The sequence below is a fragment of the Cydia amplana genome, chromosome 1 (genome assembly GCF_948474715.1).
Source record: "Cydia amplana chromosome 1, ilCydAmpl1.1, whole genome shotgun sequence".
Taxonomy (NCBI): Eukaryota; Metazoa; Arthropoda; class Insecta; order Lepidoptera; family Tortricidae; genus Cydia; species Cydia amplana.
Genome location: NC_086069.1, coordinates 6,985,841 through 7,112,614, shown reverse-complemented (window position 1 = coordinate 7,112,614; position 126,774 = coordinate 6,985,841). Strand labels below are relative to the sequence as shown.

The 126,774-nt window shown below is 36.9% G+C and overlaps 4 protein-coding genes and 1 non-coding gene across 11 annotated transcripts; 3 read left to right on the top strand and 2 right to left on the bottom strand.

Annotated features, from left to right (window-relative positions):
* Positions 1-9,727: 9,727 nt before the first annotated feature.
* Positions 9,728-11,436, top strand: LOC134652815 (putative hydroxypyruvate isomerase). Its single transcript, XM_063507995.1, has 4 exons — positions 9,728-9,936; positions 10,290-10,574; positions 10,675-10,805; positions 11,181-11,436. Exons 1-4 carry the CDS (start codon positions 9,747-9,749, stop codon positions 11,355-11,357), a joined length of 783 nt encoding a protein of 260 aa, XP_063364065.1. The 5' UTR covers positions 9,728-9,746; the 3' UTR covers positions 11,358-11,436.
* Positions 11,437-11,723: 287 nt separating this feature from the next.
* On the bottom strand, positions 11,724-14,419 carry LOC134652809 (aurora kinase B-like). The gene is made up of 6 exons (XM_063507983.1): positions 14,265-14,419; positions 13,830-14,021; positions 13,370-13,526; positions 13,001-13,137; positions 12,430-12,661; positions 11,724-11,875 (listed from the first exon to the last, which is right to left on the bottom strand). Exons 1-6 carry the CDS (start codon positions 14,339-14,341, stop codon positions 11,777-11,779), a joined length of 894 nt encoding a protein of 297 aa, XP_063364053.1. The 5' UTR covers positions 14,342-14,419; the 3' UTR covers positions 11,724-11,776.
* Positions 14,420-32,191: 17,772 nt separating this feature from the next.
* LOC134663083 (uncharacterized) lies at positions 32,192-85,807 on the top strand. Of its 7 annotated transcripts, XR_010098120.1 has the most exons (23): positions 32,195-32,340; positions 64,545-65,815; positions 65,945-66,152; positions 66,690-66,735; positions 66,997-67,085; positions 67,175-67,982; positions 68,091-68,768; positions 69,419-69,608; positions 74,278-74,501; positions 74,587-74,709; positions 74,870-75,037; positions 75,202-75,446; positions 75,611-75,768; positions 76,119-76,276; positions 76,906-77,041; positions 77,695-77,817; positions 77,953-78,177; positions 78,304-79,022; positions 79,155-79,322; positions 80,289-80,384; positions 81,210-81,306; positions 85,018-85,218; positions 85,496-85,807. XR_010098120.1 is itself a non-coding variant. In XM_063519442.1 (22 exons), the coding sequence occupies exons 1-22, from the start codon at positions 32,258-32,260 to the stop codon at positions 85,603-85,605; spliced, it is 6,114 nt and encodes a 2,037-aa protein (XP_063375512.1). In that variant the 5' UTR covers positions 32,195-32,257; the 3' UTR covers positions 85,606-85,807. The 7 variants fall into 7 exon arrangements, 6 of the variants coding, with proteins under 6 accessions (XP_063375498.1, XP_063375482.1, XP_063375512.1 ...); XM_063519442.1 differs by lacking the exon at positions 85,018-85,218 and having other exon boundaries at positions 76,119-76,267; XM_063519435.1 differs by lacking the exon at positions 85,018-85,218.
* Positions 85,808-106,090: 20,283 nt separating this feature from the next.
* Positions 106,091-112,445, top strand: LOC134662716 (endochitinase). The gene is made up of 10 exons (XM_063518989.1): positions 106,091-106,155; positions 106,806-106,975; positions 107,322-107,487; positions 109,463-109,685; positions 109,906-110,029; positions 110,375-110,572; positions 110,825-111,121; positions 111,385-111,618; positions 111,814-111,888; positions 112,296-112,445. The coding sequence occupies exons 1-10, from the start codon at positions 106,098-106,100 to the stop codon at positions 112,416-112,418; spliced, it is 1,668 nt and encodes a 555-aa protein (XP_063375059.1). The 5' UTR covers positions 106,091-106,097; the 3' UTR covers positions 112,419-112,445.
* A 6,319-nt stretch (positions 112,446-118,764) lies between these two features.
* Positions 118,765-118,836, bottom strand: Trnap-agg (transfer RNA proline (anticodon AGG)). The gene has a single exon. It is a non-coding gene; the product is annotated as a tRNA-Pro (tRNA).
* Between the last annotated feature and the right edge of the window lie 7,938 nt (positions 118,837-126,774).

Genomic DNA, 126,774 nt, shown 5'->3' with positions numbered 1-126,774 from the left:
CACACCAACGCGAGTAAGTAACTGAACAACATCAAACAAAAACCAACCAAATCAAATCCAAATGAACATTATTAAATATTAACCATTGAAATTAATAATTTAAAAGTCAATTCTACCAGCCAACATAAGGAAACAAATCAAAATTTGCATCAAATTACTTTGCCACACATCTGGATAAAATCCAATTTTCTCGTCAGGTTTCGAACAATCAAGAGAGCATTTACGAACTAGTGGTGAAAATGAATTTTAAGAGGCCGGTATCGATTTTAGGCGCAAAAATGTAAAATTGATAGATTTAGTCGATGAAATTGTACACCTTCTGTTACGTAATAGAAATAACAAGTACTGGTATCTATTAGCACGTCTTCTTATCTTGCATTTGTACAGATCATTTTTTTTTTAAACTGACTCACTAAATTAGTAATGATTTTTTTTCTGATGGACGTTTAGGTAAACGCGCGTAAAGCACTGATTTAGTCGATCTTATTTGTAAATTCCGTAAAGTTTGGACTGCTAAAAATGGTAATTATGTATTACACATATCCTATACTCCAACTTGCATAGACTACATTTTTGTTATATGATATTGAACAAGAGTAAATGAAAGTTAGACGAAATCAATTTTCACCAGAAATTACTTCATAACAAGTGAACATTTTTCGTGAAAATCGACTTAATTTCAACGTAATTTTGATACTTAAACAATCTACAACATTTCCTGAAACTGTTCTTATACATAATTTTTTATAATTTATAACTATAATTTTTTGATGAATTTTTAAAAACTGCCCCTGCTCGTCATATATGGCTGGTGACGCACGCTCCGGACCTTATTATTAAAAGGCAAGATGAGAAGACGTGTCAATAGAAACCAATACTTGTTATTTAGATATTAAGTAACAAAAGGAGTACAATTTCAACGACTAAATCTATCAATTTTACATTTTGGCTCTAAAATCGTTAACGGAGCCTTAAAGGTATGTGACATACTGATAGCATGGTAGGCAGAATTGTAGCAACTTGGCAATTCTACTTTACAAGTTTTACCTTTATTAATACCTTTTCGATCGTTTGATTAGTACTAGTCTCCTAACAGGTAGCAACATGGCATAGATATGTATATGTAAAGCTACACAAAACATATTAACCTACCCATATGCTGCGCCTATTCACTCTCTTTATGTCTGTGAGTGATTATTATTAATGTTAAATACAGGGTGACTTAAGGTCCAATGAATAGAATGTTATAAGTAAGTTGACATAAGATATTTGAATTAGACAACGATATTAAAACACAGTTGCTCAAACATATGTGGCGCTAGAATCTATTGGTAAAGCTATAATTTTTATAATCTGTGTGATCTAAGAACGGTACGCACTGTAACTTATCAGTCAACGGTGTCACGGTATGTGAAATATCCATATATTTATATATATATCACAAACCGCGGCTGGACTCGGGGGACGCTGTACAAACAGCAACACTCCTAACTGTACATCGGTGGACCTTATTACAAAAGGCATAAGGTGTACAATTAACAGTGTGGGCGATGGTACGATAGATCGCCGGCTAAGGGCCGGTTGTACCAACAACACTTGACGGACTGATCAACGTCACTTAGAAGTGAACCATGAAACTTCCCATTCCCATACTGTACAATTTAGACACACTTTAACGTTGACAGACGGTTTGGTGCAACTGACCCTAAGTAGGTGCAACGAATCAAATGTATCGAAAATCGCATGCGATTTGTTGCAAATGAGTGAAGTTCTTAAAAGAAATTAGTACCTACCACTAGTAAAGAAATAAATCCGCAACATGACGAAAGTTAAAATTAACTTGTCAGGCTATACAAATCAAAGTTAATAAAAGATTGGTTCAAGCTAATTTTAGACTTGAAAATGTAATATAGATTTACAGGCTGAAATTGTAACTCAGATGTTAAAATTATGTGTAAATAAGTCTATGCTGCCGGGATAGCACATGATTGGCGCGACAGTATCTCGCGGCGAGATAGACTATCCGTCTTTTACTAACTATGTTTATAAAAGAGGGACGGATACTAACTATGTTTATAAAAGAGGGACGGATATTCTATCTCGCCGCGATATTCTATTCGCTCTCTTAGGTGTCGCGTCAATCATGTGCTAGGCCTACAGGTATATTAACCAAGTTGTCTATTAAAATTTCGCTACTTTTATATGAATTACGTAGTCATAAAGCTATTTTAATAATGTAACAAAATGTGCCTAATAAAGGATTATATTAATCTAATGTTTTTATTTTACTTTAAACCTAACAACCCACCCCACTTAGAGTAACAAATGGCCGAGTTTTGTGAGTACTATAGATACATGGACTTATCAGCAAAGAGAATTTGAAATAGAGGCGAGTTGTCAAAGTAAATTATGTAGCCACAGTAAATTTACTGCCATCTTTCGACAGAAGATTAAAACTGCTGGAACGCCATGGATCCTTATTCTTTCACTGATATGTGTCAATTTGTTAAATGTGAATAATTAATAATAAAAATAATCTTTTTCTTGTCAGTCCCGCACACACTCTAATAAGCGGTTTACATTCTCATAGCCAATTTAGACTCTCGCGCGAGCCACGAGACGAGCCGCGCCACGAGACGCGAGTCCACCGCTTACACTCGCGTTCGGCTTGTCATTCGGTTATAAACCTTATGCCGTGCCGTTAGTGTTTAAATTATATTAGCTCGACGAGCTTGCGAGCCACGAGACGAGCCGCGAGCCCACCGCTTACACTCGCGTCTCGTGGCGCGGCTCGCGGCTCGTCTCGTGGCTCGCGCGAGAGTCTAAAAGCCGGTCGAGAGTTTAAAGCCACGAGCCGAGCCGGGAGCCGCGCCACGAGACGCGAGTGTAAGCGGTGGGCTCGTGTCTCGTCTCGCGCTCGCCTGGCTCGCGTGGAGGGGCGGTTTTTTGGGCACGAGCCAAAGAGGCTCGCGCGGGACGCGCGCTTGCGTTCACACTCGCGTTCGGCTTGTCATTCGGTTATAATTTTTTTTTTATTTATTAGAGATAAATCACAATTACATAATATTTAGATCCAAAAGCATCGTTAAACCAGAATGGTTTGTCTCGATACTCCATTCCGCAGTACTTAAATAATTAAATATACAATAGGCACTTAAAAACACATCTAATTCGTAAACAGCATAATGAATATAACGATTGCAAAAAATTACAAACTGAGCGCATCTGTTATCACACCGGCCGGCCGAGTAAGACAAGAACCGGTCGGCGCATACTCTGTTCAGGCTGCTCCATTTATGCTAAATGTTATGCCGTGCTGTTAGTGTTTAAAATATATTAGCTCGACGAGCTTATGAGCCACGGGACGAGCCACGAGGCGAGAGTGTAATCATTAGCTCGACGGGCTTACGCGCTCGAGGCGAGCCACGAGACGCGCCGCGAGCCGAGCCGCGAGTCTAAACGGCTATAATAAATAAACCCAAAATAAAATAACTTAATATAATATCTTTTTTAAAAAAAGGGAACCGCCTTCAAAAAACCAACCCACTGAAAAGCACAAAATAATTTCTATATGGCACTCCTCTACGTGTCCAGTCCCTATCCCGTCAAAAGCAAATTTCTGCGAAAAAGTAATTAATATCTAATAATAAGAAAATTAATAATCATCCGGGTAATTACTTAGTTTTTGAAGTCGGTGCCAAACCAACATTTTTGAGAACCGATATTTTAGACAACGAAGAACGAACGCTTCACTTACTTGCATTATAAAGACATAGTTGGTTTACTCATTAATTTAGTTCTTGTAGGTACTACAGCGTACTCGTATTTTTTTTCTGGTTTCTTATTGGTAGTAAAGAATGTTTTTGTTGGTTTGGCACCGCCTTCAAAAACTAAGTAATTACCCGGATGATTATTAATTTTCTTATTATTAGATATTAATTACTTTTTGGCAGAAATTTGCTTTTGACGGGATAGGGACTGGACACGTAGAGGAGTGCCATATAGAAATTATTCTGTGCTTTTCAGTGGGTTGGTTTTTTGAAGGCGGTTCCCTTTTTTTAAAAAAGATATTATATTAAGTTATTTTATTTTGGGTTTATTTTTGTTTATTTTTAATTTTTTAATTCTTTTTTATTTATTTTATTTTATTTTTTACTTTTTAGTGATAGGTAGGTACTTCATTTATTTTAGGTTTTGGGCTAAAATACTAGTTATTTAGGCTCTCCATTTAGTTTTGGGCTAGTAACTACTAGGGCTCGCGGTCGTGTCCGGGTTTCGTGTACACGTGTTCGGTACCCGTTTCCGTACTACACGTACACGGTTTTCTGACCCGTTCTACACGTGTAGACGGGTACACGTGTAATTAAGATCCGTGTATCCGTGTACCCGTGTACCCGTGTACACGGCGAAACGGATCTTAAATACACGCGGGTCTAACCCGTTCTTGACGTGTAGCGGAGATTAAAGTTATGTATAGCTTTAAATAAAACACAGATTCAGAGTCAGGAGCCCCGATTGTTTACCAGTTTTATCGGATTTTCAAATTCGGACTTGCAAGTTATATTTGACCCACTTCCGATGAAGCTGAAAATTTCCATACGTGTGTAAGTCGGGTGACAATGCAATATTAATGGAGCTGAACTGATGATGGAGACAGGAGGAGGCCATATGAACTCTGTGATATAACAACCGAATTGTGTTTGGGGTTTTTAGAATATACTCGTGGAAAGAAAAGTACAGTCAGCGATAAAATCTCGTACCAAAAATGAAAGTTTTTCCAAAAACTTATTTATTCTTTATTTGAATACTCCAGGACCCGCTTATTTTAATCGCTTAATATCGCTTTCAAATAATTGCTAAAAACGACACCGTTATTGGTAGAGTAAACAGAAATGAAAATATTTATTTTTGTGTACTAGTTAAAATATCAAATTGTATTATAAAAAGAAACATAAATGCTATTATTATTCGACACAGGCTGTGAAATGCTTTACAACGGTTCTCATTTTTAACACGCTTTTATTAGATCGACCTGTATGTAACTAAATTGTAATGGAATCTTGCAAGTTAAATTTGATCCACTTCCCGGTTTCCGATTGAGCTGAAATTTTGCATACACATGTAAGTCGGGTGACAATGCAATATTATGGTACCATCGAGCTGATCTGATGATGGAGACAGGAGGTGGCCATAGGAACTCGACCTGTATGTAACTAAATTGTAATGGTATCTTGCAAGTTAAATTTGATCCACTTCCCGGTTTCCGATTGAGCTGAAATTTTGCATACATATGTAAGTCGGGTGACAATGCAATATTATGGTACCATCGAGTTGATCTGATGATGAAGACAGGTGGCCATAGGAACTCTGTGATGAAACAACGCAACCTAATTGTGTTAGGGTTTTTTAGAATTGTCTCGATGAGTATTAGTTGTCTGTCGTAAGAAAAGTACAGTCAGGGATAAAAGCGTGTAACAAAAATGAAATTTTTGCTAAAAACTTATTTTAAATTAAACAGTAATTTTCAAAGATATAAAAAATTGTTTTTCTACAAATTGTCACAAATGGTAAAATGCTTGTTTCCATATAGAAAAGACCCATTAATCACAAAATTATTTGTAATATGTAGTGACTGTTTATGGTGCATAATATTTTCTGAATTGATTACTTTAAACTTAAAGTATCTACAAGTAAAATGTGAAGATTTCATTAGTTGATTTATTGATTGATTGATAAAAACTTCATTATATATCATATACCACATAATAATAAGAACGGTAGTTTTAAATCCCATCCTCATTCCCATTCTGACCCTTATTGTTTCAATACCTTAATTACAAATATACTACAGAACTGTTTATTTATGTTGCTCTAATAAATTATAACTGTTATAAATGTAAAAAATCGCATTCATTTTAACGCAGTTTTTGGTTTCACCATACGAAGTAGGAAGAAATGTACTTACTCAGGGGACGTCATTTTGGGTGATTTTTGATGTATTGATAACAAATGTCTTCCTATGGCTCCTGTTGAACCACCATGGCACGAAAACTCGTTATTTGCCCGGTCATTGCACAAAGAGCAATTGTCACCGGATCTGGCAAAGTTCCACACCCAACTTCTTCTCATTTTTTTAACAAAAATTAACAGTAAACAACAAAACAAAAACTATTAATAAAACAACAAAACGGTACGATTAACGTAGATAGACTTTAGTATCCAACTGACCAATAGGCGAACTGGAGTCTAACTAAAGTTCTATGAGATACTTTTTAAATCTTAGGCATAGATATTATTCATTGTTTGCTGTCTCTGTCACTAGTAAAATGCTTTTAAGAGCCGCGCGGCAACAAAACAATAGAATAATCCTACCTGAAAGATTAGTTGTTGTATTTTTTTGCAGATGTGTCTAGCTTATCACAAAGAGATAAGACCAAAAGCACCAACGCATGTTGTAAAAACAACACGTTCTATTGAATGAAACTTCTGCACTTTGTTTATTATCTATGTCATGTATTTTGTTTTTCACACGATATGGCAATTTAAAATACTTAATCTCATTTTGTTAGTACCCCGTTCGTGGTAGTTTCAGTTATGCTTACTATCTACTTTTGTCTTAGTTAGATAATCATTTAGGTCGTTAAATATTAAATTATAAATATAGATTTCATTGCTATACGTATAAAATGCATGTACCTACCTAGACTTAACAAATATGGAGTGCCCTAACAGGGTGTCACCCTACCATCCTCAAATTATAACAGCTGATGTATAATGAGCATGACTATAGATGACAATACAACAAAGAATAGGTTTACTTTCATTATCAAAAAATTACATCAATGAGGAAAATTATTATATTATATATTATAAATGAACTCAACGGTACCTAAGTTATTGTTAATTTTAATTTAATTAGAGTAAAACAAAACATATGAATTATTGAAACAAAGTCTACTTTATTATTGACATTACCAATCAATAACACGTTAAACTGCAAAGTAATCGAACTTTCATAATCTCTCTTATATTCCACCGTATCTCTTCATAGCACGAATCTCTGCTACACGAAAATGAACGGTTGAACCCGCGGGTAAATAAGATCCGTTCTTTCGTGTACCCGTGTACCCGTGTATACGGGTACACGGGTACCCGTGTAAACGTTTCTGGATCCGGGCGGGTTCGTGTAGTTCGGGTTCTTAGTACCGCCGGGCTTAAGAACACGGGTACCCGTGTCAGCGTGTAACACGTGTATCGGGAGCTCTAGTAACTACCTACTAATGTTGGGGATGGCCTAACTCGATGATAATTGCGTCACAACATAATATGACGTTTCGGTGCTAAACGATTTGTATGTATATTGCTCCCACTCCCACTATTTTATCTAAATCGGTTTCAGCAACTTAAATTTGTTGGTAGGTATACCGATAGCATGGCCACCTACCGGGTCCAATTGGTTTTTCAAACCATCCATGTACTGTACACTAAAACTTTTTCCAGAATGTGTAACAAACACTTTTCTGAAAACCGCATCAAAATCGGTTCAGCCAAACGCGAGATAATCACGAACACATACATACATACATACATACGGGTCAAACTGAGAACGTCCTTTTTTTAAAGGCAGTTAGAAAAAAGTTCATCGACCCACCTAGTGGAACTCTGCAACATAGGCACACGACGACAAGTCGGATAACCAAAACAAAGTGTGTATGTTGCACCAAACCTGAGTTCCACTAGGTACAGCAAGGGTTCAGCATCAGCTCTATCTTGGGTACTGCTCTCCCAAGTGCTCATCAAGATGTGACGGATGACCAAAATAGCGTGGGCCTATGTTGCACCAAACCTGAGTTCCACTAGGTACAGCCAGGGTTCAGCATCAGCTCTATCTTGGGTACTGCTCTCCCAAGTGCTAATCAAGATGTAACGGATGACCAAAATAGCGTGGGCCTATGTTGCACCAAACCTGAGTTCCACTAGGTACATCCTGAGTTCCATTAGGTACAGCAAGGGTTCAGCATCAGCTCTATCTTGGGTACTGCTCTCCCAAGTGCTCATCAAGATGTGACGGATGGCCAAAATAGCGTGGGCCTATGGTGCACCAAACCTGAGTTCCACTAGGTACAGCCAGGGTTCAGCATCAGCTCTATCTTGGGTACTGCTCTCCCAAGTGCTCATCAAGATGTGACGGATGACCAAAATAGCGTGGGCCTATGTTGCACCAAACCTGAGTTCCACTAGGTACAGCCAGGGTTCTCCAGCTTTTAGTGATAGGTAGGTACTTCTATGCAATGAAGTACCTACCTATCACTAAAAAGGTACAGCTAGGGTTCAGCATCAGCTCTATCTTGGGTACTGCTCTCCCAAGTGCTCATCAAGATGTGACGGATGACCAAAATAACGTGGGCCTATGTTACACCAAACCTTAGTTCCACTAGGTACAGTCGGGGTTCAGCATCAGCTCTATCTTGGGTACTGCTCTCCCAAGTGCTCATCAAGATGTGACGGATGACCAAAATAGCGTGGGCCTATGTAGCAACAAAACCTGAGTTCCACTACAGTACACAACCTGAATAGTACCGTTCTATGCAATGAAGTACCTACCTATCACTAAAAAGGTACAGCCAGGGTTCAGCATCAGCTCTATCTTGGGTACTGCTCTCCCAAGTGCTCATCAAGATGTGACGGATGACCAAAATAGCGTGGGCCTATGTTGCACCAAACCTGAGTTCCACTAGGTACAGCCAGGGTTCAGCATCAGCTCTATCTTGGGTACTGCTCTCCCAAGTGCTGATCAAGATGTAACGGATGACCAAAATAGCGTGGGCCTATGTTGCACCAAACCTGAGTTCCACTAGGTACATCCTGAGTTTCACTAGGTACATCCAGGGTTCAGCATCAGCTCTATCTTGGGTACTGCTCTCCCAAGTGCTCATCAAGGCGTGTTGGATGACCAAAACAGCGTGAGCCTATGTTGCACCAAACCTGAGTTCCACTAGGTACATCCAGGGTTCAGCATCAGCTCTATCTTGGGTACTGCTCTCCCAAGTGCTCATCAAGATGTGACGGATGACCAAAACAGCGTGAGCCTATGTTGCACCAAACCTGAGTTCCACTAGGTACAGCCAGGGTTCAGCATCAGCTCTATCTTGGGTACTGCTCTCCCAAGTGCTCATAAAGATGTGACGGATGACCAAAACAGCGTGAGCCTATGTTGCACCAAACCTGAGTTCCACTAGGTACAGCCAGGGTTCAGCATCAGCTCAGATCTATGTATACTAAAACCTTCTCCAGAATGTAAGAAACACTTTTTTGAAAACCGCATCAAAATCGGTTCAGCCAAACGCGAGATAATCGCGAACAAATATATATACATACATACATACATACATACATACATACATACATACATACATACGGGTCAAACTGAGAACCTCCTTTTTTTTTTGAAGTCGGTTAATAAAATGTATCAGCCGATTCAAACGTCACTTGACAGTGACAGTTGGTGATAGTGTAGTGACTTGACTTTGTCAAGCAAGTAGCCGATCGGCAAATAATGTAGGTAAACTTTAAGCAAATTAACGTTCAAACAACAAAGATAAAAACAAGCGATAGTACACTGTGGCCTTTAGCCACATTGCGGTGAGATAACTGAAGAGTGCAGTGATAACAATTATTTATAAATAACACACTAAGGTTAGGTTACCCATCAGGAAACAACTAATTGTTTCAGCAAAATTAAAACCATGAAGTTTTGTTCCAATCTTGCGTTTATGTTCACCGAGGCGTCGAGTGTTTTGGAAAGGTACGCGCTGGCCAAAGATGCAGGGTTTAAGGCGGTCGAGACTGGGTTTCCTTTGGGGCACACGGTGGATCAAGTGAAACAGGCCAAAGAAAAAGCGGGAGTGGAACAAGTTTTGATCAACCTTAAAACAGGTTAGTGAGTCTATCCTAATATTATACTAATATTATAAATGTGAGAGTCATAACCGTAACGGACAACTCTGTCCATTAATTACCTGTTTAGATGAAATTTTAAGTTAAGTTTTTATCAATCATCATCACATTATGTTTTATGTTGGAACAGACGGGCGGACGCTAGTACCTATACTCATAATTGTTTGATATTAAACTCGAGTAAGTATGCTTATATATGTTCAGGCATAAGTATGTTGAAGTTACTGATGTCTTAATCGTCACGTAATATTTGATTACGTACCTATACTTATCAATAATGTAAATCTTGACAAACTTAAATAATTTTATGGAATCCTATTTTTCTGTTACAGGAGACGTTACAAAGGGCGAGCTAGGAGTTACTGCAGTGCCAGGGAAAGAGAATGAATTCAAAGACAATCTCAAAGTAACAATAGAATATGCAAAAGCTGTTGGTGCAAAAAAAATACATATCATGGCAGGTAGACTAGATACAGTGACCTCAGAGAATTGGACCATTTATGAGAATAACTTGAAGTATGCAGCTGAGGTGCTGAGGGAAGACAATATTCTAGGGGTGATTGAGCCGATCAATCAACATTCTGTCCCAAAATACTTTTTGAGTGACTATGGCAAAGGTTGGTTGTGGTTTGTAGCTATAGAAAACATATTTTATTTTAAAAATATATATTATGGATGACATTTACGATGAATATATACTTTTATACTGTTTTTCAGCCGTGGACATCATAAAACGCATTAATAGCCCACATATAAAGCTACAACTGGATATCTTCCACCTTCAGCATATATGTGGTGATTTATCTTACAACATAAAGAATCTTATGCCTTATGTAGGCCATGTACAGGTATAATCAATTTCTGTTTATAAAAACAATTAATTAATATCATCTAACCCCATGAAACACTAGGCCACTCTGCCACGGCGGAACCAGCTCCAATTTCTCAAATATATGCCATATTAGGAAGACTAGGCGTCTTTGACCAACTCAAAGGTCGAGCAGTATGTGCTTCCACCTATCTTTACGAGCCTATTACAAGATTACGATGTAGCGAGAGAGATTGGTGCTGCCATCTATACACGACTTTCAGAATAAATCAAATTATTTATATCAAGTAGCGTGACTACTTAAGAACGAGATAAATGATAATGTTGACTAAATAAATGTCAAATAACGAAATTCCTTATCATATTCTAAACCTAAGATGTTTTCTCTACACAGATAGCACAAGTACCGAATCGTAACGAGCCAGATACTGTTGGAGAGGTGAACTATCCATACATCTTACAACATTTGGAGCAGTGTGGATATAATGACTGGATTGGCTTGGAGTACAAGCCAGCTGCCGGCAGCAAGGCTGGACTCAAGTGGATACAAAACTTTGGCTACACTCTGTGATTTACTGTTCAAAATTACTTCAATTATATTATACAAAATATTTGTTTTTTTTTAATAATTACTTACATACTTGTATATCATGGAAGAAAATGTTAGAGAAATATTATCATTTCATTATATTTAGCTATCAAAGTCAAAGTCAAAGTCAAAAATATCTTTATTCATGTAGGCCTAGCAACAAGCACTTATGAATCGTAACATACTTATAAATTATCTTAAGCTAATTATCAGAGCAATTTATTGATGTTATTATTCCATAATAATATTGGATTATTATACAAATCAAATTTAACACAAATTTAAGAATTTCACAAAAGGATCGTCAAACATGAAAAAAATTGTATAAAAAATACCTGTAAATATCATTATAATAAAACGAGAATCAACACAAATAAAGAATAGGTACTAACAGGCAAATACTATGATGTTGATGATGCCTCGGTCCTGAACTTCTGCACCCACGGGTGTTTTTTCACTGCATTTAGAGACAATCTGTCCTTGTTTGAATGCCGTAGCAGCTGAAACAAAAACATATTGATTGTAAAAACCACACTTGATTTATTTCAACATAAGAATTTATTTTAAAATATAACAATTATAATTTTTTACACTTAATTTTATGGACTATAAAACAAGGCCAGGTATAGTAAAATGTAAGTGATTACTTTGTTCCTCATAACCATAATTCAATATGATCATCAAAAAAATGTGTATATACATTCAGAAATAGCTTATCATTATCACTATCAAGTTATCAACTATCAAATCAACAATAAAAACACCCCCTAAAATAGTTATTTTCGATACAAGTGCGAAAAAGAGGAAATTCGAAACGTGGCGATAAATTAAAACACGACCGACCGAAGGGAGTGTTTTAAATCGACACGAGTTGCGAATTACCTATTCGCACGTGTATCGAACAACGTTTTACAGTACATATGGCACTTTAAAGTTTCGACATACGTACGTAAAAGTAGCCCCATATGTACTGTAAAAGGTTTTTTCAATCATTGTATTAATATATGGTTGATTAATGATTAATCAAATTATATAATGCAAGTAAAATGCTTACCTTTGATATAAGATCTTTAGCTCCTTCAGGCACATGATCTGGATATTTAATGTCCAGAGACAGGATTCTCGCATAGGTCTGATCCTGAGTCTGACTTTCGAATGGAGGCTTGCCCACTAGGAACTCATACAGTAGCACTCCGATGCACCAGTGATCAACAGACACGTCATACACTTCCCGCTTGATCATTTCTGGTGGAAGGTAGTCAAGAGTACCACACATTGTTTTACGCCTGTAGAGATAACATCATATTAATATGGGTCTTATTAGACTGTTATTTTTCAGGAAGCACTTTTCAAATGGTTTTAGTCTAATATTATTAGACCTAGAACGATAAAATGTGTACCACTAATGACTCTCAGAGCCATCTAGTCTATTAACACATAACAGTGCCAAAAACCTGACTATCGGGTATTTTAAGATTTCGTTCCCAGGCTGGACGACCCACCAATAGTTGTGTAGATTGTGGTATTACAGCTTTATATGACAATATTTTTGTGGCCTTACGCGGATGTCTTGTTTGACTGGGTGGCAATGAATGTTTTAAGAAATAAATAACAAGAATGCCTACCTTTGAGATGGTGCATGCACTGACCAGCCAAAGTCTGCTAGCTTGAGGTCTCCACTGAAGGAAACTAAAATGTTCTCAGGCTTGATGTCTCTATGTATCACATGGTTCTGGTGACAGTACTCCACTGCGTCTGCCACCTATAATCAAGTATTTAAATGTTTTTGTTTGTAATTGTATTCAACTTAAATTTTTGATCATACACAATATACACATAGTCAGGCGGTCTAGCATGAGTTGCGTTCTCGCGCGCGATTCCATACATCTTGCGCGACTTCAATTATGGAGTCACGCGCGAGAACGCAACTCATGCTTATTATCCAATAATATTTATTTATTTAAAGAATATACAAATGATGAAAGTTATATTACCTGATAAATATACTTGGCGGCTTTGGCTTCTGAAAAACGCTTCTTAGGCGCATCAGTAAGGTATTTGTACAGCTCACCGCCTGCTGCGAACTCCACCACCAGGTAAATGCGCCTCTCATCATGGAACCATGTCAGCAACCGGAGAATGTTTGGATGTCTATAAATAGTTTGAAAAATATAAGAATTATAGCTTAACTTCTTGCTTCTGAATACCTTATACCAGTGTTTTTCAAACTGTGGGTTGCAAGTTTCAAGCAATACTAAGGGGGTCACGTCATGAAAAATATTGAATAACACTGCCTTATACGATATCAGGTTAGCAAAGTTGTTGATTACAGCAAAATATAGACCCCTGGAAGTTGAGAGGGTAATCAAACTCAACACATTTGTATCCAGTGCTTGAAATGGCCAGGAATATAAAATATTAACTATACATTATAATAACTCTAAAAGTACTTACTTCAAATGAGATTGAATCTCAATTTCACGCAGTATTTGTTTCTCACAATGCGATTTCATTATTTGAGACTTGAACATAGTTTTGATAGCAACAAGGAAGCCTGTTTTCTTCTCTCTGGCTATGTGTACATGTCCAAACTTTCCACGGCCAAGGGCTGAACCCAATTCAAAATCTCTGGGAGACCAAGTGTATCTGAAAATCAGAAGGCAGGATTATATTTATTTACATATTAATACATTCTCGCGGCCATGGTTTCCGCAACTCGACGTTATAATATTGCGCCTATTTTGCGTGACATTTATTCATATAATTGTACCTAATCAAAATACTACAGAGTAATTTATATCAAAGGATTATTGGAATAAGTATAGCATTTAGCGGTAGCGTGCAGGGCGATGTGTTATGTTATTATTAAGAACTTATTATACTACTTACGAAGTTCCATAGGCTGGATGGTTTGTTATCTTATTTTCCAGATCAAGCAACTCAGTTTTTACGGCTTCCACTGCCATTTTATTTTCGAAATGTAATTAAAACTATTATATTACTTCCTAGTTATCCCTCTGTTTTGTTTGCGGTGAAGCCGTTACTATTTAAATCAAATTGAAAAGTTTGACATTTGACATGCCAGCGAGGTTTTGTCTATGGATGAAATGTGGCCAGGGTTATTACATTTTTCCCATATTTTCCCTCAAATACCCTTCAAACTGGTTAATTTTGTTACAGATATGAACCTATGAACCACGTAACCTATGTGAGCTTTATTTTCATTTGTAATCTAATAAATATACACATATGGCCGTTACCTGAGGGGCTACCGCGAAAACCGAAATTCGCAAATTGTGGTGATTTTTCTCTTTTACTCCAATGAAGGCGTAATTAGAGTGACAGAGAAAGATCCCCGCAATTTGCGAATTTCAGTTTTCGCGGTAGCCCCTCTGACCACAGACGTTCGGAATTTTCATTCGGTTTCTGTACGGAATGACAGATGGGAACGAGACGTCGCTCTACAAATGCATAGCGCTGTCTCTCTTCTACAAGTCATTTCGTACGTCTGCGGCCAGGCTTATATTTGGGAAAGTATTATAATTTCTTTGTTTCTTCTTGTATTATTAAATAAAAAGACTGTCAAGCCATTCTCGTCAGTAGAAAAAAGCGGATAATTAATAAGGATTATCGTCCCATAGAAAATTTGAATATCGCGCCTTTTTCTACCGACAAAGTTCTTTGACAGACTATAACTTTTATTATTATAGCTGGGCAACCAAATCTTGTCAGTAAAAAAAGGCGCGAAATTCAAATTTTCTATGGGACGATATCCCTTCGCGCCTTGGAGGATATAATCAAACGGAGACGCCATGTCTGTAATTTTCTGTACAAAACAGTCTGCCGATTTTTGCGGGGGAGGGGAACGTCAAATGTATGCGTAACGTAAAAATAGCCATGTCAGATAAACGTCAGTCCATACATTGTGTATGACCGTTGGCCGCCTATTTTCGACAGAGGGGAAAGCCTGTTAATGGCTACTCCGTTTAGTTGTATCCTCCAAGCTTCGCGCCTACATTTTTCAAATTTGCCGCCTTTTTCTACTGTCAAGATCTGATTGACCAAGTATATTACCGTCGCATATGGGGAATTTTCACACTACAAGCAACATTCATGTCGCCTACACTTTTTAATTGCCTCCGTTTTAAAATGTATCTCAAATAGTTTGAAACATAGACAAAAAGTCACTACTAGCCGTAACATACTACCGCACCGCACCGCGACCTTGGTGCGCCGCACCCATAATCAATTAATCACAGAATAAAATAATAATAATTAGTTTTTTATACTAGAGTAATAGGCGGATTAGACTCTCGCGAGAGCCACGAGACGAGCCGCGAGCCGCGCCACGAGACGCGAGTGTAAGCGGTGGGCTCGCGGCTCGTCTCGTGGCTCGCAAGCTCGTCGAGCTAATATAATTTAAACACTAACGGCACGGCATAAGGTTTATAACCGAATGACAAGCCGAACGCGAGTGTAAGCGTGCCCCGGGCGCCGTCCAAGGGGGGGCGCCAAAATGGGCGAAAACAATAAATTCATTTTCAAAAACATTGATTGTTCCCGCCGCGTCGAACGAGTCAATTGTATTGTGTGAATGCGGCAGTGGCGTAACTAGAGAAAGCCGATCTTTTAGGTACTCTTTTTGCCTCGAACTCGACCTTGAAAGACGACGGTAGCGCCCTACCGCCCACCATCTATGCCAGAAACTTCTATCAAGCAGAGGGATATTCGGCGGGAGTTGCTATATGCTTATTGCTTTCGTTCTAAGGCGAGCGGGCCGAGCGCTTCAGACTTGTGTCCCGTGTTAGCGCGTCTTTTCCGTTACCTCTCCTGTCGAAGTTACCATCTTATGGACTGTCCAAGAGACTACCTATGCAAATGGATCGCTAGCCCTTTGTCCAGCAGGCGCATGTGATCCGTAGTAGACGGAACCTGCTCCAATTAGCTGCTGCTGCATATCTATGAGATGTTGTCTATCGACGACATTCATCGATATGCGGACGACTGTACTGGGGATTCCTATACAGGGTGGCTAAGAAATAAATACATTCCCGTTGCCAAGGAGGTTTTGGGATTATACTGAGCAACTTTTAATATGGGACCAACCCCGAAATCGCGAAAAAAAAGTTTGCCCTCCCATTGAAAATGGACCAGCCAAAATGTATGAAACAGCGTGTCGAGAAATGTCGTGAAAAATCTGTGTCATGCAGATATCGCATTCTATCCAGAGTTTTGGTGTGGGATCAAGACAATTTAGTCCAATTCAATCCCACCAAGACTCAATTTTGTGCGTTTACCGCTAAGAAAACCCCATTTTTCAAGGCACAACCCTTCCCATGTCAGTGAGTATTAGGAGTCTCGGTGTCGACATCTCCAGTGACGTCCAATTTCGTAGCCACCTTGCAGGGTAGGCTGCGCTCGTATCCAAAAAAACTCGGTGTGCTCAATAAAGGGAGGCGATACTTTGGGGTAGACTGCTATATCTAATACCTTTAAACGAGCAATTCTTGTTTATGTAAGTATATATTTATTTATATAATATATATATATATATATATATATATATATATATATATATATATTTCGGGGATCTCGGAAACGGCTCTAACGATTTCAATGAAATTTACTATATGGGGGTTTTAAGGGCGAAAAATCGATCTAGCTAGGTCTTATCTCTGGGAAAACGCGCATTTTCGAGTTTTTATATTATGTCACCCAGATATTGTATTTTAATGTAAGTCACAAGTCAGATCCCATATATTGAGTACTGCTGTCAGCCTGTCACCTTTGGGCAGGAGAACCTGGATGCCACCTTGGACCCGTCGAATCAGTCCAAAGGCGCGCTGCACGTAGGTATAAATAGTCTACGATCCCAAACTCACAAGCGACATTGAATTGAACCTTTATAAGTCTAAGGAGACTGCCTCCTTGTCTGTTTTCTACAGCTTGTAGGTATAATGAGCTGTTGTCTGAAGAATTGTTTGACATGATGCCTAGTTGCCAACGGTGACAGATAATTGCCATTACTGCACCGCTCGCCGTAGGCAAAGTGTTTATCCTCACACCCTTGAACCTAAATGGTCGCCACTTTGCGGTTTAAGAGGAATTACCTCCCGCGGACGCTCCGGCTCCTCCCCCGGGCGCAAATTTGGTGCCTGCCCCGGACGCCATATCCTCTAGCTACGCCACTGGTGAAACCTTACAAAACCGGCGTGCGGTAGTTATTTTTCCGCATGACGAATAATTTTACACTAGTAAATAATCAGAACAAGGCGATTCAAGCTCAAAAACGGCAATGTTTACAAAATTTGGAGTTGATGACGGGTAAGTGGACTGATACATCTTAATACTTACTTGCAGTTAGCACCATGTAGATAATATATAATATTGGTTTAGACTAAGGTTGTCAAAAGTTTAAAGGGCCATATGTACTGTAAAACCTTGTTCGATACACGTGCGAATAGGTAATTCGCAACTCGTGTCGATTTAAAACACTCCCTTCGGTCGTGTTTTAATTTATCGCCGCTCGTTTCGAGTTTCCTCTTTTTCGCACGTGTATCGAAAATAACTATTTTAAATTATGGAAATAAAATAGTTGTTTACATACAAGTGCGCAAAAGAGGAAATTCGAAACGAGTGGCGATAAATTAAAACACGGTTGTTAAGGGAGTGTTTTAAATCGACACGAGTTGCGAATTACCTATTCACACGTGTATCGTACCAGTTTACAGTACATATGGCACTTTAAACTTTCGACATACGCCCGGAAAGTGCTCTTTCCCGCACTAGTTCGGGAAAGTAGCAACATATGTACTGTAAAATTACGGTCCTCCTCCGCACACAAACAAACAACTACAGTTTACTTTTTTCCGCACTCGTAAATAACTATTTTAGAGTTTGTTCGGAAAGAGAAGAGTCGAGGAATGTATTGGGCCTCATACATTCCACAACTCTTCTCTTTCCGCACGGACTATAACTGAAAACTACTTTAACACGATATTTTAACTTTAACCACATAAAAATAATTAATGAATTCGATAAAAAAACAGACGTGTGGCGAATTTTTTTAATCCAATAATCCAATGCTCTTTCGCTCTCAGTTCCAGACATTGGTTTAAATATCAGCAGTTTTCGATTTCAAAGCGACTCTTATGTCCGAAATATCATTGATACTTATTATTCGCATTCTCTTTTTGGCCTAATTTGCCCTATGGGTTGGGTCGTCAGATGGCAGGTGGTTTCGTAATAATTGGACCCTACGCCAAATCTTAAGTTAAGATCCAAATCTTTAGTTACGGGACTCCGCAACTAATGTTAAGATTCTTAACATTAGTTGCGGAGTCCCGTGCATGAGCCGTGCCGAAAAGCTGGGATCAGACTAGGAAGATTATGCATTCATCATCACTTCAGGTAATAGGCATGCAATTTTCCGAGTAGGTAAGTAATTAAAAAGGAAAACAATTTGCGGTAGGGATGCAAGTACGTAATGGTTGTGAAAGCACTAGACTACTCCCCGTGAAGTGTTTGTGTCCCGAACCCACCCCAACCCTCGGCGCCTCAACCCCTGTTTATTATCTAGCCGAAGCTACACAGTTTAATAGCTATATGTGGCTGTGGTTTTAATTTGTAGCGGGGATCGGATGTTGTAGGCGGCTCTCGGTTCTGTGATACTGTAGTGTTTACAGGTTTAGGTTTCTGTGTAACTGTAGTGTGTACTCTAGTAAAGTCTAGTATCTGTCGACGTAACTTCGAGGACTGGCTTCGTTGTTGCTTTTAGTTTATTGTTTTAAATCGATTTTATTAATAATATTAAAGCTTACATCAACTGGGTACCTATACCTGATGAATCAATCAGAGAAATTATTGATGATAACTAGGAAAGTAGTCTTATTCTTAATTATAAATGATTGTTTTATTTCAGGCAACTAGTAATGCAGGCAAGTAGTTAATATGTGTTGTGTTTGTTGTGCCTTAGTTTAGTGGACAGTAGCGGTAGAAGCACATTAAATTAGATTATGTACCTACCCATATAAAATGTCTCTCAATTCCTTTTCCAGGGTAAATACTACCTGTATGCCAAGTTTCATCGAAGTCCGTTTATCCATTCTGCGTGAAGGGAACTTCTAAACATATACACACTTTAACACTTTATAATTGACTGAACGAGCTCGCAGCGCGAGCGAAGTGTCTCCGCGGGCCTACCGCGAACACCGAAGAAGAACAATGAAGGCGTAATTAGAGTGACGGAGACTGTAGTTGCAGGAAATTGACGAACTTCGATTTTCGCGGTTATAGCCCTGTTTCAATTAGTGCAAATGTGTTTTTGCATGTCCGGCTATTTTCCCCACAGGCTGCATTTCTCAACTAATTAAAATGATTCTCGAGAAATTGTGTAACCATGTTCGTTAATAGGATATTTTTACTAACAGTGTAAACAGTTAACTCAGTTCCTTTTTTCGAACTGTCAAAACGATTAGCTACTATATAATTTAAAATACGAAAACTAGTAAAGTGACGAAGGGTCGGTTGCACCACACTGTTAGTCATCGTAGAGTTCGCTAAATTTTATTGTATTGAAAGTTTCATAGTAAACCGCCGCGGCGCGCCGAGAGATGTTGATCAGTCTGTCAAGGGTGGTTGGTGCAACTGGCCCTAAGATACTTACTTTACTCTTTGCCCTAAGTGTTCGATTTATTACTTAGGTATTAGGTAAATAGAAATGGTGGCAAAAAGTAATTGCTGTCTACGGTTTTCTAATAATTTTGGTGATTTATTTCGTGCATGTTGTGAAATAATTTATTTTAAATACCTACAGTCAACATCCGTATTATAGGTAAACCAGAACTTTGGGAGTATTGTCAAGAGGGCGCTCGTTTTGAATTTTATATAGCAACAATTTGTATAGTGGGGACAATGGAAATCGGCAGATGATTTTTGTTTTATTCCGACAACTTTAATAAGTGCGAAGTTTGATGTTTGGATATTTCTTCGGTTTTTACGCTTAAATGGCTGACTCGATTTAGATAAAATGAATAGCGTAAAGTCAATTTTCTTTTTTTGGTTTCTTTTTTTTTAGGTTTGGTCGTTTAATTACGCCCTTACGCCCTTCGCTAGCAATCCGTGATACCGATGCATGCGATACACCTAATACACAAATCAAATGATTACAAGACATCAACCAAATCGTGACGACCTGACTATAGTGACATTTATCCATAAGTTTGAAACTTACCCGTCAATTCAGATGCTAATTTCGTTATGTTTTCTAATGGAAGAAATTTCTCTCCCGCACGTTTTTTTTCCAATAAATAACTATATAGACTATTTACAACTTTTTTCTCTGTAAAATCTAAAACTTTCGGCATGATTATTGCAGTCTAATAATAATTCACACGAAACTAGACAAAGCAATGTTTACATTGTCAATATTGACAACTATCATAGAGGGTAATTGTTGCCATTGCTAGAAATTAGTACCAACAAATTTCCGTAAAATGGCGCACCCTCAATAGATCCTGGTTCACCTATATACCTATAGATTTTGGAAAGTTTTCACTATGGCGGTATAGGTGTATGGCTCACAAAACCACTTAGTAAGTGGTTAGGTATTATTGTTAGATTTACCTTAAACGTAAACAGCACGTTAGGTAGTACGTACTATATTTTTTTATGATTGGATCCTCTGTTGATTACATAAAATTGCCAGAGCACAATCGTGTCGCTGTGCATTGTACGGCACCTTTGTGCACTCACAATAACCGGCCTTAACAAACGAAACAAGCAGTGTTTAGCTAGCAACAAACTAGACAAGCGGGCGGTCTACAGTCTAGCGGAATACCAGCGGTGGAGGTGGGCTGCCCAGTGTACTGTGAACTACCCGCGGTGCGATACCGGTGGCGTGGCGGGAAAACGCGGAAAACGCGCGCAAGGGTAGTAGTGTAGTGTAGAGGGTGAGGCAGCGAGGCATGGCGTCGCCCCCTGCCGCTCACACTCGCTCGCTAGACGCGCGGCCGCGCGCCGCTCAATCGATACGTTTTCCTAGCAGGAAAAACATTTCAACCCCGGAAAACTGTTAATTTTCGAAACAAACCATCATTTATTATCTTTAGTTAGTTTATGTGTAACAGGAGTTGCGTGAATTTGTTGAGAACTGGGTTTGTTCGGAGATAAACAAAGTGCGACGCAAAATCGTTCCCGGAGTGACTGGTAAGTGTAATAATTATTGGCACGTTGTTAGATGACCTAGTTATTGCTACGGTTCATTATGCAATTTCTGTGCTTTTGAATGTTCATTGATTCGTGTTAACTACGAGTCTGACGCCTCGGGCTGGTCGCTTTATGGACTTTGTATTAAGGAACGAACGTTTATAGGCTGTTGATTAATATTTAACTGCCTGTGGTTTTTATTTAGCGTGAAAGTAACAGGAACTGGGTCAATGTTTTATTCAGTACGTAATGTATAAATGATATCCTAATTATATTGTTGACTTCTTTACTAACGCTTTGAAATGTTTGTTATACTTGTATACCTACATACCGGTTCCGAGTAAAGTTCTTAATATTGGATCTGGGAATGTTTTGCCAGTGTAAATTGAGACTGCTGAAGAATGTGACGAGGACCCTTTTCAATATACCTACCCAAGCAAATCATGTGTGAATTGCGTTCCCAACGATATGAATACAGGAATACTTAGGTATAAGATAAGAACAGACATGTACTTAGTTAGGTTTTATAAGAAAGTTTAAAATGCAATGTCATATGTTTTTTAAGGTATTTTTTTACGTTAGATGCTTTAAATTTAATATGATGGCAGTTATGGGGAACAAAATAAGCATAAGTAGCTATTTAGTTCTTGATAAGAGGAGATAGGGGAAGAGGGAACGTATTTGTAACTGGGGAGAGCGGAAGAGTTGAACACGACACATATATCGTGTTTAGGTACTTACCGGTTAACTTGGTTCATTAGCAAACGATATCTTGCCAACTACCCTATACTTTAGCCCCGTATCTAAAATTAAGCGTAGGTAGTTTGTTTTAATTCTTATAAAATTAATTAAGACGGCATTGCAACATTTGAAACTTTTTGAAAGAGCAAGCCTCACAAAGCCACTTCCATTTTAGTTCATGTTGGATCTAGCGCACTATTTGCTAGCTGCTATTTACCGTAATTTCACGCAATTATCTAATTAATAGTAATTAACCTAATATGTATTCAAGTAAAATATTGAATAGCGAGAATTAAATAAGTAGGTAAGTTTCAAATACTTATTTAGTAACAGGGTGTAACAGGTAAACGAATGGTGGGAATAAAGGGAACAGGCAAAAGTAGGTAAACATATTTACATGTAACGAAATATTCTTCTCCAGAATGCCAAATTGCCTTCCGGGCATTGACCGCGCCGCGACTCGGCGAACCCCTCGCAGTCTGGATTACCGCTGACAGGGATAAGATATGGGGCCGCGGGCCGCGTAACACTCTTATCAAATTCATCCCCTTCGGCCTTCTTGTGTGTGGAGCACTGACATGAGCCATTTTTATTTACCACGCTTTTTGATCCCACAATGATACTCCTTTTACCTATAGTCATAAGTACATAAGTGGAGCAATTTTAATAACAAAACTTCCGTGAGACAAAGACATATTAAATATATTAAAAACGGGTCACTCACGTATGGACACGTCGGTACGTATGGGTACGTCGGTGGACAGTGTGGATGATCCATTAGCGAGTGACGTAGTGAGTGTTGTGTGCAACCATCGTTTAACAATAATGCCATAAGGGTAGTTTCTCGCCCCCCCTGCCGCCACCGGCGCCTGCGCCAAGTCATCGGGCGCGGAGAGCTGCGGCCCGCAGTCTGCGCCGGTCCGTCACCGTAAACGCAAGCTCCTGATGACACTTCTCGTTACGAAGTGAAACATGTCGAGCGTTTTTCGACTTAAAATACGTGAGTGACCCGTTTTTAATATATTTAATACATAAGTGGAGCACTTGAAATAATATGTTTGCTATAGGTACTACATATATACTTATATTACACGCTAAGTAGGTAGGTACTATATATTTGTACCTACTGTCTTTAAAATGTACTTAACCGCCCTTTTCGAATAGCAAGTCTTTGTCCTTTAACAAATAATGAGAATGTTGCATTTTATCCACAAAAGTTGCAAAGTAATTTGACGAATATTGAGTGGTTTCCTTATCATGTTGGGTGTGGTGTTGGAATTAACTTTTAAGTGATGATGATTGAATGATAAATAGTTAGTAGCGTCTATTTGGATTTAATTTGTAATGTTTACAGTTCGTATTTTCCTCGTCTTGGTAAGTATCTACTCGCTACGCTCGTGGTTCAATTTTGTAATCTTTTGCTTGCTCGGGTGTCAATAAGCACGAGGAGTTAGACAACAACTTTGTGAAACAAATAACTACCTACTAATAGTGACTCTGTGAGCTGTAGACCTCGCGATAAGATTAATAAGCTTAACAATTTAAAAACAAAAAAACAAGCAACAACGGTTGCACTCCGGGAGTGCCGATAGAAGTGAAAACTCACCTCTATGTTACCGACGCCTGGTAACACGATACATACGTTTAGCGGAGGTATTCTATTTATTTATTATGTACTTATATATCATTCTCAAATAAGATCACACTTTTTCATTGACATGTTTATTTGCATACTGCCATGACAACGTCAAATTATTTGAACATAGGTAAAGAGTCTTGAAAAGGAGTCCGCAACATAAATGTCAAATAACATTGAGTTTTTCTTTATTGATTTAAATGCCATTTAAATTATGAGTGGCCACCTTAGGGGGCTTACGGTCACGTGATCGCCTTACGCCCCTTACGGTCTTACTCTGTCTCGAGTTTATGATTTTTTCCCCACCTCAAAAAGTGCCCAGCGCCGCTAAAGAAGTTTTCACTTCAAAAAATTTTTTTTTCATTGAGTCATTAGTCATTATACACATTATCACAGCGTACTCGTACTCACAATGTGCAAGGGTCTTAAGTGCCATAGAATCTAATGGCACTTAAGTCCTTTATGCCAATTTCTATCATTTTGAACATTTTCCAAAAAACGAAAAGACAAAAAAATCTATTTACCTTACTGAATCTGCTCACAAAATTTCACGAGAATCGGTTGAGAATTGGGACATGTAGAGGAGAAAATCCGGACATAGGTACCTAAGAAAGCAGTTTGCCCGAGTCAAAACGGATCGAGACATTCGCTAACATTTCGGTCAATGTTGATACTGTCAGTGACTCGTGGTACGGGTACTACAGTCCTTTGGTATTTATTTGGTAAATTAATATTTGTTGGATTTCATGTTATTGTTACTTTACATAATGTTATCTAAATTATTAGTTCACCGAATTGTCTCCATAGCAAACTCTGTATAATCGGCGCTTTACAATTCCAACCCGCACAGCGGATGGAAAACTAATCGTTTGTACGCACGCAGTTTGATTTTCATCCGATTGAAAGTGTTGTGGAGTTGCGAGCAAGGGCCGTACGTTGTGGAAAGCTGTTTGCCCACACCGCTAGTAGTTCGAGTGGTGTGACGAGTTGACAAGAGGAAAGCTCGCGGTGACCATGAATTATGCATTCATCGACGCGACACACTATTCAAGTCACATCTACATTCGACACTTGAAATCGGTACACTTCCCATTGTCTCACTAACTATACACATCCCTTTTCACGTGTAGCTTTTGTTCGAGTACACTGTCGATGCTGTTTCAGTCTCGAATATTCTTAAATCATGGCCTCCGTTTCTCCGGTACCTAAAGTACCGTTGCTGGTTGGTTAGGGACACTTTCACTAGTCATGTCTGGTCGCGGCACACGCCCCGATCATCTGATGATAACTGTTGCTACAAGTAGGTGACTGTACATGTAATCTGTACCTAATAATGAACAAGCATTAACACTGTCATACCATATCATTTGAGGTTTGCTTGAGCAGGCGTTCTGTGGATTGGTTACTAAGTGGTTACCCTGTGACCCTAAGTAAGACAGTTACTGAGCTTAATAGTGATATTATATTATAATATATATTTGATTTAAACAGAGGGAAAGATTTTTTTATTATTATAAATGGGCTTACTCATGGCCACAGACTAGGCGAGGCGAGGCATTTATTTATTTAAATGTATGTAAATCCATCTTGTAACATGTTACAATGGTGAAAAAGATTTGACTAAAAATCCGATTAAATCGAAATGGAATTTAATCAACTAATTTCTTAAGGTAAGTACCTACCCCTATAATTGTTATCAAGAGGGACAGGAAAAAACAAAAAAAATTGCTAATCAACTAAAGCTAAACATGATTATTTAAATTGATTGAAAAGTCTCTTTCAAGTAAGTGTTTATAAGATATTGCATACAACAGTTTATCATAACTTAATTAACGCAAACCGACCCCTAAAAGTGTATATTATTATCAGGCATCGGAGTTTTTGTCGCATGGTAAGACTAATAGCAAGCTATGGAGTCGACATTTGCCATAAATGTAAACTCTTATTCATACTCATACTCATGATTAATTTTATTTAATATGAGAACAGATGACTAAATAGTTACTACGTATATAAGTTTAATTTATTAAACCTCATTTGTTGCAGTAAATGTATGTTTCAATTGGGCGAGTTGTACTTCACAACTCAAGCACACTATAGCAGATTTTTCATAGTCACATTGTAAATCGTTGTATGGCTCTATCCATGCCAAAATTGCAGCTATTTCTGGGTTAGGCATAATAATTAATTATGGAATATTCCTGAACGTATTTACCACATACAGATATAAATAACTACTACGTTTGCAATCACCAGTGATTGACACATGACAAATACTAATCAATTTTATCAGCGGTCAGTACCTACATGACATTAGGTCTTTCGCAGCGATGTAGTTTGTATAGTTGTATGTTAAAATACGAGGGGTATTCAAAATATTCTCGGTATGAGAATGAAAACAAACAAGTACGAAAAGTTTGATATTTTTATTTTTCAATATACTCCCCCCCTATGTTCATACACTTAAAAGATCGATCAATTATTTTTTTTAATCCCTCGTAAAAATATTTTTTATCTTTCGTGTAAAAATGCTCCTCCACTGCCGCCTTCAATGCTTCATCGTCAGAAAATTTATTTCCACGCAGATCCTTTTTAAGATTGGGGAGCAAAAAGAAGTCGCTGGGGGCTAAGTCCGGACTATACGGTGGGTGAGTAACAGTTTTAAACCCACGTTCAACAATAGCTGCCTTGGCAATATGAGCAGTATGGACGGGGGCGTTGTCATGCAGAAGCAGAATACCTTTGGTTAACTTTCCTCGCCTCTTTTCTTTAATTACATCCTTTAATTGACGTAGAATGTTAGCGTAGTACTGTCCTGTGATATTTACACCTTTTTCTTTATAATCGATTAGTAATACTCCTTCACAATCCCAAAATATCGTGGCCATGACCTTGCCAGCTGAAGGGATGACCTTCAACTTCTTGGGATGAGCTGAACCCTTAATGTGCCACTGCATGGACTCTTGTTTACTCTCTGGGTCATAATGATGAACCCAGGTTTCATCTCCAGTAACTATTCTTTGCAGCACCTCATCAGGATTTTCACCGCACAGGTCAATAAAATCGGAACAACAAGCTACACGCATGTCTTTTTGAAGCCGAGTCAGCATTCGCGGAACCCATCTTGCACTTACTTTTGACATATTAAGATGGTCATGTATAATATCATGTACGGTACCAATAGAGAGATTGGTTACTTGTGCTATAGATTTTACCTTCACTCGACCATCTTCCAATATAAGTTTTTCCACTTTATCAATATTTTCTTGTGAAGTAGCTACTACAGGCCGGCCAGGTCTAGGGTCATCTTCAATACTCTCCCTTCCGCGTTTAAACTCGCTTGACCACTTTTGAATGGTAGATAAAGAAGGAGCAGACTCACGGTAAACACAATCCATTTCCTCTTTTATGGTTTTTTGATTTTTACCCTGTTTTGTCAAGAATTTTATCACGCATCGATGTTCTAATTTAGTTAACATTGTCAATTCGCACAGGATGTTCATGTTTGTTCAGCAATTGCAGAAAAACAAAAGACTATCTCGGTTCGAATTATACTTTTTTTTAATGTCAATGAATAAACCTTAGCGGCCAGTAACGAAAGAAATTTTAGAAGAGGTCGTAAGATATCAATACCGAGAATATTTTGAACGCCCCTCGTAGTTAAAGTTATGAATTCATAATGTAATAGAAAAATATTTTTTTATATAATTCGACTAAGATAATATACACGACTGACCGCTCTAAAGGCATTTTAAGATAAATTAAATAAATGAGTATGAGTATGAATAAGAGTTTACATTTATGGCAAATGTCGACTCCATAGCTTGCTACTAGTCTTACCATGCGACAAAAACTCCGATGCCTGATTATTATATACCTACTTATACTCGTAGTAGGAAAATAAATGTAACTGTTAATGAAGTAGGTAAGGTACGGGAAAACAAATACCTAACCTAACCTATCTATAGGATAAATAATAAAAAATTAAAAAGCCTTTTATTTCTTGCATATTACAATGTCAAACATAAAAAATCTACAATACAATTTATTTAATTTTCTAATAGTCAGTTTTTAGTAATGTTTGGTCACTTATGTACATATTGTTGTTTTTTTTTTACTAGTATAGGTGAATTTAGCAAGAACCCCTTCTCAGGTAAAGGCCTCCTCCAGAGTAAGCCAGTCGGATCTATCCTGTGCTTTTTGTATCCAGTTTGTCCCTGCAACCTTTACTATCTCGTCTGACCATCGCGTGTATGGTTTGCCGCTGTTACGCTTTCCTGGTGGTCCTGGCCATGTCGTTACTTGTTTGCCCATCTATTGGACTTCATCCTGGCGACATGTCCTGCCCATCTCCATTTTTGTTTTTTTGCGTATTTGAGCGCGTCTATCACGTTAGTTTTGGATCTAATAATGCTGTGCTTAATTTTCTGGATTTTTCTAATATTTGTCATACTTCTTTCCATACTTCTTTGGCATGTAATTATCTATAGCATAACCTTACGAAAATCCTGAAAAGTTAACGGTTTCAGTTTTAGGACTAATGATAATATATATGACAAATAATATATTATGAGTATGACTTAAATTAAAACCTTTACGGCTACCATCAGTTTGTCACTGACATAAACGCCGTCGAGAACGTAATTTACTTTCTATACATCTCGCTCGTACTCGCATATTAGTGCAAACGAGCTGTATAGAAAGTAAATTACGATCTCGATAGCGTACATGTCAGTTTTGACACTGTCATTGACTCATGGTACAGGCTCTGATGTGAAACAAAGGGACTCCACAAAATGATCTTAATAAGCGGTAACCACGACGTCGCGTCGGTCCATGTATTTGAGACGAACCATACAGATTGTTTTACAGTACATATGGTGCTACTTTCCCGAACTAGTGCGGGAAAGAGCACTTTCCGTGCGTATGTCGAAAGTTTAAAGTGCCATAATATGTACCTTACTGTAAAACGTTGTACGGTACACGTGTGAATAGGTAATTCGCAACTCGTCGCTTTAATTTATTTCGCTTTAATTTATCGCCACTCGTTTCGAATTTCCTCTTTTCCGCACTTGTATCGTAAATAACTATTAATTTCTCATGCTCTGAAAGAGGGACATTGTTGTTCTAAAAGGTGTGCAGAAAATGATACGTTTCTGCACTAGAGCATTTTATTTTAGGTTATTTTTTTACAATAAGCAATTGAAATTTGAGTTTAAATTGATTCATAATTTGGAAAAATAAATGATTTGCTATACAATTTTCATTCTGATATTTGACTGCCCATTCCATAAATAACGATACTTTTGCCTAGATTGTTAATATATTTATCGCTTTATTGTTAATTGAAAATACCCTCAAAAATACTATAAAAATGTATAGGTACTTAGTCGTGTTTAAATAAATGCATTTTACTTTCCTCGTATTCGAAATGAAAAGTAGGGTGTTTAACTCGGATGAAAGGCATCATTTCAGCTTCGGACTATTGCCGCTCTCACTGCGTTCGAGCACCAAACTAGGTACCTACCCCGACAGAAATGAGTGCCTTTCCTCCCTTGGTTAACAATCTACTAATTATAAGTACATATGTACACATCTATTCTAAGCCTAACGTTCTATGTTGCGTTACATAATAAATCGATAAAATCGTGATCGGAATTTTGGGCCATATGTTAGTTAGGTCGTAGGATTCCATTCCGAAGGCGTGCCCGACAGACCATTCAATCACATGAATTGCCGCGCACCCTACAGCTATTAGCTCTACAATATTTATAGCAAACGCCTGATGTATCGCGTCGCGACACTCACGAGTAATCCAAAGATACTTGAAAGCGATCCTTGAAGACCATTCTTGTCGCGCATCTTAATAAATCTGCAAAACATACGGTTAATGTGATGTGTTCCCGTTCGTGTGCGGCTGTGACAGTAATCCCAGTTAAGAGCCAAGCGTGCCTCCGACAATCTGGTTATTTTCTTACCGAGTTGATTTCGACCGCCGTTTCCAATATTATAGAATCACTTGGCTTGGTATCAGTAATGGCTAAAGTTAACGGTTTGACGGCTATAGCGACAAATGGAGTGCGAATAATGGTGGTTATAGGAAATGGCAGCAGATAATGACTAATGACGAAGTGCATTATGCCTATAAAGCGTTTCTTGCCCGGGAGTCGTGCGGCTCGTGCGGCACGAGCGTTAAGAATAAAAAAAAATACATTTGCCTTTGAATGACATTATAATTACAAGAAAATCTGCTTATCTTACTTCTATTAATATGTGTGTCAATATATCCTAGCTAAATAAGGACCTATCTCAAAAACGGAAATGCTGGGCTTCAAGTTTATCGTGGAAATAGGTACGTATTACGAAGTTGGACAATTTCTCATCCCGTTCAAGGAAAAAGGGAGTAGCAGAACCATAACCAAACGATGCCTTTTAAGAAGATAATACTTTGCACAAAGTTTCAACCCCCTCCGATCCCCTGGGGGTCCACAATACCCGATAAACCCCAAAACTATTTTATTTTTTTCCTCCAAATCTATGAGACGGACGGATCCCCAATTTTGCTCAAATATTATTGGAACTAAAGGCCATTGTTGGAAAAAATTACAGCTCTCTATCTCATTCCGTTATAAAAAAAAATAAAAAATTGTAACACCCTGTATAATGACTTCCAGTCTTGGCACAATAACCATATTTTTTTTAAATATGTACTAACGTCTTATCTACGTCATATCCAAAATTCATCCGCTTAGCAAGGGTGCAACACTGTGAAATAAATGTAAATGTACCATTTAGTACCTACTTTTACTATGTAACACAGGCGGCATTATGTTATGAGTTAAGTATTAGGTACCTAATGTACTACCTATGTGTAAAAATCGGCCAAGTGCGAGTCGGACTCGCGCACGGAGGGTTCCGCACCATCAACAAAAAATAGAGCAAAACAAGCAAAAAAACGGTCACCCATCCAAGTACTGACCCGGCCCCGCCCGACGTTGCTTAACTTCGGTCAAAAATCACGTTTGTTGTATGGGAGCCCCACTTAAATCTTTATTTTATTCTGTTTTTAGTATTTGTTGTTATAGCGGCAACAGAAATACATCATCTGTGAAAATTTCAACTGTCTAGCTATCACGGTTCGTGAGATACAGCCTGGTGACAGACGGACGGACGGACGGACGGACGGACAGCGGAGTCTTAGTAATAGGGTCCCGTTTTTACCCTTTGGGTACGGAACCCTAAAAACAACTACCGGCCAGCCGAGATGCCCCTCGTGTTGGATTTCAGAACGCAATGGTGGTGTTATATAAATATGGATGAAACTATTGGTATTTATACGAGTAAGTGTTACAGGTTATTTTTTCATTTGACATAACATACCCTTCAGTTTGTAGTGATATACAAGTGTAATAAAAATTGTGGGGATCCATTTAAGGACATAATCAGTATCGTGTACTGATTAGTAAAAAGTCGAAAAAATATAATATTTTACGCGAACATTTTTTGGCCTTTGTATGGAGAGTTGGCTGACTTGGGTCTTAGACGGCCTGCCCCTTAGAAAAAAAATCCTGTCAAAAAATACTTCTTCAACTTTTCGTTTCCAAAGTAAAATTTATTGGTTCCGTCGTAAAGACTGCATTTTTTATTAAATTTTATGTTCTTTCTGGGTGTTAAATTTCTTAATAATACAAAAAGTGACTTTTCCAAGAAATGATCTTAATCCACGCTCTATAAAACTACCGTTGTCAATTGCATTGCCTTTACCACAAATGTCTATCTATTCATTTCTCCGTGGTTTACTGTGGTTGACTTCAACCGCCTCTGCCCTTTGGAATTTTGAAGCACAGTTATACCTAATCAAATTCATCCATGTTTGCTTATACTACTACTAACGTTCGCATTTAAGATTAGCACGGCATCCCGCATTTCGCGTGTGTATACCTACTTAAATAAATGAAACACTAACTTTATAAAACATTATTGCATACCGAGCTACTTGTGTTTTGATAAGTTTACGAAATAAGTCCTGACCTCAATTATCTGAAAGAAAATTCATTTTATATCTCTTCGTTATAACCTTTTGTCATAATAATTGTTTGAGAATTGCGGTACATATTAATAATTTCACTTTCATCTTATTCCATCGTGCTCACGCCACTTACCCTATCAAGTTTCTAATTGACACTTTTCTCTTTCCAGAGATTACCTTCGTGATATTGTCGGTGTCATCATACAGGGACTGAGTATGGTGTGAACGAAGTGGTTTCAATTTAGAGACGTTTGGGAGGGAATATCAAAGATGGCTGCCGCTCCAGCTGCTTCCTGCATGAGCGCTGAAAATGGATGCGTTATGTTCGATTGCCTCGTACATCTGTGGGAATGGTAAGTCTATTTGTTTATTTTGACTGTTCTATGAGAAATCTCGAAGACGGAAGTTGCTAGTCGAGTTAGCTACATAGATCTACGTTCGCAAACGTTTAGAATAGTATTGATATTCAGCGATTAAGGTAAAAAACGGAGAGAATTTTGGCGTTGTTTCCCCTTCTATTTTTCACCTGCATGCTTTCTTCTGGATGGGACTACATATACTTTTGAAAGTTGGTCGGGAAATGAACCAGACTATTAGTCTTTTGAAATTATGTATTATTAAAAATAGTTTTGTTAAAAATTTCTATAAGTATCGGAGCTATGCTTGTTATGCAGCTTTCATTTTCGTAAAAATAAACGTTTCCTAAAATGGTGTAACGAAAACTAATAAACTTAATTAACGGTTTGAGTTTGAACTGAACGAAAGAAACTTGTTAAATGAGAAAAGTAGGTTACGCGGAACTTCTAATTTTCTAATAATACGAGTAGGTACAGTAAATTAGAGAAAAGTAGCTAAAAATGTGTATTGCAAGACGATAGACTAAATAACATGTCATTATTCCTTAGCTGAAATATTTGCTAAGGCGGTTTATCAATATTACTTTGGGTATTTCGCAAAAGAATAAGTGATCAGCAATCAACCTAAACACAGATTATCCTTAACTTTAAACGATAAAATAATTAAGACTTTGGTGGCCCTAGTGTTATATACTCCGTTTACCATAAAGAGTAGCTATAGGCTTGTAATGTATAATCACTACACCATATAAATCAAAATCCCCCGCCGCCGCGTCTATCTTTTTGTATGTATGTATGTTTGCGATAAGCTCAAAAACCACTGAACCGATTTTCATGCGGTTCTCATCTATCAATAGAGTGATTTTTGAGGAAGGTTTAGGTGTAAGGTAGAATAAACATCAAAAGTTTTATAAACGTTGTTACGGTATCAAATGTATGAAACATTAACTCGTATTAGCTACATTAAAAAAGAAACTGTTAAAATTCCGTAAAAACATAAAACGACTTCAAAGTGACGTTTGACATTTAAAGGAGTTTGTAGGTCACGTAAAATAATTTTGCATTTCAACATTTTCAACACTCCATGTCAGAGCTGGTATTTCCATTGCACACCCAGTGTTCGCCTCGGATTATCCAGTAATTTTGAGAACTCCCATTACCCACAGTTGTTACGGATCTAGCTAGAGTTAACACTTATGGTTCATCTTCTTAGACGAGTGTTCAAGTGCTGGGAATACCAGGCTGCAATCCGCGGGTAGCTACGTCTGACTGAAATGTCCCCTGCCTCCGTAATATCACTCGGAGGAGAGATTAGGCACGAGGCTCGGCTGACATCTACTTACCACTCTGTCATTTCAATTCTGGCAGCCTGAGTTCTGTATGATTAGCCGCGGTATTCGGAAAACAAGATCCGTTCTAGACTAGAGAACGATACGAAATGTACTAGATACGTTGTAGTTTAGATTTCAACTAGTTCTCTTTTGCAGCTCAATTCGGGCAACAAATGTCACTTTAACGTTAAAATATCGTAATAATATCTTGTGCAAATCGTTCAAGAGCATCTCCAGAATCGCACAAATGTCAAATTTGACAGGCAAGATCTTAAAAATATCGTTGTCGTATCTTGGTGATGTCTAATAGACATCTAATAGATGTCTAGTTCAAAATCCGAATCGGGCCCTAGGGGTGTAGTGTAAGTAAAGTAGTGGTGTGATTAAATAGTTATTCTAGTTAGGTACCTAGATTTTTTTAAACAATATTTAGAACTTGCAGCTTCGGCTTGCATCGCACCTACCAGTTTTTGTTATTTCATGCATTTAAGCAAATAATACCGCTCGATAGGTATTGCATTAATTTTAGAGTGTACCCAGATGCATCTTCCAATATCAGAGACATGAGGTTTTTAATTGCTTGTAGTAATTCTGTCTCCAAACAATGTCTAATATACAGGGTGGATTTTCTTTTTGGGTCAGTGAGGGCAGCTACCAGATCCCGTGCTGCTATGAGAAAACGGTCTAAGAAGACCTTCCCTCGATTTTAAATTAATGAAGATTGGCTTTTACAGATTTTGGAAAAAACATACAGGGTGCGAGAAAAAGGTCATTTTTGACAAACTTTTTTTTTGATGCCAATCGATCCCATTCCTATTAAGGATCAAAAGCTTGTATGGAACCAAAAAAAAAATTCCGGCTAGAAAAGCCACAAATCGAGGAAAACTTTTCCCATACAATTTGTATGAAAATGAAAACTTTTATTTTTCACATGCTATTTTTGTATGCCAATCGATTCCATTCCTATCCAGTATCAATAGTTTCTTTGGGGTCAACTTACGGTAATGTACTAAAAAGCCACAAATTAAAGAAAACTTTTTCCATACATTTACTATGGAGAACATGTGAAATTTAATTCACATTTTTCTATCTGGCCAATCAGTCCTGTTACATTTAAGGACCATAATACTGTATGAAGACATTGCTGTAGGACTGATGGGCGAGATAGAAAATTGAGAATAACATTTCACATTTTCCCCATAGTAAATGTATGGAAAAAGTTTTTATTAATTTGTGGCTTTTTAGTACATTACCGTAAGTTGACCCCTAGGAAACTATTGATACTGGATAGGAATGGAATCGATTGGCATACAAAAACAGCATGTGAAAAATAAAAGTTTTCATTTTCATACAAATTGTATGGGAAAAGTTTTCCTCGATTAGTGGCTTTTCTAGCCGGAATTTTTTTTTTGGTTCCATACAAGCTTTTGATCCTTAATAGGAATGGGATCGATTGGCATAAAAAAAAAAGTTTGTCAAAAATGACCTTTTTCTCGCACCCTGTATGTTTTTTCCAAAATCTGTAAAAGCCAATCTTCATTAATTTGAAATCGAGGGAAGGTCTTCTTAGACCGTTTTCTCGTAGCAGCACGGGATCTGGTAGCTGCCCTCACTGACCCAAAAAGAAAATCCACCCTGTAAATTAGTTAAATTAAAATACTTGTAAATATTTATTTAATATTTTATGTAATATGTCTTCGGCACTCGTTATATTTTCTCAATAATCAAATCAGTTAAAACGTACTCATAGATAATAACTCCAGGCGTGGCTCACTCCGCGATTTCGTCGCTTTGCTACATGTAGCTAAAAGTACATCCGTTCCGCCCCAATTTTGGGGAAAGCCATAAGCCGCGCGTGGTGCTGTCGCCACCTAGCGGCCATATTTGTGCTGATCGTAACAGACTCGTTTTGTTAGAGAGTAAGTATTCTGTACTTAGTACTATTATTTAGTTTTTCTACTCCAGCACTTAAATGTGTCAATTAAATGACTGACAGTGATATCTAAAGCAATGTCATTTGAATGCTTTGTCTATAGGCTCATAAGATGACTGCTAGCAGTCATCTTATGAGTATAATACAACTGCTTTTTTTTTTTAAAGATACAAGTTCCGATCATCTTGATTGAAAGAGGTATGTTTTCATTTACAATAATAACTCTTTTTTTTTTTTAAATAATAACTCTTTTTTTTTAAATAATAACTCAATTTTTTTTAAATAATAACTCTTTTTTTTTTAATAATAACTCTTTTTTTTTAATAATAACTTCTTTTTTTTTTTTTTTTTTTTTTTTTTTTTGCTGCAGCTGTCATAGAAAAAGTAATGTATGCAACAGCTCATAATTGGTTCTTAAAATTCTCGGGTCTTTTTTTACAAAACTCGACTACGTCTCGTTTTGTAACTTCGACCCTTGAATTTTAAGAACCCTTATTATATCACTGTTGCATAAACTACTATTGTGGCATAACCAGTACCAGTCCCTAGTTTTTTTTACAATTTACAATTTCTATAGTACCACCATTACAATTTCTATAGTAACTAAGTACATAATATTAGTATTTCACATGCCAGAATGTGTTGGGCCTCTGCAGGAAGAAAGTAAAGTAACAATATGGGTAGAGCTGTGTGGTGTTTCTATAGCCTAATGAAGAGTCTAGACTAGGCGGATCTATATGAAAGCACTGCATTGTCGAGCGGAGTCCGCATGCATTGAAATTTAGTTGGGTTGGGTCGGTTATATTTTTAGAAACTAAATAAATAAGACGCGTATATTGTTTAATACCTGCCTGCAGTAAATGTTAAGAGCCAACAGGAGTGGTCATTTCTCCATACAAACGTACTCGACTGTTTCCTCCGTGGGTTTTGAAGCTAGAGCAATGATTTTATCAACACAGATTAATATTGTCAATATCTGTGTCGGACCGTTTTGCTTTTTTTGATATTTTTGTTTTTTAAGGCGCTAGAGCCCTTCAAAAATGGCCAAAATGGCCTAATTGACTATGCCGCAATGAGAGGCGTGCTATTCAAAACTGACATCAATTAGTCAAAAAAGCAAAACGGTCCGACACAGATAATGTCATAATCATTTAGATTTCCAAATTTGGTTACGATTGGTTAAGTTTTGGAGGAGGAAACAGCCGAGTACGAAACCTCGATTTTTGATACATATTTTTACGCAGGATTTTTCGCCTTGTCCTTATCGCACTAGTTTTAGGAGCCGCTTCCGTTAGCGAGACGGGTATATTTACCTAAAATATTTAAATCTTAGCTCCTGCTGGCTCTTAAGGAGAACCCTTTAAAAATAGCAACAATGTGGGTACATACATTAATACTTATCACGAAAATTATGTTGAATATCATTTAAGCCAATTATGAGTTCGGAACGACGTAAGTACCGCGCAGATATGCCCTTTTCGCTTGTATGAATGTATGTATCATACGAAAACCCTCTATTATGCGTGGTCCGACACACACTTGGTCGGTTTTTTAGATTAATTATCCAGATAAAATAACACAAAAAATTTCATGTTGTGAACATACGGTTTGAAAATAAAGTGATTTTCTTACTGTTAACATCTTCTGGAACATTAATCTAAGATCAAACGAAGATTTTGGCAGGGAAAGATTAATTCGGTCTCACCGCGATAGATTGGTGTCGTTGTCAACACCACACTAAATAATGACTAAATTTCACTAAATATCATTAAAACTTTAAATGAGTGCAAAGTAGGTAAGTATGTAGTCGTAATTTATTTTAATTTTTAATTTTAGTATTTAGTTATGCTTTTACATATTTTTAGTCTCAATCATTCATTAACTTAACTGTCGAAAAGGATCTCGTAACGGGATTGACTGCGATACTAGAAAACATTAAAAAATACCAGATTCTGGTTCAAGGGCGGCGCTAATCCCTCTTTTGTTTGAGTTTATTTTGTTAATATTCAGTTGGGAGATTACTGAGGATTGAGAGATGGCTACGGAAATATAGGAATTTGCAGAGGTAGGTATTCTATTTTAATTAATTATTTATGAATATGTTTCATCTTACTAATACAAGTAATAAATTACTGGGATACTTTTGTTCCTCAAGACGGAATCAAACTGCAAATATAAACAGTCAGAATACTTTCAACAGAACAGTTTTCTTTAAACAGTCAGAAATGTTATGTTACTTATGTTTTACTAAGTGCACTCACTTTAAGAAGTTTGCTCAGGAACACGGCAAGGACATTAAAATAATGAATGTTTAACAAAATAAAGTTCATAGATATGAAGGAAGCGCATTAAATATTTAAATTTATGAGAAGAGTCACAAGGAGCGAGCAAAGCGTCGTCGCTTTAAGGTCAAAAGTTGTTAAGAGCGGGGGATGAATTTAAGTGTTCTTACCGTCGAGCGCGCGGCTAAGGCTTTTTGTATAATGGACCTTGGGTAATTGACTTCATTCGATACTGATTTAACCTAAATTAAAACGTGAAGGGGGGTCTCATTTAAGTACCTTCCAGCTCAAAAGGAGAAGATTTGCGACTCGAAAGCTCCGCTTCGATTATTAATAGGTACACCGTATGACCGTATTCATATGTTTATTTACCGCATAAAAAATTAGCACGTTCACTTCAAACCTGGACTAATCGTGGTGTAGGCGCACCTACGTAAATTATCACGTTGAAAATGTAGCGTGGCCAAATCAATATCGAAACGACTATAACTAGCGTAGATACAAAAACTGATGAATGTTTAATTTGAGTTTGGTTGGAATTGTGTCGCGTACAATCCAAGTAGGGTCATTACTATTCATCGTACAAAGGGGTCAGGCGTCGTTTGGTTCGATTTCCACTGTAGGTACTATGTACACCGCCGTGTCCGTTAGCGATGCTAATTCCCTTCCATGGCTTGACATCTGGTCAGTTTACAGTCTATGTGCCACTGCACATGATCGCCGCATTGATATGAAATAATTTAATTTAATTGATATGATAACTATGAAAATTAGTTTTAAATTACGATCAGCCTTCTTATACATTTGTTTGCAAGGGTACTCCTCGTGTGTAAATGTCACAGCCACAGCACACAAAAGGAAAAAGGATTCCTGGCAATAACCACTGCCAATAAGTACTGCAACGGGATGTTTTCTGGAGCCGTGAAATTAAAAAAAAGTCGAAGTAGGGGGCATAGATATGGTTAACATACAATAAATATAATAATATAGGGGAGTCGGAATTTCAGGGAGGAAAATGGGGACCACGTTTGTATGTAGAAGCGATCGTCCCCTATCCTCTTCTTAATATATGGTTTTATTAAAGTTAAGTAAAAAGATAGTGCAGTGCGACAACACAAATTGAAAATTTAGCATTACTTTTATTACCTAAAAACACAAAAACAAAATACAAAATGTTTATTGTCGTAGGTTGATTTTTACTTGTACTCGGAAACAAGGTAGCTCTGTTGATGCCCGTGCGCAACCTAATTGGTAAAAGTGAAGCTTTTCTTCATCCGTGAATGAGAAAGGCAAATAGACGAGTAGCCCCGTTTTTCTATTCTGACTCATAGTTGATTACGTGTTCTTGTTGACTTGCTCAATGACTTGGAAATATTGTGAATGATTACGTCTAGGATATTATAATGCGTTTAGTATTTAACAGTTTTTATGACGTATGCCCCTATATATAAATTGTAGTAATCAACTACATATATCAATAATATCGTAGAGTTTAACATCTAATATTCAGCAGACTATAAGGAAAACATCTATATAGAAACCCCTTTTAAAAATTTTCCTTTTAGGGTAGATATATTTCCTTTATAGGTACCTACGTAGTCAAAGTTTGCGGCAGCTTATTTTCAACTTTTAGGTTTTCAAAGCCCATTACGTAGGTAGCCAGGACGTAGGTATCTCCGACCGTTAACGTACGCCGTTTTTTAAATTCAAATTAACATTTGACTTTTGAAACCGAAAATGTTTGTACATGCGTTAATAGTAGAACCTCCGAGCAACCTTCTTTTTCACTCTGCAGGAATCTAAATTACATTATCTTGTATGCGGTTACAGGTAAAACCGGTATAACGCTGTAAAAATGTGGAAACTGTTATATGGGACTGGTTTTATTGGATGCGAGGACAGTTCGGATTAGTTGGGTTATAGTTGTGGTGATGACGTCTGTTCTTGTCCCTCTCTGATGCAAGCAAATTTCTATTTGTGTCTCATCGCCCTCCTCCCACTCAATGCTGCTAACTCGACGCTACTATTCCACCACCAGTCGACGGCCGCTCGCGTTCTCCGATACAACTGCGAAGCGGCCTTAACGCGAACACATATATCGCCGGTTAATCAAAACATGACTATTATTCTAAACCTTAACTTAAAATATCACCGAAAAAATGTACAAATACTTAATTAATAGTTAATTGAACAAAAAAATGTTAAGATTATATATTATAATCATATAAGATTCACACAAAAGTTTTGTTTGGTGTTAAAGTGTACAAGTAATTACTGTTTACGTTAGTTTTCCACTAACTACAAAGTGTGATACATATGAATTAATTGCAGCCACAAAGTTAAATGAAGCAAGATATAATCCGTATTAGCGGAGGATTTGATGCCGCCAGCGAATAAGGTACTACAAACCGGATATTGTACTAGACAGTTGTCCGACTACTTTATCTATAGCCACCATTCTCTCATTATATCCAATTCTTTTGAAAAAGGAATTCGATCTTTTGTGTTGGATGCTTAATTTTTTCCCCGAAGCGTTTAAATTTAAAGCATCATTGGCTCAGTCACGCACGCAAGGAATAAATATTTGGTGTCGGAGGTATAAAGTTAACGACACGGAATGATGCTTGTTCCCCAAACTAACCCAAAGTTACCAGGTGTGCCATCCACAGGTGCACTTCATTATAGGTCATTACTACATTCAACCTACCTTGAATATTGATACTGTTAATAACCAGATAGCATGCAGCTTATGAATTTGTTATAAAATCCTAATGTGTTTTTAGATAGGAATTGGTTTAATTTCTTTAGCCAATCCTCTAAATAAATATTACAAACTTTTTCTGACAATACTAATAACAGAATTTATTCAAATAATAACGATGTCTTACATTAAGGTTACCTAGGTAAAAGACATCAACGAAGTTTCCGAGATTCCATAGGTATTTACTATGTACCTGCCTATTTACCTTTGATGGCAAACGTTGCTCAATTCTATGTTTTTAATTAGTCATTCAGTCATTATCAGTATAGGTATTCATCGTACAGGCGTATCAACCAATCCCACGCCGCAAATTTAAACTTTTTTTGGTTGCCACAAGACCAAAAATGCCTAAGTAGGTATAAGTAGGTATTTAATTTATGAGAGCCCGCCATGACGCCCGTGACTCATGTCCACGTGAGATGATCAGCTGCTAAAAATAATTTTTCGCGACATTCTTGGGGTACCACCGAACCGACCTTAAAAATTATGTATAATGGCGATGTGTCATCGACATCAGTGGCGAAGATTCCACCTCGCGGGGCCACTAGCGGCGATTCGTCTTTGAAGCAGGTAGCTGAGAGACCTTTCGCAAGGAGTTTTTTGTCCTCAAACCTTTGTTCCGTGGAGCCCGTGGAGGGGAGCTGAATGGCGGCGCTCGCTCGACACCATGGGATTTATTTGCATTTGTCAAGCACTTGTTGCTATTCTTTACTTAACTGTGTGTTAAGTTCCCATAAACTTGCGCTTTCTTCTTAAAATACCATGGAAGTTGGTCACTAAACGGTTATTACTTTGAGATCCATAAGTTTTTCTAACGTCTTAATAATTTCGCTACGTTGTTTGTTATTTTCACGCTTTTATCAAAATTTTAGCTTTTACCTTTCCCCTGCTTTTACCGTTTGATTCACTCAATTATTCACCAGCATTTGATGCAAATATTTCGAATGTTACTTTCTTGGATGGGAATTTGTCTATTAGCTTTCGCACATTTCAGCGAAGTTTTTCCTTCCTCCCAGTTTCACCCGGTTTTGAGTTTACCTTATTTATAATCATTGTTGTGTTGAAGTTTTAGGTATGGTTATTTTATCTTAATACCAGAATTTGGTCTGCCTTTATTGTTAAGTTGACATTTAGGTATAATGTTTATTAGAAAGAGGCAGGCTTCTTAAACTTAATGAATTAAAGATACCCTTTAATTTAATGACAGTAGGTCAATACGGATAAGTGTGGCATACGGATAAGTGTGGCTGGCCTTCACATTTGGACCTGTTTATACATTGATGAATGTTCATTGCGAGTTTATACATTAGCTACTTGCGTTTAATGGCAAATGTATGAACTCGCAATTAATAAGCCTAATCAATGTGTAGATAGGTCCCAATGTGAAGGCCTGTCATTGTCATACTTGTCCCTATACCTATGCTACACATCTCCGTATTGACCTTATTTTTAATACGTTTTTCGCGGTTCCGTGTTGGTCACGGGCTTATTTCGGTAATTATAATTACTTAATGTTAATAAAAATATTAAAGCTGCTGTCTCTTTCAATTCTTTTAACCTTGGAAATAGAAATTCTCTCGGGATTATACAAAACAAAGTTTTGAATTAACCTACCTACATATACACTTATCTACGTTGCGACAGATGAGTCACTCTGAACTGAATTCCATTTTGATTCGTTCGAAATCCATTGGAAGATACTGGTATTGGAGACTTAGGTACATTGCAAAGATGCTCGAAGCGAAAAACGATTTATACTCCGACATTTAAATGTCTTTAGCTCTCAAGCGGTAAAGCGCGGAATGGGTAGATAGGTACCTATTGCGAAGCGTGAAAGGAATGCAGCGATCCCTGCGTTCGGATACAATGAATCATATCTAGTCGAACTATCTAAATCGAACATAATCTAGCTAGACTAACCCGGGATCTCTTTTCTCTTTGTCTGACATTGCTTTTCCAAGCGTTTTATATTCTACAAGTACTAGGTATGCATTTACCTGAATTATAAGACGTTATTGGTAATCTCATGCTAATGACGACCGTCCCATCTTGAGAGATGAGGACTGTGGACGAGGTTATGGTTGTCGTATGCATGACGTAAACACGACGTAAATTTACGAGACTCAGGTTGACGGTCTTCTCCAAATTTTCCGAGCAATCAATACCGCCGGCTACATTATAATTATAATACTTACGTGTAGCATGAGTAGATTTCTCATATTGTCATATTGGAACAGAAGCACCTATTTCTGCTCGCTCGGGAAAGCGGGATTAGGCAGGTGTGTACCTTAGTACTTATGTAAATAGGATTTACGCCGTAAGTACACTTAAGCTCAACACATCTCCTTAAGACGATGCGTGTTAAGGAAAATGAAGTTTTAATCTCAAAATCCTTGAAAAATCTATACCTCAGTATACATGTAGGTACTTATGTATAATGGTAAAGTAGACTCGTAAGTCGTATCGTAGGTATATTTAATATACATATATTTCTATTGAACTCATCAATAGAAAGTTATGAATTAAATTACATCAATATAGGTAATTAATTTAATATCAATGTACTTAGAAGTACATATTAACTTTACGAAGCGTTTAATGCTGCGGTTTTTTTAATATGTACGTACATGTCGCTAACATAAAAAATACAATGAATTACTAGACAACAGGTGTCCCTCTATTCAAGTATGAGTAAATATAAGGATGTTTTAAGTGTTAAAGATTATGCATGAGACAAGGCATAACATAAATAAATTAATACAATAGTGCTGGGATAACTAGGTAAACACGTTCAATGTGAATATATAATGATGATACGATCATAAATCTGGCATGCATAGGGCGCACCTGAATTTGACTGAGTGTCACATTGATATTCCAATTAGTTTTTTATCCAGTCAAAACAAATTGTGTTGGTTAATTGGCCAAAGAACGGTCTTTTCTCAGTACCTACCTTCATAAGTCTGGCCAGTTTAAATTTATTGATTACTGTTTACCTATACCTAAGCATTATTGTCAGTTTGTTTTCGGCATAGTAGCTGAATAAATCTGAATGGCGTTGGAATTTGTCGTATGCGGCCCTACTAGATATGCGATGCACTAAAGTACCAGGAATACGAGTTATGCAGTTAGCTGGCCGGTCGATAGGTACAGGCTGCGGCATTCGGTTGCGTAACACCTGCACTTCGTTTATCTCAAAAGCACAGTTAACTTTGCCTTTACATTTTACACCCACTCCGACAAGGTTGTTTACGGACAAACATTCGAACTAGGTCCCGAGGCAGATACACGTGCGGAGATAAAAACCATTTCGTGAATCTGTGATACCATTTGGGAGATAGAGTAAGGTAAACGTTTAGGATAAACACCTTACTGTATATTCGTTAGGCTTAACATAGAGCAGGTGAATTGGCTAATGAAATGAAAAATAAAACGGGTAGAATGTACATCCAGCTAAATGATTTAGAGACGACGTTTAAGCCAGTCATCAGCCGTGTAATGCGAGAAAGTTATTAAATTTGGAATAACGTAATTCAACCTGATATTTCTTTCACTAAGAAAATTGCCATGAGACGACCGTAATAAGGGATATGTGACAAGTGGCATGGTGGCTTTCTCTTGAGTAATGTATTTTTAATTCAGAGTTTTTATTACTTCTTCGCATTTTGAATTAAGTGTGATATTTTATTGTTCTGCCACCTGTTCGCAGATGTAAGCAGGCACCTGTCCCCTGTCCCGCTAACAGCTGATGATCAGCACCTTTTAGCACCGAAAATAGACAAACCTCATAATGCAAAAAACTACTACATATAAGTACAAACTTAGCATAATAGGTACAAACTTGCAAGATAACATAAAGTTTAAAACCAATTCAATTAGTACAAACCCTTAGGTACCTATTCATGCTTTGCAGGACGTTAGCGGTCAGTTAACCAAAGCTACTTAGCAATTCCACGATATTATATTTCGTAGAAGAGCCGGCAAGGGTCGCATTACTTATATTAATAACGCTCGTTTAACGCTCGGTTACCTTGCTCGCGAGATGGTTTCATAATGATAACGGGCGGCTTGAATCTACAAACAGATACTAAAGGTAAACACCCGTTTTGTAGTAATTTGTTGCTTTTATATGTTTTGGAACATTAGCCATGTGTTTACATTTGAAAACCTCAGCATGAGACTATATGTACGATGTACATATTTTAAACCTTACTAGAACGTTAGAATATTAAGTTAATTATATCACGAGGTAATTTATCCCGTGTTCGAAATGTTCGAATAGGTACATAATTTTTATATTGTTATGTTATGTCTGTAAAATTGAAACCTAAGAGTTAAGCTTAACAATTACTTCACGATACCTAAATAAATATTTAGAAATAAACCTATTACCTGCCTTAGGTGTATGTATGATATCACCACTCCTAAAGAAACGTGATAATCTCCACAATCAGGTCACGATCGTCGTAGCTTAGGCCCTTTAGTAAAAATACGTTTATCGTCTTGATAGATCGTCTATTCAATTATTGTTTTCATTAGCTACGGCATAGTTAAGCTTGTGTTTGTACCAACATAATACCTACGACCTATGAATGTAAGATGAGTAATAAATCATTGTAAAATCTACTTACTTAACTATTTGCACTACTTACTGGCCATTTAATTTAAAAGGTGCGCTAAACAGTTTTAAGTAACCAAGGCTGTAAGTAGTTAAGTCCGACACATGATCGTAATTAACCGTAGGTAGGTTTCGTCATTAGATTAATTAAGTTAGCACTGTCTATTAATCTAACTAAAATGTCGGGATGCGTAATAGAATGCCAGAGTAGGCGGATGCCCTATAAAAAGTCGATGATGGTGGGTTGGTTAGGTCAGGCTCAGAGGTTTCTGGACATTCAAGTACCTTTTATAAAAAATATATATTATTTTATGACAAAACTGTCGCAGTATGATTAATACGTTATAACTAAGTACCTACCCATTTAAATATTCACTTTAGGCTCAATTAATAATACACATACCTACATATAAGAGCACATACTGATAGCAAGTTAAGAACAATCACTCTGACAATTGGAATAAACCTTTTAACTCCTGTTAACTTTTATCAAGTATTTAATGAATTTATAACTTAACCTCGGATACGAGTATGGATTAGTAAAATATTTATTAGAAATTTCTACACAATTAATAGATTATATCTATTAATTGGCGCCTACCGACAGTGACTCTTGTGTGTGTTAAGTGTGTTAAAAATAAAGACAATAGAAATCAAAATGATGGAGTCATTTTCTCATTGCATTGCATACAAATTAATAACACTTGTCAACTTAGCTTTCTTCTCCCACATTCCACAATCGTCCGAGATGCTGTAATGCGATGCCTACAAATATCACTCCTTTACCCATTTTGCACTTGAGTATTCAAACGGCGCGCTTGAGAAGATTTTGCATCATGTCGCTAAATGCTTGGGTTATTACGTTTTGCATTTATCCATTTACTTTCGTTTTCGTCCACACATCCGTTACACAAACACATTCAAAGATAAAGTAATTTAATGAGTGACCCCATACAACTATGACACGGTTTCATTAGATAAGAATTGTCTTATCATTAGAATTGAAAAAGTATCGACATGTAATCGAGTATTGTTGCTTGAGCCCCGTGGCACAATGTTATAATCTTACATAGCCTCATAGCATTGCAAAAGCGTCTCCGTGGTGCAGTAATGACTTATAGATAAAATATGTAATACATAATTTGAAATATTATTGACCTCGTGAAAGTAATTACGGTGTTATTAGTTAAACACGTGTCTTATCAAAAAGAGACACATAAAATCAAGCATCGTATGTGAAATTGAACTGGTAACCGAGTAACATCAATTAGATTTATAAAACAGTGATACCTATATGTAGGTATTAAGTAAATTGTAACAGTATTCTCCTTTAAATTGAATCCTCTCCGGATCAACTTACACGTTTAAGTTCAGTGGTAGTAGGTACCGGCCATAGTACCTAACAGAATGCTAATCTCTTTGCATGTAAGTATAATAACTAGAATGCTATTTGTTCCAAGTCTATTGATCTAGTCATTGAACACGGGTTCCCACTGCCCTAGTAACATTCTCAACACAATCAGTACAATCAATTACATCGGAATTTATGAGCATTTCTTCAAGCAGATGTAGGTAATTAGATAAGTTCAAGAACGCAATTATTAGTCAAGTGGTTTTGGAGTTCGTTTTATTGTTGCATTCAAACCAGATTGGCCTTGTTAGCATGTAGATGTCATTCGTTCACACTGTTCGTAAACCTACTCAATGATCAATTAAGAGTGTGTGTGTGATCAATTAAGGTACCGAAAGCAAGGGTTTCTGCCAACGAGCTACCGTTACACGTCTGCATGGTCCTATTGTTTCTGGTTTAGTGAACTTGGAAGTTCCGTGCCGTAGTTTCAGATAACGTGGTAGGTAACTTTACCCGCGAACAGTGGACAAAACACGGTCATAGTGAACCTGTCACGGTCTGCGGACTGTAATAAATTAATAATGTAACATCAAACCGTGTACCTACTTACTTTATACTTGCTTTAAATACTCAATTGGTATATTCTGTACCTAACTGAAGCTAAGATAAATTCTGAAGTGTCCATTTTACAAGTACCTACGAGTAATTAAGTATTACGCAGTTAATTTTCAACGTTGTCACACGTTGTCATGGCTTAAATGGTGAAAAATAACGTCGATGTCCTGTTAGTAAATAACTAAGCAGTAACAATACTCTACAAGTCTACAAATTAAAGAACTAATAAAAATGGTGATTGATAAATGATAATAAATCAATCAGATTTATATATGTTTTCCCATTTATTTTAATAACTTTATTTTATTTTCCTTTTGTAAGAATTTGATATGTTTTCTGAAAGAGCTACGTATTTGTATGATTCCATGTACATATGTATATTTTTTAAATCAAATTTCTATTACACCTTATGTGTATAATTGCATGAATTCTATAGTAATTTAAATTGTATTTTTTTTCCTTATTTTCTCGTAATGCATGTTAATTATAAGATGTAATTTTTTTTTAAAGATGTGTCCCGCCGAGTTTGTTGCCGGTCCCACATTGGGATACCCTCCTCCAATTGAGGGGGGATTTATATCTTCTCGGGGCAGAGGTGTAGGGTTGGAGCCGGTCTACCTAGCTTTATTTGACGTTCATAAGCGCATTGTAATTATGCCTATTTGAATAAACTATCTTTTATCTTTATCTTTAATAATTATAATGATATAAATTTATCAATTTCCGCTAAAGGTTGTCTGGAATATATCGCTTTTTAGCGATAAGACCGCCTGTTGTTTAACCTCTTGTTTTCAGAATTCTTTGTATTGTTTTCTGTAATGAGGTGTGCAATAAACAGTAGGTACCTATTTGTATTGTATAATGATGAGGATTTGGTCTTGTTTAGTTATATATATCATGTGATTTTTTGTGTTATTAGCGCATATCGCTGTTTAAAACTATATAATTAGTTTTATAATCTTCATCTGAACGTACTAAAATTGGATATACCTACCTACAAATTTTTGTAAAACAGAAATTGTATTGATATTGTTACTACTATGTACTTGCTACTTGATAACAATAAATGAACACGCGTATAAAGTAATGAACATGATTAATATTGGTATTAATTAGCGACTGAAATACACGTAAGAGCGGTGAAAACGAAGTGACCCAATTTCATTGCCTTTGAGTAGGTTATCTTTGTCGTTTAATTTGGTAAGATCCAGTCATTGATTTTGTTCTTACTTTGTTGACAAACGCGGTCTCAAATGAAATGCGGAAATTAAAAATAGTTGTTCTTGAAACATTGAAACAGATCGTTTATCGGCCGGAAATCGGCGTTTCCGATGGATATAAATATCTTGATAGGAGCGTGTTTAAAGCGACCGCGAGTAGCAGTTTATTTTGTAGGTCGATGTTAGTTGATTGATATGATAAAGATGTAATTGTAATCATAATCCTTTAAGTGTATCACACAATGCTGATATGCAAACTATTTATGATTCTCATAATCTTTCAATGTACTCTTATAAATAGTGCGTAAATGAAAAGTTAAACTCTTGCGTCGTATACACATCAAACAGAATAGCAGGTAACCATACCTACAATCATGATTCCTGAGGATGGTTTAGGTGTATATTTAATTTGTTAACCCGTGCGAAGTGGGGGCGGGGTTGCTAGTTATTTAAATGTATCGTCTCTGCTAACTATATTGCATCAGATATAATTTAACGGGGCATTCATTCCACAAACGGAATAGACACTTAATATTAATATATAAACAAATACTGACTGACCCTTTTAACATACAAAATTATAAAACGCTTTTAAGTTATAACAGTTGCGTGTGGGCTTATCAATAGACCTTAGAAGAAAAACCAGCATACGCGCGCATACAGACGTGGCATGCGTAGAGGTAGTAGGTACCTGGTCCAGAGGCTGTAGAAAGGAGCAGGTTCCAAGGACGAGGCGCGCGCGCCGGTTGTTCACCTCGCGCTCGTACGTCGCGCAGGAATGCGCGGGACCGCTTGCGGTCGCGGCCACTACTACGGGCGCTACGGCCCTATTATCACTCATACATTTGATGATTTTTTTAAAACCACGACGGTGGAAAATAAATAATATAAATATAGGCGACAATCTTACACAAAACGATCGCCTATCCAGCAATACCAGGAACTTTGATAATTCGCTCTATTTAGAAACTATGTATGCTATATAAATTATAGAAGTAAAGCAAATATGACCGGTTGATACGGAAATTACCTAAGTTACTCCAGCTAGGCGTAGGTTTTGTATAAATTTCAGTGCTATCTATAATTTTATTACAATGTGCAAGTATCCCATCCTTTCCGAAATGCAATTGGCCCGTAGTCTTCTAACAAGGAAATAAAATAATAACAAAGAAGTCTTAAAACTGTACCTGTAATAATATTATTCCAACTGTTTATTGTGACATAATGCTAAATCTGTTACCTAACAAATGGAAACATATTCAACCATAACATTTCTCGATATCGTTTTCAATAAAAGTGAGTGATATTAAAACATAATCTCACGTTTTGTTATGTAAATGTAATATAATATTTTCGTTGCTCAATCAACCGACGAGTGCGATACAAGAGTAAATAATCAAATAGATCGTATAGTCTGGTATCGACGGTCGCCTCATGAGAAGGATATCGATTACTACCGAGCATGCGCTTACGTCAGTGGTTCCTAACCTTTTCAGTCCGGTCACCCCTATGACTAACTAGGGAACCTGATTTTACCCCTCCTCCCAATGGCAATAAAAAATAAAACGTGTACGTTTGTTGTATTGTTATATTAGGTTAGCTTATTTACCCCCGTAAAATACCAGTTTTACCCCCACAGGGGTAATTACCCCCAGGTTAGGAACAAACAAGAAAACTATGTCAGGTAATGAGTTTAATCTTAACTAATAGATTCAACTGGCATATTTATCGAATACTATTATTTTTCTATTAGTGTTACATTTTATCTCTAACCTTTACAAAGTACCGTTTCTGAATATAGCGACACCATTTCTATCTAAAATTACTTATATTATATGTCAACATACCTGTAGCAGACATAATAGGTGAGACTTGGCGATAATAACAAAATTCAAACAAATAATATATGTATAATCATTAATCAATCCACGCCCACGACCCACCTTTATAAAATTTTATTTTTCATTTCAAGACTTTAATGATTTTGGATTTTTTAATTGCGGGAATCTCTAACAAATACATGTTGTCTTTACATAGGACGTCCGTTAATGTAATCTGCAACCGTACCTATATCATACATTATGACACATAACATGCACATAAAAATGATGACAATTCGCATATAGATATGCCTGCGTGCAGATTTACTAAGACTAGTTCAGATGCACTATCAGCGAGTGCAGTCTCAATGGAAGTGAGCAAAGTAGCTCTTTCCCACGCTAGGACACTTTTGTGGTTTCTGACCGGTCCCGCATAGAGAACTGGTCGTGTATACTTATCGCTCATTAAAAGTAAAATGTTCTTTTGCTAGTTCTAGTCAGTACATTCGATTTCGCCTATAAAAATACTTCTCTAAAAAGTGTTACGCTACTTTTATTGGTGTTTGATAAATGTATTAATTGGCAATTCATTTTTCATAGGTACCTATGAGAAATATTCCGTTAATTCATTTATCATACCTACTCTGAAAGGTCTGAAAACATTAGCACATTTAAATGTACATATACCTATTAGTCTGTGATGCCTTTTTTGTGCAAAAAAGGTCAGAAACCCATGCATGTGCTTGAATCAAAGTAATCAAACCCTTAAGTTGAGTTAAGGTAAAGGGCCCCAAGTTCGTGTTAGTACGTTATTTCGTTAGTTTTGTTTCTGGCGCAAATAATAAGGAATTCAAGTATTGTTTATTTAAATTATACATATGAAAAAAATCTGTATTATTTAATCTCTTCAATAAAATAATAACCAATATTTTAGTGATTAAACTGAGAGTAATACGACGGTCGAAACTATCAGACGGCCGCGAACAGCTGTGTTATATGCGTGCACTTTTTTTAGGCGTAAGGTGCGCGCTCTCACTTGTTAAGCTTATAGGAAGGAAAAGCTAAACCCATTCGAATAAAAGTTTTTGGGAGTGTTTCTGTGGGTTCCTTAGTAATTGATTTGATAAGAAAAAATATTGAATATATGCATAGAAATACCTTAAAATTGCAATAAATCAACTCACGAAATAGCGGTCATTTTATTTTTCGTGTGTCTCCTATTTCGTGCCACTAACGAATCAAGGATTTTCTAGATACATTTTGAGTGCATGTTTTTAAATAGAACAACGAAGATAATTAAAAAAATAAATTAGAAAACAATTAATGTATTTCATGAAGTTTCGTATGAGCGAAATTCGGTATATGTTTTTTTCACTAGAATTCTCATAAAACGAGTTTGAATGTGACCCGAGTTTAAATTTTTAAGGTATATTCCACGTATATTCTCATATTAACTACTAGCACAATTTTATTTATAATTCAATTTATTTGATTTATTTTTGTGTATGTTTATATAACTGGTCAACCAAATCTTGTCAGTAAAAAAAGGCGCGAAATTCAAATTTTCTATGGGACGATATCCCTTCGCGCGTACATTTTTCAAATTTGCCGCCTTTTTCTACTGTCGAGATCTGGTTGACCAAGTATATTTAACGTATAAGATAGTTAATTTTTTTTTCTGTATTTTTATTTTTTGAATTTTTATTTTTATTTTTTTTATTTATATAGTTCGGCTTTTAATCAAGTAATAAAGTATCCATATGGTTTACGAAGTCTTAATTCAACTATTAAAGACGACGAGTACAAAAAACTTTAAGCTAGCTCTCAATATTTAACATTTTTTTTTATATTATTATTAATTTGACCTTACAATTACTGGTAAGTAGGTAAGACCGTTAAATAATTAAAATGATTATCAGCAAATTATCACCAATTACTCTAAGAAAACTTTATTCCGAAACAGGGGACACGAATTCACGAACTTAGGAGCTGAGCTAAATTTGTATCACGAAATGGGAGCCAAATAAGAGGTTCACGAAAAAATTCATATAAAAATAAGTTTCAACTAAAACCCTATAGTTCATACATTAAATTATTAACAAAGAACTAATATAACTTACTCAAAAGCTTTCAAGGTATTGATATGCTTAGTAATATTTAAAAAAATGCTTAGTAATATACAAAGTTTGTTTGTTGTTTGTATTACAAACTCTCAAGAGCCTTAACCTGCCGAAACAGGGGCCCTTTACCTTATTCTTGTATTCAACGTATATTTTTGTATTCAACGTATTCAAACCGCATGTGAATAGTGCAGATATAGGGCCCATCCTTCCTTCATTTCGCAAACTTTTATTTGTCTATATAGGTATCTTAGTAATTTAATAATTATAAACAACCCTTCTGATAATGAGTGTGCATAATTCATTGCATTTACCATAGTATGCATGAATGTTCCTTGTCAATATATGTTTGCTCAGGCGTTCTCCGTAATGCTTCGGATCGAGTCTGCGTTACATAACGTTTCAATAACATCTATTATGACTTATTGAAAAGGCTTTTAAGATTGAGTGTTTAATGTTACGTGAGTGAAAATAAAATACCGCCATAATCTTATACAACATCACTCCAATAAGAGCACTTTTGTTTGGATCTGCCAGTATTTTAGGATATTTGCTAATTTAGAAAATATTTCCAGACTTGAATAAATAAACCTCCTCGCAATAGGCGATAATAGATTTTACTTTGTTAAAATTTTATTTATGTTTTCGTCGTAAGTATTTGTATTTTAGTATTAGTTTTACTGTTCCAATTTGATTTCTTCGGACAGGACAGGAAGACTGGAGACAGTGGGTCCGACCAGGTCAGCAAATCGCTATCCATCAAAGTCCATGATGCCTTAGAAGTCACAAGAGATCGAAAAGCCGGAAAATCTGCCATCCGGAATTAGGTATGTGATCCACATATTAGGACGTCACGACCCTCAGCATTGAGGAGAACGAAGCAACGGTTAGAGGGAGGACTACTTCAATAAAATGCCTACATAAACCTAAAATACCAAAATCGTTCGGCACTTTAATGAGACCATCACTATCACATGCGGGTTTTAAACACCCGCAAGCAATGCTTAATGCAACCAGTGTTCATTAGCGTTATGACTAAGAGTAAACAATCCCAAAAATACATTATTTGGTTTGATTTGTTTACCTTTAGTAAAATGCTTTAACGGTCAGACGAAAAAAATGTTGACATGGTTATCCTGTTCTAAATTCAGATATTATGTAGAGAAGTAATTAATGTCATAAGATTATCCGAGACATGTAGTTTGAACGCCGCTTATTTTCGTCACTCGTAGGTAATGAGGCCGCGGTAAGATTTCACGCTATTTATAATTGATTTCAGCGCTTCAGAAGATATTGTAAGAATATCGCGACGTTTCAAAATAGTCTAGACTGAAATAAATATGAGCTGGGAAGTTTTTTGTTTCATGTGATATTTGAAGATGTAAATTTCTCCTTAGGTTAGGTCATATTATATGCCTTTGTTTGATATTTATATTTTTTGAATTTTGATTATTAACAGGTACCTATACTTAATTTATTTTTATATTATAAAAATAGTATTAAAAATGCCAGGTTAACTGGTGAATTTTGACGAACTTCCTAGAAATGTATCAATTTCTGCACTTTGATGCGTCATACTTGTAAAAGAGAATGTTTCGCACCTTTTTGTCATTATTCGAAATCCGTCACTGTTGTTTCATTATGTAAGTACTTTATTGCATTATTTTCTCCATCTATGACACCTTTATTTTAATGACGGGCTTTAATTTAATGTCAGATTGGTGCTCAGTTTAGTGGGTCAATACGCAAGATTGACATTGAGGATTGGTTAGGCGTCGCGGTCTATAAGTGTAAACAGAGATGAGCAGATGATCTGGCGAAGTGCCAACTAGATCAGCCACCAGTCGGCTGGCGTCACAGTCTCGGTAGAATAATGAAATATGTGGCTATGGCACATATATAGTTATGCGATGTTCTTTTGTTGAAACGTGAAGTGCTCCGCAAATTTACATTATAGATAGGTACTTTTGTGACCCAGACTAAACAAATGTTTCGCGTGTCTGCGACGTCCCATACCTTTGTGCACTGAGCAAAGCCACATGTTATGATAATTATTCTTAATTACTTATTATAAGCAGAGATGGGCAAAATTTATTCGAATGACGAATAACGAATGAAAATAACAAAATTTATCGCGAATGACGATTAAAAATGTCGGATGATTATTCTTATTTGAATAAATTATTCGTCGAACAATTCATCCGCGAATAATTTATTCGTCGAATGAATTGCCACGAATAATTTGTTTATTATAATAATATAGTTTTAGACCTAGATTAATTAGTTGATAAGTCAATTTAAGTATGTGTAGATTTGAGATCTTACTACTGTTTATATAGTTTTTTAGTTTTGGATTTTGTTGACATCTCATCCCTCTAGCGTTATATTTGAACTAAAATTTCCTTTCCTTCTGTGCACACATGTTTAGAGTTATAGTCCAAATCTGAACTGTAAGCTATCAACGTAATTTATATAAATGTCTGTAACTTGTTTTGTGAGCCTAATAAAAAAAAACCTGATAAACTTTTCACGGTTTCGAAAGATTTGGCAACTGTGATATGCGATACAACTACCTGCAAGTCCTTTAACTACCTAAATAGTTACTGCAAATGTAAATTACGCGTTGTGAGATTCGCTTTGAAGCAAACAACTGCTAAGAAAATTTGGTTTTCTCACTCTTTTAGTATATAGCTATCTCTTTCTGGTTCTGGCTAGAAAGTTACTAATATAACGTTGTGTGTGAGTAATTCATTGTTCACGATAATCCTTTGTTTATTATACTATACCTGGGCTTATCCTTAAACCCTTAACAATCTTTAACTTGTCAGAACAAATTTACAGTAAAAACAAGTCATATTAAACGTGTTATTATTCGTGTTGTTTATTTGAATGGAATAAGCCAAAAATCTTAAATATTTTTCGTGGATTTATTCGAATGAAATAACGAATAAATCATTCGTCATTTGTAAAGTGGTCGGATGATTTATCCGCGGATAAATTATTCGCGAATAAATCATCCGCGAATAAATCATTCGCGAATAGATCATCCGCGAATAAAAAAATCGTGAATTATTGTTTATTCGGATGATTATTCCGATAAAAGTTTATTCGAATGATGCCCATCTCTGATTATAAGTACATAAAAAAAATATGGGACAATTCTACACAAATTAGCCAGCCGCACCGCACAGTAAGCTCACTGAGGCTTGTGTTAAGAGTAGGGTACTAGGCGATGATATGGGGTAGGTAACTAGTAAGATGGTTACTGCCGTTACGTTACTGGATAGTTTATAATTAAATCCAAATAATATACAAAAGAAACAATAAATAAATATATATGTATAGCATACCTATGTATGCTGTGTAGACAGCATCAAATAGATAGTTACAGTCAAAGTGACCCAAAATACCGCAACACATCCTTATTTCTATATAGTAATAAAGCTGTTTCTAACTTAAGTATTTACGTGATGGATGAAGTTAGTGAAATCATGGTCAAATCAGAATGAATGAACAGTGCGGGTAGAGTGAGTGTGCTGTAATTACTATTTTATGGTTATAAAGAAGAACTTCATTTCACTTATTTGTGACGGTATGTAGTGACAAAGTGACAAGACTTGATTCTAACGGGAGTTGTATTAATCGTTTAATAACAGATGCAGTGAATAAGTATAATGGCTTAAAGGGAGAAAAGAAAAAGTATGAACCTATATTTTAATCGTTAATTTTAATAGGGTAATTATAAGAGCACTTTAATAACACAACCTAGCACTCACCAGGGCGTTTAACATGAACGACCCAATGCATGCCATTAGTTTGCATCCGTTAATAATCTTGCACTAGCCGATGGTCTGAGTACAAGTATTAATCAGTACTCGGACTGTATAGCAGCGGCAGCCTAGGTAAATACTTAGGACCACTTGCGCCATCCAGGGTTAGCCACTAACTCGGGGTTAACCGGTTAAACCGTTACCAGTACAATTTAATTTAACATGAGGCTATGTGGTGTTCACAATAAAGTAACTGCATATTTTTAGAAGTTCGGTGTAGAAATAATGTAGAGACTCAGAAAGACAAAATACTGACAACCATATTATATTTCCATGGCCCTAACGATCATCATGACTGACATGATTCATTAACGTCATCGAGGAAGTCCGACAGGATGGTCGGACGTGTGGACTGACACTGCCGTACCTACAAACTAAATATACCTATGCAGCATCCCTCCACTAATCAGCGCGTGAGCGCGCCTTGATTGTCACACCAGCAGAGTATATCTTATAATGACAGGCATAAGAAATCGTTTGAATACTTCAAATACCAGAGAATAGGAACTGATTCACAGAAAGGAAGAGAACGCATTTAAGCTAAGAGCTTTTCAGAGTAGGTATGGCCAAGCTAGGCTAGACCAAAGGCCTTTCAAGATCGAAGATAATCAGAAATTTTGGGACGAGTGCCACCATAGTCGAATGGTCTACGGCTTATGGCATCAGTCGCGAATGCTGAATGGTTGCCTTGAATGTAAGCAGTCAGGCGCATCTTGGCTCCAACTAGGTTCTTCGACAAATGGTTCGATAATGCTGGTTTAAAATTGTATGGTGTAACAAGAATATTGATCTCTCTATACCACTTACCTGGCCCGTTGCAGTTTCTCCTTATTAGTTGACAGCGCGCCAGATACTTACCGTGTGGCTTCCGGTCATTTAGCCCGCCAGCTAGTTCTCGCGCCGGATATATTAAGTAAGAGTAACACTGCTGTACGTAACTACCTAACCTAACCTAACCTAACCTACCCACACTACAGCCTTATATTTTACTTTGTCTGTTTACTTCGGTATTATATTCAATCTTTTTGTAATACCTACGTTAATCTGATAAAATATACATAGGACCGAATATGATAACAAATGAATGAAAACAGTCGTTCTTTCATGCGATGACATATTTTATTCGTGTACCTATGTATGACTAGGTACTAGTAGGGGTCACAAAACCGTGCGTATTTTAGAAAACCAGTTTTTCGGTTTTTGTGCAACAGCAAAACCGGGTTTCCGGTTTTTTAGGTGATTTCGATTTTACATATAATTTGTAAAATAAGCAAGTATTTTTTAGGATCAATGCTTTATTATTCAGTCTTCCACGACATTTCTATTTACTCTATCTTTACCAAGACCATCAAATTCCATCAATAAAGTTTTTACCCTCATGGTCAGCAATTCTGAAACGGAATGCCTGAGCAAAATATTACGTGACAACGGGGTGGACGTAGTCCTCCTTCAGGAAACACACACCGCTGATAATACCCAACTCGCTAAACGAGGTAAGTTACCAAGGGATTTGATTTGGTTGCGGCCTCTACAGTGTATCAGCTGAGGGTATAAGAAATCTGATGTGGAAGGCTATCATGGACTGGACAGATAGGAACATAGATTAGTATATGTTATTACGATAGGAACAACACTTTCTTAGCCATTTCTAACAAAGGCAAAGGAACCTGAAGGAACAAAGAAGAAGAAAACTGTACATAGTAAATATCGCGAGATTGTATTTTGTTATAATTACTACAATCAACATTTTTAACTAGAGATCAACGAACGTTCCTACTAAAATGTTATTTAAACTACGTAGTACAGGAAATTAAGGGATATTTAGTGAAAATAGTAAGCACTTTTTTATACACATAATACCTACGTATAGTAATGGACCCTATAATGGACGTGGAACCGGTAATGGGACATAAAACCACAAATCCTCTAAAATAAGTATGTAAAAGTAGTTTATAAACACTGGCAATATTTTACCATAAATAAGAGTCATAGAGCCGTTTAAGTTTGACTTTTTATTAATTTCGGTTACTTTTTAAGAAATTGGCGCCAACCCAAAAGTTGTCATGTCACTGGAAAAAATAACCAGTAAGAATTCTTAACAACTTCGCTAAGAGAGGTGAGTTCATATATTAAATTGTAATTAATTATTACTTGGTGTAAACTAGAATGTGTTTTGTTAATTGCATTTACCATGAGATAAGGTATACAACACATTATGTTGTGACTCTAGAGATGTATAAAAAATAGTGGTATTTTGCCCAATCCCATTATAGGAGCTGTAAAACTGCATACCTCCTATGAAGGGGTAATTTACCTAATGATGCTTGCCATGGCGTAATTTCATGTTTAAACAATACAGAAGTATAATGTAGTTACTCGTACGAACTATGTCAGGAGGTCTTCTCGGACTTCGGATAAATTAATATCGTTTTTACAAATTTTTATTTAACTTGCCCTGTTAGTTTGTATACAGGGTGGATTTTCTTTTTGGGTCAGTGAGGGCAGCTACCAGATCCCGTGCTGCGACGAGAAAACGGTCTTAGAAAACCTTCCCTCGATTTCAAATTAATTAAGATTGGCTTTTACAGATTTTGGAAAAAACATACAGGGTGCGACAAAAAGGTAATTTTTGACAATCTTTTTTTTTATGCCAATCGATCCCATTCCTATTGAGGATCAAAAGCTTGTATGGAACTAAAAAAAAAATCCGCTAGAAAAGCCACAAATCGAGGAAAACTTTTCCCATACAATTTGTAAGTTGACCCCAAAAAAACTATTGATACTGGATAGGAATGGAATCGATTGGCATACAAAAATAGCATGTGAAAAATATAAGTTTTCATTTTCATACAAATTGTATGGGAAATGTTTTCCTCGATTTGTGGCTTTTCTAGCCGGAATTTTTTTTTGTTCCATACAAGCTTTTGATCCTCAATAGGAATGGGATCGATTGGCATCAAAAAAAAAGTTTGTCAAAAATTACCTTTTCCTCGCACCCTGTATGTTTTTTCCAAAATCTGTAAAAGCCAATCTTCATTAATTTGAAATCGAGGGAAGGTCTTCTAAGACCGTTTTCTCGTAGCAGCACGGGATCTGGTAGCTGCCCTCACTGACCCAAAAAGAAAATCCACCCTGTATTAGTTAGTGTGGTTCAAATCTTGGAAATGGCATTTGAGCCACTTTCGGATTTCCGATTGAGTTGAAATTTTGGATACGTATGCAAATCGGATGACAATGCAATCGGGTGACAAAAATGACTAATAACTAGTTTTTTGCCAAAAACTTATTCCCTATTCCAATATCTTATACTGATAGGGTATGCCCGTTATAGGGGGCCCATTACTGGATCCACGTCCATTACTGGGGTTCCATTACTGGAGCTTTGGTGTCCATGACTGGAGAAAAAAAACATACTTTTAATTTATTAATTATGTGGAAACTAACTGCAGTATCTTTGATACAACACGCCTGAAACATGAAAGAAGGATAGGATAATCATCTTTTAACAAGCTAAGCGGTAGAACTTTTACATGTATCAGGGAAATATCACAAATACTCCAAATTTCCTCTTAAATGTCCCATGACTGGTGCCGTTTATATACGAACTTCTTATAATGTATTGTATTGTTCTAAATATAATAACAAACTCTGAAGTAATTGTTGCTCATCTAATTACTTAAACTATGTTTATTTATTTATTTTATTTATTTATTTAGAAGTTTAGTTCAGGCAACAAATACCTTACAGACTAACATACATATGTTAAACACAACATATATATAGTAACGGCACCAGTCATGGGACATTTAAGGGGAAATTTGGAGTATTTGTGATATTTCCCTGATACATGTAAAAGTTCTACCGCTTAGCTTGTTAAAAGATGAATATCCTATCCTTCTTTCATGTTTCAGGCGTGTTGTATCAAAGATACTGCAGTCAGTTTCCACATAATTAATAAATTAAAAGTATGTGTTTTTTCTCCAGTCATGGACACCAAAGCTCCAGTAATGGAACCCCGGTAATGGACGTGGATCCAGTAATGGGCCCCCTATAATGGGCATACCCTATCAGTATAAGATATTGGAATAGGGAATAAGTTTTTGGCAAAAAACTAGTTATTAGTCATTTTTGTCACCCGATTGCATTGTCATCCGATTTGCATACGTATCCAAAATTTCAACTCAATCGGAAATCCGAAAGTGGCTCAAATGCCATTTCCAAGATTTGAACCACACTAACTAATACAGGATGGATTTTCTTTTTGGGTCAGTGAGGGCAGCTACCACATCCCGTGCTGCTACGAGAAAACGGTCTTAGAAGACCTTCCCTCGATTTCAAATTAATGAAGATTGGCTTTTACGGATTTTGGAAAAAACATACAGGGTGCGAGGAAAAGGTAATTTTTGACAAACTTTTTTTTTGATGCCAATCGATCCCATTCCTATTGAGGATCAAAAGCTTGTATGGAACAAAAAAATAATTTCCGGCTAGAAAAGCCACAAATCGAGGAAAACATTTCCCATACAATTTGTATGAAAATGAAAACTTTTATTTTTCACATGCTATTTTTGTATGCCAATCGATTCCATTCCTATCCAGTCTCAATAGTTTTTTTGGGGTAAAAATTAAATTTCTCATTTTCTCCATAGTAAATGTATGGAAAAAGTTTTTATTAATTTGTGGCTTTTTAGTACATTACCGTAAGTTGACCCCAAAGAAACTATTGATACTAGATAGGAATGGAATCAATTGGCATAGAAAAATAGCATGTGAAAAATAAAAGTTTTCATTTTCATACAAATTGTATGGGAAAAGTTTTCCTCGATTTGTGGCTTTTCTAGCCGGAAATTTTTATTTATTTCCATAGCAGCTTTTGATCCTCAATAGGAATGGGATCGATTGGCATCAAAAAAAAGTTTGTCAAAAATTACCTTTTTCTCGCACCCTGTATGTTTTTTTCCAAAATCTGTAAAAGCCAATCTTCATTAATTTGAAATCGAGGGAAGGTTTTCTAAGAACGTTTTCTCGTCGCAGCACAGGATCTGTTGGCTGCCCTCACTGACCCAAAAAGAAAATCCATCCTGTATAGAAACTACAGGGCAAGTTAAATAAAATTTTGTAAAAACGATATTAATTTATCCGAAGTCCGAGGAGACCTCCTGACATAGTTCGTACGAGTAACTACATTATACTTCTGTATTGTTTAAACATGAAATTACGCCATGGCAAGCATCATTATGTAAATTATCCCATCATAGGAGGTATGCAGTTTTACAGCTCCTATAATGGGATTAGGCAAAATACCACTATTTTTTATACATCTCTAGAGTCACAACATAATGTGTTGTATACCTTATCTCATGGTAGATGCAATTAACAAAACACATTCTAGTTTACACCAAGTAATAATTAATTACAATTTAATATATGAACTCACCTCTCTTAGCGAAGTTGTTAAGAATTCTTACTGGTTATTTTTTCCAGTGACACGACAACTTTTGGGTTGGCGCCAATTTCTTAAAAAGTAACCGAAATTAATAAAAAGTCAAACTTAAACAGCTCTATGACTCTTATTTATGGTAAAATATTGCCAGTGTTTATAAACTACTTTTACATACTTATTTTAGAGGATTTGTGGTTTTATGTCCCATTACCGGTTCCACGTCCATTATAGGGTCCATTACTATATGTGTGTTGTGTTTATAAAACTGTAAAATCGAAGACCTCGAAAAAGCCGGTTTTATCAAAGTCAAAACCCGGTTTTGGCAATTGGCTGAAAACCCGGTTTTTCCGTTTTTTTTCGATTTCGGTGAAACCGGGTTTGTGACCTCTAGGTACTAGGTAGGTATGTATCATAGATACAGTGTAGGAATATAATGCTTTAAATTGGTTAAATCTGTACAAACAGTTTAATATCAATTGACTAATATTGCATAATTAGTACCCACCAATAAGTCAGTGATCGGTATTATAGGCTTAAGCTATCTTAAGTGTTGCAAATTTGCAAATTCTCACGATCCACCCCTATTTTTATCGGCGTTCGATAAGCGTGGGAAGTCGGCGGAGCATGGAGTTCTGTATTACGGTTTTATATTGGTAATCTAGGTTCAGGAGTGTTTGTGATTTTGTTGATTCTAGCTAGTACCATAATAATATTAATAATCTGTCTACCCGTACCTATGTAAATATAATAACTATTTATGAGAAGTATTAAGAATTATGCGTGTCGAAATAATATTATATTATCGTCGCGTGATATTCTAGCAGGAAGTGGTAATAGGGTTGTTTGCCATTGGCATTTTTTTTATGTCACTTACTTAATATAAAAATTCAATAAGGTGTATTCGGGTATTTCCGAATGAACGAAAGTGGCGGATAATTCCGAAAGCTGACTCTTACTACAACGGAATATGAGTGTTTTTACATTGATTTTCGGGATTACCCGATGTCCGGAGTACCCGAATAAACCTTACTTAGGTATAAGTAGTTAAATTGTGATTAGCCTATGATATTGAATATAATAAATAAATAAAATAAAAAGCCTTTTTATTCCAGCTCATACATAACTAACTAAAGTTTACAAACTAAGGTTACTTCTGTTATCTATTTATACAATTTATACAATACAATTTATTCCTTATATTTTTGTTATATTTTATTTGAATGAGCGGACCTCCTCGTGAGTAAAGGCCTCTCCCAGTTTGCGCCAACTCTCTCTGTCTTGAGCCTTGGTGTGCCAGTTGCTAGAGACGTGGTTTGTTATGTCATCTATCCATCTTGCCTGTGGTCGCCCTTGTCTGCGTTTGCCTGGTGGTCCTTTCCAGAGCGTGGTTCGCTTCGTCCACCTTGTATAAGGTAGCCGTGCTACATGTCCTGCCCATTTCCATTTCATGTTTAGGTATGCAGTGTTCCAGGGCATCTACGATCTTGGTTTTTTCTCTTATTTCTGAGCTTTTTATTTTATCTAACCGTTTTATTTTTAATATACTTCGTTCTTGTGCTCTCTGGCAGGTTCTAATTTTTTGTTTAATGTCATTTGTGTATGTCCAGGTTTGGGACCCATAGCTTAGACATGGTAGTAAGCAGGAGTCTATGACTTTTTTTTTCAGTGGCATTGGTATAGAATGAAGATATTGAATATAAAATACTAAAGTCTCGTCTCTATTGTACCTACAGTCACCGTGTCGGTGTACTGTATGATTTTTAGGGTTCCGTAGCCAAATGGCAAAAAACGGAACCCTTATAGATTCGTCATGTCTGTCTGTCTGTCTGTCTGTCTGTCCGTCTGTCTGTCTGTCTGTCCGTCTGTCTGTCCGTCCGTATGTCACAGCCACTTTTCTCCGAAACTATAAGAACTATACTGTTGAAACTTGGTAAGTAGATGTATTCTGTGAACCGCATTAAGATTTTCACACAAAAATAGAAAAAAAAACAATAAATTTTGGGGGTTCCCCATACTTACAACTGAAAGTCAAAATTTTTTTTTTCATCAAAACCATATGTGTGGGGTATCTATGGATAGGTCTTCAAAAGTGATATTGAGGTTTCTAATATCATTTTTTTCTAAACTGAATAGTTTGCGCGAGAGACTCTTCCAAAGTGGTAAAATGTGTCCCCCCCCCCTGTAACTTCTAAAATAAGAGAATGCTAAAACTAAAAAAAATAGATGATGTACATTACCATGTAAACTTCCACCGAAAATTGGTTTGAACGAGATCTAGTAAGTAGTTTTTTTTAATACGTCATAAATCGCCTAAATACGGAACCCTTCATGGGCGAGTCCGACTCGCACTTGGCCGCTTTTTTACTGCTTACCAAAATCGTTTATATGTACAAACGTAGGTCGATACTAAAATGTTTCATAGATATTTACAATTGTACAGTACAGTCATACTCGTGTGCACCGATAACAATCATATTGGGGTATAAGTATTGGCTAGTCACCTATAAGTCCAAGGAACCGTTTTGGACCGCTTACTGTAAGATTGGATAAAATTGCGTTGATCATATTCCTCAAAGCAACTTCTCGTAATTATACTCAATGTACGAGTTCCTTCAACTCATCCATACACGCAGCTTATCAAGCCGACGACGATAACGCTTCTTTCGATTAAGCAGTTTGATTTGATTGCCTATTTACGGTCGACGCGCCTAATACTTACCCCCATGAATTTTGGATGTTTTTATTTAGAATGTGTAGGTACTTATCTATCCTTTTTATATAATATTAATGTATATATATGTAATATTAATCTCATACAAATTACGTAGGTTGGTAAACAAGTACCATATGAATAATGTTGTCTTTTATTTGTTTCAGGCTTGACCCCCCAATTGCACAATCACAATTCCAAATGGAGAACAAAAAGCAAGTGCCCGCCGCTACGCAGCAGCCACTGTTGCAGCAGCACCTAATGGCGCAACACGTGCATCCCGATCAAATCTACAATCAGCATCACCCTGCTATCGCAACCCACCTGTCTTCCCCGCAACCTGGCCAGCTTCCACCAAATGGCGTTATGCACCAACTCCTGCAAAGTCAATATCACTCTAACATAGACGCCCGTTCGCCTCTTCTCGAAAACAGACACGAGTTGTACGGAACTGGTTACAATCAAGATTATGCTAGGCAATACGGAGTTAACGATAACTACAATTACCCACAATCGCCTCCTAGGTTAGAAAGAACAGAATTACACACCGACCATAATGTAAATAATGAAATACTTCACAATATTCCTAAAGGATATAATGCTGAAGTATATCAAGACTATTTAAAACGAAACCCACCGAAAGATACCAACCAAATATACCAAAATCATCAACCGATGTATCGACCCAATTCAAATCAATACGGCTCTAAACTGTACCTTCCATATTCAAGTCGAATAGGGCCGCATAGTAATACAGAGCTATTACGAAGACAGTACAACGAAATCCAGCAAATGAAGTTGCAACAGCAACTACACTACCAAAATCAAGCGCAGATGCATCAACAACAGAAGTTCGCTGAGAGGCAGATGCTACTCCAACAAATTCATGGAGTACAACCACCTCCCAACTTGCAGAATAGTATATACTCTGATAGTTCTTATAGAGACTTAGATAGATATAGTAGTAAAAATGATTTCAAGGAGTATAGTAGTACCGACATACAGAAAGATATTGATAGGTACGCGAAAAATAATGAATTTAAAGAAAATGATAAACAAAGCAGGCAATATCCCGATCAGCAATGGCAGACCAATCAGCAAACTGATTCTAGGGAGCCAGAAAGATATAGAAGACAATCAGAAGGCGATAAAGGAAAGAGTCAGTCTCCACCTTCGGATCAAAGTCAAAAGAGTAATGTTGGTATCGTTTCACCTATGAAATCCAGCGAGTCTAGTACTCCAAGTATAAAGTCACCTTCTTCGGATAGCAGAAGAAGCAGTGGCGGGACTCAAGCTTTACGGTCGCCGATAGCACAACGATTATCTTCTGCCCCAGTAACCATGTCTGGCATTCTGTATAAGCAGGGGTCGGATGGACTAAAAGTGTGGAGAAAGAGGTGGTTTGTCTTATCGGAGTACTGCTTATTTTATTACAAAAGTAAGTGTTTTTCGCCAATACCTAGCCGGAAGTATTTTTTATAGCTCACTTCACAACTACTTACGTAGGTACCTTAGAAATAGCCGCTCTGCTTATGTGATTTGTCATTTTATTATTGTTTAATTACAGGTCATGATGAAGAGAAGCTCCTTGGATCCGTGCTTCTTCCTTCATATAAGGTGTCAGCGTGTACCGCCGAGGATAAAGTACTCCGGAAATTCGCTTTCAAGCTAGAGCATGCCAATATGCGCACTTATATACTCTGCGCTCCTGACCAGGAGGCCATGTTGAAGTGGGTGAAGGCGCTGACTATGGCAGCGCTCATGCAGAGCCCCAAGTAAGACATCCTTTCAGAATCTTGCTATAGACTTTTCAGTTAATCTAGATAGGTAAATATGGATATGACAACTTGTGATTTAATAACAATATACCTACAATAAAACTGGTTTGCTAACATAAAAGTCATTAAAAACTCTGAACCCAATTTTTACCCATCTAGAGTAAGGATAAGAAGAATAAAATTTATTCAGGAGATTTTGTAACAAAGTTTAGGAGTTCGTACCTTCTTAACGGTTTAGGCATTATTGCGTTGTTTGTAAATAATATGTGGGTATTGTGGGTGCTTAATAACGGATTTGTTTTATTCAAATGGTCATCGACTACGGTGCAAGTGCAAGTGCAAGTAAGTATAGATAGACGAACAGACCGATCCACGGCTAATAAACAAGAAAGGATTGTTTTGTTTTACCACCGCCTTGTTAGCATTGTGCCGGGTCGCCCACGTCGTAACGCCCTAAGTACATAGGGATTCAATACCAAGGCCATAACGGTGGTTTAGAAGCTCGCAAAGTAATTTTAGATCGTCTATTTTCAGTGACCAGCCGCAAAAGCAGAGCGAACGGGCAGCTGCAAAAACAGAGGTGGGTATTATTGTGTGCGCGACGTGTACCGCTGCAAGTGATCGACAATTAGTTCGGCAGAGCGGAACCAAGGACAGCGATTACTATGGTTCTAACTGCAGATAATATGCGACCGTTGTATAATGACATGTAACTGGATCTAGTTGTTAAAATCGTTTTAATAATTAATTACTTATTCTATAATAGGCAGAAAGCCGTTTTATAAAAAACCGATCACTAAATATGGTTAGGTGATTTAGTACAATTTGTGTTTTATCTCAGGAGGATGAAGTTCCCGGGCCCACATATGCAAATGCGCCACCAAAGCCGCGACGCTCAAATGAAGGATACAACTCTCCTAGCTCTGATATGTAAGTTTCTAATTATTAGAATTTCAAATAATTATGAATTGGTTTGACACTAAATGTTTTTGACTTACGTACTCAACGACACATTCCAGATATGATCCAAACTACGACCTACTCAAACAGCCAGCATCACACTACAGCCAAGGCACTAGTCACACACGCTACCAGGAACACAATTACCCGAGTAGTCCAAATCAAGAGAGCATATACACTCGGAGCCCACAGTCGCCCCCGGCGCCGCCGCAGTACCCGACGAAACGACCATACGACACCCACCACTTGTCTCTGCCTCTGACCAACACCATAACCGACAGATTAGAAAACAACCAACCTAGTACCTCAACTTCCATGTATAAGACCACACCTAACTCCCCTTACTTTGATACTAGGAGCAGAACGCAACAAGAATCTAAACAAGAGCAAATATACGATCGAAAACCCCAGTCCAATCCCTTCCTGGAGGATACGACACCACAAACAGAAAGTTCTAGAGACATTGACATCCAAAATAAGAATAGTCGAAATTATGAACAGGAACGGGCCCAATTGAAAACAAATGATACGTACCCAGAAACGCGTTTAAATAATTCTTTAAATCTGGATATGGGACAATACAGTCGAGATGTTTATGGAGAGTTAAATGCAAGACCCAGTAGGTCAGGAAGTGCAATCAATGAACGCTTATTAATAGAGAGGCGAACGCCCGATGCATATGGCCGATCTACCACTATGTCCGCATACAGTAAAGATAAAGTCGGTGACTATGAAGACGTGTATGCTACATATGGTACCGAAAATGATTACGGTCAAAGTTATGCAAAATCTCCAAATATCTTGCGGGATGCACCCAATCTTTCTAGTCAACTACAACAGCAAAGTCAAGACCCCATTGGAAATTATGTAAGTATGATTATTTGTGTTTTATAACTAACAGAATAGAGTTTATTGTCACTAAAGTAACAATTGAGTTGACGTCGAGCTGATCTAAAACTTCCTATTTTATTTCAGTCTCAAGAAAAATCGTTTAGCGGCCCTTCAGTCTTACGCAGGAAAAAGATGCAATCGAGTGGGATTCAGCCCCAAATGCCAAGACCCCATAGCGCAGATTTTCTTGAATATGAATCTAAAAATGAAATGCTAAATAGATCTATGGCAAATCGAACTGCCAGTAATGTACCGAGGCAGCCACAGAGACCTAAATCTAGTTTAGATATCAACTCTTCATATGACCCTAGTTCAGATAGATACTATTCAGAAGAAAGTTATGCGGAAAAAATGCGCCAAAGTGCTCAATATTTACAGCAAGGCTTGGGGCCCCGCAATATACAAATTCCTTTGGCAAAATACGCAAGTGGTCTAGCAGAAAAACAACTACATTCCCCATACTCACACACTACGAACAATAATTATGAAATCGAATTTGGCAGTCCTAGGAATAACGAAGACAACATAAGCAACCATTTGAAATACAATGAAACGTTGAATTCAAACTGGACGTTGAAGAATAAAGATCCTAAAGAATACCTTAATAGAAGTGGAAGTGTTATGAGTGATGGTTCTAATATAAGTGGCTATGCCAAGGGTATTAACAGATTAGATACAAACGCCGAAGGCTTTATGAGATCCGCAAGTGCACGATTACCTTCAACAGCTCCTGAAAGAGAGGGTGAGAAGAAAGTACAACAGGTAATTATCTACACAGTATTATTTTGTTATGTACTTATAATACTGACCATATTCTGAGGTCATACTGAAATACTTTTACTATTGGGCCAATTCCGAAGACTCGAAAAGGATTTGCTGTTGCATAGAAAATATTGACGGTTTATGATTAGGTGAAATGTATTTATTAAACAGTAATTTTTATTCGCGTTGTTGGTTTGGCCCCATAGTAAAAGTTTGTTCAGTAGGTAACACCTACATATTTATTCCTAATTTCCTATAGGAAATCTACAAGTTGGCGATGACTGATTAAAATTGCAGAGAGGAAATCATAATCATGTTCAGTCGAGACCCTTTTTATTATTAACATCACACTTTGATGTAAACTGTTAAGTAATTATAAGATTGGCCTCGAATATACCTACCAATAATGTTTGTGGTGTGAAATAAAATGTTTCTCTCTCTCTGTCTCTCTCTCCCTCTCTAAATACGATAAGCTCCGAGACTTACCGATGATGTATCCCGGGTAGTTCAACTACTTGTACATTCTTACACTTGTACATTATTTTATTTAAATTTTGGTACAATCCTATCCGCAAAAGAGGGTGAAGATAATACTGTACCTACAAGTATTTTTAAATGTTTTAATTAAATTACATGTTGTAATATTTTAGCGAGAGGAATCAATGAAACGATTATTGGAATGGAAACAGCGCATGTTACAATCACCTTTAACACGCAAAAGTACTCCAGCCACTATCTCCCTGGCGCGGTCTCTGAATCAGAGTCGGCAGTCGTTAAAGGACTACAAATCGAAGACCTACGCTAATGCGTCATATAACAGCTATTCGTCCGATGATGAAGGTTAGTGATAAAATTGATCGTTCGATTTATTTCTAGCATAAACTTGTACATTATTAGCATGTGCGACAAATTTAATATGGATTGTTTTTGTTTTTTTGTTCCGTTATCCAAATAAATAAATTACAGGTATAGTTTGAATTTTTTAAGATGTCCGTATGGTAGGGAAAGCTCTTATACTAATTATGGACTCTTTAAAAATATTCCAATTATACCTCAAAACGAGCATGCTATGATATACCTTATTGACAGAATTTTCGTTGCATGAACGAATTTATTAAGTAAACATAATTATAATAAATACTATGAATATGAAGTATACCTATATAATTAAAATTTAGTGTTACGTGCTATTTATTATACGCAAGGATTACTTATATTGTAAGCGGTTTTATATGTTTTATATATTTGTATAGATACCCCACATTACCGATCTGATTACTAAGTGTTAATTTGTATGTTTTGATAATTTTAAGTAATACTTATATAATAACTTAATTATAATATTACAAGTGTTATATATTCCAATATCTATAACCAATTCGTTTACTGTTTACCCTTATGTACTTAATATATAAGTATATACTTTTTATCTTATACACTAAACATTGCAGTAGTGTTATGATGACTTCGCTTTGCGGAAAGGTACCTTCCTGCCTGCTGGGACTTAGTGGCACTAACAAGATATCATATCAAGATTTATATCGGTGATGGGTTAAACATTTTCATTTCCTCTGGCATATACTGAGTAGAAACTTTTTATTCTAACATTCGAGTCAAAGAAACTTACTAACAACCTGTGCAAAAAATGAAATTGATGTATACCGACTTGAATGTAATGTTCGGTTTATTTTATATTTGCACCTCAGAAGACACATCGGGTACTGAACTGCAAAAACTGAAAAATATGCAGGCAGGAAGGTCCCAAAAAGAAAATGTTATAAGTCCCATCGTAGCTGAGCCTATATCCCCGCACGCACCCCTTATCGCAAATGCAATTGGGTTCCTAGGGGATAATGCCAAAGAAAATTTCAAAGAAAACACTAATAATCAAACAAATGAAAATGCTTATGAAAATGTTCGTACTATATCTAACCCGGAAATAGTCACACGAAGCGAAAATAAAGTTTCTGAAAATAATAAGGAAGATACTAGTCAAACCGTGCATATATTAAACATTGAAGCAAGTGACAAATCAGATGCAGAAGATGATTACGAAACGCATGAAAGTGAGGCGGAATCTGAAACACAAATTGAGTATACAGATAACGATTTAGATGAGGTACTGTTAGAAGCAGAAACTGTTGTTGATGAGAAATGTACTGATAAAAATTCCAAAAATGAACCTGAAGGAAATGAGTCAAGTATGTCTAAAGAAAACTGCCAAAGTAAGTCTGAAACTCCACCTATACAAACTATAGGTGAAGAGCATTATTTGCCAATGAGTCCACGAAAGGTATCCACTGTAGAACCTGCCCACAAAGTCATTATTCAAAACTTGAGCGTGTTTGATCAGACAATGCCTCAGTGCTATGAGGATAATCCATACGTTGAAATGAACTTGGGAAATGACGATGATGATTTGCAAACATACGAGGTAGTTTGCGTTAATAATGGCAGAGTCGAACCTGTATACATGGAATTGACTAACGTTTTAGCGAATGAAACAAGTTCATCTGATACGAAAACAGATGCGGTGACAGTGAGAAGAGCTTCGTTAGATACTGCATCTAATTTTGCTGATACTAAGGATCATACGCTAAAAAGAGTTTCAAAAGCCGATAAAGTCTTAAAAGAATCATCAAAGACTGGAGACAAACAAAGCTATTGCTCAGATGCAGACGATGAAGCTTCAAAAGAAATATCATTAGATAGTCCTTTTAGTCGATTTAGTATATCAGATACATTCAGACCCGCTTCGTATTATTTGAGTAGTAGCAGTAGTAACGTATTAGATTTTCAAGATAGTTCTGATAGCGAGATTTTTCTACCTCCTCCAGTTCCAACTTCATCTCCTCCGTGTGATGAACTGTCCGATGATGCTTTGTCAAAATACATTTTGGATAAATTGGATCAGTCAGATATGTCTCAAGATAATTCAATACTGAAAATGTTGACCAGTGAAAATCAAAAAATGAATACAGCGAAGAGGAGAACAACATCTTTAATGATTTATGGAAGTCGAACCTCTATTCATGACACACTCTCTAGAGGTGAGAAAGCGCGTAGTAGCAGGGCTAGTTTGACGCTTGAGAGAAATAAAGCAAACGATGTGCAAAATAATGTTTTAAGAAATTTAACACTTGAACGACAGAATTCTAGTAGTATAGAATCCGACTCCCTAAAAAGCTACAATGCAGACAGAGCTTCGTCAAGGTTGTCATTAGAATCCGATATTAGTAGCAAATTTGAAATGACACCGTCAAATAATTCATCAGAAGTTGCAAGTTTGAATGGAAGTGAATCTGCAATTGAATTACGGCACTCTAATTCTTATAGAGACTTGGAAATTATGATGAAAAGAAGACCTCTCTCAGATGATTCGTTATTTGAATTAGAAGGACCTGGAATACGCACTCATAATGATTGCGCATCAAATATAGATTTAGATCGATACTTAGATAATTTACAACCGAGTCCCAGTAATTCCAGTTTTAACAATGGTAACAACCGAAATATTTCGATAAATAATTGTGATGACCAGTGCAATAATGATTATAAAGATAATATTAATCAAGTTGTTAATTCACCAACCACATTGCATACGCGATGTTCTAGTACGCCAGTGGCTAGTACGAACAAAAAATGTCATATGCATTTGTCGGATACTCAAACTTCGTGCAGCTCAGTGGTGATGCCCAAATCCCAAATATCTTATTACTGTAAAGATTACGACGAGGAAAAAAATCTTGCAAAGAATTTGAATAAAGACGTGTCTTGTGACAAAATAAAGGACTTTGAATGTGAGAAACTACCACTTATTGCGGGGGTGGATACTAACGCTTCCTCTAGCACTACTGGTTTTCATAGTAGAGAGAGCTCTACGGAACACAGCGCTCCGTATTACTATTCGGATCTATCTTCTCAGGAGCATATTAACGTACTACCAACATCTCATTACTTAAAAAATACTAATCTCCATCGAAAGTTAAATAATCAACGCCGAAGAGGTCCTCTTCACAAGAAAAATGAAATTTCACATATACATAATCCTATACGCAAAGGTCAAGCATTTGCCGCTGATCATCATTTTGAATTAGCAGCAACAGCAAGAAGTGTGTCAGTTGAATTTTTAAGTGCAGCAGATAAAGATCCTGAAATAGATTTAAAAAATATTTATGAATCGTCAGGTGGAAAACATTCTAAAATTCCTGAATCCTTGTCATTGATGTCTGAATTAAGTTGTAATAAAAGAATTTCCAGTAGCAGCATTTTGGATAGTTCTTCTCCTGAGTCTAACAATGATAATCGTAGCACTTTGAATATCAGTTCTCCCGTACAACATTCAACTGCGAGTATGTCGTCGCACTGCAGTGGTACATCTTCTAATACAGTTTATTATGATGCAGAGGCAGAAGCGAGTGCTTATGAAAATATTATGTGCCAAGGTGAAAAACACTGGGAAGAAGATTCTTTGTGGAGGGACAACTTAAGAAGAGTATCACACAGGCATGCTAGATCCATGGATGACTTGGACACGGTTACAACGGAATCAACTATAGTGCCAACGGGACGCACTAGCGTCGACGTCTGCGCCATGAATAGTATTAAGCGGTTAAAAAAAGATGGAGTAAAAAAAATAAGTCGAAACGTAACTTACGTTAACTGTGATATTCAAAACCAAGTTTTAAGGCGTAGAGATAATAATATTCAAAATGTTTGTCTTGACGAACAAGACAAAGCTGGTGATAGCGATGTTTATGTTAGTTTGGCGCAAAATACTGGCACGTCTTTGGCAGAACCGTCTGACGAAGGAGTTTATGAACAACTCGCTGTGGAATCATTTAAAAGTAACTCGCTTACTTCACCAAAGACCGTTAGTTCTAAGGTTGCGAGTAAAGGTAAAAAGAAGTTTGAGATTGATAGGGAAAAGCTTCGACAATGGGATCTAATGTCGAGTGGACTTATGAAAGGCGGAGTGGGTCGTGTGCGGGGAGCGGGCGGCCGCGCGGGCGCAGGGGATGCGCTGTGTAGCACGGACAGTGGGGCTGACAGTGCAAGCAATGAAGGTATCCTCTAGCACTCTGCTTCCATATGGTACCTTATGTAAGTCACATTTATATTACAATTGTCAGCAAAGCAAAGTCATTTTTAAGTTGTGTTAATAGCAAAGTTTATTGCACAAAGGATTTTACAATGAATAGTGAAAGGTTAAAACACGATAAGGTGCTTAGAATATTTCAGCATGCTATATGGACTGTACAGCAGCGGTTCATTCATTTTAAGTGGCACAATAATACTAATAAGTTATTGGATTATGTTGGCGGTTGCACACCATTAATATTTCCTAGTGACCTACTGTACATAACTAGTCTTTGTCAACATCTTGATCAAGTAACTAAACGGGATATGTTGTATACACTTTATCATGTTTTCACCGACATCTCTAATTGTGTCGTACTTATTTGCAGACTTAGCCTTATGGAATTATTAATAAGGTTCTCTATTTTAGCTTCAATGACAATTACTGGCAATAATATGGAATCGGGCACAAATATTTCAAATCAACAAACGTTGTCTAATAAAGCTTTTCTCGGAAGTAATACATCTATCGGAAGAAGTAACAGAGATAGTAATATACCTGTGCGGGCCGTGAGCCCCAGAGTTCGATGGGTGGAAGAAAAACCAACTAATGACCAATACGGCTCGCAACATCTGACAGCTTCACAACAGAACGTAAGTTTACCTAACAAACCCAATAAATGTCTAAGTATGCCTACATTTAATAGTGTCAAATGGAAATTCGACATTTATATTACAGTTAAGAATCTCAAACGTGACAGAAGAGTCGTGGGCAACGGGTAGATCTCCGTCTAGAGCTTCACAGCAGCCAATTAGAGCGGTCAGTCCAAGAGTTCGAAGAAATACTGAACAAAACGACATGGTATGGTGTCACTCAACTCTTCATGCGAATTCTATGTTTACATCACTAGATATCATTGTTTTGTCTTTGTTTTTTTTTAATGTGTTTTTATACGTCACTGCTTTCGTTTTGTTTTATGTTTTATCTTTTTTTGTTCCTGTGTTCTATGTTGGGATGTTAGCAAAGGGAACAGCAATCGGGTCAGCAGTTGGGTGAAGTGCCCACGGCTGGGGAACTTCTTGGTCGAACTCACGAAGAATTGGTGTTACTTCTGATTCAATTACGAAGACGACATGCAGCTACTCATCGAGCCATCGAACAGTGCTGTGCTCAAATTAATAGTATCAAGGTCTTTAGCGCTATATATTTTTGTTAATATTCACATCTTTACACATTTATGTTTTTTAAAGGCACAGTTAATTTCAAGCGTAATTTTGACAATTGTTTGATTGATTTCTTGTCATGCTTGTCTTGCTTGTATGTAGTATTTCAATACATCCATTATATTTTCAGGACTGCCTTAGTTCCCTGAAAGCTATGGAGAGAGAAGAGAGTCTGCACAGACTTGAACATTTGAAAATGCAACTAATGGAACTAGAACATCAGTACGAAAAGAGCAAGCCGCTTGTACAGTTGGTGGACAATATGGTGAAATTGGGCTCCTTGTACAATAGGCCAGGATCCACAGTCGAGCGGCTTGAGAGGAATCAGAGATTGAGGCAGAAAGTTCTTGCAGAACATGCGCTGGAACAACAAAGGTACTATATCTACACACAATTTTGGATTTTAGACGGATACCTATATTACCTATGATGAAACTTTATTGTCATTCTTTTTTTTAAGAATATAGGCACTTCTGTATTATTTTAGATTACCTTTACTCTAGCTATAAACTAAGGATAAATCTGGTGAATTATTTCAGATGGTTAGAGAGTGCTGCAGCAGGAAAACAACTTGAAACAGAAGCAGCTAGAGCGAGAGTGGCTGAATTGTGGGCTTTAGAACAAGAGCTAGCTGATGAAGCCGCCATTTTGCAGGGGCTTAGGACAGATAAAGACGCAATCGAATCCTTACTTACAGGTAATACTGGAACATTATAATCTTTATTCTGATCAGTTACAGAAAACTGCCTTTTACCTACACTACCTCTTCTAGCAAGCTCGTTGAACTCCAAGATTATATAATATTACACATTAAAGAATGACCTCCTACCCTAGGCGCTTGTGACCCTGACTCATAAGGTCCTGGGTTCAAATCCTGGTAAGGACATTTATTTGTGTGTTCATCGCATATAATTGTTCCTGAGGTATGGGTGGATTCGTCGTCTAATACCCAGTACCCACAACTTATTGAGCTTACTGTGGGGCTAGCTCGATTTGTGTAAGATTCTCCCGTAATATTTATTTAAAGAAACAATTGAAATATTTCAGGCGTTCGTGGTAAACTAGACAGCGTACAAACCAGAAGCGATCTATCACACATCACGAATCAGCGTGTGACGGCCGCGCCCGAGTTGGGAAGCGGATCGCTGGAGGCCGAGCTAGCCCGAGTGCACGCCATGCTGGCACTTAATTCTAAGGTTTATAAGGTTTTCATCTATGCCATGCACTTATTTTATTATTTTTGTAAGTTTATTAGCACACACTACTGCATGACTTTACTATAAAAATAGACGTTGTGAGCTGTAGACACTGGTATACCTACTTATTTTTATAATTGAGTAGGTAATTCTGTGCTGAGATTGTAACAATTTTGTTTCTTTTTTTTAATTTCTTACTGATGCATGCATTAGTGCGTGTTAAATGTAAATTTAAGCACCCTATCTCTAGCTCTACATTTTAGTTTTAAGTCATGGTAATGGACTGTTTAAATCTTGTATTTTCATTCGTAGTTAATTAATTAGGTATATTTTACTAATCCAGTATTACATCTGTAGATACATAGTTTGAGTTAATAACGCTTTGTAGATAGCGTGTGACTGTAAAATACTTAATAATACTTGTTAAATTTAATAATGGTTGCTTTAGATTTAGGTAGGTACTTTTATGAATTTATTTTAATCAAGATTTACACCTTATAATATAACCTTAGCTACCCATGATCATTTCAAATGTTTCCTGAATTTGTGTGTAATTGACTATTTAATTAGTGAGCTAACCGGCGAGCTATAAAAACAAATACAAAAGCAAGTGACCTATATTTGAATGTTTTACTCAGAAACTGGAGCAAACCGTGGCCGATAACGCGCGTCTTGAGCGCGAGCTGCAACAGCTGCGGCGAGCGCTGCAGGCGCGCCGCGCCGCTGCGCCTGCGCACCCGCCGCCCGCGCACGCCACCGCCATGCTCGAAGACGGTCAGTAATGTCACCAAGTGTCACATCAAACTTTGCGCGAGGCGCTGCTGATATACCACCCTTGCAAACTAGTAACCAAATCAAGAACAGACATTCTTTACTTCACTGAAAAAAAAGCTGATATTTGGTATGATAACATTTGACGACTTAGCTAAGTTCAACGGTATATTCTACTTTATGGAGGTTATACATGGTATAATAATATACTCCGCCTGGTACTCTCTTCCCGTCTTTCGTGGTCACGTGACTGACACAAGCGTACGTCATAATGCGACAGCGCTATATGATAATGTGCAATAGCGCTATATAAAGTGGCAATGTTATTGTGACGTAGGCTTGTGTCACTCTGGGAAGAGAAGACCATGTTTTATTAGACTATGGAGGTTATATAACTGCCATGTCACGTCACCGACAACATTTGTCATTTGATGGAATAGTAATATTTAAATTATTCGTTTTAATTTATGTAAATATTTCTTGCACCTATTAGGTACTGCTTGTTTTCTGTTTGGTCCGAGGGTTAACTGGTAGATAAATGCTTTTTGGCATTAAGTTCGCCTTTTGTACAATTTTTACTGTGCAATAAAGTTTAAATAAATAAATAGTGGTTAATTAGTTCCAATAAAACTTAAACCCCGGTAAACGCTTTACAGAAGTATCACGGGTGCAGCAGCTGGTGTCGGCCTTGCAGCGCCAACGACAGGAGCTCAGTCGAGCGGTGAGGCATCTCACGCAACAGTCTCATGCTTTGCAGACTACCCACGATTCTTTACCCGGTAAGGATGTATTATTGTCTCAATTTTTTTTAACTGTCATCATAGATTTTTAGTGTTCACTGTTCGCGTTGTCTTTTCGACATCATGATTCTAATAAATCTTACAGGTTACAATCTTACATCTCTAATATTACAGGTAAACGTCGTCCAACTTCCTCATGGCAAGAAACCAACTTAGACACGGGCCACACAACCGACCACGGCAACTCTGACTACGACTACGATATGGGCAACGTAGTCATGTCCCCCGGTAATTACGAGAGCAGTAACATGGACGTACCGTTGTATGTGGACACGAGAGGAGGGGGGAATGACGTCATGTCTCCGATGACTAGCGAGGAAATGCAGAATGGCGGATTCGGTAAGTTCTTATTTTTTTGCGTCATAGACCTAATAAGATAAACTATTTTAGTTAAAATAATGTGTGTAATGTGTGTGTGTGTGTGTAATAAGTTTCGCGAGTAATGTATTTAACTTTTTCTTTTAGCGAACCTGTCCAATGTCGAAAAGCAGGAGATCAAAACTGTGCGCATAGTGAAACGTGAAAGTGAAAGACGACAAAGGGATAGAGAGCGTTCTCTCCAACCAATGTCCGACTGGCCTTCAAATAACATCACTGCCAACCTTGACCAGTTCTTAGAAGAGGAGCTGATCCAGTCTTCCAACTACTCTAGATCTTCGTCTGTGCCTCGTACTGATTTTAGCAAATTTGAAGAATATTACTCTAAGCCTCAACCTGCCGAACCTCCAAACTATCTTCGACTGAACGACAAAATGTCTTCCATGGAACTTAGTCCTAAATATCCTTCAAGCCCGTCCCTTTCAAACTATGATTATTCTCGAGACATATCATCACTTAGCAGCAGTTATAATAGAAGTTACGAGAAGTCTGGTTACGATAAAACTATTTCGATTTCGACACAATATTTGAACAGTCCCACGGATAGCGCTAGAACTCTGACAAACGATCCGTTGTCAAAAACGAGCAGCATCGGCAGCTTGACGAGATCGCATATGGAACTGTCGCCAATCTTCAAAAGCGAGGCGGCGAAACAAATCATAACTGAGATGTCCGGGGACGTGCCTAAGCACGGGTCTCTGCACAGGAGACTCGTACCGAAGGAGAAGCGAAGGCATAACACAGCACCGCATCATCTAAGCGCAAAAACGTTGAACGAAATGCCAAAGGAGGCGTACAATCAAGATGTAAGTAGCATTACAAAGTAATGAGATTAAAACATAGGTACATCTCAATTTCGCGACTTTTTCTACTGACAAATTCATTTGCCGAACTATAAACATATATGAAAGGATGATATATATGTTCGTCGTTCTCAGAAGCTGGGCCGGTCGCTGGACGACGCGGACATGGAGCGCGCCCTGCGCGCGCCGCCCGACGTGGTGCGCTCGGCGCTGGCGCCGCCGCAGCGCTACGCCGACTCCATCGACCAGCTGCTGGCCGCGCCGCAGAAGATCCTCATACCGGAGCGCTACATCCCGGAGAAGGTAACGAGTACTAGCGGTCGCTGGACGACGTGGACAATGAGCGCGCGATGCGCGTCCTGATCGTAGAAGTTTTTAAAATATACGAGTACGTAGGGCAAATCGAAACAAATTTTTACAGCTTTAAAAAATGTTTTATTAAATTGGCAATCTCCTCGCCAATATCTACCGTGTAAAATTATACGTGTGATCCTCCACAGCCGGACCACCTCGCCTGATTGCGCTCAGTTTTTAATGGCTCAATGTACCCCTAATGTACTTTATGTACCTCGCCGGAAATAGAACGTACCTCTGTAGTTTGGCAGATATATGCGTTTAAAAGGGGTCCGGATGGGGAGTAAAATCTGCAGCCGGACCACGCCTAGATCCGCTGATATCCGTGATTTCGAGATATAATTTAAATAACAGATGAATGTACCTGTTGTGTACCTATGAATACATCGTTATTTTATTAAAAAAATGGTCCCATAATTGAATTTTCATGCATTTCATTTTTTGAGTACACGAGGATTCGTAAGCGCCTGTCAAAATATAATAGCAATTTTATGAGTATGTTGCTATTATTTCATAGGTACACAACAGGTACATTCATCTGTTATTTAAATTATATCTCGAAATCACGGATATCAGCGGATCTTACACAGTATTTTACTTGTGAAGACAAAACGGCTCCGTTTCGTTGCTCCTCATCAGCTCCGGCCGGAGATGGTTTAGTAGGTTCATTAAAGTCAACTACTGACACACCTCTGTCTGTCCTTAGCCACCTCATTGATTGTGGTATGTAAAGGCACGCCATGCATAGGGCTAAACTAAGTGGTCTCTAGACCCGCCCTTTTAGTTTTCCCGTTTTACCACTGTTATATTATAATGATTATAAATGTCTTTCGTATCCAAATACGCCAAAATTTGGTCCAAGAAAATCTAATTGTTGTTTTGCTACTTACGTAACTATTTTTATATATTTTATAGCCTCCTGAACTGTCGCCCGAAGAACAACAGAAGCGTCAAGAGAAGGTTGAGTCGATCAAAAAAATGCTTTCAGGGTCGACTGATCCCAATACCAAGGTAAATTAAATTCAACATTAATAGAAATCAAATACAGACACGATAATGCTATTAAAGCGATAATGCGAATACTGGAAAGATATCATACTTATACCATTTGAAATCAAGTTTTGATCCGTTTAGTTTATAATCATAACATTTGTGATCCATAAGTATTTTTTCAAATGAAGTATCATCATCTGAACTTAGATTATCAAAAAAAAAGTGAATGTGCAGCGCTTTACCCATCTTAACCCATAGCCATAGCATCTCTAATAAAATCTCCCTACTCGTATCATCGCACATAGTAAACGTAAATATGTTTTCTACTACTGACACACCCTTTTATACATCATTTTTTAAACCTCTGTCATACTGTTTTTCATCTCGCATGTTGAATCAGCTCGCACCGCTTTTAATGTTGTCTTGGGTGACCTTCGTTCCTTTTGCATGATCACACTTTCATCGTATACCCTACGTTTCACCTAAATTATACCTAAATTATAAAAAAAAATGTATTAGTTTTCGGGGGCAGAAAATATAGGTTATTTTGAAATAGGTATCTGATTAGGGATTATTGAATATATTAAAATTCATCTTTGGTTATTATGTTATATGCAAGGAACATTTTCATATATTTTAGATACCTATGTTGTGGATAAAGAACTAGACACAACAATAATCCTAAGCTTTTTTTTAACTATCGTTTCTAACTTATTAAGGTTCTTAAAATTATGTATTCTGCCTCTGAAATAGGTACGTAAGCTTGTTTAGCAGCTTCGAATGTTGGCTGTAAATATGTAATCTAGCACACCTACATGTGTCTGCTTTTTACAACGCGTTTAGAGCCCGGACGGCGAAGAGAAGCGGCAGCGGGAACACTTATTGCAGATGAACCAGCTGCTCGCCAAGCAGGTCACCGAAATGAGCAAAATCATTGCCGGTAAGAGAGATGACTTGATGCAAATATAATTTAATTACTATTGTTTATAGCTTGTTTAATAAATCGTACCATATCACTTTCATTGTATGTAGTTTATATCTGATTGGTTAAACAAGGATTTGGACGTAGATTGATTGAAATACGATTTATTAATCAAAATGTATACATTGTAAACCCCTTAACTTCACTTGATGCATTTATTACCTATTGACATGCTAATGACTCAAGTTTGTTCGTATGCACTAGTTTATGTTTTTTCTTGCAAGTTACATTAAATTTTAATTTATGTTTTTGGAATTATCAGAATGTTTAAGGGACGTTCTGCTACTAGAAGTTCTTAAAAGCAGAACATTGAAACTGTCTGATAATTTCATAATCTAGTCCAGGAGTTCCCAACGTTTTTTGTAGTGCGATTCCGTTTAGGTACATATTCTACTTTTTTTGTGACTACCTTATACACAAAGGTGTCTACTTGTATCTCTAAATATACACCGCGGGATTTAATAACCCGAAAGATTTAAACCACGTATTTTTGACGACAGTACGAGTAAATAATGTTATATCAACACGGGTCCAATTATGTGTTTTAATTAAAGTACTATTTCAGTACAAATTAAATCATATTAATTTACCGCTTCTTTGTGAACAAACCTTTACTTCAGAGAGTGAACGAGTTTAATTAATCTCAAGTAGAGAAACAGAGAGCGAGCATGTCATTTCACGAATCACTCCGATATCATACGATGCACGGCAAATGCAGTGACTTGTGTTCCATGACAAGAAGTGTCAAGTTATGTCTAGGATGATGTTTACGTTGAAATTATTTCAATTTATTGGCACCTCAAAATACCACAAATTGTATCAAAACTTTATTAGTTATTACAACAGTAGGTACAGTGCAGTTATTATTGTTGAAACTTTGCGATAAAATCTTTTCCTTTGACTGAGGTAACCAAAGTCATTAATCATGATTATATCCGAAAGAAATCATGCCTCTTATTGTTTTAACTCATACTACAGCTGGAAAGGGGTGATTACTTTGTTAAAATCAATGACCTTTTGTTAAAATATCGATCATGCTTATCATTACGTATTTTAAATTCTCGATGTGTTGATGTATACTGAGTAAAGTAAAATAAACAACTATGTTAAACAATTACGCTTTTTTATTAATTTAATGAATTAGGTTTTCGAAATGTGTACCACCGTTTTCAGCACAAAGATTTAATAATTTTAAACGGATTTCATCATTTAGGTTAATAACAAAAGTGTTCTTTATTTCTTCGGAAGCCGTTCGAATTCTTATTAATAATTCTTCTCCAGAGTTCACTGGTGTTAAGGCGCTAGACGCCGTTTTTGGCCGAAAACTCTAACATTCTAGAGTAAGATATTAAGATATTATATGTTGGCAATGAAACTGTGAATAAGGGTGTAATTACGCTGGGTTGTTCACAGGCAAATACATACATTTCAAATACATTATTAAATTTGTAAGAAAGGAATAAAACATAAATTAACTAATTGAAGCTTGTAGTGCGTTTTGGAATAAGGGGGTTATATTAAGATTAAATAACCGCAGAATGTTGATTTGGTTGTGACGCGCTTTAGCGCGCGCAACACGGTGTTTCGCAGCCTATTATTACGAACGTAATGACAATATTTCCACTTATGTTTGAGAAAGCTTCATTTGAAATATATAAAAAATGTTTTCGAACATGCGCCGACATATTGCCATTAAAATTTAACGTTATTAATAAAGTTCAATTTCTAAAAAAAAATTGATCAACATTGGCAATTTATGTTGTAGGTATATACTATATAGTTTGATTCAGAAACCATTACATTTTTAGGATTGTTACCCATTAAAATGATGGTAGTTTATTAAGTAAATCTGGGGGCACGGCAGTGCCCCCGCCAAGTCGAGCAAAAAAAGAGGCCGTACCATCCTTTTCTCGAAGCGATTCAGGCCATTTTCGACGTCCTGTAATTTTGTGCTGGCTGAAGCTTAAACCCTGAATTTTCAGTAATATATAGGGCTAAACATGCTTAAGATATATTCTTAAAAAACATTCAATTTGAACTAGTAGTTTAAGAATTATTGTACGTCAAAGTTCCTTATTTTCGACACTGACACACTGACTCACTCACTCACTCACCTACGATCATCATAATTCTAAGGTACTTCTAGTATATCCACAAGCTTCAAATTTTAAATATAAGTAGTTTTTAAATTTAATTTTAAAACCTAAAAATATTGCAATATCAGTCACGTTTTAAAGATCTAAGAACTGCATAAGTAAGTTTGTAATCCCATATAAATATTAGCTATTACAAAGTTACTGTTGCAGTTCCTACAAATAGTAGGTAGTAAAGTAAAGGTACACTACGATGTACGATGTGAGTATGAATGAAGATGTGTTTCTTTATGATATGTGTATACATAGTATGAGTACCCGAAAAGAAGGACTGTCTACAAAAAGAGATGAGATCCCATCAAAAACATTACATGTAAAAAGGTGCAAGTCTCGCAACGCTTCTACTACAAAAAAGTTTTGAGATGTAATGTGAAACCAAGTCGGTTATTTTAATCAGTGCCAGGGGGTGTTAAAACTGTATCAAATATATATCTTTAATTTATAATACATATAATGACTTGGCAATCGCACGGCTGCAAACAAAAGGTATACGAGTATAGCGCCAACTGCACGCCTCTGGGCTGTATCTTATTCTTTGAACCTCGTGGCGGTGCAGCGATACAAAATTCACGTACGATCGCAGCGAGCGGGGTAAGCGGGTGGTGCGGGTACAGAGCGCTTAGCTCCGCCCTGACGCTCAAGGGCATTGGGCCTTCCAATCGTCTTAAGTATTCCTTGTCTTTCAGAGTTCCCCATAGAAAAAAAACCAATGGTGTTAAGTCGGGTGACCGGGCGGGCCAGATTAGGACGTTGCTTCTACGGCCAATCCTCTCAGGGTAATGTTCGTCTAGCCAATTTACGAACTTCTAGGCTGAAGTGGGTCCGTCGTGCCGGAACCACATAGTTCTTCAGGTTTCCAAATCCGTACATAATGTGAATATCCGCAAAATGAGCCGGAGGATAATGCGGCATAGCGAATTTTATTTATTACAGTCAATCAAATTTTTAAGATTTTATCTTGCGTGACAATCAATGAAATAATTATGCCATTTTATTGACATCAATGTCAAACTATCAGCCAGTTATCGTGAAGGTACTTAAATAGTTTGCACTCTCACGATTGAGAACAAATCAAAATTTCGGTAGTGAAACCTTTTTGTAGTATAGATAACAAACTTAATTAAGTGAAACTGGCTAATAAACGTGCAGTTAGTGCGTCTGCGTGTAAAATTAGTTGGTGGCTACGTCACGCAAAAGGGTGTGTTCGAATTGAGATTTTTTAACTTGTGATTCGTTTTAAATAATTAATATCTCTTAAATTATGGGTTTTTGGACTATATGTTATATAACTTTATATACTCTAATTAGGCTTTAAAATCGTTGGTTTAAATCTTTCGGGTTATTAACGCCCACGGTGTATAGGGAGCAAAGTAAGCATACTGGTTCTGACGCCCGTGAGACAACGCATAGTTTGGGAACCCCTAAACTAGTCGATGATACTAACGTTCACGCCGTGTGTCCACGCATGTAACATTATTTTGCTTGATGGTGTTTTGTTTTGTCCCGTTTTCTCCAGGAACCAACACTGAGCAAGGCCCGACCGCCAACAGCAAATAATTAAACCATTTACATACAAATCTCACGTAGAAATTAGATGCCTTATCAATAAATCATCCTTAACTTCAGTAGTCCTATTAAGTGAATTTGTATGTAAATTGGCTAGAACAGCGGTCGTTCGAAGAACTGTTCCAGCATGGTTTCGTTTTTGCATTTTGTTGTGAGTAGACCCTAAATTACATAATAACTTAGTTGCATTTGTTTGTTTTGTATTTTCATAGTTTTAATTTTTAACTCTCTTTTAACGTGTCTTAAATTCATAAAATTACCTACTATGTACCTTTAATACCTCTTGAGGCTGCCAGAAATATTTTTATATAATATGACTTATCTATTTAAATAAACTATGACAAAATCGAATCTATTATTTTAGTCGTCAGGACTCGAGAGGTTAAGTCAGACTAAAGTCTAATTAATTGTTGTGTTGGTTTTTACAGTGAAAGCGTTAGAAGAGTTGCCGCAGCGAAATAACGCGGACGACTTGGACGACCGCTCTCCAGATGTGGAATTGCCTATTTATCAGCAAAGAGACAATTTCTTTACTTAAAGATCGAAATCGAACGTGTTGTCTGATGATTATACTTTCAAGATATTTTGTATTTGGTGGACGACGGCGGTTGAAACCTATGGACTTATTGTTGTTAGTTAACGTATAACTCTATAAAAGAATAATCACATGCTATTGCTATTATAGTGCGGTGTGGGCAATATCTATGCTGCGTAGGCTTTGTACTGTACCTACTTGGTACTTTATACGAGTAGGTAATAGATTTGGAAATTCGTTCCTCGTCGAATCCGACTAACTCTGATGACGATTTGACTAGCTAAATAAAGTTAAGAATGTACCTATTAACCTTAAAAAGAACACGATCATTGGGTACCACGTAACTGTGTCTTAGGCGAGTACCACACCGACGTCGTATCGAGACTCCACATCAGTGTGATAACCGCCTTATGTATATTTATTTTAAAAAAGCAGGATAAGATCAACATACAGACTTATCATGTTTTAATAATATTTAATCAAGTTGTACGGGCTTTAATATTTTATAGTGATACCTACACTTAGAAAAATCAATTAATACCCTTACGTAATAGTTATACTTCTTGGGCTACAGAAATTATTTAGGTACCTATTAATCGTTTTGACTATAAATTTTAGCTCAATTATCGTCTATCTCGATATATAGACGCCATATTATATGTATCTACCTACTGATAACGAAAATATGTGCAATGCAGACCCCGGCTTCCTTTAGGATGCAACCGGGAAAACGCTAAGATGAGGAGGATGACCGAAATATACCTATGCAATTGCTGGTAATGAAAATATTAGACTAAGGTTTTAATACCCATCGCAAGTTTGATGATCACATGTGTTATGGAATAAAACTGTGTGGCTTATGTTTATACGCGCCAAGTGACTTATTTTCACTGTTTCGAATGATGCGTGTACACTGTACATTAAATGTTCGTTTTATGGTATTGTCCAGTTAACCTGATTTGTGCTTCGTTTATTCATACAATATTTCCGCGGTTAAGGTGTGTTTTTGCATAAGGTATGTTTCGATTTTGCTGACGTGCGTTCTTGAGACACCTGCATATCAGAATACGGCACACTTCTTTCGAATGACGAATAACTAGGCGTTTGAGTCTGAAGAATGATCCCCTTCGGCCGCCTACGCAACCAGAGCTTTGTAACCAGTTGCGATGGAAAACTTTTTCGATCTTGTACGAAACTGGTTGCGATCAATTTCGAGTACCTAAAGCGACTGACTGATGACCAATGTTAAGAACAAAGTAATCGATCATTTAATAATTTATGTAGGTACCTACTTATTTACTTCATTGTAGATTTCTTATGTATTAATATCTGCTCAAATTTAACAACATTCCTTCAATAGTTGATTTGAAATATAATATACATATATTGTAGATAATATATGTTTATACAGGTAGCAATTTTCATTATTATGGACTATGGTACGTTTTATAGGTCAGTTGTTTTTATTTTTTCTACTTAATTATTACAAAGTAAGTACCTATTCTATGTCAAATGCCTTGGATTGTTACTTTAAGATAAGGTTCGACGTAGTATATCGTAGCTGTAAGACGATGCCATGTTAATCAGTTAAATGAATATAGTACCTAAAGCACATTATTTAATATAATTATTGTACTTAAGATGAGAAATCGAATTAAAATGCGTTTTAGTATTATTTCGTTTCTTTTATTTGTTGGTAGGTACAAGTTTATACATATTTTTTAGTTTTGTATTTTATTGTAGAAACTTATTACTACAAAAATTATGAGTATCAACATTTTATTTATGATATGCACAGAATAGATTGTCAATTTGTAGCAAGTAGCATATATTAACGGATTATATCAGTTTCCTACTATTGTTAATGGGCATTCTTATAATTTAATAACTTTATGCCCTTAACCATATCAATTAGTCTTGTTCTAGATATGAGTAACAATAGGCGATCGGACTAAAAAATGAAATTACTTAGTTACTTAAATCAATCACATTTCGATCTCTTAATTGATGTACTTATAGGTACGTATTTAAGGTGACAAGATGCTAGCGAAAAAATCGATAAGGTAAACGTACTGGTGCTAACGCGGTACGAGTACATGTCATCTTGAAACTTAAGTCATTGTCAATAGAGGTGACAGCAGGGTGTCATCTATTGGGCATTAGCATGTCGAGCACTAGTACGTTTACCTTAAATAATGTAACTAGAAAAAAAAAATAACTTCAGATATCAATTCCCGGTAGATGATAAATATACATCTTTACGACATAAACCGACTCCCATCCCTAAAAAATGCTAATAGGTCGTGTCGTGTGGTACCTACTTATATGCCCTACAGTACAACCACGGAGGATTAGGTAGCTGTTCCCTTTGGGTACGAATTCTTATTAGTAATGTATATGAAGATACTACAGATTCTAAATCATGAATTATTATATACGTCAACAACCCGAAACCACAGGAAAATAGGACTAGGCATTTTATATCCTCTAGAGAGAGCCAGAGACCTATAAAAAGGTCTCCTGTTCCATTCTAATTTGAACTTTGTGTTGACAAAATAAAATTTCATTTTGCTTGGCAAGGTTTGACGTAAGGGCGGCTAGAGGATATTGATACTTGTTGCTTAAGAAATAGCGGTCTAACTGCAGATGTGCAAGTTGTGGAAAGTTTCCAAAAAGTTCCTAAAGTTCTCGGAAATTTCACAGGAAATAAAAGAAACATTCATTTCGGAAACGAAAAATTTCGATTGCCATTCAAAATTATAAGATTTTCCGGAGATTTTCCATATAAAAATACGGCAATTTTCGAAACTTTCCAACGGCACATCAGAAGATTTATGAGAATTATTTATAGGTACGCAACGAGTCATCCTTTTTCCAAACACTGTTGATGACAATGATGACGCATGTACATGTAACAGTATGTAGGTAGGTACACACACATGTATACTGGATTGCTGGTTTGTGTCGAATGCAATGATTTTCAAACAAATCAGAGGTTTATTGTTTGTCATATATAATTATTATATCAAGTAATCATCTAAGCGTGGATCGAGTATCAATCAAGTCAATGCCGGTTATTGGTAGTACATGTGCATAATGGCGTATTGCCTATCAAAAGCTTTAAATAGTGTCTGTTACTCGGCCTCATACGTGTTGCATGAAAATTATATTTCTAAGTGAATGTTTGCTTAGTATGTAGTGTAATGACTTTACCGTAATTGTAATAAAAATTGACTGTAATAATTTAAAAATATCACAGGATGACCTAAATTGTCGACACATACATTATTGCCATAATCAAATATTTTATTTTCTAGGAATTTTAGGTATCCATTTTATAACGTAGGTCACGTCACAATAAGAAATTAAATGACCTAGCAATTGCGATATTTACTTAGAATGTGTTTCAGTCTACGAGTAAATATACGTATATGTAATAACTCCTATAATCTTCCTGTATCTTGTTAATTAGACTGAAAAAATAGCATTTCTAATGAGAATTTGTATTGCCTATTACTGCCTACCACTTGTTTTTTAAAATGTTTGTATTATACAAATAGAAAAAGTAGTAGTTAGCACAAAATTTGTTTCTCGCATAATGACTTGATTTCCATATATATTACGCTAAAATCCCTATGTTTGAAATTCACTTCATTCTTTTCTTTAAATTTTAATTTTATAAATTGACTGATCATGTTTTACTCAATGTTGATAATGCCTTAATTACGGTAAAACATGGTAGCTAGTACTGTAGCTTCAATAATATTCTATGTATAACAACATTATTTCCTTTTAACTAGCGCTCAGTGCAAAAGTGCGCAGATGTGACACTACCTTTAAGAGAAGATAAAATACTGACTATTATTTTCACTGCAAAAATGTCGTTGTGTAAATTAAATACCTACAGGGAACTCGTAGAGTTTGATATTTGTTATCTATACCTATTCTACTTATACTTACCCACCATTTGACTGCGTTTCTAGTGCGCTTGTACAAATTATCAACACAGATCGTACTAATTAATTTTACTGGTATAAATCGCTTAGCTTAAAATTACAGTTGTTGAGGACTGTGTGCCCACAAAATCTGAAAATTAATAAAATATACTATTCATTCATGTTTGTTTTATTAACTTCAATATATCCATCTATAATAAGTAATATATTTAGTACCTAACTAAAAATATAGCACTATAATTACACAATTCTAAAATAAATATCTAATAATATGGCAAGATTTTAATAATTTATTTAGGACACACAAATACACATGGGACATTAAATAAGCTTATGGCAAGTACACAAATATATGAAGAATAATGTAAATCTTGGACCCTATTCTACTCGTCAGACCGACGTGGTCATATGTCGTACATATTATCGTCGGCTAAAGTTGCAAACCTCTTAACTCCTCCAAAGGTGTTAATAGGTTTGCGACTTTCGCCGACGATATTGGCAGCGGAACCGACAATGCTAAATATGTAGTTACTCGGGAGTCGTAGTGTTGGCTTCGAGAGATTAGATACAAAAAAAATTTTAGGAAGAAAAAAAGGTTACATAATGTTTTCTTTTTTAACGATTGGGAAAGCGTCAACAGATTTTTAAAAATGAAAAAAAAAATTACGTGGAGTTACTCGAGCGCGTCAGATACCTACCTATTATTGGTAGTGTCAGTCGTGCAACATGTCTCTGATAACAAGGGTATGTTAATTTGCCGGTGTAATAATAATAATAAAGTTTTATTTATAGTTTAAATATTTAATTACTTTAGACTCTAAAGTAATTAAATATTTAAACTATAAATAAAACTTTATAAACATCTTAGGATTGCTCTAAAGTTTAGAGCAATCCTAAAATGTTTATAAAGGCATTTCAGGGCGAAATAACTGAATGAGTAGGTATAAGTATAAGGGCGAGTATGACTTTAATTTTAATGTCAATATCGACTCCATATCTCACACTATAGCTAGGGGAAGTATATACGAACTAAATGACAGGTGGTTCTGTTTATATGAACCATATCTCGTTCTTTATTTAAATAAATTATAAGTACTTTTAGTTATTTAATTAATACTGATCGTATATTCATTGACTAACATTAACACAGCCTTTTAATTGAATAGAAACAATATTAAAATATATATTCAGAAAAATATACGGAAATGAAAAAAAAAACATTTTGTCCATATCGTATGGGTAAAGTAAAATGACACACTAAGCAAGGACATAAATTCATAAGTACAAAAAATTCTATGGACAATTGGACATACATAGTTTACAAAAATAATGTTTTGTCTCCTTTAGAAACTGAAATAGACAACCACAATTACCTACATCAAAGATTTCTTAGTTTCCGAATGTCAAGTAAAATAAACTGTTTGAAATAATAACATTCGGTTAATTGCCTAATGAAAATACATAGGTAATTAAAACAATTGACGAATCTGCACGCACTCAACACATTTGAAAAGATCGACATGACTATGACTATTCGTAGGATTAGTGTGAGGTATTTAAAATGAATCACAGGTTACAGTGTCGTTTTACAATAACTTAATTATTTATTTGTCTCTCTTCTTCTCCCGGCCGATTTCGGCCACAGCGACTGCATTATATTACGCCTAGGAGCGGGAACTGAGCTGGTCCGCTCGCTCGTGCGCCCTCATGTGACTGCAGTACCCAATCTTCGTCTGCAGTGCTCGTCCACACCGAGGGCATGTCAGGACCATCAACGCTGAAAGCTGTAGGTGGTAGGGCCTTTACAGCATCTCGTTTATTATCAAGGCCTACCCTCCTCCCCTCTTCAAAATCATCAACCTTTAGATGCACCAACAGTCTCCACTCCGGACGCTTCGCCGCTTGCGCTTCCCACTTGATTACAATATTTCCTTTTTTATTAAAAACCAAACCTATTTGTCTTACCTACTGTGATTTATGTTTGCTAAACAATTTCATTTAATAGAATTGAATTAATTTCCATAATCTGTGTGAATGGCCATTAGCCTAATTTTAACGGCATGATAATTTCTTCACATCCAGGTCGTCGTTCTAGTAGGTAGGTAAGGTAGGTATTCTCTAATCGAAGTCGGCTGTGCCGAAGCATGTCATGCCACTTCCATTGTTATCAATATTCAAATTAAGATGATTGAAATTTCAAAATAATAAATGCACGTTCTATAGAACGTTCTATAGTTATATATAACCGACCGACCGTTTGACGACCGGTTTGGCCTAGTGGGTAGTGACCCTGTGAAGCCGCGGTCCTGGGTTCGAATCCCAGTAAGGGCATTTATTTGTGCGATGAGCACAGATATTTGTTCCCGAGTCATGGTTGTTTTCTATGTATTTAAGTACTCGTATTTGTACATTATATCGTTGCTGAGTACCCACAACACAAGCTTTCTTGAGCTTACCGTGGGGCTTAGTCAATTTGTGTCATAATGTCCTATAATATTTATTTATTTATTTATTTATATAACTGTACAGTTCTTTATATTACATGCTTACCTAAAACCTGCATTTAAACATTATTTCAATATGTCTAAATGCTTTTATTCATTGTACCTTCTTTCGTGCCTGTGACAGCGGTCAGCCAAATGGGATTTTACGTTTGGAAGGTTTTGATACTATAGAATTTTTCAGCTAGTTTTAAACATTTAGCTAATGTTATTAATAATAACTTATTATAAACTTTCGCCACACCCGGGTTATCAAAATAAACTAGTCTAAATTCGATTTCAATCCCTCTATCGAAAGATAAGAAAGTCCATTTCTTTATTTTTATCCAATTTCACGGTTCGAATGCTGAATCATTTTCAAATGTTTATTTGTCACTGTCGCGCTTCAAATACGGTTAACGATGCGACTTTCCGTAAGTGAAATGAAATACAGTTACAAGAAATTATATATTTCACGCCTTTAATGTTACTACATTACGGTAAGTTAGTATAATTAGTCACATTTAGTCCATCAAGTAACAATAAACCATTCAGATGTGTATTAATTAAGCAATTAAGTAAATTCAGTTCTAAATCAAACTCCACGAAAATGTTCATCGATTCGTCGAAGTCGTCGAAGAATAAAAAGTGGGGCATCTTTTAATAAATGTTATCAGCTGATCGCGCCACCGGCCAGCCATCCGCTAATGGTCGTCGTTTACTGTAGGTACCTACCTATATTGAATGCCTTCTCCGTAGATTTAAGTTGTATTCGTATAAGGGCCTCTATAAACCTCACCGATAATTGCATGCAATTTGCGTTACATTGCGGCATTTGCCCAATGGCTTATTAGATTCCAAAGCCAATGATTGTTAAAAGTTTTTAGCTAATAAAGGTAATATTAAGGAGCTGAGACAAGCCCAGAGGGAGGAAATGGAAGGGACGAGAGTGAAATTGGAAAATCAATCAATTTTATTCGTTGCACCTACTTAACCGGCAATCATCTAAAATCGCATGCTCAGTGCTCTGAGTTGCAAGGTATGTAGAGGCTCGTAGGCTCAATATCAATCTCAAAACTCGTACATACATACCTCTATTACTGACGTACCTATCTACAGATAAGATATTTTCCTTTGATGCAAAGGCTCACGTGCTGACATGCGATTCAAAATTCTTTGCTTAAACGACGGATACCAAAACGTCTAAAAACAACTACTTTAAAAAATACGACAGTCGAATGTCAGTCTTACGCTTTGAATACAATAGGATAGGACACACACACAATATATATATATATATATATATATACCTTGATAAGGGTTAAGAAGAGCAAAGACGTTATAAATTCTACTACTCTTACTCTCTCGATTATAATTTGAGCGATCGGGCAGAAAATATTGATAATTAAACGATTTGACAGTATAAAATGCCTAGCTACCTAATGACTGCTACAGTCACATACAGACCCTACGCTACACATCTCTAAGCTAGTTTTTGTTACTTATGACACTAAGAGACCTCTAAAGAATTTGATTGTTTGTAAGGGTTCCGTACTTTTTATATTATCTCCTTTATTTCATTTGGATCTTAAATTAGGGTTTTACAATGTGAGTATAAAAGTACAATACCAAAACACTTACAGAACATTACAAAAATATACAAAACCTTATAAAAATACACACATTATAAAAAACCTAACCTAGAATGCCGCCGGCAGCGGGGCAGGGCCCAAGCTACCGGTGGTCAGGGCCGCAGAGTGAGGAACTGACGTACTATACGGTCTATACGCGCCGTGTCCAAAATTACCGCCTTCTGCATCTGACCCTTGATCCAACCACCCAGAGAGTCTCTCTAGAGGGCGAGACTCTTCGCTATGAGACCGTTCGCTGACACGACTATAGAAACAATGATCGTCGAGTCAACATCCCACATGGCGGCTATCTCGTGAGCTAAGTCTAGGTACTTGCTGGATTTTTTTTATTTATTATTGTATTTTTTGTGTGATTCGATATTAAGAGACTAATCTCTAAGCAATTATAAATATTATAATACCTACTAAAAAAATGTGTCAATTATTTAGTTACCTGCCTCATATGTCAGCTGATGGGTCATTTGCAGCCAAATTCCAAATCCTTTGTTTTTCAAGCTCTTTAGCATTCAGTTTTACCTCTTGTTAGACACGGATGATGAGGAACAGATGATCTTAATTATTTGTCCAATGTGTCAATCTGGCCGTCGGTAGCGATCTGGAAGTCAATGCGCGTGCGGCGACGTGGCCACTCAATGCCGATCGCTCTTCCTTCCGTTAAGTATGTTTGACGACAGCCCGGTTAACTATAGCGTTTATAGCTCATTCGAGTTTAAAAAACAAGTTAGCGGAGCACCAAAATTTATAAAGACAAAAAGTATTTCAGCAAGTATGTCATAAAAGCCTAGAGATTTGCGGTATTTACACCACACATACCGAAAAATGACCGTTGTTAAGCCCCCATGGGGTCACCAGTCTTATAAATGTGTTATAATTAGAGGTCGGTCATTTTTACGTGACCAACAACGGATAGTTATCCTTCCCTACTTCAACTATACTGTTGAAACTTGGTAAGTAGATGTATTCTGTGAACCGCATTAAGATTTTCACACAAAAATAGAAAAAAAAAACAATAAATTTTGGGGGTTCCCCATACTTAACTGAAACTCAAAAAAAATTTTCATCAAACCAATACGTGTGGGGTATCTATGGATAGGTCTTCAAAAATGATATTGAGGTTTTTAATATAATTTTTTGCTAAACTGAATAGTTTGCGCGAGAGACACTTCCAAAGTGGTAAAATGTGTGTCCCCCCCTAGCTGTAATGTAACTTCTAAAATAAGAGAATGATAAAACTAAAAAAAATACATTACCATGCAAATTTCCACCGAAAATTGGTTTGAACGAGATCTAGTAAGTAATTTTTTTTTAATAGGTACCTACGTTATAAATCCCCTAAATACGGAACCCTTCATGGGCGAGTCCGACTCGCACTTGGCCGCTTTTTTTTGCTAACTTGCACCACGCGCCATGATGAAAAAGAAACATTCATTCGATATTTATCGATCGGACTTAAAATAAACACGTTTTTACCGTTGCACAGTGTAAAAATTTAAAATAACGTACATTTTATGATAAAAAACTGTATAGGTACCTACACCATTACAATAATTTACACAATATAATATAATTGGCTTATGTTCCAGTAACAATATTTATAGTTATTTTTACATTTAAAAGAGACCTTCCCTTATGTACTCGTAACAACACACACAATATACCTACCATGCCCTCAAATTTCATCCTTCACCTTTGTTCACCATGGTTAAAATGCCTGTGATCTACCGACCTGTCTCCGAGTCAACGCCTGTGACCGAGACACGCACAGCGAGCTGCAAAAGTGGTACTTACCCACTTTAGAATGGAATTTAATGGGTGTGCCCTTTTTCAGCTAGGTGTAAGTACATGACGAATCTATAATGGTTCTTTTTTTGGTATTTTGACATAATAAAACGTAGGTACGAGTATAACACGTATTAGGCAGGACAGGTTTGTTTTTTATGTATTCTTGTTCTTCATAGATCAATTAATGCTTCGAAAAGATAAACGAATAATTTGGAACTAGGCTAATGGTACTTCCACTTTGGTAATTATTAAATCTATTGATTTAATTTCATGTTCACGTCCAAAGGCTCTATATCTGAGAAAGTAGAAAGTAAAAATATTGTTTATTTGTAAATGTTATTCTTATTGTAGGGGCGCTAGCGGTAAGAGCGTGCGACTTTTAAACCGGAAGTCGCGGGATCAAACCTCGGTTCGTACCAATGAGTTTTTCGGAACTTATGTACGACATATTATTTACCAGTCGCTTTTCGGTGAAGGAAAACATCGTGAGGAAACCGGACTATTCCTAATAAGGCCTAAGTTTTCCATCTGGGTTGGAAGGTCAGATGGCAGCCGCTTTCGTAAAAACTAGCGCCTACGTCAATTCTTGGGATTAGTTGTCAAGCGGACCCCAAACTCCCATGAGCCGTGGCAAAATGCCGGGATAACGCGAGGAAGATGAAATGTTATTATTATATTGATAAATTAATCGCTTATTAAGTGTGATTAAGCATAAGTGAAATCAAGATAGGTACATACATAGTTGGTATTTAATACCAAGCATAATTATAATTCTTTTTTTTTGTTAAGTTCAACACCAAACACTAATTTAGTTAAATTATATAGGGTCCATCTTTGTTTTACAAAATTAAGATAGTATAAAATGTACGCTACGTACCTACCTGCTTGCTTCGAAAATAGCATCCACCTGTAACAATACAAAGTACTAGGGTGACTGCTATAGTTATTGGCAACTACATAGTAATTGGCCACTCCTAACAAATCAGAAAGAAATAAGCCATTGAAAGTATTGAAACCTTATTATTAAGAGTGGCCAATTACTATGTATTAGTGGTCAATAACTATAGCAGTCACCCTAATATGTTCTTAAAAATATTAGGTAGGTACATACCGTTAAACGCAAATCTACTAAAAAAGGTAGTGAGTTCATAAAATACAAAATATAGACGTTTTCAAATATAGAAATATCTCCGAAATTCAAGCATGGCAGTTATTTTCAGGGCAAGTCCCTGGGCACTTCATTGATGTGAAAGCTTCCATGAAAATTGACACTTTTTTTAACAAGCGTATTTTTTAAGGTAATAAGGGCGGATTACAGAGAGGCACTTAATGCGGCGTGAATTAAGACGCATTAAATATGAAAGTAAACAATTCAACCGTTTATTACACGCATTTTATCCGTGCGTGTCTGTTTAGTGTTGTTTTGCAATGTTGACTTTATTTTATTCGGAATAAAGGTATATTTGCAAGCGAATAACTGCGTAAGATACGAAGTTGGGAGAGCAAGTTAAAATTTGGTTCCTTTCCCTGGATAACAACTGGTTTGGGGACCGTTGCTCGACCCACGCCTCGGTATTGATCTCATTGTTTGATGCGTTGCATTTTTCGAATTGTCATACATTAAATGCCATTCACAGAAAAGTATACCAATACAGGCTGATGTTAAACTGCAGAATTTATAAATATGGACGATCCTCTCTATCAAGGCTGAGACACATAATACATATAAAGTCTCTGCTCTTCCTGTGTTGACTTTCCTCTTCTCGCACGCTATGAGATGACTGCCATTGGCTAAGACTCGTGGGCCACATGGGAATAAACCATAACTTAATATTGTACGAGAATAAGCAAAGATCAACTAAACTAAAGAAAATAGGTAGGTATAGGTATAATATAAACATTTATATCAGACCTTGGTCCATACACTGTTAGTTTTAAATTTAATTATAGGTAAGTAATGAATGAATAAATAACGACAAACAACCGACTGTCGCTTTCGAATTATATTTACCTGCAAGTTTTGCAAGTGTACAAAAATATTTCAGATTCTAAAATGAATGTACATATTCGGACGGATACCTTCATTGATACATTAGGAGAATTTCAGAGAAATGGATTCATTTTTTATGTTATAGTTATTAAACTATTTCACTCAAGAATCAGTTCAGTATAAAAAATATAGATATATAATTTATAAAGGATAATTTGTGGCACCCTATGCAGCGGCTTTTCGCTTCTTTCGGCGAGCACATATAACCGCTCTGCAGCCGCAGCGCGCCGCACTCGTGCGCACGCCGTCGACAACACAACCGTGAGTACACGCATCACATCAATTACTTATATGTACTTATCATTCGACAAATCCAATGAAAACAGTGAGTTTGTGAAACTAGTGATTTCATATTTGAAAACTCGAAAAAAATCCGATAGTCTTTTCCGTTAAAAACATAAGCTCAAGTCCGAAATTCATTATAATCAAATAAACAAACAGTATGTGTTTTTTCTTTTTGCCAAAGAATAACAGAAAATAAACAAGCTATACGCATGCTTTCACATTTATGACTAATATATTTTAGTAAAGATTATATTATTTACACGTCTATGTATTCTACATACCTGTAAACCTTGCTATAGGCACCTTAACAGTAGTAGGTTCAAATTATTCATAACCGAACTTTTCCGGGAAGTAAAGAAAAGTACTTACTCCGGAAATGCAAGAGTTATCTATAATTGTATATATTTATGCACTTATTATACCCTGTCCACTTGACCGGTTCAGTTTGCATAACCTAACCGACTTTGTTGATTGTTTAAAAGCGAATCTGTGCAAATTATAATATTGCCATCGAAACGGACATTAGTGAACTTGACTCTGAGTGAAAGTTCCCGCTATCCACTCCGATTATGATAATTCTAACGGCTTTCGAAGTCCTTTGGCCACTAATAAAAGGGAAAATCGAAAGCCAAGTTTCTCCACGATCCCGGGACGATTGAACAAATGGCTCATAAATGAGCTGAAATTGGTAATAAATTTCCTGCTGTTTTTTTGACTTACATTACATTATTTCATTCATTTGTATGTACCTAGGTAATGTAGCTTATTCGGTTGTTAATGTTGTTACAGTGTACTAAATTAAAGTGATCTGATTCAAAATATTCGCCAAGGAGAAGTTAATTCTGTTATTTCTGGGTTAAGTTTAGAACTGTTAAAAACACACGTTCATTTGTTTTAATATTTGTTTAATAAGTGATATTCATACGCGGCGCGTGAATGAACCTAGCACGCGAGAGCCACACGCAAGTGATATTGCGGCCGTTTATTTTACTAATCCAGTGTCATAATATTTGATATTTGAATAATATCTAATCACAGAGTATAAAATATAGGTACGTTTTAAAAAAGATGGTAAATATTGAGACAGTTGAAAATATCGTAGCATAAAGCTTAAAGTCAATGATTAGGTTAAGTTTATATTGATTAAAAATCACTTGTAAATAAATATTAAGGTATTATTATTTCAGCAGTCTATAGCTCTCTCTCTCTCATCATTTTGATATACACTGAACTATTATTAATAGAAGGCAGAATTTAAGTTTCCCTTTCGGCCGGTGACCTTTGATGACAAAGGATATCGACACCCGTGAACACATTTGACTCCCTATTCGGAACAAGTCGACAAAGCCGCACCGTATCGGCTGATGATGTCTCTTCAAAGTAGATATGTGCGAAAGAGACGTAATGTTATTATTGCACAATGGTCGTTGGCAACGTCTCTGAATAAGGATAGGGAGGTAGTTAATATTCTGTGTGCCGGTGCATTCCTCATTTACGATGTGCAGGACGACAAATCACAATGATGACTAAAAACATACCGCAAGTTATCTAGTTTACGTGTTATGTTATTTTTATCATGTTTTCATTGTGCACAATAAAGAATATTTTTACTCCAATTATAAACAATGTAGGTAAATAAAATTGGGTAGAGGGTTTACGTGTTATATTTGATTACATATAGCTTTGATGGGTTCTGAGGCCAAGTAACACTAGACACTGTCAAAAGGAGTTGAGAATAGGATAGGCTGCTGCGTAATGTTAGGCTATGCGTAAGCGGCGATAGAGACGTGCGCCTGATTATTTATTTGCAGACAGAAATATTACTTTTTCTACTCCAGCACTTAAATGTGTCAATTAAATGACTGACAGTGATATCTAAAGCAATGTCATTTGAATGCTTTGTCTATAGGCTCATAAGATGACTGCTAGCAGTCATCTTATGAGTATAATACAACTGCTTTATTTTTTTTAAAGATACAAGTTCCGATCATCTTGATTGAAAGAGGTATGTTTTCATTTACAATAATAACTCTTTTTTTTTTTAAATAATAACTCAATTTTTTTTAAATAATAACTCTTTTTTTTTAATAATAACTCTTTTTTTTAATAATAACTCTTTTTTTTTTTTTTGCTGCAGCTGTCATAGAAAAAGTAATGTATGCAACAGCTCATAATTGGTTCTTAAAATTCTCGGGTCTTTTTTTACAAAACTCGACTACGTCTCGTTTTGTAACTTCGACCCTTGAATTTTAAGAACCCTTATTATATCACTGTTGCATAAACTACTATTAACTTATTATTATACGTAGTGATATAATTCATAAAACCGTATTTGTTCATCATTTACTTACTTTAACACAATCGTGTCCAATAGCAATTTTCCGTAACTTATAATAAATAAAGATAGATACATAATTAATTATTACTACATATTTGGCCTATTACGTGATTATATATTGGATTGGTCCTAATTAATACAGTAATTAAAACAAATAGTAATACCTTAAATTTACTAAATTTTACATTATGAATGAATATCGTATTAAGTATCGTATCGTATCAATGCCATGATATTTTAATACTCGAGTGACTTACATTCTATAACGCCCATAACCAACCTTGTAACGAGACCGTAAGGGATCAAAATATCAAACTATCATCATATCGTCAGAAACAAAAAGTCCTTGGCGTACTAACGTTACCCGCACATACGTCTTATAGACATACAGTCTGTGAATTTTTCACATATTTCACTCCTGGGGGCGTGTTTTATGCCTTTTGCTGAGTGTTTTATAGCCCTTTCAGGCCTATTGCAAACCTTTGACAGTTCATTGCTTCTGTAAATCAATCGCGTAAACAGTTGACTAGCAGCACGAACGTGCAGTGCGTGTGACTTTTTTCCAAAGACGTACGGAGTATTTACATGGTAGATAAAATGACTGAGCATTTTGATGAAAGGGGCATGAAAATATATCTTCCGGTCGTTTGTTTCTTGTAGGTATGGCAGGTTTTGGAGAAGTTATAATAGAAAATATTAATTAATTATTATACATAATATATTATAAATCGATCGGCCATTATTTATACTTAGGTACCTACTTCAAAACTTTAATTTAAAATTGAATCGAGGTTTATTAGCTTAGTAGTTTACTTCAGTGTGGGGAAATATTAATTTACATAGTTAGACATTATATTAGTTTGTCTGCTTTGCAAACAACTTAATATGTCTGTGGGTCTTTCAGCTCATAATCATAACCATGTGATAGATATATCAGCGGTAAAACTTAATTCAGGCTTTACTGTTTCGAAAGTCGCGTAAAAACTAAAAACCACCTTATTTCAGTGGAGTTAAATGATAAAAAAATGTTCGAGCGAAATGCAGGTCTGTACCCGACCCTAACTTGTGATTCTGACGTATAATTAAATTGCGAATAGGTAAGCTTCTTTGTTACCGATATAAACAGGAGTTATTTATGAGCTTCGGGTAGATATCGTAAAACTTTGTGATTTATCGAATTCTCCGGTACATTGAAACATATACCTAAGTTCGCCTGAGTTGGCTTATCTACCTATTTGACCCTAGGCTTATATAATTCTTATACCTAAATAATACAAGAATTAGGCAAACGTAAACATAAATGTATGTAATAAAAATATACTTAGTTTTCAATTACCTTACTTATTATTAATTATACAAACAAAGGCCATTAAACATCTAGATATCATAACTACTTAAATGAGAGGATAATAACAAAAAATATTGAATATGTATATGTCTACTGTTGACTAGTGTATGTACAATTGTACATAATAAGTACTTTTACATACATAACATGAACCGGAGTCAATTTAAATAGCACGAGAAATCATAAGTCCACTACTTAACTTAACTTAACTTTTAAAAATTATGAATCCTTTAGAATTCCTCTTTTTCATACAAAATAAATATTATCTTCAATGTACGCTGACATCAATGTGTTTGATGTTGCTTGTCACGCTTTAAACATAACAAAATTTGCAATACATTGCGTGTCAGAATAAACTTTAAAGTGTAATAAAAATCAAAACATGAGTTATTTTCAAAAGTTGCTGAACAAATGTTGGTCAGTTTGAGGAGTACAGCCTACAGTTTAATTTATTGCTCCTGTTACAGGAAGCACCCTGTATACATGAATTGTATATAATTGTTCGGACTGCGGAGTGCATGGTTAATAAAAAATGGTTGGTTAAATGGTTAGGTGGGGATAATAAAAGCGAGGACATCGTTCGGCGTAGAAAAATTGTGAACTTTTCTGGGTCTGTTTAAACACTCTCTAATATTTTAACATATTACTTACCTAACGTATCAACTATCTAGTAAGTAGTGTGCTCTTACTATTTTCCTAAGGCTAAACGTATATTCTAGAAAATAAGGTTGGTTTTCTTTTGTGTGAAAATCGAATGAAATAAAACAAACGCCACTCTGTTCCAATTGAAAATGATTTTTCATCAAACTTAATAAGTGGGTACTATAGCTAGACCGTTAGCCTTAGGAGGCTATAAGTTATAATAATTCATCGTGATACTTTATATTGATTTGAAGTCTTAGAAAGAAACTGTATCATTGTCTTCACCCTGTAATGGATGTTCTTCTTCTTCTTAATCTTATTAAGAGCTGACTATGACCTACAGTTAATCTAAATTCTAATAATCGTGCACATACCTAGTTAACCCAACCTCCTTGCATTGCGCAAATGGCATTTTGCACATCCTAAATTACATCGAAATGGCACCACAAAATCACGAATTAAAGCTATAGTCGCTGCTTAAATGCGTTCGTATCTGATGAACCGTTTGTTCGAGTATTCCCTTAACGCAACATAGTTTTATGTAAATGTTAACTCGTCCCGGCCCTTTTATGTAATCGTATACACTTATTTGATTATTGATTTGATAAACGGTGCGGAGCTAGTCTATTTCAGAATAGATAATGAGCATAATGACTGAATTTACCAGAATGTTTGTAAAAAATGTTGTTGCTGTGGCTTTGCACAAATCTATTTAATGATATTAATTATTTTTATTTAATTAATTCATACATACATACTCACATACATACATACACACATAATTAAGTACATTCACATAAACTTACACATTTCTTACACCTTTTTAACTTACTGAGACTTTAGTTAGGATAATAGTTAAAAATTTCTTATTTACCTAAAATATAATTGTTTTGATATTTATAGTGGCAAAATGTATCATTCGGTATTTCTCCAAGATCCCCACGATACAGGCTGTGCCTAGTGTGGGGATCGCTGTACTGCTTTTATTGATTATTGTATTTCCTGAAATAAATATATTTCGATTTTTTTTTTTAATTTGAATATCTGGGAGACCGAGCTTTGCTCGGAAAACATATGAACACTCAAAAATGCGCGTTCTCCCAGAGATAAGACCTGCTAGATCGATTTTTCGCGTGCAAAAACCCCCATATAGCAAATTTCATCGAAATGGTTAGAGCCGTTTCCGAGATCCCCGAAATATATATATAAATAAATATACAAGAATTGGTCGTTTAAAGGTATTTGATTACATAGATTAAGAAGTGGTCATAAAAAAACATCCAATTTACTTTTTCTGTTTAAGTTGATTTTTATTTTCTGCCAATTTATTTTCATTGCCTTTGAAGAAGCTTTAGTTTAGCATAATGCGATAGCTTTTTATCCTCATTTTAACGTGCGTCTGACCAATAAAATTGCTGCTCAACCTACCTATAGGTACCTATTTTTCGCTAAAACAGAAAAAGTGCCCTTGGTTTTACAACTCTAACAGGTGAAGCGCAGACTTTTCAGAAAACGATATCTTGGTTTATTAAATACTTCTTGGGGTCCTTGACAATCACTATTTTCACTCCCTTTCTAAAATACAATTTTCAATAATCCACAAATCCATCGCGTACTCGCGTCTAATACCATATATTATGTATATAAATCACATAAGTCCCACCCCGAACTTGCTCAGTCACCCACATATCACCTTTAGAGTGTGAGCGGAAAGAGAAGAGACGTAAAATGTATTGGACCCCATACATTTCACGACTCTTCTCTTTCCGCACAGACTCTATATATTTTTGTTTGGCATTCAATAAAAACATTACCTTAACGAGATTATTATGTCGAGAGTATGTTTACGCTTGGCCATCAGCTAATAAATACTTTGTCGCACAAGAGCACAATAGAAGGTAGACACTGGGTCAGTAGGCATCGTTAACTGGAGCAATATGCACCGTTAAGTGACAAATGATACCGTTAACTAAACGCCTGTCATCATTGTTCAACACTGTTGTCATTTCGACGTGAGAAGTGGGATATACTTGCATGCATTGTATTGTATTCAATTAAGGGTCGGTGTCTCTTCTCCTTTGTGTAGACGACGTGAATAAAACAATAGACAAACGTTTTTAAATACCAATACGTGTACACAGGACGAGAGATTAAGTTCTACGAGTACTTCAGAAAAAAATATTAATTAGAAACTACATTTAGCGCCACTTGCACCATCCCACTAACCCGGTGTTAACCGGTTAAAACGTTTTTCCAGTGTCAAATTTTACTGGTAACCATGGTAACTCCAGGTTTAACCGGTTAACTGCGGTTTAGTGAATGGTGCAAGTGGCGCTAAATATAGAGTCTAAAGTGATGCTTTATTTTGTTACTATATTACGAAAAAGGTATAAAAAGTATTGAATGATATTAAATCTGGCATACCTAGGGAGGTAGCAGGGGCTCGTATTATTTACCTACTAACTACGACTTTTAACCTTATCCTGAAAGTTGTATCACTGAAATTATTCATAGTTAATAACATAACTGTGGAACAATTTTTTTAACGTTTTTGGGAAAAATACATTTACAATTTTCCCAAATATCAAACGCCGAACTTTTATTTTCCCTTTTTCCATGCTCGGTTCGGGTAGTGATGTTAATTTGATTCGGCTAATGTGCGAATGAAGCACGCGGGCAAGGTAAACAGCTGGAATAATTACCTAGCTACCTTATGATTTCTCTGCTAACTATTGTTATTATTAAAGATTAATAAAAATTGTACAGCATAAAAAAAGACAATCCTTATAGAAAATGCTATGAAGGTAGTTCATTATTTTTGAAGTAAGTGCAACAATATTTTAATGTTGTAATTATTTGTTTATGTAAAAAATCTAAAAAGTCACTTGTTCCCCAATCCCGATTATTCACTGTCATCAAGAAATTTCAAGGAAAACTGAACTGTAACAATTTAATTTTTTTTTTATTCACCCACTTTTCCCACGCTACATTTAGACAGACAATTGTGATCTGCAGTAGTACTGCCGATTGCAGACCAACTTGTATCTACTTACTGCAAAGAAAATGAAATTTAAGAAATGCTATTTGCAAAATGCTAATTCGATACTATTATGAGACCTAATGGCTGACATTGTCATTTTTGGATAGTTAAACTCGTAAATACCTACTGTCAACATAATTTGGCACCTATATACACTTTTGTGTAATTTTGACTTCCATTTAATTTTCTTTTCACTCCATATTTCAGTTTCCTTACTTACATTACAATTACAGTAGGTAGGTTTAATAAGCCTAATAAGCTTTTGTATTACGACTGGTTGCAAGTTTCTACTTCAAAGGACAGTGAGACAAAAACAACATAGTTATTGAAATAATTGATGTTATAACATGTTAAGAATGTATATACATACATACACATTCCGAGACTTGTTTTTAATTTAATTCTAGTCATGTGGATTGTGAGCAAGCGAATGGCAAAACATAGCATCCCTTTATACGTAACTAAAATGGTATTCAACAATTTACTAGTACCTAGTTATCTAATATCCAATATTGTCATTCCAATTTTCCGGGCATTTATTAACTATGTAACCTTATAAATGAGGATGTGAAATTTAATCAAATTATTTTCCATATAATGCTCGTATGTAACATGACAAAATATGCCGTTTAACTTTATATATTACAGGCTTAAGAGATTAGTTTACATTAAATTGACATTTACCGGCCAGCGAGCTTTATAACTACAATGCTGTTATCTTTATTTTGTGTTCGACAGATACGGTTCATATTTTGGTTGACCTTATTGTTTGTATACGATTCATTATTAGGTTTGAAATAATAAATTAATTCTAAATCTAATAGATTAAAAACCATGTACCAAACACAAACTACATACTTATATAGGTCAGAAATATTTGTAGGATTTGTTGTCAACACAAACATTTGGTTACAGGTGCAAGATGCGTGCGATCCTAGCGTCGTTGGCCTTCCTGGCGGCCGCCACGACTGCGGTACAATGTGAGTACTAACATAATTACATTAATTCTTTTTAGTATACAGATATAAGATTACTAATATATACCTTAGTAAAGGTTATGCGTACTTCTGGCGAACATCATAAAATAAACGTACTTTAAAGCCTAATTTTCTCACTTTATCCTTACGAGAGGTTAAAAGCTTTTACTTCTTACAAGTTGGATGATGAGATTCTTAGAAAAATATATCCAAGTCGTTAACTTTTGTAATGTCCATAGAGAAGATAGCGTTTTCCCGAACTTTTTTGACCCAGATGAGTAAGCTTAACGGAATAAAGCTGTGGTGATAACTCCGGGACAGTAATGCGCTCCCGGACCCGCAGGGAAGACTCGGTACTTATTGAAGCGTCGGTTTATCTTGGCCTCCCATAAAAAGGGTCATTGAATGCATTAAAACCACGTACGGCCCAGTTTCGGTAATTAAGAAAACATGGGATTCGAAAAAGCAGCATAAGTAGCATAACTCATTTTCATCACATTAAGGTACTCGCAAAGTGCGTTTTTTGACACACGCCAGGCATATAGATTATAATATCCAATGTATTAACTACGATTCTGTTTTTATTTGGAGCTTAGCAATTATTACATTTTTTGTTGTTTTATGTTTATAATTGTTGTTTTATGGTATAAAAGCGGATGGCAGAGCGCGCATCGTATGCTACTTCAGCAACTGGGCGGTGTACCGGCCCGGCGTCGGCCGCTACGGCATCGAAGACATCCCCGTCGACCTGTGCACGCACATCATCTACTCCTTCATCGGCGTCACGGAGAAAACACACGAGGTTCTCATTATCGACCCTGAGGTAAGATTAAAACTCCTACCTAACTAAGCCAAACGCTAAAATATCACGAAAATTACGTTGTTACTAACGAAAACATATCATCGTCGAGTATTTACCATTCGTTGGTGAAATAACTTAATACACATTTAATATTCTAATAATCAAATCTGATGGTGTGACATCACATTTCCTTCTTCTTTAACACTCACTAGTAGGTTACCTAATTGCTGTTCAAGAAGATGGTGCTAAGGTAAAGCTTAACAATTTTTAATTGTTAAAATGTGTATAAGTAGTTACCTACTTACCTCTTTATCTATAATTGACAAGGTTGATTATAAATGTTAGTATAATCTGCGTAAATTTCCAGCTTGACGTGGACAAGAGTGGGTTCCGCAATTTCACATCGCTGCGCGCGTCCCATCCCAACGTGAAGTTCATGGTGGCCGTGGGTGGCTGGGCCGAGGGCGGTTCCAAGTACTCACACATGGTCGCGCAGACTAGCTCGAGGCTAACGTTTGTAAGGAGCGTGGTTGGTAAGTTCGTGGTAATAGTTTAGTTTACAGATTAATACCCGCTAGATAGCGATTAAAAATCCTAAATCGCACTATCAACATTTTACCTAGGATATTTGACACCCCGACTCATATGGCTATTCCACCAACAAATACTCGTACATATTATGAGTACACATTACGCTGCGTTCACAAACAATTCTTCACAACATAAAAATTATAAGTACACGACGCACCTATGTGTTAATTCGTAATGAATTAATTTAAACTAGCTAGCATGTAATTTTTATCTTTCATTGAATCAAATTAAACAAATTTCATGTCGTTTACCCTCGTAAGCAACACATAACCCATCTATATAGCTCTACACAAAGTGAATATTATGAAGCTTACAGCAAATTTCTACAACTGAAATTAAATAGGTAAGTAAAGTAACTATTATAATACTATGGTAGGTACACAAAGGATTTTATCCTTTGTGTTAAATTTAACGAGGTACATAAGTAATTGTTTGGTTCAGTCATGTATAAAATAGTACGTCGTATTACAAAAACTTACGTGACACAAAGGTTTTAAGACTTCATAACAGAGTATATTTGAGGTTTCCATTTTATAATAATTTGATGAATTATTGCGGTCAGTGGCTTAATTGCTCGAGGATTAAATCGGGTTAATAGGGTTAAACCTTTAAGACAACCAAACGATTACGCGAGTAGGCATGCTAATCGTGTTGTTGTTTATTGAGTTTGTTACATGGAGAGATTCCTTTCATTAATATTCTGGTACAAGAGATTTTTGATCAACGTCAAAATTATAAACTATTACGACATTGTAGTGTACATAATGACATAATATAACATTTATAAGAATTGCTCATATAGGACTCTACTTTTTGTTAAATAATACTTCATTGTTGTGTGTCCTATCATAAATTACGTTGGAATTACTTACATAAACTGTTCCTCACGGAAATATTTATGTTACGCTAAGCGCTTACAAAGAAATACATACATTTTTCCGGATGCCGGCAGATGCGACAATATGCGAAAGCAAAATGTAGTTTTACGTCCCCGTGCTGTGGTACGTCGCTCGTCACTCTATTCCAGTTAACATTGTTATTGAATTCGAATGTGAGGAAGAATACTTTGCTTTCTCTAAAACCGGACACAGACACTTCAAAACACAACATTTTGCAAATATCAATACGCGTGCCATCGTGCATGTTTGTAAACAACTGTTAGTTCTCTAGGTTGTTTATATTGTGTTGTAGTTTTCTCTATCATGCAAACCGAAGCAAACTTCTGTTTAAATGAATAATTTACGAGAATATGAGAACTCTTCCACTTTCACACTCATTTTAATAATAGGCAGTGGTGGGCGGCCCGCGAGTGATTAAAAATATATAAAACCTACGTAAACATTCCCATCACGACTGTACCACGACAGCGGGAATTTTTATATTGTTCAACGTTAGCCCGTTTTGCTTTGACTCGAGTCGAATAAATGTCATATTCCAGAGATATATCATGCTCCGTGTAAGCCGTGGTCTACAAGCTGACGGTCTCCACCTTTTGACGATTTGAAATAGGATTTACGTAAGCATAAGATAGTGTATTTATCTGATGTCATACTATGTTTGTCGTCTTTTGTGCGGATCAAAAAGAAATAGTAGGTACCTATCGATGTGAGAACAAGTAAATTGTTTAATTTACACGAGGAAGAAAATGATAAGTATTGCGTTTTGTGGAAAATGTACTTTTTTCAGAGCAGAATAAGATTTTAATATTTAAATTCTTCTCCAATACTGTATTAAATAGCACATTAAAGGTAAATTAGGTATTAGGAACTAAATACCTATTAAGATAAGCCAATAAAAAGTTCTAGAACACGGAGCTAGGTAAACTTGGGGTTTTCCTCTTGTTCTTCGTTCTGCTGTTTTTTAAAATGTCGAAAGGGTCATGATCATTATACATTATAATCTCGAGTATTGTTTTAGACTTCCTCAACAAATACAAGTTCGACGGGCTGGACTTGGACTGGGAGTACCCGGGCGCGGCGGACCGCGGCGGCTCGTTCTCGGACAAGGACCGCTTCCTGTACCTGGTGCAGGAGCTGCGGCGCGCCTTCCTCCGCGCCGGCAAGGGCTGGGAGCTCACCGCCGCCGTGCCGCTCGCCAACTTCAGGCTCATGGAGGGCTACCACGTCCCCGACCTGTGCCAGTGAGCTCAACTACAACTACATTGTCAATCATACCTCCTTACATGTATGCCGATAAGGTTTGCTCAAAAATACGACACAAAAGTATTTCAATCATCCAATTTTGTTAATTAAAATGGTACCTATTTCAAATCTGGCAGACACAAAATCCACGTGTCCATTTTCGTATTGATATCGTTTTTATCTCAATAAGGCATGAATTCCTACAATTATTTATCGCAGGGAGCTGGACGCGATCCACGTGATGTCGTACGACCTCCGCGGCAACTGGGCCGGCTTCGCCGACGTGCACTCCCCCTTGTACAGGCGTCCGCACGACCAATGGGCGTATGAAAAACTCAATGTGGTGAGCTATCGTAATAAAAGCTTGCAGTTTGATATCTCTTTTAGAATGAAATCAACGATCATATATATTAAGTATGCAGGTTGAGTTAAATATGTACACCTACTCGAGTTTTATAAATTACATGTTTCTGTTCTGATAAATGTAGGAGCCCCATCACTTTGCTGGCATAAAAGAGTAGGCGTCATAATCTAAGAAGTTGTGACGCCACGCCGAACATTTCACTCACCTCAATATGTGAGCGTGGGTTGGAAAAATGAGAACAAACATTTCCTTACTAAACTTATGTAATAATCTTAGTAATACAATTAACATATAGAGCAGTTTAAAATACATATATAATTTCAGAATGATGGGCTGAACCTCTGGGAAGAAAAAGGCTGCCCGTCCAACAAGCTGGTTGTCGGCATTCCGTTCTACGGACGCTCGTTCACCCTGTCCGCCGGAAATAACAACTACAACCTCGGCACCTACATCAACAAGGAGGCCGGCGGCGGAGACCCTGCGCCCTACACCAATGCCACTGGATTCTGGGCCTATTATGAGGTAATTACATATTTACACACATTACCAATTATTTGTTGTCACTCCGACAAGAAAGAGTTGATTCTAATGGACGAAAAAAAAAGACATTAAATCTAAACAAAAGCGGTCTGCAAGAGATGCGCTCTTTAGCGATAAGAACGCCTATTTGGTAGACAATAGTGTAAATTACACGCTTAATCAGTTATTGGTGGGCAACTTAATGTATAAAAATACCTACCAACTGAAATAATAATTATAATCATATTATTGTAGATTTGCACCGAAGTAGACGCCAAAGATTCAGGCTGGACCAAAAAGTGGGATGAAGCCGGCAAGTGCCCCTACGCTTACAGAGGCACCCAGTGGGTGGGATACGAAGACCCTCGCAGTGTGGAGATCAAGATGAACTGGATCAAAGAGAAAGGCTACCTCGGCGCCATGACTTGGGCTATTGACATGGACGATTTCAAGGGGCTTTGTGGTGACGAAAATCCTTTGATGAAGCTTTTGCATAAACACATGAGCTCTTATACTGTGCCGCCTCCTCGTACTGGACATACTACACCTACTGTAAGTAACCGATATTAGTTTACAGTGGTAGGCATTAAAAGGCCATTCTACGTTTTGTTAGCTCTATTTGTAGCGAAAAACTGTAATCGACAAAATCGTACCTACTCACATGAAATAATTAAAATAAAATATATTTGTAATAATTTGGACTACGCTGCAAAGTCTTAAAATTTTAAAATATTAGCTTTTATCATGCTTGTTTCACAGTGAGAGACGAAAGCCTTGTTAAGCGGTATCAGAATAATATAAACAACTTTTCGCAGCCGGAATGGGCCCGCCCTCCATCAACCGCCGCTAACCCATCAGAAGGCGCTCCCATCGTCACAACAACAACAACCTCGAGACCCGCGCCGGCCAAACCCGCGACCACCGTCCGGCCTGTTTCGAGACCAGTCACTACTGCTGCTCCCACCACTACCACGTCAGCACCTGTAAAGGAACCTGAGACACCAGCAATTATCACGCCGGAGAAACCAGATATTGAAGAACCCCCGACGGTAAATATTTCAAATATAATATTACTTCAGTTTTACATTTCTTTTAGTTCTACACATTTATTTTGATAACACTCAAAATAATATACATTTAGCATATTTAGGTAAATTATCGTTCCTTATATAGAACTGGTGGATGAGTCTATATATATATAGAACTGGTGGATGAGTCTATATTGAAACATTTCAATATTACAGGATAACGAAGTTGACAACCATAATGTATGCGACAATGAAGAGGACTATATTCCGGACAAAAAGAAGTGTGACAAGGTACGCAAAGATAACCTTCTTTTTTGAACAAACAAAGCATCGTGACATTGAGGTTACGACTCAACGATAAGTAGGTGACTATTTTAAGAAAGTACAGTCGGCGTTAAAAACGTATAATTATCTATAACGCAATGTTTCACATGAAACTTTCATATACCTAATGCCTACTACCTAATCTACCTATATCCCCCGGCGACAATCAGGCGAAATTAAATTTTACGTTACAAAGCCCGACAGTTCGTAGCTTTTCCTACTTTATCTGTGTGTTCTGCACATATATAAAAGATTATGTTTACTCGAATGATTTAATCAGTCAAACTTAAAGTCGATTTTTATTGAAACCTCTGCCTCGAATTAACCGATTAAATTAACTAAATAACGCTTAAAAGTACTACGTTTTTTTTCAGTACTGGCGGTGTGTCAACGGAGAGGGGGTGCAGTTTACATGCCAGCCGGGCACTATGTTCAATGTCAAACTGAACGTGTGTGACTGGCCAGATAGTGCCAACCGAAACGACTGCCAGGCGTGAAATAAAACTACGTGTGTAAGACCGATTCAAACAAACTGGAAATAGAACTTAATCTGAAAATATAACTCCAAGTTGTATTACTAAAAAATCAAGTGGCATTACTATTTTACTTAGATTACGAATTAGTAGGTAGTACACATTAAAGTGTTCAAATGACTTGAACAAACTAAGCTTAATTTCCAGCAAGACTTTAAAATATGTTAGGTCAGAAGGAGGTGTGTAGGATCAGAAGTTAAAAAGCTGTTAATTCTGCTTTTTAAATATTCATGTGATTTACAAAACGGATACTGCCAATAATTTAATGAAACAGATTTTATTATCACGACTGAAACCTCTAAGTCTCATTCAGTATTTATGTTTCGTGAAAGTGGTGTTTAATCATGACTAATTTAAACAATGTTGTCGTCAATTTATCTGATTAGTGTAATTTATTTGGCGGATAGGCCCATTGTTTTTCCTTTGTTATTTTTGTGCGACTGAATTCTGGCACGAAAGCACTCTTGAAATATGCGAGAGTTGTTATATTATAGATGTTAGTTTAAGTTAGGTCGTCGTAAAGGTCTCGTATAATATTGTCGTATTTAGTTTTTTTTTCTGGAACTTAATACGCTAATGTTATTATTCGTAGGTACAATTTAGAAGAATACTCGATTGTGTTAATACTCTAGTGTCATTCTATAGAACTTGATAACTATGTAAACAAACCGCTATATTGAAATTGTTTCTGAATGATGAATTTATTATTAGTGACTTTTGTTTACATACATAGCAAGTTCCATAGAATGACACTTTAATATTTATAGTGATCGACATTTAATTGTCTTTTCTATGTGTTCAAAAGAGGTTAAGTTATACAATATTTATTAATAGAAACTTATCATAAAATAAACATTACCAAATTGTATTTGTTATTTTTTATTAATTATTTTACTGGGTTAGTTAATTATTAAATAAAGTAGGTAAGCATTAAAAAATAAAGTACGAAATTATTGTACCGTGACCGTGGTCGCCGACAGCCAACTTGAAGCGAACGGCTAGTAAATGGGAACTACATATTAGCTAAATGAACGGAACGCCTGGTAGTTTGCTCGATTGATGTCGTTAAAAATAATTTTAAATGTATTGCCAGTAACTTAAACACAGGCTTCTAATTCGTGAGAAACGTGAGCCACTAGGTAGTGGGTAGTATTGTTCCTTTTACCTTACGTTTCTTGCGTAACTTAAGGGGCCCACTGATTAACAGTCCGCCGGCCGGCCTGTCAGTTAGAACAAAAATTTGACAGTTCCGAATAACTGACAGGCCGATACCGTCCGGCGGACTGTTAATCAGTGGGCCCTTTTACGTATGAATGACAATAAAATCGATTAATGTTAGACCACCCGGCTTGAAGAGATTTCAAAATACATATATTACTAGCGACCCGCCCCGGCTTCGCACGGGTTAACAAATTATAGAAATACCCTCCTCTCGAATCACTCTATCTATTGATAAAAACAAGCAACAACGGTTGCACTCCGGGCGTGCCGATAGAAGTGAAAACTCACCTCACTATGTTATCGACGCCCGGTAACACGACACATACGTTTAAAAGCGGAGGTATTCTATTTATTTATTATATACTTATTATTATCATTCTCAAATAAGATCCCACCAAAAACATGTTCATGTAAAATGTTGCCAAGACGAAACCATAAGGCTCGCACTGACAAAAAAGTTATCAGATCTCTTGTAGAGCCAAGCTTCTAACTCTACAAGCCCTAACTTCACAAACTCTACACCTTAGTCAAAATATGTGGCTTGACCGTTTCGCTACTGTCACATAGACGTAAGGTGAAAAATGTATTCACTATTCATTATTTTTTATAATACAATAGTTCTTGGAGTAACGAAACGGCCAAGCCACATATTTTGACTAAGGTGTAGAGTTTGTGAAGTTAGGGCTTGTAGAGTTAGAAGCTTGGCTCTACAAGAGATCTGATAACTTTTTGTCAGTGCGAGCCTTATGGTTTCGTCTTGGCAACATTTTACATGAACATGTTTTTGGTGGGATTTCACTTCTTTTTGTAAGTTGCTTCCATCCCCTAATAAGGGTTGCGCGTGTGATTTAAGGTACTATTAAAAATCCTGAAATACGTACCTCGGGGCATCGTTTATACAATCTGCTTTTTACTGATTCCCCATACAAACTTCAACCCTCCTTTTCCCCTAACGCCCTTTTCCACCCCCTTTTCACCCTTACGGGGTGATTTTGGGGTTGAAAACTATTCAATGCCATTCCCCATTACAAAAACTATCTACATACCTAATTTCAACTAAATCGGTTCAGCGGTTATTGATTTCCCATACAAAATTCCACCCCCCTTTTCCCCCCCCTTAGGGGCAAAAAATTTCAAGTTTTTGAATTATTTTGTTGTTTGTGTACTAATACTATCTTACATACCAAATTTCAGCTTCCTAAGACTTCAGGAAGTACCCTAGAGGTTTTGATGATCCACAGTGAGTGAGTGAGTCAGTGACGAAATTGGGGTTTTTTAGATATGAATAAAATCTTAAGTATAAGAGCTATGCAATTGAAATTTTTTATGTTTAATAAGTCCACTATTGACATCATATCCTGAGAATTTTGTTTATCTGGTATAATCCAAACCCAAGTTATGAGGGTTCAAAAAAACGACGAAGCGCTTCGAGGAAAGGTAGGTAGTGCCCTTGCGCTTCGCTTTGCTCGTCTTGGCAGATCACACTTTTTCATTGACATGTTTATTTACATACTGCCATGACAACGTCAAATTATTTGAACATAGGTAAAGAGTCTTGAAAAGGAGTCCGTAACATAAATGACAAATAACATTGAGTTTTTCTTTATTGATAAATTATGAGTGGCCACCTTACGCCCCTTACGGTCACGTGATCGCCTTACGGTCACGTGATCGCCTTACGCTGTCTCGAGTTTATCATTTTTTCCCCACCTCAAAAAGTGCCCAGTGCCGCTAAAGAAGTTTTCACTTCAAAAACCGCACCAAAATCCGTTGCGTAGTTTTAAAGATCTAAGCATACATATAGACCAGTGGTGGGCAAACTTTCGTCATAGGGGGCCAGAATGTTTAGGAAGTGGAGGGCCAGAATTGTAGCCAAAATTTATTTTGATTTGCGATTTATTTTTAAATCGTGGGCCAATGCCATATATTAATTATTTCATAGGACCGGCGGCGGGCCAGATAAAATCCATTCGCGGGCCGGAGCTGGCGCGCGGGCCGTACTTTGGCCACCACTGATATAGACAGACAGACATAGGAAAGCGACTTTGTTTTATACTATGTAGTGATTATTAGACCCGCGTCTAGGAAATACGCTACGTGCTCTATTTATAAAAAGTGTGGAAGTACCAAAATGCCTTAAGCCTAATGCTTAACCTAAAGCTTAACGTGTAAGCCTTTCATATCAGCTAATCATAATTAGCTACGAGTAGGTTTCTACACCATTTAAAACCGCATCTAGATAAGTTTTACGTTAAAATACTCATGCTTACTCATTAATATTTAATTTCCTTTGTTTATGGTTTATAAAGTTACATTTGAGTGATAAATTGCTTTATAATACCTTAATTTTTACACAATTTTTAATCGTGGCCGTGTGCCGAATGGGTTTATGCCATTACTGCCTTTCATGCTTCATAACAATATTTGTAATTTTTATTTCATTTAACACGTTTTTCCTTTTTACTGTGATGACTGATTAATAATATTGAGAATAAATCTCGTAAATAATTTCGCCATCCCCCATCCCCCTTATTCCCCAATATACTTAGGCGAGGCATATTACGAGTATGTAGTTACTAGCTATTGCCCGCAGCTTCGCACGCGCAGGAGAGTTTTTTTAATTTTGTTTTTTTTTTTTTTTTATGAATTTTGAAAAATCCTTTTTTAGTGGACCCCTAGACCTTATAAGGAACCTACTTGCCAAATTTGGACTTTCTAGTCCCAGCGGTTTGGGCTGTGCGTTGATTTAAGTCAGTCAGTCCGGTCTTTCACGTTTATATATATATATATAGATTATCACGGATTATAATAAATTACACAGTATTACGTCGTTTTTATCTGCAAGGTGTAAACGCCAAAGGATTAATAGGGCTGTATCCAATAGATAAATTAAATTGTCTAACAGAGGTTATAAACGATATCAAAAACAAGATATTAAGAGCTTATGGCTAAATTCAAGTGACTTTATTAATTTAAGTTATTATTTACAGTTACCTACCTACCTTTTCTAAGCCTTTATAAAATTTGTTTGCATATTTTTGAATTAACATTAAATTAAATTAAATTAAATTGCGTAAACGAAATGTTGACTGGGAAAAACGGGGTCTCCTGTCACATGTATTATAATATACTCACTAGGAGACTCCATTAACCGTGTTGTCTAAACGAAATATTTATCTAAATAAATAATTTTTCATTTTCATTTTATATTATAGGGGGACGTAAAAAGAACACTGAAAAGTTGCGGTGTTCTCTAATTAACTGAATGAGAAATGATTTAGTCTGGTCCAGACATGTCTCGAATGCTCGTTATAAAAACTATATAGATAATCTTTAAAAAACCCGGAAAAGTGCAAGGGACTGGCTCAAGGGTCCCCTATAAATATAACAATTTTTTTACAAGTTTGTAGTTTTCAGATTTGTTCCTCTTTTTGTAGTGTAAGACGATATTACTTATATTTATTAGGTCAACGGGAATTGCCTAATAAATATGAGTAATATAATTTTGATTCCCTTGAGAGTGTCGAAATTTACGTGTTTTGCGGCATAAACGGCCGTATCTTTTTTTACGTTAACTTAGAAGTTTTATTTTTTCACGGTGTTAAGGGACTGTAGACCTGAGAATATGGTTTTAATTTCAACTGGATACCTCGACGTGTTCCCAAGATAAAGGGTCTTAACAGACAGACGGACGGACGGACAACAAAGTGATCCTATAAGGGTTCCGTTTTTTCCTTTCGAGGTACGGAACCCTAAAAGTAAAATACCTTTTCCTTTTCCTGTGTTTATTAAAAGAAGCGGATCCTCTTGGCGTCAACGAGACTCAGAAATAAAGTCTCATCAACTTAGAGCGACATGTCGTGTATTTTGTCCGCACTTTGGTAAAGTAATACAGGCTTTAAGTCGTCTCACGTATACCCAGTGGGCCATTTCTCGGGCACGATTGAGATGATGTTTATTTGAGATTAATACAAGTGACCTTCATATTCACAACAACAGATCAACCGATAGCAACCGACTCAAGAAGTGGCGTAACGTTTGTCACCAATGTCTAATATCATACCTAGGTACCTACCTAAATACTTATGTTTCAAAGAATTATTTAAACATGAAATATTATATCAGAGGACAAACAAAATAGTTACGACTTTATTAGAATACTAAGTAGAATATATTGGTAGGTACTAGGTATTAAATATGTAACCTTACATATCCTCTAGCCGCCCAGAGACCTATAAAAAGGTCTCCTGTTCCATTCTAATTTGAACTTTGTGTCGACAAAATAAAATTTCATTTTGCTTGGCAAGATTTGACGTATGGGCGGCTAGAGGATATACTAAGTAATAAGTTGATTGAATATTTGTTTGTATTATTTGTATTAAAAATAATTTAGCAGTTAAATCGTATTACGTATTACGTACTCATAATAAATTAGGTAATTCGTGGGTTATGCATAAAGGTGTTATTACTGTTATTAGGTATTATTATCTTCTGATCTTATTCTTATTACTAAGCCGTGAATGATACGTAGGTACCTACTTTGAATTTTCCAGCAAAGCTGCATTAGGTGACACGGCATTTAAAAAGTAAATTGAAGTTTAATTTCTGTTTCTGTTCTGTTCATATCGCGGTAATCGAGAGTGAAGAAGTAAGTTTGTATTTTAAAGAATATTGTCATTCACGATTTAAATTGTAATACAAGTTATTTGAAGAAAAATTCACAGATTATGGTTCGTTGCCCGAACCTAACCTTTGCCATTATGAATTTCATATGTACATGACTGTCTGTATTATCTGAGATAACAAAAGGAACATTTTGCTGAGCATTTCAACTAAAATTGATGTGTGGCATTATCCCACTCTCTCGACGATCTTCCTTGTATAAACAAGGAAGATCGTAAGTTAATGATACTTATGTTGCTCAATTATCCTGCATATTTTCCGGCTTATGTGGTACCATTAAATGACACAAATATTAAAGCTTACACAAGCGTTTAGACTCCTCGCGGTAGAAAAAATGAAACAAAATTAAACCGTAGGCGGGATTATTTTTATGCTCGCACTAAGTAAAAAAAGTAAAAAGATATTTGGGCTCGTCCGGGATTTGAACCCGGGACCTCTCGCACCCTAAGCGAAAATCATACCCCTAGACCAACGAGCCGGTTGTAGATGCGGCCGAAATAGCCGACTCTGTGAATGTTAGTACAACATACCTACCTTTCTATAATTATTTAGTTCACGTTGCCGTTGCCGCTCACGCGCCCCACATTTTTTTATCTCTTACAAATTGACACGTTGCCTTGCCGATGCCGTCGTGAGGCGTAATCTGCATAATAAAGCAAATACCTAGTATACTGTATGTATCTACTGGATTATGGCACCGACTTCATACGTTTCAGTTGTTAGGTTAGGTTAGTTTTTATTATATCCTTTTTGAAGTCGGTTTTACTTTTTTTTTATATTAATTTTATCTTGGAATAAGTATATATTGGATATTTAAGATTGTTTGACGATAATACAGAGTGGTCATTTTTGATCATGTTTCCTTCCTACGTCAGCAGTACTTACCACGAGTTTACACTTGACATTTACGTTAGCGACTACGTAACCTCGATCGCAGGATTAGTGCGATAGAGAGGGAATGCAATCGAGTTCACGCAGTCACTAACGTATACGTCAAATGCCAACTCGTGGTAGCCGTGCTTATTTATAAGTACAAGCAATTTGATTTTCGAATAATATGGGGCATTATCTATGACCTGGACAATATGGTGTTGGCTTCATCATAAAGAAATCACTCAAAAGCTCCATACAAAGCTTTATTGGACTAACTGAACGTGTAGCTCTATTAAGAATGCTTATTGGAAATTTAGAACTTGACATTATTCAAGTGTACGCCCCAACTGAATCGGCCCAAGACGAAGAAATACTCCGATTCTACGACACAATCTACGAGGCAATGAATTGTCAGGAAAACACATAATTATCGTGGGAGATTTCAACGCAAAAATTGGCCAACCAAAGCTCGAAGAATACCTAGTAACAAAACAATACGGGTATGGATCTAGAAACGATAGAGGAGAAAAGCTGCTTCAGTTTGCATCTGAAAACAATTTCGCTATAATGAATACTTTCTTTAAGAAGAGAAATAATCGAAGATGGACATGGCGGTCACCGGATGGACGTACAAAAAACGAAATCGACTACATCTTATCAAATAGGCCAAAATGGTTTCAAAACGTTGAAGTAATCAAAACCGTTTATCCATCTGACCATAGATTAGTTAGAGGTACGGTAAAGCTCGAGCATAACAAAAAGAGCAGAATCAATTACAATAGATTGCCCAAAAGCTCATTAAAAACCGAGACTGAAATCAATGCATACATAGAGTCACTAGAACACGTCAAGGCCGACCTCTTCGACTATGACGCCAACACAACAGTACAAAACTACCACGACAGTATTGTAAACGCCATCGAATAAAGCCTTGAAAAAGCACATCAAGCGAGAAGAAATAAACCTGAAGACTCTATCATTACCGACCGGACTAAAATATTAATAAAACGCAGACAAGAACTACAAAATATCAAACCAAAAACTTCATTAATGAATGTTATGTATGGTAGATTTGTAGGTAGCTCGGAAAGCTACAAGTACCGACATATTTATGAATAAACGCCAGGACAGTCCAAATCGGTGTTTCATTGCTCGAACATATCATTGGCGACGGGATCGGTATTTTGGTGTTAAAAACCCATTTAGTTACGTTTTTTTAGTGTTTATTAGCTTGTGTACAATGCCTCTCGGAAAGTTGGAGTGTTTTCGTGTCGGGTCAGACTGGGATGCTTACGTGCGCCGGGTTAAGCAATTCATCGCGTTAAACGAGATTGACGACACATTACACGTGGCGTCACTAGTAACTTTAGTCGGAGCGGAGTGTTATGAGCTTATGTGTGATTTGTGTGCACCCCGAAAACCCGAAGCTAAACCCGAGGACAAAACATTCAACGACTTAGTCAAGCTAGTAAGCGAGCATTTGGAACCCGAGAGATCGGAAATAGCGGAACGACACATCTTCCGTCAAAGAAAACAGCTACACGGTGAAAGTATACGCGAATATCTACAGCATTTAAAACATCTGGCCAAAACGTGTAACTTCGGGGCACAGCTAGAGATCAACCTTCGCGATCAATTCGTGTCGGGGCTGCTGAGCGATGAGATGAGGTCGAGGCTATTTGCCGTGCGGGCCATCGACTACAAGCGCGCCGTGGAGCTTGCTCTGGCGCTGGAGGCAGCAGAGAAGCACGCGGCGGTATCGGTAGGCGCTCCGGCGGGCGCAGCGGCGGGCGCTTCGGCGTCGGCGTCGACGCCGCCGGACGACGGGCTGCATCGCGTGGGAGCGGCGCGGCGGCGGGGCGCGGGCCCGGCGGCGGCGGCGACGGCCGCGCCGCGGGCGCCGTGCGCGCGCTGCGGCAAGACCGGTCACGCGGAGGGCAGGTGTCGGTACAAACATTTTTCATGCGACGCGTGTGGTGAAAAAGGCCATTTGAAAGTGATGTGCAGAAAGGAGGTACCTAAAAAGTCATCAAAAGGTCAGTACTTTTTAAATGATTCTGATTCGAATGATAGTGATTGCCATTTTTATAAAATTGACAGTGATGTGGACATTGGGGACGGCCCCTTCTACGTAACGCTTACAGTGCAGAATATACGATGCAAATTTGAAGTCGACACAGGTAGCAGAATTGCGGCTATATCTAAAGACTATTATGATAGGTGTTTTTCCCATTTGCCTTTACAAAATAAAATGTTACGTTTTAGGTCATACATCGGAGATCCTATCGAGACAGTAGGATATTTGGATGTAGAAGTAAGATATGGTAACAATGTGGATAAACTAAAGTTACATGTAATTGAGAATGGCGGTCCGCCTTTGATGGGCCGTACTTGGATTAGACGATTAAATTTAAAGGTAACCGATTGTATCAATTTTCAAGGTGAGGACTCAATGGCAGAATCTCTTAAGCAAGAGTTTCCAGAAGTGTTTGCTGGGGGGTTAGGCACGTTCAGGTCGCGACTGCAGCTCCGTCTCAGGGACGACACACCGGTATTCGTTAAGGCACGGGCGCTGCCGTTGGCGCTTCGCGAGCGTGTGGAACGGGAGCTCGATCGCTTACAGCGGGAGGGGGTTATTTATAAAGTCGACAGATCGGAATATGGGACCCCTATAGTGCCTGTAATAAAAGCAAATGGCACCATACGTATCTGTGGCGACTATAAAATAACAATAAATCCGCGATTAAAAGATTTTCATTACCCGCTGCCGCGGATCGAGGACCTGTTTGCCCTTTTGGGCGGAGGCGAGCAGTATACGAAACTGGACCTGTCTAACGCCTTTCAACAATGTGTTTTGGAAGACGAGTCACAGCCGATGACGGCCATAACCACTCACGTTGGTACATTTGTATACAAACGCGTCCCGTTCGGAATAAAGTGTATTCCCGAAAATTTTCAAAAGATCATGGAGGAGACGTTGAGTGGTTTGCCGTCGACGGCCGTGTTCGCCGACGATATCTGTGTAACGGGGAAAGACAAGGCAACGCATATAACTTAAGAGCGGTTTTACAGAGATTAAAAGAGAACGGTTTACGAATTAATTTTGCTAAATGTCAATTTTTTAAAGACAGTGTAAACTATCTGGGCTATAGAATTGATAAGTATGGTTTGCATACGGATGAACGAAAAATTTCTGCTATTGTTAATGCCCCGGCCCCCTCAAATGTAACGCAACTTAAAAGTTTTTTGGGACTTGTTAATTTTTACGCGAAATTCTGTGCTAATATGAGCGACATTTTAAAACCAATGTACAGTCTTTTAAAGAAAAATGTTAAATGGAATTGGGACGAATAATGTGATGACGCCTTTAAAAAAATTAAAAAAGTGTTAAGCAGTGCTCCCGTGTTAGCACACTATAATCCATCACTGCCTCTAATTCTTTCGGTGGACAGCAGCCCTTACGGCCTGGGTGCGGCCCTGACTCAACGGGGCGCGGATGGCGTGGAGCGACCTCTGTGCTGCGCTTCGCGCACTCTGAACGCCGCCGAGTGCAACTACTCGCAACTCGACAAGGAGGCGCTGGCGATCGTGTTTGGAGTCACTAAGCACCACCAGTATGTGTATGGGCGGAAGTTCATATTGCGGACGGACCACAGGGCACTCAGCTACATATTTGGTAAAAACAAAGGGCTACCGGTGACTGCGGCAAGCCGTTTGCAGCGTTACGCGGTAAAGTTAGCCGCGTATGATTTTAATATCGAATTTATCCGATCAGAGCGTAACTGTTATGCGGACGCTCTTTCTCGTCTTCCTTTAGTGACTCAGAATAGGCCGGGTATGAAAGACGAGGGATGTAGCTATTTAAATTTTGTAGAAGGGGATTTTCCACTTAGTTTTAAAGAGGTTAAAAGTGAGTTGGCGAAAGACCCCCTTTTAAGTAAAATTTACGGATACGTTATGTTCGGATGGCCAAGCAATAGCAATGAGTCAGAAAAGCCTTATTTTAATAGAAAAGAATCTCTTAACATAGACCAGGGTTGTTTAATATGGGGATATCGAGTGGTTATTCCAAAATCTTTACGAGTTGCGGTATTGAATACACGGTACGGTGGCCACCCCGGTATAGTAAAGATGAAACAAATCGCGCGGAATTACGTTTGGTGGGACACACTGGACGCGGACATCGAGCGGGTGGCGGAGCAGTGCGCCGCGTGCCGCGCGCAACGCCCTGCGCCGGCGCCCGCGCCTCTGCACTCGTGGCCGTGGCCAGGGGAACCCTGGGCGAGATTAAACTTAGACTTTCTAGGGCCTTTTAATAACGCGTACTATTTAGTTATAATCGACGCTCATTCTAAGTGGATAGAGGTCGAAAAAATTAAAACGGGATCTGCCTCTGTTGTAATTAATTGCTTACGAACACTATTCGCACGCTTCGGCCTGCCGAAACAAGTAGTCACCGACAATGGGCCACCGTTTTCGTCAGCCGAATTCGGCTCTTATCTCAGACGTAACGGAATTCGACACACTTTAGTAGCTCCTTATCATCCGGCCAGCAATGGCGCGGCCGAGAATGCGGTGCGTACCATTAAGCGAGTGTTGAAGAAAGCCGTTATCGAGAACGAGAAGGACGACACGGCTCTCAGTAGGTTTTTGTTCATGTACAGAAATACTGAACACAGCACTACTAAGAAAGAGCCGGCAGTGGCGCTGCTAGGGCGGCGGCTTCGCGGTCGCCTCGACCTGCTGCGGCCCGACACCGCGGACGTGGTGCGCACCGCGCAGAGGGCTAGCGAGCGGCGCAGCGAGGGCCACGCGTTGCGTCAGGGCGAGCCGGGGGCCGAGGTGCTGGTGCGGGACTACGCGCGCGGAGCGGTGTACTTCCGTTTGGCCCAAATACATTTCGCCAAATTTCACTTCCCAACAAACTTATCGCAATAGTTTCATTTCCCAAAGAAACCTTTAGCAAAGTTACACTTCGCATATAACTTATTTGGTCAAATGATCATTTGGCATGATTTTACTTTGTCAAATGTTATTAGGACAAAAACTTATTAAGCAAACGTTTTTTATTGGCTAATATTATATTACAAAAAGATGTTTGCTCAAATTGTCTCTTCGCAAATTTGGCAAATAGGCATCTCTATTTAAATTTGAACCTAAATTCGTTCTGTTAGAATTTTGAATTTATATAATATTTACTACTCAGAATCAGTAGCTTTCTCCATTCTTAGGCCCTTCTCTCACGAGGCTACTCTCAAGCGATTTGTGTTTCGTACGCGTGTCCTACCCGTCGCTTGTGAGTAGCCGCCATATTTATTCACTTCGTATCGCACACGACGAGACGCGTCGACGACACGTTTGATATCAATCGCACGCTACTGAGGGCCTACCGCGAACCACGTTCGACGTGTTACCTCCCTGTCACACTTACGTACGAATTTACAAGTGCGACAGAGAGGCAACACGTCGAACGTGGTTCGCGGTAGGCGCTCGTCTTGCTGGTCGCACGCGACTCGAGTCGTATACGCGTCGTACACAAAACGACGGCGGAACGAACTTTTATTATTAATTTTGTTCAGGAGGTGGAAACTTATCCATGTTTGTATAATTATATGCTGTCAGATTATGTCTGAAAAGATGTAACAGAAAAGGCGTGGATTGGGATTGAAAAAAAAAACAATTTAACAGGTCAGGAATTATATTTTTATTAAATTACATCCGTTTGCGTAAAACATAAATAACCAAAATGATAAAAAACCAAGGTCGGGATAAAGTATTTCAATATAAGCAAAAATAAAAATACTGCAGGCCCTCTATTTATTGGTATGTAAATTGTATGCCATGTAAAATTTTGGGACATGTAAGTTATGCTTAATGATACATTTGACTAAATAATACTTGGTAAAATGAAAATTGACCAAGTAATTATTTGCTAAACAATAACTTGCCAAAAAAGACTATTGCTAACTGAAAAATTGCGATAAGTTGTTTTGCCAAACATTTTTTTGGGAAATGATAATTTGGGAAACATAGTTTGGGATGTGATACTTTGGGAAATGTTTTTGGCCCATTCATTAGTAAACCGCGCGGAGCGCACAAGTGAGCCGAGGGCCAGGTGCTTGCGCGAGAAGAGCCCGTATCTTATGTAGTGCGAACGAGTGACGGCCGCACACATAAACGACACGTAGATCAACTGCATTTCAGAAAGTCGAGATTTACGCTCAGTGACATTGACGATAAGGCACCCACACCCGTCTCACATCAGCCAGCGGACAATGTCCAGGTAGACATCCCGGAAGTCGCGGGGTTGCCCGCGGACGATAAGGATCAGAGTGGCGGTGAAGGTGGAGGCGAGGACGAGTATGGCACTCCCCCGGGGACTCCGACAAAACATGACGAACGTTGTCGCCGGAAAGCTGCTGTCCGTTGTTTAGAAAGATTAAAACAAATTTAATCAGTCAGAATCATTCGTCCCTTTGCCATTACGCCTTATGCGTATATTAATAAAGACCATATTGTGTGTAGTATTTTAAACTTAGTACGTTTTTATATTTGTCCGACTTAATTACTAAAAAGTTAGTTACATGCATGCTTATTACATCTGTGACGTAATAAATATGCCCTTTATTTCATAATGTAGACTACTCGTGTTTTCATAATGCTACCAATACTTATGTTATATACATATTAACATAATCCTGGCACCAATTGGACCTTGGTGAACATCGACCTAATTATCTAGACGAAAAGGTCCAAATTGTAATAGCTATCTATTAATTTGTCTCATTTATGATGAACCATTATTGTGATGAATTAGCGTATCGCCGGTCAGTTTCCTAATTCGTCAATTTTGCTGATTCAACAGTTTAATGATTAGACTGTTTCTTAATTCGCCAATTTCCTTTTTTGCCAGTTTCACTAAATTGTCAGAGCCCCTATTAAGCCAGTTTCTTGAGTCGCAAACTTCCTTATTCCTCAATTATCTTAAGTTGTCAGTTTTGCTATTTCGTCATTTTCCTAATCCGTTACTTTCCTTATACAACAATCCAATATTATAACTTATATCGTAAAAGTAGCAATGTAATCTCTACAAAGGTCAAAAGTTAGTTTGCATGCATAAGTACCTTTATCATTAGAATTACGTTTACAAAATACTCGGTAAGAAATTACACTTCATTGCAATGCCATTAGTTGTTACATTAAAAAAAATTCATACTTAATTATGGTCAACCTATTCATGACTCAAACTGTAGTACAGTCACCTGCAAAAGTATCTTCGACAACAAAGCACAAAGGCCACTAAAATATGTGACACGCGTTTATGGCTCTACAAATGAGATTGCTTAAATAAGATACTTTTACAGTATTTGTTCTGGAAGATAATTTCGCAGGTGACTGTACCTACAGGAGAATAGCAGATGACATAACTTTGTATGGTGTCGGATAATAGTTTTAAAATAACATTTAATAAGGTGACTAGAAACATCAATGAACCATCAATAGGTTCATCTTTTGATTCTGCATCAAGCCTTGGTCTCTTGCT

Bases quoted from the DNA above. Each gene is read 5' to 3' on its own strand.
- LOC134662716 (XM_063518989.1), top strand. From the start codon at position 106,098: ATGCGTGCGATCCTAGCGTCGTTGGCCTTCCTGGCGGCCGCCACGACT. The intron at 110,573-110,824 runs GTAATTACATAT...ATATTATTGTAG, and splicing joins GATTCTGGGCCTATTATGAG to ATTTGCACCGAAGTAGACGC. The intron at 111,619-111,813 runs GTAAATATTTCA...TCAATATTACAG, and splicing joins ATATTGAAGAACCCCCGACG to GATAACGAAGTTGACAACCA.
- LOC134652809 (XM_063507983.1), bottom strand. From the start codon at position 14,341: ATGGCAGTGGAAGCCGTAAAAACTGAGTTGCTTGATCTGGAAAATAAG. The intron at 13,527-13,829 runs GTAAGTACTTTT...AACTATTTATAG, and splicing joins GAGATTCAATCTCATTTGAA to ACATCCAAACATTCTCCGGT. The intron at 13,138-13,369 runs GTAATATAACTT...ACTTGATTATAG, and splicing joins CCGCCAAGTATATTTATCAG to GTGGCAGACGCAGTGGAGTA.
- LOC134663083 (XM_063519412.1), top strand. From the start codon at position 32,258: ATGGCTGCCGCTCCAGCTGCTTCCTGCATGAGCGCTGAAAATGGATGC. The intron at 67,983-68,090 runs GTAAGTATGATT...ATTTTATTTCAG, and splicing joins AAGACCCCATTGGAAATTAT to TCTCAAGAAAAATCGTTTAG. The intron at 69,609-70,474 runs GTTAGTGATAAA...TTTGCACCTCAG, and splicing joins CTATTCGTCCGATGATGAAG to AAGACACATCGGGTACTGAA.
- LOC134652815 (XM_063507995.1), top strand. From the start codon at position 9,747: ATGAAGTTTTGTTCCAATCTTGCGTTTATGTTCACCGAGGCGTCGAGT. The intron at 9,937-10,289 runs GTTAGTGAGTCT...TTTCTGTTACAG, and splicing joins TTTGATCAACCTTAAAACAG to GAGACGTTACAAAGGGCGAG. The intron at 10,806-11,180 runs GTATAATCAATT...TTCTCTACACAG, and splicing joins CTTATGTAGGCCATGTACAG to ATAGCACAAGTACCGAATCG.